The sequence below is a fragment of the Schistosoma haematobium genome, chromosome 2 (assembly GCF_000699445.3).
Source record: "Schistosoma haematobium chromosome 2, whole genome shotgun sequence".
NCBI lineage: Eukaryota > Metazoa > Platyhelminthes > Trematoda > Strigeidida > Schistosomatidae > Schistosoma > Schistosoma haematobium.
The window spans coordinates 11,528,927-11,644,163 of NC_067197.1; the positions used below are offsets into that span (position 1 = coordinate 11,528,927).

Genomic DNA, 115,237 nt, shown 5'->3' on the forward strand with positions numbered 1-115,237 from the left:
CCGTAAAATAGGAGAAATTGATAAAATGAAATGAGTAAAGCTGAAAAATGAACAAAACGAACTTACATTTGAGTACATGAAGTAAAATGTTACGTCACTTAATAATGGCAAGTTTAAGTTACCATCGTAGTGAGAGATTCGCAACTGTAATCCACTTAATACATAGGTTCAACCTTTTAGTAACGATAACCTTATCGAAACGTAGTAAATCCGAAGTCGTCTGACCATTGATTATTTTAAACAGATTCGAAATATCAACATTTTATCCACTTTCAAGTAGATGATGGGAAATCGCACTATGGAAAATGCGTTTACCCTTTAATCTCAATTGTTACAGAAAGTGCTCCGTGCTGCGAACATGTAAATTAGAAAATACAGTTGGAAGTAAAATGGAGCCGAAATTCGTTCACTTTTTTTGTATCAGCAAGCAGTTGGTTTGATAAAACGAGATCAGTTTAACGTCTGGATGAGTTGTTTTCAACATACTTCAAGTATTGAATTAACTATACTAGCTATTTCATCACCTATGAAGCTAAGCTGTAGAAATACTGGCTTTTTCTCATGTGTACCACATTCCGTTCTCTTTGTTCCTGTTTCCGCATTCTTACCAATGAATTATTGTTTGTAAACATGATCTCAGTCATGATTAATTTTTCTTCAGTTTTGTTCTCCGAACGCAGTTACAGTACATAACCAAATAGCTTTCTAAATGACATTTTGTAGCCTATTAGGCAGAAACTATTGAAATCCAAGCAAACGCCATTTTAATTATCTTTTTGATGCATAGATCGCAAAATAAATGAATCTCTCTTATTATCTCAAGTTTGCTGTTTTTAATGAATGGGAGGAGTTATTTGAAACTCCTGATTCCATAGTTGGATATTAATTACATATAGTATCCAAAGTCCATCTATATAAAAAAAACCATCCTTTATATAATGTCTGAGTAGGGAGGAGGTTTAGGGAAATTATGAGTATTGAAGAGATTAATTAGCATATACAAACTTATTGATACTCTGAATTTCATTATAAACTATCGAAAAAAAGGCATGAACAAGTGAATACATCACTTCTATCTGAAGTTTGTGCTGATGATGATGAAAGCTCCACGACCAAACCATCCAGCTCAGAGAACAACACTCCATCAAACTCTTTCACCTGAGCTACAAATCTTCTCCAACATCTCAGAATACATCACTCATAATCTGATCGATACGACTGAATACATCTAAGGCGACCTAGTAAAAGCCAGACTCTGATATCTGTTACATTTTATCAAATGTCTAAAATCTATTAACTAAACCATAAATGACTCTATATTGTTACAAATGGAATGTCTAAGTTACAAAATCAAACACCTACTACATTATTTTATGAATATTTCGCTTTGAAATTCAGAATTTCAGACATCACGTGTATGCTTCAAACATCACTAATTGAAAGTGTATTAAATATCAATAGATTATTCCATTTCACTATGAGAATTCTAGAAATGTGGAAGCATTTACAATCATACATTCCTCATGTAGTAATTTCAAAGACAGTAAACAGAAGAAAAAACAAAAGAAAAATTCTAACCATAAACTATGGTGATTATTGAATCACATGAAATCTGGAGTAGTGTAATGAAGTTTAGGTTGTAATTTTGGTTTAAAAGAAAAACATAATCCTATACCGTATTCATGCTAATCAATTAATTACTTAAATAAAAAAAGAACACCTTAAAATAGGAAATGTACTTTTGTTTTCTATTGTTTCTTATCAGAATAAAGAATTTTATTTTGGTTTCTATATTAGTCTAAGAAACGTCAGCTGAACAAATGGGAGTAACCAAACTGAACTACTTATAACTTTGTCTTCTTGATAAATGATTACTTTACTAATGAAAAGGAGAGTGAGTATAGCTAGTTGTTTAATATATATATATATATATATTATTGGTCATTTTAGCTGATGAAATCAAACATCATTTTCATAGTGTTTACCAATCAATTTTATACATTATAGATAAAAATGTATCCAAGGTTGTTGTTCAATGCCATATAAACAAATAGATAGACTGACAGATTAGATCGTAATGTATTTTAAAAATCGTATAGGTTTTTTTTTCGAAGGTATTTGTCCATACGAAAGATTTTTAAGTAAAGTACTATTGAAAACCATAAAGATACTAGTTTTAAATTACTCTACGGTATACATTCCTAATCTTATCTAAATTTTTATCATTTATTATTAAAGAACTTCACTAAAGTTTCAATATAGATGTTTCGAAGTTCTTAAAAGAAATTCAACCAAGTCAGGTAATAAACGGGAGCTGACCAATAACAATAAATGTGGATGATACTATTTCACAAATTGACTTGATGGTATGTCTGTAGTGGATTAGCTTCATCAAGCAATCACCTTGATAACCGTTATTATATGAATCTAAACGGTATCTGAAATCAAAAGGCAATGAGAAGCAGCATCTATAATTTGTTAGCGGATAGCACAGACAACAAAGTTATAAGCGTATCGAACGTATTTGAAGCAGAGAGGCGAATGTGTGTGTGCGAGTAAATACAGAGGCGAACTTATAGTTAAATTAAATGAGGCACAGCTAGGCAATGCATAGGCTAACAATAGGATTTGAGTACATATATCCATGACAAAGAGAATGATTCATCGAGCGATATTTAAGTGACTAACATTTTAGCTAGAGATAGATATGTGCGTAGGCTGTCATGTCATCAAGCTTACACGTTTATACGGATAAAATAGTGACCGTGATAGTACAATGAAATATGCGAATTGGTACTGTTCGAATAACATTTTCTGTTAAGTAAATTAATAAACGTTCTTAACCGAAATTAACCATAATCAAAATTGATTGTAGGAGAGTTGCTATGTTTTGTATCAAGACCTTTAGTATGAAGGAGTATGTGGCTCTTAGTTTTAGCGGGCTTAAAAGTGAGGAATTTAGCTTCCAATACAAAATGATTCTGCTACTGACGAAATGGATATGTGCAGAAGTTTCGATGATTCTGTATTACTTCTTATAATCCTGTATTTCAGAGTCAGTCAATCGCGACGTACAACCTAGTACATATGTACATCAGTTCAAATTACCATACCTCATTAGCACAGAGAGATAAATTCGTCAGTCCGAATCCCAAAATACTAGAGGTAGTGACAGTATTAGTGGTGATAGAAAAGATTAGGTACCAAAGATAAGATTCAAGCAAATATAAATTACTGAAATGAAAATATAAAAATCGTTAAGAAGAATTTAAAAGCTCAGAATTTGAAGACAAAGAGTAGATGCACCTGTCTCTTTCCAAACGATTTCGAGCGATGTCATTCAAAGCCCTTATTCACTCGTTAAGATAATTATAAGAACAACCAGATAGTCTACATCGATAAACATGATTCAGTCCAATATTTCATGGTATACCAAACACACCTCGTTTTATAATTATGTACAGACTTGTCTTCCTAAACGGATTGATTTAGAAAATTTAGTTACATACAGACATGCAACTGAATATCGAACAGTGTCAGATTTAATAGTAACCATAGATCAGCAATTTTCACAAACAATATTTCAAAAATTAGCTCATAAAACTGTTTTCATATCTCAAATAGAATGCTTTTCCGGGACTAATATATTCCCAATACTGCATATTACCAAATCACAGCTATAATATGGCAGTAAAATATCATAGAGATTAATGTTGCTGCAGTCTAAATCTTATTGGTACCATGAATTAAAACAACATAACTCGGTCATAGTTATACGAGACGTTTAGCTTGCTGGTTGTTTTTCTTTTTGTTTCGCGCCAAACTAAAATATTGTCAAAAAAACACAAAGCAATTAGCATGCGAATAAAACTTATTTACTTTATTTTGTCTAGCCAATAATCAGTCATTATTTACACTCACAAAGTTGTTGACACCATTTGAATTAAATCAGACCAAATAACCATTATAAAGTCAATTGACAAAATAGTTAAACTAAACAGTAAATAATAAAGGTAAAATTCCTTATAAAAATTTTAAATCATTTGAATAATAAAGTGAAAATAACAAATTGTATTATAATGATAAATACATATCGGATGATTATGTCTATAAAATTACAATTTATAAATAAACATCATTTTACGCAGAGATGGTTAGTAATGGGATCCAAGAGGCTCGTTTCGTCCCATTTAGGATTCGTCAGCTAGGTGTACCTGTATCCCAGGGTTGATATTCACTCAGAAAATCAAAGCCAGGTATCACATATGCCAATAAGAAACTGAACAATTATAGTCCTAAACGTAAATCGGAAGATTCAAACAACCAACACAAAAGTGAATTAAATATTGTCTTTTTATTATTACTATTATTATTATTATTATTATTATTAACATCTCATTTTCATGCTAAACATTAAAACATTATGTTTGGTTTTACTAAACGAACTGTCAGTCATGATCACATGTTAGAAATGGTTTAATAATGTCTATTACCCACTAACTAACTAATGAAATATAAAACGTATGAATTTTATATTAAACACAATTTACAGATAACTAAATATTGGCAAACAGTTCTCCGTTTCTTCATATTTAAGTTTTATATTGCCGTTTTTTATTATATTCAAGTCCATATCTAGACAGTCATTAGGTTTACAGTTCGTGTTTAATTAAAAGAAATAAGATATCAAGACTGAAGTTCTTGAACATGGATCATTCGGTGCTAATCTGTCATTTTTTCTATATATCCGTTAATGCCAATCATAATGAACTCAACTGATTCATATTACTATTATTTGAATAACCTTATGTTGTTATTATCAGTTATGACAAATGTACTTAAAAACAATAAACTGATTGAAAGTTATATGATAGATACAATTAAGGAAACCCTAAAATACAATTTGCTAGTGAACGGTTTATGCTCCTCCATGATGAGTAATAGACATAACTAAGTAAAATAAAATTACGCGTCAGACTAACATTCAGCGAATTATGACGTTTTTGTATAATCATTATAAGTTAATAATGGTTAAAGTGCTTTATTTTAGTAGGTAATTGATTTTGACAATCCAAAATTGTGATTTGTTCACACTAGCTGAAACTTCCGAGCTAGACTTGATATTATTTCAAATTCCAAAATAAAACTGTATTATTTAATACACATCAAACTAAAGATCACGATATCTGTGAAACAACCTTAAAGATCTCCACGATAATCAGCTTACAAATAGAGATAAACCATCCATCTTTGCTTGTAGAGAGAAAACTGTTGGTCAGCTAGATAATTATGTAGATTTAATAAGGATGGAAGTAAGTCTTCCTGAACGATAGCAATCAGTTCAAGACAGATGTACTGAACACAAATACTACCTACTGCATAAAGATTTAAACAGCGAATAGATTAACTTGATAAACGCAAGAGGAGTAGGTCAACATTATGTGTATAAATCGTGTACAATATATCTCTATTACAGATCAGTTTATATATGTTAGGTAGAACACAACTGAATATATAGCATTAAATAAATGACGATCAATCAACTTGATGTTATAGCTATTTATCATCAGAATGGAATGTAAACAGCTTGTCTCTCTAGTTATAATCATTGAACAATCTAAGTCATTCCTGTAAATTATAATCGCTAAAACAAAAACACTATCAGTAATCAGGCAGAGCAAATCTACCCGCAACTAAATGAGTCATATTTAAGCAAACTGTATCAAACTAACTAGAACATTAACTGGAATTCTTCTTCTCCATGGTTATACTTGAATTCCTTCAGTCAACCTACTAATACAGATGAAGTCAAAAATCAGCATATACGAACAGCATAAACAATGATTGACTCATTAAACCAAAGATAGCGCTATTGTAAAATTTTCTACCATAATGACTGTTTTTCGATTTGATTATAATGAATGTCAGCACCAAATACTTGTACTGTTCATACGATAAACTGTTGAACACCGGTTGTTGAGACTATAATTTATGGACGACGTTTGAGTGAATCTGAGAATGTTAACCTACTAACTAGGACCAAATGAGGGTTATAAATTACTGTGGGGAATTAGAATTATGATTTACAATTGATGGTTAGGGTTAAGAATTTGACTTAATGTTTTTATCACGAGATGACATCAACTGAAATGCCAAGACATTATTTAGCCAAATGGACAAATGAATTTCGTGCCAAAATCCAAGTCCTGTTATCTTATCTCTGATTGGTTCGTTAAAAAAATATAGACTCGCCCACCTATTAATGCTATGAATTTTGATTTGATTTTTAGAAACATCTCTGTGCTAAATCATTCTTCACTTTCATACTACCAATCTGCCGAATACTTAAACAACTTTTACGCAACTTTTTATTTTGAATGTGGTGAAAATAAAATCAAACACCTTAAAATTATCACATGTATTTCTGGTTGCCTTCTTTTTGAATGATCTTTCAGTTTATCTATGCTCGGAAGCTTCTTATTGATCTCTTGATAACCTCTGGTGTACGATAACCTAACTTGGTTTGAAATTCAACCAACTTCGTGTTGATTCTAATAGGATAGTGATATGGCTTTATAATTACCAAAACAATCTAAGGTATTATTGTACAATACAATCGATAAAACAAAGACCCAATCAGTGTAATGTGAATCTTCATCGCCTGAGATGGTTGGACCACGCGTTGAGTATGCCTGAACACCGATTACTACGACGTGCAATGTTAACCAGTGTTGGGGATGGTTGGAAGAAAGTTAGGGGCGGCCAAACCAAAACATGGCATCAGTGCTTGAAGTTACTAACTTCTGGTCTGAGCCATGTTGGTAGATGCAGACTACTTGGTTGGGGTCCGTGTGACTATTGTAACCAATGGTTGGAGACTCTTGGTGACATGGCTCAGAATAGATCACAATGGCGTCGGTGTATACACTCTCTGTCTTTTCTTAAACTAAGAGATTAAAATCGATTCATATCTTTCTTTCTACGTACTAAATCTTTCCTCCTGTACTATATCCTTATATGCAATCTTCCTTTTATATATTACCACCATTGACTTAACTACTCCTATGAATCCGGTGTTCATCTTGCTGTGCTAATATGGTATAGGAACTTGGACCGATGCATATATGTGCTTGGTCCTACGTTGTAGCTGACTAACTGAATATCAGTATATGTATAAATATGAACCAGATCAGTAGGGAACTGTATTTGTAAATTTATGATAAAATGTTATATACATAAATATCGTTGGTAAATAATATAAAAATAGAAATGTAATCAGTAGAAATTATTGATGACTTTCTATCGCCTTAGTATCAAAAGAAGAAACAAAACAAAGACTATAGTTCATTATGAACAAAAATATGAATAAAATCAAATATGAAAAATGACTGTAAATGCAGGATGATAAATAAAAGAGACTCAGGGTTTATCTTAATCTTAACTTCAAAATTTAAACGAACTATTTCACAGTTGGTTTAACGCATAGTTCATGGAAGACGACAATAAGAAATATAATATAGAGTTTGTAAAATATTTCAACGATTGAAACTATTCAAATAATCATAATTACAATGAATAAGTAGTAATTGGTTTTCTATTTTAGGAATTCCATATATAATTTTGATCAAAATGTACAGTAGATGAATTAAATATAAATTTATCAAGAGGTCCATGAGAAGTTGTTGTTGTCGCCGTCATGGTCTTCGTTGTTGATATGTTACTGTTTTTGGATTGTTTAACTTCAAGTTTTTGCGATTTCGCCTTTCTTCAAACAATATATCATAGAAAAAAAGAAGGAAAAAGAGAAACATGATAGGAATTTATTAGAGGAAAAAAGTAATTTGCCTTAATAAAGATAATAAAGTAAATCACAACATTGATTCAGGAAGTTGATCTCAATAACTGGGTATGAATAATATGAAGTAAAAAAAATGTGTAAGCTTTTTCAACTTGAACTGAAATGAATGGATAGTATAATGGCTTGGCTTCGCGATAATTCTTTAGGCTTCGTCTATCAATCATACGGATAAACGTCATTAAATAAAACCTAACGGTACACAAATTCAGAAAACAAAACATGTAGCGCCTACTACAGTTTATTGTTGGATAGAGCAGATAACAAATTACAAGCACGCCAAGAGAATATAAGCAAAAGAGCTAGTGTGTGAGAGGAATCGAAAATTGAGGCGAACTCAGAGTCCAGTCGATTCATATATATATAAAAGAATGATTTACCGAGTGACAATTCAACCAACTAACCTTTAAGGTAGAGTGAGGAATATGTGCATAGGCTGTCATTAATCACCAAGCATACATGTTTATATACACATGATAGTAATAATATCAATACAAAGAAATAGACAAATTTTTACTGTTCGAATAAGACTATCAAATATGTTAAAAAAGGGCTCGAAAAAATTAGGCGTTAATAAACATAGGAGAGGTGCTATAATAGAAACAATATGATCGCAAAATTACACGTAAAAATCACGGTCATTCAGTCATAATCAACGTATGGTTTGAGAAAATGTGATTTATTCAAAAATGAAGAATATTTAAGCAAACAATAGTTTTGAATATCTTCATCAACCTCTACAGATATAAGTCCATAATTATGACATTTTACAAAGGCCAAAATAAAGTATGCATTAGTGAATTTGACAACATCTATCTCAGAATGAGGGTTTGTGGAAATTGTAGTGATTTTAATAGTTGAATTCATGAGTCCATTTAAGCTAGATCACCATTGAGAAACTGGAAGACTTGGACGGCCATTTCGTCCTAGTATGGGACTCCTGAGCAGTGCTCATTTACAATTCCGCACACGGGATTTGAACCCAGGGCCTTCGGTCTCGCGCGTGAACGCTTAACCACTAGACCACTGAGCCGGCATCCAATGCTGTTAAAGTTTAACTTCGATCGATTCACGATATTGAGCGACCTTCCACCATTGTCTTCAGTGAGTAACTGTCTCATAAGTTATATTTCAAAACTAGCGAACGTTTGCATCTGTTAGGACATAAAATCCTCAAAATTGTGTTATATATAAACTATGAAGGTTAGAATGATTCTAAGTCACAATCAGTAAAATAGTAATATGATAAAATGAAAAAAATCGTATGAGCAAAATGCATAGGAGAAATTCTTTTTGTTAATTGAGGTAATAATGCTAATAGCAATCGTAATAATAATAATAATAATAATAATAATAATAATAATAATAAATAATAATAATATCGTTGTGTGAATATAATATGCAATAAGTGGGGTGTTATCAAGGTGCTTACGATAAAAAAGGATCCATGTGAATTGGGAAAGGTGGATGTGAAGATGAGAAAGAACATAATTAAAAAACGGGAAAATGGTGAGAGGCTTATAGTATTCAGCTTAGGTATCTGGTGATCCAGTCGTAGGTCAAGATAAACTTAGAGGCTGGATATATCTTTTCTGGATATATAAGTTCGGTTTTCTGGAGTCGATCCAGATGGGTTTGCTTATGTAGAGTAGCCGTAGTCTAGCTTCCTGAGGTCGATTCTTTAGAAATTGATAAAAATCAGAGAAAGCGTTATCTTTTTTAATATCGTGTTTATCATCTACCAAGTGAGAAAGAACAGTACGGTTAATCGATTGAGTAACTCTTTTTTCCAACCATGCTGGTACATGTTCACGAACACGCAAGAATAGAGCCCTCTGGGCACGGCTTACATAACTAGTTTCACAGGAGCAGTTGAATTGGTACACATACATGGAGGAGCCCATCGTCGATAACCTATCCTTGATTTGTTGTATAGGTACTGGTTAAGTTGAGAAAATTATATGTAACTTGACAGCATGAAACGTCCTTTCGACAGATCTTTTGAGTCGACGTGATAAAATATCACCTGCTCTGTCCCCTTTAAAGTTCAGTTCCGCATACAGGGTTTTTTAACTGATTAAGTTACAGTTTCTTCTCTTTTTTTGTTATCTTCTACTAGGACTATTCTGACGAAATTATCTGGATAGCTGTTATTTCGTAATATGTTCTTTAATGTATCTATTTCGCTTTCTACACTATCTTTAGAATATTCTAGCTTGATTCAGAGAATGGCTCGTACCCAAGTAACTAATGAATGAGTTAATCACTTTTATTTATATTTCATGATTTATCTACTTCTCGGAAGTTTGAGAACAGGCGCATCATTGTGTAAGTTTTCATTCCAGTAACAATAACAAAAAGTAGAATTTTCTAACATACCATCATATTCCCTTATCGTAGCTTCATATATTATAAGTAAAAACAACTAAATTAATTACATAACTCATCTCACTCAGTTTCTTTCATTTCCATTTTTTCTTCTTCATATACATCATTTTAATCACTATGCATCTTTATTTCAAAAATGAACGATACAACTTACATAAACTCCATATAAAACAGTTGACATTTACACTTTATCAAATAGTGTAATGATTAAAAGTACTCAAAGAGAATAATTAAATAATAAACAACAAAGTTAGATTCGATTAGGAAATATGATATCCTTAATATAAATTATCATTGAAACATGACTAGTCACTGAACTGTTAAATGAGGAATATATTTAATTAAATTCAACAAATTATCTTACCGAATACCAATATCATGTGATGATGAATTCAAGTGATTAGACTGTGATATAGTAGTTGAACAATAATCTCTATCAGTCAAAGTCTCTTTGACTACTTCTAAAATAGTTGATCTATTTAAACACTCATCCAAATGATAATTGAACTATGAATAGAAACAATTTTAAAATAATTTGAATTGAAAACCGGCAAAATTAATATATAATGATAGATACACTATATTCATGTAGAAATATAAAACTGAATGTTTCCGATTACTGCTTATACTGTTACTACCTCTACCACTACGGGTTTGAATCGACAACTGCATCTCTGTGCTAATGTGGTATGGCAACTCGAACTGATGTACGTACGTACGAAGTTCTACGTTGTTACTGACTGACTGAGTGATAAAACTAAGTGTAATTATCATTATACAATTAAAAACTAATGAGAAACGATTTAGAATATCAATTAAATACTGAAGTATTTACAAATAAATTATTATTCTATTTCTTAGCGAAATTTATCGAATAATTGTGGTATTTGATTTTATTTTCTGTAAGAAACAAAGGTGAAATAGATTTCCGAGTGAAATGTTGGATGTTGTGATGGACGATGTCCAAAATCTAATACTGATACACAGTATGCTACCTGTCAAACCCACTCCCAACTGACTACTTGAGCGAGAACACAAGAGTGAGAAAGTGTATTGGATTACCGAATGAAATGCACAAATACTAATATATACATATATACACCATTCTATCCTTAGGGAATTGACCCATTGACCCCAATGAGGAGCACTTGACCTTTAGATCACTTCTCATTGTCATCGGTTGACTTTCTAATTAAATTACTTCTGACTGGCTCTTCAATAAGTTTATTTAATCACTAAAATTTTTATGAATATGATTTTACTTCCTAATGTTAAGCGTTCGCGCGGGAGATTGATAGGTCCTAGGTTCAAATATCGCGGGGCGGGATCGTGGATGCGCACTGTTGAGGAGTCCCATACTAGGACGAGACGGCCATCTAGTACTTCCAGGTTTACCATGGTTATCTAGCTTCAACTGACTCATGAATTAAACTATAAAACTACTGTGAAAATATTTATTCAAATTTAGGTGAAATTCTTTCAAATAATTATAAAAGTCCAGTAATCTGGGTTTACTCAGATTTATTAAAAGAACTAATGGTCATCTGTTTATATGACAAGGACATTTTCTTAAAATTGAGTGGAAATTCAGCAAAAATGTCACGCGGTACTACGATTTAAACGATAGCTACAAAAGAAAGATAAGGACAAATTTGACATCAGACCATGAATTGTAATTCATAAATTGTTGTGTCTTGTTCTTGGGGTTCAATATGGCCTAAGACGTTACGGATCTAAGAACGTGAAACGACTGGACTATTGTAATATGATTGATTCTCTTCGGAACTGACAACAGTCAATTACACTCAACACATCAAACCTCGACTGCTAACACAGGAAGATGAATTGTAGGTAACATGATATTTGTGTTAAAACAAACAACTCAAACAAAATAGGTCCAATTTAGCGAATTGAAAAGATCATAACAACTAATCAAAGGACAAAGATCGTGAGAAAGAACTGAATTCGTAGGTGTGAAAGTGGTGATCGTTCCTGAAGAGATTTTAGTTTTTCTAATAAAATTTGACTATTCGTGCGACCACCTTAGCACGATTACTTAAACTAACTTTAATAATTCATAATATTATAAATAGCACTGCAAAAACAAACGATAAAGGAATGTGCATACAATATAAAGCATCCACTAAACCAGTCACAATTGACGGAGAAGATTTGGAAGATGTAAAAACCTTTACATATTTGGGCAGCATCATTGATGAACAAGGTGGATCTGATGCAGATGTGAAAGCGCGGATCGGTAAAGCAAGAGCAGCATATTTACAACTGAAGAACATCTGGAACTCAAAGCAACTGTCAACCAACACCAAGGTCAGGATTTTCAATACAAATGTCAAGACAGTTCTACTGTATGGGGCAGAAACCCGGAGAACTACGAAAGCCATCATCCAGAAGATACAGGTGTTTATTAACAGTTGTCTACACAAAATACTTCAAATCCATTGGCCAGACACTATTAGCAACAACCTACTGTGGGATAGAACAAACCAGATCCCAGAGGAGTAAGAAATCAGGAAGAAGCGCTGGAAGTGGATAGGACACACATTGAGGAAAGTACCTAAATGTGTCATAAGGCAAGCCCTCACATGGAATCCTGAAGGCCAAAGTAGGTGAGGAAGACCAAAGAACACATTACGCCGAGAAATGGAGATAGACATGAGAAGAATGAACAACAATTTGATTGAACTAGAAAGGAAGGCCCAGGACAGAGTGGGTTGGAGAATGCTGGTCAGCGGCCTATGCTCCATTAGGAGTAACAGGCATAAGTAAGTAAGTATGTGAGATAAATGATAGTATTCACAAAAACCTAACCTTAAAATCAAACAAGTGATAAACATTTTTTTCTACTTCATCGTTTTGTTGCTTATGATGATTATAGTTAGATCACATTATTATTGTAATTGATTAACTAAGTTGAATATTTGCCAATATATTATAGTAAATTTCATAGACAGACTGGAATGTACACTAAGTTGTTTAATGATCAATTTATGCAATAAACTCTAATGGATTATAAGAAGGAATAACACGACAGAAACTTGTTTATTCTAATATGTAAAAGCAATTTAAAAGTTTTCTTTTATTGACACAGTTATTTAAATAATTTATCAAAATCATAATGTATGACCTTGATTTAAACAAATCTGTTAGAAGTAAAGGATATTTTGTTTCTTTGACAAAAACAACCAAACAAATAAACAAATTCTTTAAATATATTTGCTTAAATTAAAATAAACTTAAACTGACTAACCTTATCTTCTGAAGAAAATTGAAAATCTTTATCACAGACAGGACATGTAAAAAAGTAACCAGTGCTGTTATTAGAAGATGAAGCTGATGCTAACAATGATAATGACGGTTCAAGCGATAAATTTAATGAGATGGATGAAGATGGTGAACTAACTTCATTATCTCTAGTTAATGAAGAAGATTTAGTCCATTGTGTAATCTGAATAATTTGAGCGATAAGAAATTTGAAAGTATCTATGATAGTTAATGAACAACACTGAATGGTTTATTGATCATTTAGGAAAAAAAAAGTCAAAAGAGATGAACAAGATGGTCATATCTCTTTGAAACTGGCTACTTTGATATGTTCAAAGATTAAAATACGTTTGATTGAACTATGTGTTAAATTTTATATAAAGAATCCGTCATATTACTAATGAGATGGTACATTGTAGTTTCATTTGTATAATTGTATGAATTTTGAATAGAAATCATAAAATACTTCTAATTAATCGTCTTATATCCCAAAGTTCTAAGTGGAAGCCCAGGAGAAGGAAGCTTCGCAAAGTATTACGTATATACATTGCAATAGAGTAAGTGATGAGTCATAAGTACTGTAGTAGATGAAACAGGATGAAGTTAAAAATGGGAAGATAAACCAACAATTGGCAGATTTATAAACTGAATTATAACCCAAGTGCACCACTTACATATTTTATACTGAAATGAGTAAAATCTGGTTTGTATAACTGAATAAACAATGTGAAAACATTACCTCAATCAGTGAGCAATATGAAAACCAATCATGAATCTATTTTTCAGCAACAATTTTGAAATGCGATACCTCACCAGATAATCTGCATCTACCAACACATCTCAATCTAAAACATAAATTCATGGATTGATGCTGTCTTGGTTTGGCCATAGCTAAACACACCTACACCAGCAAGTAACCTACGTCAAGGTAGGCAGTGGTTAAACTAAACGTAAAATAAGTTCTACTCATCTCAGTCTATGAAGGTTTACAATCTCATTAACCAACACTATGCTTAACCTAAACACTGTTCACGAAACGTAAGAAATACTTAGAACAAATATCGGATTAAGAGCCTGAAGTTTATACGCATTTTCTATGTTTAAGTTCATGTTTCACAGTCATAAGGTAATAATAGAATGGACTCCTGAGTACCATACTCGCTCTCTTTCTGGTAGAAAGACACTTCACCTGTAATGCAAGCTGGTAAACAGACGGTAATGAATAAAACGAAAATTATTAATACTATTAATATTGGTTCGATTTCAAATAGGAGTTGACCATTTAATAAATGTCACCACTTTAAAGAAAATGTAATAATCAGCCCAGTCCAACTTTTGTGAAACATATTTTTAATGCTTACTTAGTAGTTCATACAATGTTTGATACATGAAGTAATTACTATGAAAGATTATCACACTATTACTCAATAAACAGGTTATAACACAAGTTGTGTTTTATTCTGAAGATTTTCATTAATAAACTTACCAATGAAGAAGAATTACAACCGACCATTTTCTTTCTATCATTTTTTTGACTAGACTTTGTTAACTTTTTCAGTCTATTTTTTGTTGATTCAACTGATTTAGGTGAAGATATCATGTTATGCGATTTAATAGATGTTTCAGTGTGTAACAGAATTTTAGAGATTGTACTGGGATTTTTTTCAGGACTAGTATTATTGCTTGTTATTGCAAACATAAAAGCTTCCTCAACACTACGTTGACGAATTTGTGGACACATTTCCACTGGTAATAAGTTGGACATGCGTAAGCCTAGAAAAATGGTAACAAAGGGAGTACAAATTAATGAGTTTTTTTCTTATTTTCAACATTTTTTTATTACCAAATCGACACAAAAATACGTCTCTCCATCGATTTATTTTAACCGTTCTTGTTTACTAACTTTCAAAAACTACGGAAGCATTAACTGTTCATCTGATCATCAAGTTAGAGAAAGCAAATAGTCTGTACATACCTATACGGCTCAAACGACGATCAATGATTTTATTGACTGATGCCATGTTTTAGTATAGCCGCTTCTAGCTTCATTTCAAATTACTCCTATACAAGTAAACATCGTCCAAAAATGGTCCGCATTTCCGTCCTTGATGGAGCTATGAGTATGCATTGGTGAAGTTCCAAATAATAGAACGAAATATGTATGGGTTTCAATAGTATCCTAATTGATATAAACCTCACATAAAGAACCTTCAATAAACTAAACTAATCCCTCACAATCAGAACATTTATGTTTTGCCGTTTTCCACTTTTTAAGCTTATTATTTCTGTGATCTCATTTATTTATTATTATTTCGAAATATCCCATACATGTAAGAGCTGATTCCAAGTTTGAAAAAACTATATTTTATCAAATTTGAAACTACAACTCCCTTCTTTCTCTAAATCTGTGAAATTAAGCATAGAATCCACGCCGTGTTCAGTATTTGTCATACACAATACTTCACTATAAATAGGATTTTTTCTAATAACAATGTTTGTTAGTTTATTTGAGTAATCGACTGTTAATTTCTAGTATGATATTTGCAGATAAAAGTATCATTTCTTTATCTATTGATCTGAAGATCAATATTTTGATGGAAATTTCTTGATAAAATTGGAAGTTTAGAGGTTAAGCGTTCGCGCACAAGATCGAAGGTCTTGAGTTCGAATTCCGCATGCAGGATCGTGGATGTGCACTGCTGAGGTGTCCCATACTGGAACGAAACGGGTGTCCAGTGATTCCAGGCTTTCAATGGTGGCCTAACATCGATCGGTTCATGAACTAAATTAAAATATTTGTCATATTGAAATGTTGCACGTACATTATTTTTCTTTCAGTGATGCGATAACTAGTTTGAATATTTTAAAATAGCTTGTTTTGTGCGCCATGAAACTATGGATGTTTTAATCTATGATAACTTCACTAAATTAATCTACGCTTAATGGACTTTGATCTTAGAGTTTAAGCAATTGGGGAAAATGGGATCAGTAAATTATCCATTCAATTACTAAATTACATGTTCGAACTCGGTTTAACCTACTTCATTCACATGGTGTTAGCAGCTCTCATCAGTATGTGTGTGGTACGAAACATTCAAGTGTACCTGACCGAAATGCAGCAAAGGAAAACAAGCACTACAGAAACCTATGAAATCCAAACACATTTCCCTAGTCATTTATTGTGGAAATAAGGTTAAAAAAAATAAATTCAGGTCAATTTTATGAAAAAAAGAACCGTAAACTTCTTACCCATAAGACGTAAAGTAAGTGGTTTATTCAAAGCTGTATTCGATTTAAACGCTACCATTTCTTCACGCAATAATTCACGACCGAATGAATTGATAATCTCTGTATGATTAGTGTAATCTGGTAGGAGTTGTGATCTTGTTCGAATTTCAAATGTATCTAATTTCATTTTAAGTGTGATTAACTGACCCTTAAATAAACGAAAAAAAACAATTTTTCATGAGTACAATATATATGTATCTATCAAAGACATAATATTTATAAATATCGATTTTTATGTGCGGAAAAAATAAAATGGGTGAATATTCTTTAAATAAAGGCTGATACTAATAATATGTCATAGTAACATAACTTAAACTGAGGCCAAATGAAGGGGTATCGCTAAATCAATCAAACACTATGTAAGAGTGTCATAAATACCGAAGGTTTTATTGCACATTATGATTGTGTTATCAACACATCTATACAAAAAGATTTTATTACTGGTCATTTTAAGAATGTTAATAACAACGCTATCTCGGAGTTCAAATTCTATAATTCGAACTAAAATACTTAAAATCAACAGTGTTCAAATGCACTTATCAGTTTATCAAAGTAAGACTGATTTATCTAAAAAACATTCAATAACTAAAACTTAATAGAGAGAATAAAAACATTTTAATAACTTGTCCAGATAAATGAACAGGATTATTAGTACTTGATTAGTAAAACTATATAGATAAAATAAAGGATACATTAAAGGATGTTAGTACTTTTCCATAGTCTAATAAAGTAATAGAGAAAAAATACTTAATAGATTAAAAAGTAATTTGCAATAAAATCTGAGTAATTAAAAAAAAAGTCTAAAATTATCACCTTCTAGAATATCTAGACTATACAACTTATCTAAAGTATATAAGAATAGATTAGCTAATCATCCTATTCGAGATGTGTCTGGATCACCGTACTACTCGATTGAAAAGTGGATAACTCACAAAAGTGAGTCAATTCTTAGACAAGTTTGTAAGTAATGTAGACGTTTTCAATAAGATGATAGTCGGTTATTTACGAATGTACCGTTAATAAGAGATAATAGGTTTCAATTGGAACTATATCGATACTAATGGGATATCATCATTAGGCATCCCCTGATAGAGGATGATCAATGTTTACTTAAAACAGTTCAGCTGCAATGATGAGCAATATCTCTAGACAGACTGTATAGCGTTAGGTTCCTTAATGAGTCCACCACGAGTCCGTTTCATCCTTGACAGCATTGCTATTAGCAGTTTAAAAATTCATTGTTCTGGATTTACCAACAACTCTACTTAGAAATTAAATTTCTATTCACTGTTCCAATCATCTTACAACATGGTTTGAACAAACTCGAATTATGTATGCTTTCCTTTTGTTACTATTCTGTGATCTTTTTATTGCTTTATTCTAACACTGTCATAGTGAGTGAGTTATCAACTTCATCATTTCCTAAGAATATCTAACATACATTTAAACTATCATTTAGTCAATCAAGAGAAAAATTGATCGATTTTTCCCCTACATTATACTTGCTGTCAAAAATGGTTGCTATTGAAAGATGGAAGTTAAATAGTAGCATCTCCAACTAAAAACTCAATAATATCTATCTATTACGACTTATCGTCAAATATACGTTGCGAGACCATCTCTTTTGTTAGCAACAAACAGAATGATCTAACTAATATGTTCAAAATCTTCGTTAGTTTTGCTTTAGAAAATGTATAAAAGAAATTTGTTAGAATAAAGAATTCTAATTAAACTTATTGAAGTGAATCAATTCATCAATGAAAAAATTCAGAACTTTGAACGGAAGTAATTTAAATTATTATGAAAGTTACAATTATCAAAACTACTTCGTTTCCATCATAATTTGAACGACATACTTAAAGATAATTTATAGTTAATTGCATCAAATTATTTTACTAATTTGTTAGTTTGTACCAAATTTACAATCAAAGATTTATTTATATATATTTATTTGAACACATAAACGTTGGCATAAGGGGGCACCATATGCAGCACAAAATAACAATGAGATTGTGAAGAGATAGAGAATATAAAGTGTGTATGATAAAAAAGAATAGTAATGAACATGAATTAGTGTATGAGAGTGGAATAAAAACGATAATAATAACACATAACACCATATCTATTGAATATGTTAGCGATTGTTTGAACTCAGTGCTCAGTACTCCCTCGATTCTACGGCAGACCCAAAATACACAAACCAAACATTCCACTAGCTTTGATTGAACTTAGTGTCTCAATAGATAATGTCTTGGTGTTTAAAGCGAAATACACTGAGTTTAAATACCTATATTAACATCAACATTAAACTATAAGTGTATCCAGATGATGAGTCCCAGGCAGGACAAGCACAGGTGTCCTGGATACGACTGCTAGACATAGTATATCTGTTCTATAAAACAAATATATTTTATATTTTTTTAGTCCTAAGACATTTTTTTCATACAAAGAAAAAAGGTTTACATTGACACTTTCCAACACTGGATTCAGATTTAACGATCTAAACACGTAGTGATTGCTGAAACATATAAAGGCACTAAACGTGACATTATAGGAAGCCACGAATGAACACATTTTTGAGGACTCTCAAGTTTTAACGGGACGGTTATTCGATATTCTACAATTCTATATAAATTTCGAAATCATGCCGATCCATTTCGAAATTTATCAACTAATTACAAAAATCGTTTAAAATTAATTTCATCCAAGCATATTTTTATTACGTAAAATATCTATACAATTAACTGAACAATAGATGACTACCTGTAATCATGTCACTATTAAGATTCTCATCTGTACATTTCATTAATATTTAAATAAACAAACATTAAATTATTATGCAGAGACATACAAATAAGAAATCTTATATCATATCTATCCTATTTGGGACTCGTAGGCTAGATGTGCCTGAATACCGGAGTAGATGTAAACTCCATGACTCGAACCCAGCACTGGTCATTTCAAACGTCATGGAGTTATTCACTTAGCTACTGAGTTCAGATAGCTACTACCTTGTGCAATGCGATGAAGTTTAATTTATTTATATTGGTTGTTTGAATCTTCCCATTGATGTTTAGCACTGAAAATGATAAGTCACTTTTTCGCCTATGTGCATACTGTGTGGATTGTCTTGATATTGCCATCAAGTTACAATCATTATAAGCAGAGATGAATGGTCTATCGTAGCCCTAAACATCGTCAAGAGGATTAAAACAACGAATACAAATGAACTATCTCTTCTATGTTTCTTTTTAACCATAATTTTAATTTGAACTAATTGGATTTGACTCTAGTTCCTACAAATCATAAATTTCGATTCATTTACTTAAATACACAATTGCTTATTTCTAAATCCGACGGTCGTTTACTACTACTAGTAATAGTAGTATCCTTACTGATGCATCAGAATCTTTAATTTTATTAAGAAATCAAACTGTTCTATGTCATATCTATCTTGCTAACCTCATTTGATTGTTAACAATCACTAAACCAATACATTTTCATCTAAATTTTCTACAAAAGTATTTTGATATGTGTATTTAAAAATTTCAATATTAACCCGAGTTGTAAGCAACTAGAGATAAAGTTGTTTCTATTTTAATTTACCTGTTAACCAAAGAAATTGAATCTATCACAAATAATTACAATTAGTTTACAAATAGAATATTAAATTTTCTTCGATTATAAATACAATAATTTGTAAATCTTAACTAGTTAGAGACAAATAAAGAGTGTGTAATGTGCATTTCAATACTCAAAACAGTTAAATGTTTCAACTCAGATAGTTTAACAGATTAATTTACATAATGATGAGGAAAATTTGCAGCTCATATGAATACTTTGGATTGTTCTCTGAGCTATATAGCTAAAGATTTCATTATCACTTCATAATATCATCAATGCTTACCGTATGCAAAAGTGAGTATTTTAGTTATTCTACAAGTATTATATCAGTTCATTCTGACAATTTTGTTAGTAATTGCCAGCCTTCATAGTTTTTGTTGCCTTTATTTATTTTACAGGTAGATAAAATGTATTTTTCCTTTGACCTCTTACGTTGTGATTGACCGACCCTTCTGATATTTTTTTAAACCCATAATATACACGTCTTTGGTAAAATACCACTACTCGCTTTTTCAAAAAGTATACGAGGACAAAAAGCCTGATTACCGTGAATGTTCAGTTTCAATGTAATAGTGAATATCTTCAAGATAGGTTTAAGACTTTTTATAAGAGCACTTAAGAATATCAAACGGTTGACAAAGAGAATCAGATTTAAAAAATCGGAAACAGGAACGATTTCAGTAAAATCTACAAAGCTATAAGGTAAGTAGTTCAGAAATTCAACCAAGCCAATATATATATATATATATTTTTATGCAACACTTGATTAGTGAAAAGTCTAGGGTTAGAATAAGAATAAATTCTGAAAAGAGTAACCAGACAAAGAAAATATCAATTTATGAAGCCAAAGACCTGTGAAGGAGACCATGTTTTCTACAGAGCGTTTGTTGAAGGTCAACAGATGAGCGATTGCAGATAGTTAGTTAAAATGGCTCAAAGCATTTCACAATTGTGTAATTATTGAGCTGTCAGTATATGTTCAATATATAAGTTAAAAAGGATAACATCTAATTCCTTAATTAATACTTAGTTCAAAATCTCTCTCTTCTTGTCTAATTATTTTGTATGATGTGTAAATCAATCACAGTAAACTGATCCGAGTAATCCAAAAGGAGTCACATTGTTCAGTCTCAAAATCTATAAACTGTTAACTACATTAAAATAATTGTAAGCGTCAATTTTAGGTGAATAATACCCTGAAACAACATCCAACAAATAGTTTCCGAATATAGAAGAAGACAGGATATAATTCCGACCGACTAATCATACATGATTAAAATCCTGTGATACTGCATTATCACTTCCCTTTCCTATCTATATATTTGATTCGTCCTTTTACCTTAATAATTCATCAATTTCACATTTTATTCTTACCTCTCCAACTGTATATTTGAGACTTGTTTATGAATGAATGCTTTACCTCTTCATGAAGGTCTAAGTCAAGGAAATGAGATTTAAACCATTTGATAACGTATATCATCTAGGTATACTGTTAATATCTTGCTTTAATTGCTTGTCTTAATTACTGATTAGCGCTCGTTAGGCTATTTTGAACCATTGTTATATATTGAGTAAGGTTTCTTGAAAGTCCCATAAATAGTCGTCATTGTTATAATATCTGTGAGTAATTATTTTACCGCGTCTTTGCACCTCTTTGCAATATATAAGCTGGATTAACAAGTTTCATTTGAAACACACGTCAACTTGAGCACTGAGGCTTTTACGCGTCACCTCCACTTAGCCTTGACAACGTCAAAAGTATTATAAAATGACATACTGTATTAATTTCATATAATTTAGGATTTCATGCAGTAACCGAGACATATTAAGATAATTATATCACCCTGAAATGTAGTCTTCATAATATGATTTTGATGAATGTATACGCAATTAATCTGTCTCACAAAATGTCTAATTTCGTTTGAAGGAGGTAACCAAAAAAGGCGATTCCATAAGTACACATTACGTTCCCGATTATAAACAAATATAAAAAAGATAATTGAATCTACATTTATATGAAGAGGAAAAAATCTATCAATATTATCTTTGTTATGGTTGCTGAGGTATAATGTGCCAATCATTATCATGTTAAGTCTAATGATGAACATTTCCTATTGGCCGTTATTTATTTCACTCGTTAAATATTGTACAGATGTTGTTTTCTATTTTTATGGTACGATGTGGTCTGTTTGGTTAGTATATAAATAGAGTATGTCTGAAATATAATGATTCATAACTCAGAGGCTGTGACTTGCGTTCTAGACTCAACTGGCTGGGCTAGACAGGGAAGCGGGACTCTAGGTCGTCCTTACGTGTTTTACGTGTCACTGATTCGATCGACAAATATGCTGCGCATCTAACCTGCAGTCCACACGTTACAACAATCTTCACAAAGGGAGTTTCGAAACTTGGATATCCATAGACCTATATATATTAGTGAGGTATTCAAAGTGTCAGTAACAGTTCTATGATGAAATTTTATTCGAATTCACATTGTCCAATCCGCGATGATGTCAAATGACTTAGTTCAATATTCACATTGAATATACGAATCATAAAGTTTTTGTTACACAAATACAATATTAAGTAATTTTTCTAACAGTAATACTACGTAAAATGTAACTTCATTGTTACACATTTTCTTACTTTGACATGTTCCTCTTTTAAATCAGTTGATAACATTTGAGCAAGTTGTTCACAACGATGCATCAATTCATTTTCATCGGATGTATCTGAAAATGTTCTAGAAACGTAAACACCAATAATGATAGTAAGTAACAACGATAATGTGATTGATAAACACAATTTATAACATTGGAATTTAAAAAACAAACATAATTCACCATATTACCATGATTTTTTTCAAGTGGAATATTATGGATAATTGATGTAGAGAAACTATATCAGTAGTAAAATCTTGTCAATAAGAATACAACTCAAAGTTAAAACAACAACTTAACTGGGTACGAAAAGAATAAACTAGAAAATACTTTGATAATCAGAGGATAAACAAGGAAATTTTAAATTAACGACTAAGCTTGCTATGGAATAACTTAGGCATTCCAAGAACAGTGCAGAATAATACTGTACTACTTATGGAGAAATACTTCATCAATATCATCATCAAATGGAGTCAGCTAACAAGGCTAGAAATCTTATTTTTAACTGAAAAAGAAAATGATTATTATACACAGCACGGTTCATACATACTTTGCTCACTGATCCACTCTGGTTGAATAGATTTTATTTATTTATTATTGTTATTATATTATGCGTAATCATATTCACCAAAGCTTACAAACAACTTCGTATTAGAATAGAAGTGCATTGATTAAACCGAATATACTAATAAATCAATAGGTTCACATATTTCTCATAAACACTTCCAGGAAAATAGTTGCTCTAAATACATTTTGCTATGAATAAATACAAACGATTTAACTTATTAACTAAATACGAATTAGGTAGTAGACTTTTTAGTTATATTTAAAATGGCTATCTTAGGTTATATAAATCAGGTTCCAAAAATGACAAAGATATAACAGTGTTCAAACTTACGATTTATTAATTGTAAGTCAACTGATAATACGCTTCAAGCATAACTTCACACTAACAAATCATAGAAATGATTAGTTTTGATTAATAAACCAATGAATGTTACAAGTCTGGTAATATTAAGTATTAAAACTAATGATATGTGAGAATGAGAGATGAATATTTGCATAATCTAATCAAACTATCTATATTTGCAAAGAAGTGTAAGCAGATAAACTACAAGCTAACAAACGTTCTATAAAGAACTCACTATCCAAACTAACCTTTCTACACTCATACTCTTTCTATTCAATTCTACTTGACCTTGTGCAGAAGGAACGATATTTTCTGAATCATTATCAATAAATCCAAAAGGTTTATTTGACTTCTCATCAAAATGATTTTTTACATTAATTAACCAACGATCATCAGAATGTCCTAATGCAATACGCATGTAGTAAACCATTGATACTTTAGTGCTTACATGCCAGAGTAAACCACGTTTATCAATTAAATCAGCACATGTTTTAATTCCAAAAGCATCTAGTCGACGTTCTGTAACATGTCCAATCCCTGGAACCTATAACGGTAGAAAAGTGATAGTGAATATCAAATTTACGAAATGTTGTTTTTTAAACAAGCAGTCTAACAGAGTGACTTGATTAGTTAATGTTTGGTAAAGTGGACAAGTAACTGATACTTAAAGACTGTATATATGGCTCGATTTCTTTCGATCCAAACCTAGGTATACAAAATTAACTCTTGATTCGTCTGCCACTGGCACGATGACTGATTCATTGCCATTCATCTTTCCTTTCATCCTCACTCTCTCCTTTTTCCAGATATTCAAAGTGTTGTAACGTGTGGACTGCAGGTTTTGATAAGCAGCGTTTTATCGATCGATTACAGTGACAACGTAAAACACGTATGGACGACCTAGTGTCCCGCTTCCCTGTCTAGCCCAGCCAGTTGAGTCTAGAACGCAAGTCACAGCCTCTGAGTTATGAATCATTATATTTCAGACATACTCTATTTATATACCAAACAAACAAACCACATCGTACCATGAAATAGAAAACAACATTTACACAATATTTAACGAGTAAAATAAATAACGGCCAATAGGAAATGTCCATTTAACATCCAAGGACATCATTAGACTTAACATGATAATGATTGGCACATTATTCTTCAGCATCCATAACACAAAGTTTCCCTTTTTTGACGCCTAACCTTTACAAGCATTCTTCATCTAGCCTACAAACTCTAATTTAAACACAATTACACTTTAACCATTAATTTTAGTCAAGTTTTATTGTTGTTAAAATTAGTTCTGTCGTTCTAAAACTGAACTTCTCATCAATCTTACCATTATAGTTAATACATTTTCTCATTTCACATTCGATTATTATTATTATTATCACAATTATTGTTCTCAAAGTTAAAACGACGAAATGATTTTAACTAGACCACCAGTGCAAATCTAGAATCACTGGACGACTATTTCGTTCTAGTATGGGACTCCCTATCAGACATCCAGGAGTCGAACCCAGGACCGTCAGTCTCGTGCACAAACGCTTGACCTCCAGACCACTGAGCCACCATCCATCGGTATCAACATCTAGCTTCAGTCAGTCCATGATATTGCTCAACCTTCATTTATTGTCTGTGGTGGATAACCGTCTCACTCGTCGATTCCCACTGCTAAGGAGTCTCATACTAGGACAATACTGCTGTCCGGTGCTATCAGGTTTTCAGTGTTATTCTAGCCATTGTGTGATTTAAACAATGAATATTCTACGAACTTCACAAATCACAACTCTAATATTACTATTATTGTCGTTATCATTATGATTTTTTCCTTAATGTTATTTTATACTCACCACCATTTTTTTTAAAGTTTGAAAGCTATATTTTAATTGGTGAAAGTAATTCAACGTTGTATACACAAGCTAGGAGTCAGCTGAAGTGAAGTGAGATATGTACAAATCGAAATGAAAACAAGTCGATGCAACGAGACTTACTTTTCTCACAGGCATAGTTTGCATAAATTTATCGACAGCTTCTAATGTATTAGCGATTTCATGTTGCCCACATGGTTTTATCCAATCGGAGGCGATTTTTGCAATCAGTGTATTCGGACCAAGACCTTAATTAATAATATGACAAGATTAGTTATATTCAATGTTATTAAATATAGATGGTTAGTTTTATTTTTTAGACATAAATAAAATCATGCGACTATGATTCCAAAATAAGATTACACGATCATTCATAGTCGGGTGTGATCAAATTGAACCATGTTCGTTGAAGATTTATCTAATCAAATAACTAACAATAAAGACTGAACTACATAAAGAACTAGTAAATAAGAATATTAACTCACCAGCACTACACGTAAGACGGGTGGCACAAAAAACACGAAATCGCATTTCTCGAACAGCTTCCCAAGCTGATAAACCAAATATTCGACGACCAGATTTACAAAGTAATCCACATTCAATGCATACATCTAGGTCAGGATCAGAGTATTTCGGTTTTATTATACGTACAGATAGCTTATCAGATGATTTATCTGTTTCTTGACAAGAATTAGAATTACTCTCAGAATTATCATCTATAAGAATTTCGGATTGGTTATCAGTGCAGCTACTATTCAAATGATGAGATTGTGGATGTTTAGAACGTGACCGACAACTAAAGTGAATGGAAAAAAATGGGGAATAATCCTTAGTTAACGACAGTTTTGAATGGCATATCATAAAAGTAACGATGAATATTTGATATAAATAATCCATTAAAAGGAATATTTATGATAATACAATAACAATAGTAATAATAACGATAATAATAACTCTACCTGGTTGGGTAAGCGACAAATGAGGTTAATTAGGAGCTCTATACTTACCTAAATGTGGAAGATTTGTAGCTCAGGTGGATAATTTTTGTGGAGTTTTGTTCTCTGAGCTGGATGGTTTGGTCGCGGAGCTTTCATCGTTCTTCTGCTGATGATTTCGTTCAGAATAACATGATAAACTCCATGATTAAACCATCCAGCACGGAGAACAGAACTCTAACAAAATAGAGACCAGTAAACACCGGTCATTTGTTCCTTCCTAGTACGAGACTCCTTAGAAGTTGAAATTTAGATGGTGGTTGGAGGTAGTCAACAGGAAACCCTGGACCCGGGTTTCGTGCTACTTGGCACTCGTCAGCAAGGTGTACCTGTAATCTTGAGGGAACTGGTGCTCCCTGGCGGATTCGATCTCATGTCACCCAGCTTCACAGTCAGAGACGTTACCACTGAGCTATCCGGGTCGCGACTGACCTCCTGTAGGACTGAGATGTAATCACAATTGATTGATCACTGGGTGGTGATCAATGTCATGCTTGTCTAGTCCTTATTAGTGCAGATCGAATGCTATCGATCATGTTGCAGGAGGTTACAGCAGGTCACCTAGACTGGTGGCCACATTTCAACATGATCGATAGCATTCGATCTGCACTAATAAGGACTAGACAAGCATAACATTGATCACCATCCAGTGATCAATCAATTGTGACTCCTTAAAAGTTTTCATCTAAACCTTACTTGATTTATCGTATTCGAATATATTCCATCTTAAAATTCCGTAATTTTATTCATTATAATATAATTATTCTCTGATCACCTTAGAAAATTTCCACATTAATTATTCACAATGACTATTGTGTAGTAATTGGAAAAGAAAAGCTACATTATAACACTCTTTCGTATAATATCAATAGTAAGAAAAGATGTAGAGGAAGAATATCACGTCAATTCTGAAAGTCTACTATTAGTTAAATTGAATCGAATAATTTTATAATTGAACAAGCATATAGTTCATTATTATAACAGATATAAAGAAGTTATTATGATTTCATTGCTTACAGAGTAACAAAAGTTCATCATAGACGACGATATCAAGTATTGTATAATATTATTTAGAATGGGGGTTTGGGGAGATTGTAGTAATTTTAATAGTTGAACTCATAAGTCGATTTGAGCTAGACCACCATTGGAAACGTGGAAGAACTGGACAGCCGTTTCGACCTAGTATGGGACTACTCACCAGTGCTCACCCACGATCCCACACGCGGGACTCGAACCCGGAGCCTTCGGTCGTGCGCGCAAACGCTTAACCTTTAGACAACGATATTGTGCGACCGTTCACCAGTGTCTCCAGTGAGTAACTGTCTTACAACAGATACGGTTAAACTCCACTGGTCAGGGCTCCTCATTAGAAATCCAGAATTGATTGAAGTTAGACATCAACATCGTCGCATGCCGGCTCACTGGTCTAGAGGCTAAACGTTTGCGTGAGGGATCGTGGATGAGCACTGGTGAGGAGTCCCATGCAAGGACAAAACGGTCGTGCAGTTCTTCTACATTTTCAATGATGATCTAGCTTAAGTCGAATCATGAATCCAACTATTAATATTATTTAGTTGTTTTTATTATAAAAATCACTTTAATGTGGTTTACTTATTTTACTGCAAGTTTCATGTGTTTGATTTTAAAGGCTACCGACTTTATATGGATTGAAAAAATTGAATTAAATGGATCGAGAAGAATAAGATTTGTAATAATTCACAATCCTCCCGCTTTATTTAAATTTATCAAAGAAGCAGGATGTATGGAGTGAATAAATCAGAGCTCAATCGTCTAACCTTTTGAAAATTGAGTGTTTCAACAGTTAGGCCATAGATTTATAACAAAATTTGTTGAAATTTACTTCATAAAAATTTTTTTTTAAAACAAGACAGTAAGAAGAGATCGTTTTATTCATTATATTCAGTTGGTAAATTGTTAACAGATGGAATGAAATCTGAATAATTTACAAAGTAAAACACATAACAAAATGACTTGACGTAAGAAGGAACAATTTAAGTTTTGTTCGATCTAACCTCATATTATCTTTCGTTGATGTGCACAGGATAATTTTCTGCTTCGAACCACGTTAATGTGCATATATAAGTTTATTTACTTCCGTGAATCAGGTTGAATCAGCCGTAAAAACAGAGCACCTTATAAATACATTTCCGAGCACTATTATGCATGACTATCAACAAAATGCAAAGAATTCAATGGCTCAGTATATTGGAAACGCTCGTGAATTCTGATCATATTGTTATCAAGAATATCCTACAAAATCATCTAGACAGTCAAACGATTGGACTTGATTGCATTTGCAATTTATCAGTTCTAACTAGAACTTTGTATAAAAACACAGCACGTTCGAATTTGTATTCTACCACAGATCTACGACTTTTAATTTTTCAAATTATGAAAACTTGTTGTTAATATTTTTTCCGATGCCCTTGTCATTTTTATTATCACTATGATGTCTTAACTCATTCCTTTTCTGTTTAGGTGGACGATTATCATTTCATTGCTTTCATTTAACCACTAGACGGTTATGCAAATAGTTTATAACAATTGAAACTTCCGTAAAATACGAAGTAACTACTTTCAATTTTTTAATATACTACTAAATCTACTAAGTCACTGAAAATACGATTGCAGACTTTGTGAATGATATCGTAAAAATGAAAATTTTCTTCGTCGAACTGTCTTGACTTCTTACTTAATTACACAATAGGTCACTCTCGATGATTACGTAGAAATTACGTTACGCGATACATCACAAAAATTTATAAGTGGGACTACTTTTAAGTTGAATGACATCATCTTGAACAGTGGTTTTAAACACAAGAACATGGTACAAGTTATAATAATTCGTGTATTCTCGACTAAAAATAGAAAAGGTAGTTGAAATTTGGTGTGATTTTAATCAATGACAATAAATATCTGTATAGTTCTTTTTTCATTACATTTACAGAGCGAATCTACAGCCTAAAGTCTATTCTTTATCGACCAGATAGTGAGTCAACAACACACACTTCTATTCTGCAACTAAGCATAGATTCGTGTATTAAATTACACTATAAAGGAAATGATACCACCTTGTTATTTACACGCCGTTTTTTATTAACTCATACAGCAGGTACAGAATAATTTAATTGACTTAAGGACACACTTTAAATGTGAGAGTTTTGGTAATTCCCCGTACCTCAAACCGAAATAGATAGGGTGACTGAAAGTTAAACGATTTAAACACTGAGCCACTATTCTACTTCTCGATAAGTGGATTAACGTTTGAAAATTAGAAGTAATCGGTGGGAAATCTAAACTTTTAATTAGAACCCCACAAATTCAGCAAATAATAAAGGTTAATACTATTGACTAAGAAAAAACTTGCATTTTCAAGACTGATACATTATGACTTGATTGACATTGGGAAATGTTAGAATAATTAGCAAAACATCTATCTCAGACTTTGTATTTTGTTCATCTGATTTGTTTTGCTACAACAACCACATTAGTTTTTTTAGGTACAATTATATAACTCAATAACCCAATGAAAAACCCTATATAAGCACTAATTCACCATATTTTACAAATTTTTCCGTATCTTTCTAGTTTAAAATTCCCAAAAGGAATATGAAAAAAAATATTCAGTTAACTAATTACTAAGTGATAATTGTCAACCGTAACAAAAGGTGAATAAACTACCCAATGACCATAAAAGGAATTTTTTTAAAATAAGGTTGATTTATATCAAACAAACATATCATTCATGATGGAAAGTAAGTGTGAAGAAAAATATATCAAAGGTGAAAATGAAATTGGAATTAAGGATGAGTTAAAATACATATAGATGAGTAACTTAATTGATCTATTGCTCGATTGAAGATATTAATGACAATCGAGAATTTATTCAACTCCTCTCCTTGATAATATGATTAACAATGAAAATCAGAACGTGCATTTCATCTTATATGGGACTCGTCAGCTGGATGTACCCGCATTCTGGAATTGATGTTCAGTTCGGGACTCGCACCAAGTACCTTTTGCTTCAAACGCTATCGCGTTAAGAGAGTGATCAATTGCAGTCCTAAACACCAATGGAAGATTCAAACAAACAATACCAAATGAACTTACGTTTCACCCTATTGCACAAGCTTGTGACTATCAGGACTGAGTAGCTAAGTGAATCTTCCATTGATGTTTGGGACTGCAATTGATCACTCTCTTAACGCGATGGCGTTTGAAGCAAAAGGTACTGGGTCCGAGTCCCGAGGTGAACATCAATGCCGAAATGCAAGTATATCCAGCTGACGAGCCCCACATAAGATGAAACGCACGTACTGGATTCCGCTGCTAGCCACCATCCGTCTTTGCTTATATTCTTAATATTTGTGAAGTATTTAATATTTTGAATTTATTTAATATCTAATATCGGGAATATTATAACTGTAATCAAAAACAAACATTAGTGGAGATTTTGAACGAGATAGCTCATAATTGGGCACAATGGTGTAGACGTATTCACTTTTTATTCGTGAAGAGTAATCGCTTGAGCAGACATAAATATGTGCTAGGTCCTACAGAGCACGAAATCTAGGTACACAGTTTTCTATCAGGCTAAACCTAACCGCCTAATGTTTTTTAGATCTCTCTGTCTATCTGGTTGCTAACAATGTTACCAGATGGACATAATGACCAATACAAATATTTATAAATAAATACATACGATATGTAAAATTGTAAACACTGAATTTAAAAAAAATTACCGACAAACCAACATAGGTGCTCCAGGTGCTGGTCTAGGCCAAAATGTACGTCGTTCAACAGGAAAATCAGAACGGTCTACCAAATGATCTGTTATATCTAGATACGCTTCATCTAAACTGACCGCCGAAAATGGAATATTATCTGATTCACAGGAATTTCGTGCACTCCCAGCAGAAACACTGTATTCCATTAAAATAGATCGTACTACACGACTAGCTGCAGTATACTTTACAAAATCACACGGTATAATTTTCAATTGAGGACAAAGTTTTTTGCCTAAGAATCCAGGTAGACCAGCGCGTACGCCAAATCGTCGAGCGATATAATTGCTTGTAGACTAAAGCAAAACATAATGAGAAGTAATCTTTACTGTACACTTATTCTATATCACTTGAAAATAATTAGGACGTTTCAAAGAAGAAAAGTTTCTTCTTGACGATATCATTTTCCGAAGTTTTACAATCATATTTATCGGCGACTTTTATATGCAGCAGTTTACGGTAGAAGAGAGGACTTTTACAAAGTTATCAAAGACCAACTTATTCAAGTGAAAGTCAATGAGATATAAAATATTGATGGAGATAGTTGACAAGAAAACCTGGACCCGCGTTTCATGCTATTTGAAACTCGTCAGCAAGGTGTACTGCTGCTCCCATAGAACACAGTTTCACAATCCAAAACGTTATCACTGATCTATTCGGGCTGCGGCATAAGCCACATTGCAAATTAATCGATAGGATTCGATTAGCACTAAGAAAGAGTTGTTATACATGACGTTGGTCATTATCCAGTGATCGGCCAATTGTGAAATTCAGTGAAAATGAAGTGGTATTGCATAATGTAATCAAGTATTGAATATTATATATATATATATATATATATATATATATATATATATATATATATATGCTCTCACATGACCACGCGTATATAGCCTCTGTCAGGTAAGTCCTATTCACTGCCTTCTCGTGGCAGGAGTGTTGCTTATGAAATTGAGAGGACGAAAAGCGAATGTCCGGCGCTTTAACTAGGTTGGTTGATACGGAGAGTCCACCTAGAGGAGTTGGGAAACCCTCATTCCAAATCAATGGTGGACATGAGCTCCAGGATCCTGAGGGAACAAATGGCATATGAACCTATTGTTGGTCACCGGTTACTATGGAACCGCACCTCCTTACGTTGCTCCACTGCCTTGTGGATCACACCTCTAGATCAAAGGCTCGGGGTGTGGCCCCCCAATAAAACCACATGCTTCGGTTTGGGCACCCGGGCATTATCCCAGCCCTCACATAAATCGAATGATTTATGTAGCGCATATCTTTTTGGTGCCTCCTTGTACCAATGTTTATGTGTTTAAATAAATAAATAAATAAAATAGTAAATTCTTTATTACTTTTATTACTGATAAACTAGGTATTTGTCCAGTTTACCATACAATATAAGATAAATAATCTTTTCTAAAACGTACTAGCATACTGTTACTACCGACAGCAACTGGATGATGTCTAAGTTCGGGTTGATCACGTATTTCAACAGCTGCATAAAATGCATCCATATCCACATGCACAATGATTCGAGAAAAACGTCGTTTCTGCCCTAAATCTTTCAGTATGTGATCTGCCTAGAATGCGAGAAAAATTAGTTGATGGAACAACCAAATTTAATATGAATAGATAATTTGCAAAGTAAAACCAATTAGATTAAAAGCTGAATCAGTGGGGAACATCTAAAATTTTACAAGGTATAACGGCGAGACTATAATTTATGGACAAATCAATCAGATTTAGGATAACAAGTCTTGGATTTCGGAGCGAAACTCATCCAACCGTTTGGCTAAATAGCGTTTTGGCATTTTAGCTGATGTCAGTTCGTGATGAAAACAGTAAATCTAAATCCTAACCCTAACCATCAACGTTAAATCATAATTCTAATTCCTCACACTGGTTTACAACCCTCATTTGGTCCTAGTTAGTAGGTCACATTCTAAAAGTCACTTAATCGTCGCTCAAACGTCGTCCACAAATTATAGTCTCACTGATATAACTGTTAGGAAATCGTACAATCAGGAACACAATGTACATCATTCGAAAGTGAAATAAACAATAATCAATTATTATATCCACGCAATTTCAAAGCTTTTTCTTAAGCATGAAACATTTTAGAAATTTATGAATACATGAAGATATATATTAATTTCTGACTGTTAATCAAAACGCCAGTAAAGTATTGAAAAAAAAAGCTTTTGATTTGAGTTTCTCAGTATTACAAAAGCGGGGCGAGACCGTGGATGCGCACTGCTGACGAGTCCCAAACTAGGATGAAACGTCCGTCCAGTGCTTCCAGGTTGTCTATGGTGGTCTACCTTCAAGTGACTTATGAATTCAATTATTAAATTACCACAATCTCCACAAAACCCTTCACTGATTATAAAAGATGAATGACCAGTACAATTGAGTATCTCTTTTTCTAATGAATATGTTATACATATCCAAGAGATTTATGCGCTGAGAATTCCATACTATGCTATACATATAATATTGAATAATTTTAAGAGTTGAGATCATAATTCAACTTAAGCTAATAAAAAATAATAATAAAATAATACTATTATCATTTAACTTTAAAATAATGACCAAGATGCCGGGTAAAAGTATTAATAACAAAACGTTTTTCATCCAGATGAACATATACTTAGCTAATTTGAGAACTTGAACAAAATGCTATACTACTCGAGAAAAAATCTTGTTCCAGGTCGTACAGAATAAGTAGATTATTTAACTATGTAGACAAGATAAAAGCTCTGTAATGAAAAAAAGAAGCAATGGAAAGAAGTGTTAGTGATTAACAAGAGGAAAGTACTGGAAAATATTGAATAAGGAAGTGTCAACTCGGGTATCTTTACAACCTGACTAAATTAACTTCGTAACCAAATTTTAAATTTCATATGAAATAATTAATTGACAATAAGAGACGATGAGAAAGAGAGGAGAAAATGTACTCACTTCTAATTCACCACTTTTTAACATCGCCGGTGTAAGTGATTTTATAACTTTAAGCTTTTGTTCAATTTGTTGACGAAGAGCTTTTTCCCGCCTCAGTTCATTTTCATAAAACTTTGACCCTTAAATAATTGAAAATTTGTTAGTAAAACTAATTCCTTTGTATTAATGAACGTGAGTTCAAAAATAAAGTTCCTTACAGTTATTCGAAAGCTTGATCTAACCATGATACCTAAAATATACACAGATCTGTATTATAAGCGAAGTATATGGTACAAGACTACTTCCTGTGTTGTAATAGAGTAGCAAAACATCTTCTGAATGGAAAAGGTATATTAAAAATAAAGATAACGGTTACTAAAGTTTTTAAGCATTATAGGTGTCTTCGGAGCATTGCTCGTATATCCTGGGACCACTGAGTAAGTAATATAGATGTTAGGAAACGAGTATTAGGTAAGGATGGCAAATCAACTGATGAGGTCTCACTACTTCATCAGTTGAGATGGCTGGGACATGTGTTACATATGCCCAGTCACCGACTGCTCCGACAAGCGATGTTTTATGGTGTAGGAGTAGGTTGGAAGACCAAAACATCAAGCAAATCCATGAAGTCACTGACAACTGGACTGAGTCATGTTGGTAGGTGTAGACCACCTGGTTGGGATCCGCGAGACGATAGAGACCGATGGTTAGAGACCTTAAATGACATGGCTCAAAATCTCTTATGATGGCGCAGGTGCATCCACTCTTTGTGTTCTCCCAAATTCTAATCTTCTGAATTCTTCATTTCCCTTTTCTTCTCTTCCCGAATTTATTTCACTGGATTATACTCCTTGAATAACATCTTGAAACCCTAATCTTTCCGATTACTGCTTATACTTTTACTACCTCTACCACTATGGGATTTGAATTAACAATTGTATCTTTGTGCTAATGTAGTATGGCAACTTGAACTGATGCACGTATGTATGAAGTTCTACGTTGTTGCTAACTGACTGAAGCATTATTTTGGTTCAATGGGACCATTTAGTAATGGCAAGGTTATTGACAAGAGCGACCTAACTAATAGTATTATGATACTGAATTAACTATGGTTACAGAGACTTGCGTTAAAAAAATAACCCTATTATTTCCCACGATAGGTAGAGTGGCGTTTAAACCCCTATTCTAATGAATGGAAGCTTACTTCTTGACTTAATAGATCACGTTACACAACAAATCAAAACCCCAATTAATCACGTCACTAACCGCAGACACCAATCATATCAAGAATCCAACCATTTACACTGTAGTTCGCAAGATATTGCTATGTAAATTCACCAGGTGGAATGAATCTACATTTGAGAGGACAGCTTGGAATGACATAAGGTTGTAAATGATCTCTCATTGAGTCATCAGTACTTTCGTTAGCTAGGCTATAAATATACTGAATTACATTAAATACAAAAGAACGAACTCACAAGTACATTTACAGGGAACTTTAGCTTAATTATTCATTGATCTATATAGCCGAATTAGACATCCTTTGACATCCTATGGACTTTTTTATGAATGATATGATATTATGTATCAATATTATGTTGATGGTATTTTGAAGTATCTTAAAGATGAAGTATGTTCATTTCCTCTTATTTTAAACTTGTTACTTATATGTATGATTTGGTCACAGGTATATAAATAATAATTTTAAAGTGGAATAAGACAAGAAATCCAAAAACTTAAAGAACTGAATATGCCAAATATTCAGTTCGTTATTATTGATATCATAATACTAGAATGAATACTTACAAGCAAATAGTGCATTTATGTAAACTGTGGATTAATTATTAAATCAAATCAAATCAGGCAATTAAAAAACTACATAATTTTAACATCAACAACGCTTTTTTACGGATGAATTTGTTATATATCGTCGGATTTCAACACTATTTCGTATGTCTATTTCATCTTACAATAAGTAACTGCAGAATATCTATACATCATTTGTTTCATGAATCAGCAGATCACTAAATATGTCAACGAGTATTTCCATCAATATTTTATTCAGATGAAAAAACAGCTTAGTGATGAAAGCATTCAACCTTCAACCAACAGGTTCAAATCTTACACTCTGACTAGGGACTGTCAGGTTGTATAATTAACCATCACGTCAAAAAGCAACTTCAAAACATGTACATAAAACTGTACATGGTTAATAATCTACAAGAATTTAATTTCATTTAATGAAAGCTGAAAACTTTTGGCAAATTGTCAAGTGAACAGTTATATACATTCTACAAAATTCACCTTTGGAATTCTCTAATATAATATTCATAATTGTGGCTTTATCTAAACCTTCCATACCAGCTTTGCTCGTACTATATCTACAACAACCTTCCAGATCACCACTCATTTTAGATGCACCTAGAATACAGTAAATTAATAATCATGTGGGTAATTAAAACGTTCCATATATATATATATATATATATATATATATATATATATATATATATATATATATATATATATATATATATATAGGTTTTCTTTTAATGATAATGAAAGCATGTAAAAATACTTTCATAAAAAACAGTAACCAAGGTTTGATAGGAGTAATTACTGTTATTTGCGATGTCATAATATTATTATAGGTCAGACCTAACTTCGGATTGTAAAACACTGACAGATCAAACACCCCAGGAGACGGAAAAATATTTTCTCGTATATACTCCCGTATGGTGCATAGTTCATAACTCCGTTAAGTTTACAAAACGCTCTGTGGATGAAATAGGCAGATTAGAATCGGCCGTCGTGCACAACCTAACAAGATTAGTTAGCGATCAGAATTCTGAATTAATTTAGACTGAATAATTATTGACACAGGATTACTTCATTGTTTTCATTTAATATATTTAGGCTTTTTCCTACTTACTCTACAAATATGCATCACATTAATTTGTAACTCAGACCAAACTCTTAATATTTTCTAGCTTCCTTTAACACACAACATTACGTCTTGTTTGCGAAAGATGAACTTAACAGATTTAGATTATAGATATAAAATACGTTTATTTTTCATGATTGTGATAATTAATTATATTATTCTGTATTCCTTTATAAAACATACGAAACAACATAGGACTTATATATTTCGAGCCAATCCAATTTTAAACTATTTTCTACTTCAACGCCGAAACGAATATTTGAAAAATACAGTATATATACACATATATATCCTATTCTTTGGTTGAACATATTAGGCGACACGGATCAAAATTGCCCCTTAATGGTATAATCTCGTTCAATCTTTGTTCTGTCCTCATTTGTGTCATTAATATTATATTATACTAATCTTTCCTAATGACGTGCTAAGGTGTGACAACCTGAACCGATACATATTAAAAGGGAAAACCCTGTCTTTTATATATATATATATATATATATATATATATATATATATATATATATAAATGAAGAAAAACCAGCAACCAGAGATACCGTATGTTTTCATCTCAGTAACTAAATAGTTGGTAAATAGAAAAATTTACTCATTTTCTCGATAACGATATGAAAGATAATTGAGAAATTGTAGTTTGTATCTCATTTGCCACGTACAAGTTTCCGTACTTAAAGCCATACTGTGTGAAGGTTAAGTATGCAACCTACACCAAGATAGCGGGGTTCGAAACCGTGAATTGCCGGTTGATATTTAATCACTCTAATCACTGTCACTACACTGTGGCATAATAATTTCCTAACTTGAATGTCAAAGCTTTATCTCTTCCATTTTACACTGTTAACTAATCATTTTATCCATCGCCTGTCTGTCAAAGCAATGTATATTTCTTACGAGTGATATGTAAAAGAAACATATTGATAATTACGAAACTTCGGTAATACAGCTCAGATATATTCATACCTCATGTGATTCTAAGGTGTAGACATTTCAATGGCATGCGTTAGGTTGTAAAAGCAAGAGATGGGGATATTCCTAATTACCTTATTTTAAAAGGTTAAGAATAACCGGTTCCACACAAATGCACCTTACACTTTGTACTCCGCAGTTTTTTTTTCCTTATTTTTGGATCACGCTGCCAGACAATACTCAGTAAAATAAGATACTAATAAACATGCCACACAAAACCAAGTGACTACAGTGTAAAGAAATAGAAACTATTTGTTAAAAATATTAAAAAAGAGAAGTCAAAAAATAGTCTAAGTAATGACAAAACCAAGGTAGACTCCCATTCAGCAGAGAGACATCAAACTGTTTATGAAGAACTAGACCAAGATCACCTCTGGTTTTAAGTGTGAACTAAAACTAATAAAACCTTGAAGCATTAATTTTAGTGATCTCCAGCATCCACACTGGCAAGTCGTGAAATGAGATGTTAGTCGTTTGTAACTGCAATCACTACAGCATTCTACAACGAAATTTCTGGCTAGAATAATCGGTAGCACTGGAGGTGGCCTAGATCACAATAACCTCTATCAACTACAGGCAGGCTGAACCCGTCTTACACACTAATACTTATAAAACTACACAGCAGCATGGAATTCACTATTTCCAATGATTCAAGACCAAGGATGGGTGCAAGCACGTAGCTTTGCACTTATTGTGGTAAATTTTACTTCAATGTTGGAAGGCACATACCACATTTATGGATGCTGGCCAGAATCTGGGTAGTTAGTTTACATAACTTTCTGTACGTTGTCCGTAAATGACCGTCAGCAGTTGTTAAAATATTGTAAACTAAGGGGATTCCATCCCTACAAACTACTTTAAATGCAGTTAAACCACCAGGCATGCAACTATGAGGCTGCATAACGAATTTCAGACACAAAAGGGTTGTTAGTCGAGATTCCTAACTAGCGTCCAATAAGATGGTTGAGAAAGGTCACGCCACCCACCTTAATGCGAGGCTGGTTGTAGTTTGTAATAATACAAAGATGACCAAATTAATACACTTCACAAGTCGACTAAGTTACTATCAGCCTGAACAAAAAACAGTTGTTGGAGATCATGAGAGATATGCATCAGTATTAAAAACACTAAAATGTATTCATTGGATTTATTTCTTTATTTTCTTTACAATTACAAAGTGCCAAATAAACTGGCACACATTATCAAAAAGCGTTTTAAATTGGCTTGTGATCCTTATAAAGTAAATAATATAGTAGTTAATAATATGTGGAAAATAACTTCATAAACCACTCAAATACTAAAGAAACTGTTTAGCCCAATAGCAGTACAACTGATTTTTTTAAAAGAATCCCGTGTATAACCAATGAATATTTAAAAACCTCGTTAACACTTCGTTCAAAATCAATCGCGGAAATCGATGACAGACTAAAAGAGCTTTGATTTTCACGTTTTATTCCAAAAATGATCCCAAAAAGCTCACTAATCCAGTTTATGCATTTGAACACAAGTAAATCTCTGAAAAACCACCCTAGGTTATATCACTCAAGTGAAGGAACTGGGTCATGGCTATTCCAGATTTTCGACTTTTTGAACGAGTCAAAACTCAATTGGGGGAACTGCTCTCATATGAACGGGAAAAAGGGAACACGACCATGTTTAACTCTTAATAACCATTTACGTATAAAAGGGAAATCGTCTTGGGATGTTGATTTGGCTGACCATTTTTGGTATGATAACCCAAAGTTTAATGTCAACCATTATACGCAAAAGCCAAATGTCTGACTGTGACAAGTGTTTGAATTCTCCTTATCTGTAGGAATTAAAGTAAATCGGGAACGACAAGCAGAAAATAGTGATTGAGAGATTATGGTCCTTTAAACAAGATACTATCCTACTAGAAAAACAGAATCAGACGTTAAGAGGACTAATTTCGTCAACATAATGCCGAAATAGAAGTATTAGGTTCTGACAAAAGTGCCCAAAGTAGGTAGTCATTATATATTGAGGTGGCTTAGGAGTGAAAGCGTTCAACTTTCAGCCAATAAGTTACAGGTTCGAAACTCACTCAATCCACTTCAGTTTGGGCAACCAAGTAGCATAATCAGCCCTCACACTTAGTGAGACTCATCCCCAGTTAAGCTACTTTTTATTCAAGTGGACTCTGTGAAGCTATTCAGTTACTTGATGAGTACAGACGGTGAATGAGTAATTCTTATGTAATTGAGTGAACCACTTTGTGCTCCAAATCTGGGACTGGTGAGCAACGAGGCAAGAGCATATGGTCGGGCTGTTCGAGAACAAATGTTTTAGACGTTGGAACATAAGTGTTCAGTTAATACTAACTAGACCACTTTCCTTCATAGCTGAAAAAGTGGATTTAATAACTAACGAGTGGTTACCTATATTAAAAGACATGCCAATTTCTAAGCAAGATGCGAAATCTAACCCACAGAACACAAAAACATAATTTTACCTCCATCTAAATGAAATAAATATACTTCATACTTGGTTCTTGGTATTAAAGTGTTGTATATATTTAATGCAGAAATATGGAAATTTACATATGAAAAACTGTGGAATATCACGAGTTAAAAATATCAAAATTATGCTAGTAAATCTAAATATTTTGTACAAAATTGTGATGTTAATGGTGAAATGTTTTATCGTACACCAAAGAAAATGAATCTCCCTGTCTTTGAAACCCTGGATGTTTTGATATCAAATTACTCAACTGGGGTAACTTGATTACTTCATTTCCATTTATATACACTACGCGCAAACTAGGGCAATAAACTAGGTCTTCAATCGATTCGAAAGTACACAGTCGATTGCGTTGGACAGAAAGGTTGGTTAGAGACGGAAGACGGGAAATCCCACAAAGAGTTATTAACTGGTTATCATCTAAATTCAGTTCCAAAACGGAGATTAAATAAGAGAAAGTATCCGGGATTCGTACGATTGAGTTATTAGAAAAATCGATTTTGGTCATCAACGCATACCAATCAAGATTACGAAAGCAACTCATATCCAGATTATGTAACACCACTTCCCTGGACTGGTCTTCATATGCATGAGCCAGAACATCTAGGGCTGCATACAAAGATCGCAAGTGCTCATAATAAAAAGAACGCTGAGGATCAACTGACACTAACACGTTTAACGCTTCTTTTACCTCTTCATGAAAATTATGCGGTCGAATAAAGCGAAGAAGGCTGACAAGCGTCAACAAAGCCCATTTGTTTTTCGGTTCAAATGACAGCAGGTCACGAACAATATTCAGTTCCCCAACCAAATCTTTTGGATCATGTGAGGGCAAAATCATAGGATTTAACAATCTTAGAGGGTCTAGAGTGACGCGTGTCAGTGATTCATTTTGATGAGAATCCATACAACACTGAAGGGACAAGTAGTTTGCAGAACCTTCAGGCATATTAACACAGATTTCCTGGTTTCCATCGCCATTAGCTTTTCTAATCCAGACTTGGGCTACAACATTCCAAGGTTGACACTGATATAGGTGCCTATCATTATCAGGAGCGTAACGAGATACTAAATCTTGGTTAAGCGGCAACCACCAAACAGCTGATAACTGCCCATCTAGGACAGAGTTCCATCCCCCAAGAAGCTCAGGTGTTAAAGTTATAGAATTAGAAATTGTACCGTCACATGGAAACACTTTTATGGAAACCTGCAAATCTTTTAAAGTTTGCATCAATTTCACAGAGCTGAAAACAAGAACAAATCTTCCCAGCTTCCGTGAAATATACAGTTCCCTTAAATAAACCTTTCTTTCTCCGCGACCCAATAACCACCAATAATAGAACCAAGGACTCTGATCAGCGGGATCTGTGAATATTGCATTGTGAACAAGATCCAGTTCGCCACTTGGTAATGAAAAATCAAACCGAGATTGGCTTTGTTTTTTATTCAACTGAGTCTGAGGATTAAGACTTTCGGACGATGATACAGAAGCGTTAGACGCAGAAGCTAAAAGTTCACCACGATAGTGCCAAGCTGAATAATTGCTCATATTTTTTCCTATGGCAGAGTCTGTAAACTCCAGCTCTAACTCCGTTGAAATACTACCCTTGGAAACGACAAAGCGGCGGTAATCCCAACAGTGGAAATTTCTTTCATCCTGTGTTAGGGCTTGGTTACAAAGCTTCAATTCAGATTCCCAATTCGGAGAAGTGTGATTGTTCATAACCCAAGATCGGTGATACCAAACAGTATAAGATTTCGGCGAGCTATATAAACAGCGAGTTGTAAGGTTCAATTCAGATTCAAATAACTTTGAAGCCTTTTCTTGATCCTCAGAAAAATTCCGAATGAGATGCATTATTATTTCGCGTCTATAATTCCACAGGGTTGCTGTGTCTGGAGATGTCTCAATAAGGGAACCAATTTCTTCCAAATGCACTTCATCGAAGTCATCTTTTTCACGACACAACCAGAGCTTCTCACATTCTTCTGAAAATTCTTTACTTATTTGTTCCTTTTTTAGCTTTTTCGCTCGTTCTTGTTCAGCTGTCTGTATAATTTTAACTCTCCCATGCATATTGTATTAAATTTATTTAAATTAAATAATAGATTGGCGAGTGATGGTGGTTACTCTCGTGAGTTACAAGTCTGTAAGAAAAAAAATATAAGAAAACTACTATGAGCCTAAACCCGGAAAACGCATCAATATGCATATTCAAATTTGCATGGTGTCCAGTAAATCGTAACAGGCATTGCTGAGCTACTCTGATGTAAAGGCTGTCTACAGTGGTAACAAACGTTAAAAGTATGCGCTGTGCTCATGATACAAAAGTGTTGCACAAACTACCTAGTGGACCAGAAAGTTCAGTTTACGACGGCTAACCACTTATCTGATAATAGAGTTTGAATAAACACACCTTACTACATATGGGAAATGATGCATGTGGAACTGATCGATGTATGTTGATGGATGTCACGAAATTCTGACAACTGAACGAAAAAGTAAGATTTAATGATAATTAATGCATGCTGAATTTTCATGACAACTGTAAACATTCGGTTGTCCACAAGAGACAGTATTTTCTTCGCATAAAAGTCGAGAGTTTAAAAAAATGTCGTATCCAGTAATCAGAATGATCTAAGATACATAATAGTGAACACTCACCCAAGGTCAGACGCACTGTTGAAAAAATTTGAAGGCACGCGCAATCCTCTCTGAAGGTCACAAGCAGTTACAGATGTTTAAACAAACACACCGAACTTTACCTACAAGTTACTGTTCTGTACGTGGTTGTGGTGTACTATTCGTAGCTAAATGAAAATAGGACTTCCGCTTCAATTTTTTGAAGTGCATAAATTAACAAACTATTCGTTAACAAAGGAGGTATGATAAAAGATATGAAGAACTGGACCAGTTCTAATGGTTAGAATTCCACTGCGGATTCTAAATTCTTTGAATAAGTCGGACAACGGAGCTGTAGCTTACGTAGAGGTGTAGTCAAACTATTCAAATGTTTAACGGCCCTCCATATCTAGTAACAGTGCATCACTGATGCCTCCAGGCAGGAACCTATGTATATTAACGGTAAAAAAGTGAACAGAATGAAAGTTAGTCCTTAAAAATATATGCTTCAATCTATCCATAACTCAAGGTCGTTTACCAAAAGACAGGAAGAACGCCATAGTAAGTCCTGTCTTCAAAACGGGTACGAAACATAAACTTGAGAATTACCGACCCGTTAGCCTAACTAGTGTGGTTGTTAAAATCTTAGAAAAGATTATTCGGAAGGAGCTGTTTAAGTGCCTCAGTGAAAGCCGGATCCTTTCGGTTTCAGAATGGGTTATTCCTGTCTCACTAACTTATTAGTCGCTAGTGAAAGCTGGAACGTCTTAAGGACCGAAAGTTACGTGTAGACGTAGCCAACATTGGTTTCAGTAAAGCTTTCGACAACGTTCCGCACAACCGGCTGCTATATAAGCTATGAAATGCCGGAATTGGAGGCAATCTGTTGATGTGAAAAAAAGACTTCCTAGTTGGGCGCCAACAAAGAGTACGGGTGAACTGAAAGTTATCTAGCTGGGAAACTGTGCTTAGTGGAGTGCCCCAGGATACAGCTTTGGGGCCAGTGCTATTCCTCTTGTATGTAAATGACCTTCCTCGTCTCCTATCATTATCAGTCTTGCTATTTGCTGACGATGTCAAAATATGGAGAACGACACGACGTAAGGGTGGCAGCTTAAAACTCTAAAATGACCTGAAAAAATTATCTGAATGGTCTCAAACCTGGCAGTTGCCGATAAATACTTCCAAGTGTGTTGTGATCCATATAGGTCATCAAGGCACATATACCTACACGACAAATAACACTGAGCTACCTGTCGTCCGGACACATAATGACTTAGGAGTTATCGTTAGCCAAGACTTAAAGCCTAATGCACACTGCCGTACAATGGCCGCCAAAGGTTTTAGAACCTTATGGTCAATACGTAGGGCTTTTACTTATGTCAACGCCAAAACGTTTTTGATTTTGCAAACAGTGTTCGTACGTCTTAAACGTGAGTACTGCATACAAGCGGCTAGCCCATGCTTACAAAAAAACAGTGAGGTTCTGGAAAAGGTTCGGAGAACAGCAACTAAGCTGATTCCCGGAATAATGAAGCTTCTGTATGATTGTCGACTGCCCAGTCTAAACCTATTCCCGTTGTCATATCGCAAAACTAGAGGCGACTTGATTACAGTTTTCAAATTGCATAGTCATAAATTTGTACCTGATATGCTCCCATTTTTCTTGACTTCCAAAACAGGACACTCCAAAAAAGTTCACAAGCCCAGAACAAATTACTTGTCAGCTGACTGTCGACTTTCCCATCGAATCATCAACGAGTGGAACTCACTACCCCAGCACGTGGTTGAGGCTCCATCCATCGACACTTTCAAAAGAAAGTTGGATCAACTGAGAGACCTCTATTGCCAGAGCTAACACAGACCATCAAGCCTCCTGTCATTTCCAAACTGAAACTGAAACTTTTGTGCAAATATTAAACGACTAGGTAAAACTAGAAAGACTGGAGTAAAAACGGCATTATTAACAACAAGCAAGACACAGTTAATTTCTGTTAGCTGCTATCCCATCTACATATTGAATTAGATACCATTAAAGAAATTAAACCATTTGTTTCATGATTGGTTTTTGTTCTTCAGATTTGCATTCATTAAGCTGGGAACCTATCCACACGCTTTGTGTTTTGCAATTTATGGCTTCTGTTAACTAATCGAAAGGCTTTGTAGCGGTAAATAAATCCCTAAAATAAATAGCTCTGTAAGTTTTCGACATTGGATGCTGACCACATGTTTTAGTGGACTCATCTAGCTGAAGGCGCTCGGTCAGGCATCCGCACCAGATCACGTGTGGTAACGCTGTGCTCAACATCTACTGCAATCGCTAGCCAGATTAGATCAGAGAATTCCGATATATTGGTTATCGCCAAATACACTCTTCCAATCTCCTCGACTCTGTCTTTTGATTTCTCTGGGTGGGTACAAATTATATTAGAAGGTGTTGCTGGTAAAAGCGTTGTCAAACACTGAATACCTGCGTCATTTTCATTGGTGAGACCGACGTGATCTGGTACACATAATTGCAACTGTGATTCTGTTTCTTTTTGGGATTTTTGTATATTATTGCCTTATTATTTTTAATTTTTATACATTGCGATATTTTTTCCCCGTGTCTCAGGATATATATATTTTTCCCTCATATTCTCGTACTTAATATTCCCCCTATGACTGAACAGACTCCTAAGTTATTTAAGATTAAAACCATGTCCCCACCCTCGTTCCAACTCATGCCTTTCTGGCCCGACAATATCGAAGCCGGGTTCTGTTACGCAGAAGCCGACTTCCACGAGCACGGCGTGAACGACACACGTGCACAATTCCTCGCAGTAGTCAAGGCGCTACCACGGGAATTCAACAGGTACGTAACACCTAGCATGTTTACTAGTGATGTTTCTGAACCTTACGAAACCTTAAAACGTTCGATTCTTAAACGAGGAGACCTAACCGATCGACAAAGGTTAGATCAACTCTTTAATAACATAGACCTGCAGCATGGTTCTGCGACGGACATGTTGCAAAGAATGAGAGAGGTTATAGGCCCAAGAACTTTCGACGAAGGTCTATTCAAACAACTCTTCCTGTCTAAACTGCCCCAACAGGTGCAAGCGGTTCTGGTCTCGTTTCAAAACAACGCCTTAGACGAACTGGCTGCATTTGCCGATCGTATTTTAGAAATTACGAAATCTTCTACTACCGAGGTATTTTCAGTCAAAGAAAAGCCTCATACGACTCAGAATGACATAACCGAGTTATGTCGTACACTCACGTGTTATCTTCGTAATCTTCGTAACGACCGTAAGAGATCGCGCTCCCCACGTAGAAGCATTTCACGTAAGTGATCTGTCTCTAGACCACGAGAGACAGATAACCCCGACTGGTGCTGGTATCATAACCAGTATGGACAATCTTCCAGAAATTGCAGAAAACCTTGCAATTTTCCTAACACGAAACCGACTGACTCGAAAAACAATTCGGGAAACTTCCAAGCCGGCACGCGTTAACGGCAACCGTAGCCGGCGAACATAGCCGTCTGTTATGCTTCACAGATGTGACAACGAGAGTTCGCTACCTCGTCGACACTGGCGCAGAAGTTAGTGTTCTCCCAGCAAATCCTAACGACCGACTCCACGAATCGACCCCAAACTTACAGGCGGCAAACGGAAAACCTATCGCTACGTATGGCAAAAGGTACGTTTACCTTAACGTGGGTTTACGCAAACCCATTCACTGGATTTTCGTTGTTGCAGATGTTTCTATGCCAATCATTGGTATGGACCTTCTACAACATCACAATTTGATCATCGACGCGCGCAAACGGAGGCTAGTAGACGGAAACACTAATTTATCCGTTTGCGTAACTTCCTTCTCTGGTTGTAGATTATCCCCAGTCACAATTAAACATATGATAGACCCACTCTATCAGCCACTTCTCGATAAGTATCCTGGGATACAACAAACGCAAACGAGATTACCGTGTGTAACCAGCAATGTTACACATCACATCACGACTACAGGACCACCTGTATTTTCTAAAGCACGACGACTAGCTCCCGAAAAGCTAAGGTTAGCGAAAAATGAATTCGACCATATGATAGACTTAGGAATCATACGACCGTCAAATAGCCCACATGCATCTCCGTTGCACATGGACAGCAACGATCGGCGTCCAACTGGTGACTATCGGCGATTGAATGCGAAAGTCATTCCCGATCGTTTCCCGTTGCCTCACATTCACGATTTGACAGCTACCTTGAAAGGTACAACTGTCTTTTCGAAAATCGACTTGGTTAAAGCGTACAACCAAATCCCTATGGCTACTGACGACATACCGAAAACAGCTATCATAACTCCCTTCGGACTCTATGAATTTTTGCGAATGCCTTTCGGTCTAAGAAATGCTGCTCAAACATTCCAAAGATTCATAGACGACGTTTTTCGAGGTCTCAACTTCGTACACGCGTATGTTGACGACTGTCTAATCGCAAGTCCTGACAGAGAAACACATCTCAAGCATCTGGATCTTGTTTTCGAACAACTACAAAAACATGACATTACTGTTAACGTTCAGAAATGCCAATTCGGGACCGATTCATTAAACTTCCTAGGACACACTATAGATGCACAAGGCATTCGACCCCTTAGGACCAAAGTGGCGGCAATTCTAGATTACCCAGAGCCGACCACGATCAAGCGACTACGAATGTTTAACGGCCTTGTAAGTTTCTATAGACGATTCATACCTAAATGCGCTTTACTCATGAAACCGCTAACCGGTCAACTTCGTGGAAATGCGAAATCCATTGTTTTGGACGACACCGCACGAAAGCATTCTCCACAGTTAAGGAACTTATTGCCAAAGCAACAAAGCTTGCACATCAGAACACTCAAGCACCCATTAGCATCGCAATAGACGCATCCGACTCAGCAATCGGAGGAGTCTCACAACAATCGGTTAACAACTCCTGGCAACCTTTGGCATTTTTCTCTAGACGGTTGCTAGACACTGAATCGAGGTACAGCACATTCGGTAGGGAACTCCTAGCTATGTATTGTGCTGTACGACATTTTCAACACTACATCGAAGGTCGTGAATTCACTCTTTTCACTGACCATAAATCGCTCACCTTCTCTCTAAGCTCTTCTTCAGACAAGTACTCTCCTCGTGAGTCTCGACAACTGGACTATATTTCGCAGTTTACTTCAGATATTCAACACATCTCTGGAGCAAACAATGTAGTTGTAGACGCCTTATCTCGCATAACTTCCTTGAACAGTTTCCAAGGAATCAACCTTCTTAAACTCGCCCAGCTTCAAAAAGAAGACACTGATCTTCAGCACGAGTTATCGTCTACAACCCTCAAACTACGCTTCAAATAGAAGGGAACAGGTAAGGAAACCTTACTTTGTGACACATCTACAGGTAGCGATCGCCCAATCGTGCCGAAATATTATCGACGCAATGTCTTCAATACATTGCACAAACTTTCTCATCCAGGTGTTCGTGCAACCACAAAGCTTATAGCAGAACGATTTAGCTGACCTGGAATGAACAAAGACGTGAGAGAGTGAGCACGCTCGTGTGTAAGCTGTCAAAAATCTAAGGTTATCCAACACAACACATGTCCCTTAGGCTCTTTCAAAACTCCCGATGCTCGTTTCGACCATGTTCATTTGGATTTGGTAGGACCTTTACCAGATTCAATTGGATACTCTTATCTCTTAACCTGAGTTGACCGTTTCACCAAATGGCTAGAAGCAGTACCTATCATGGACATCACTGCTGAAACACTGGCTCGCGCCTTCGTCGAACGATGGGTAGCAATTTTCGGCTGCCCTTCAACCATCACTACAGACCGCGGACGTCAGTTTGAATCTGAACTTTTCCGTCGTCTGACCGCACTTTTAGGAATCACTCGCTTCCGAACGACTGCCTACCACCCACAAGCAAACGGGTTGGTAGAACGCTTTCGCCGACAACTAAAGGCTTCACTATTAGCTGCAAACGTTTCACAGTGAACCGACGCTCTTCCACTCGTCTTACTAGGTATCCGCAATGCAATGAAAGCTGACGTTGGATACACTGAGGCTCAATTCCTTTATGGAACGACACTTCGACTTCCAAGAGAATTCGTGGATCCTTCGTCCTCTTCAATGAACATGGATCTAACCTCCTACACAAACAGGCTTACAAACGCAATGCGTTCAGTTAAACCTGCTTCCACTCGACTTCAATCAGCCGATGTTTTCGTCCAACCTGACTTACGATATGGTACACATGTTTTCATTCGTCGAGACTCGCATCGACGACCTTTCGAATCAGCATACGAAGGACCCTTCAAAGTTCTTCAACGCGAACCGAAGTACTATATAATCGATAAGAACGGAACAAACGATAGCATCAGCATCGATCGCCTCAAAGCAGCGTATTTAGAAGGAAATCCTATCCACGTCGATTTTCCTTCGGTACAATCGAACGACACGACTCCACTCATAATTCCTCAATCGACAACCAACACACGCGATGATACTCCGAATGTATCTGAAAATAAACTTAAAACGATGCGTTCTGGAAGGAGAGTTAGATTTCCAGAACATTTAAAGGTAAGGCACTACTAGACGTTTAATATTATCTCGATCTTTCTTTTTACGATATGTAATATATTTAAAAAAGTGAAAATTTTTTAATATGCTTACATATTTTTATTTCAAAAAAACGATATTACGTGTGCTTGAGTTCATTTTCCTTTTTTTCGCCGACATTGTGTTTTTACACACATACGAGTGTATTTCGACATGCACTTACATTTTCTTTTTTCTTTTCCAGGACGGCTGGAAAAGAACGATGACGTTTATGAGGAGCTGAAAATTTCATTGTACATTTTCTTTTTTTACTATGTTGTACCTCGGTCCCATATAGTAAGGAAAGACGACCAGACGCTGCTAATCCTAGCAAGCTATCAGAAGAGTGTTTATCAACGACAAACTTGCTGGGTTTAAACTTCTGGCAGGCCACGTCTTAGGGTCATCACTGCCCCACTAGGGGGAGGAGTGATCTGTAGCGGTAAATAAATCCCTAAAATAAATAGCTCTGTAAGTTTTCGACATTGGATGCTGACCACATGTTTTAGTGGACTCATCTAGCTGAAGGCGCTCGGTCAGGCATCCGCACCAGATCACGTGTGGTAACGCTGTGCTCAACATCTACTGCAATCGCTAGCCAGATTAGATCAGAGAATTCCGATATATTGGTTATCGCCAAATACACTCTTCCAATCTCCTCGACTCTGTCTTTTGATTTCTCTGGGTGGGTACAAATTATATTAGAAGGTGTTGCTGGTAAAAGCGTTGTCAAACACTGAATACCTGCGTCATTTTCTGCTTAAACCTTCTTAATAGTGAAGTTTGTACAGGAGAATGACTTAAAGAATTTCTGGATGTGGAAAATAATGTGAACAAACGACTTATGGCTCAACGATAAATGCGTTTAATACTGACTACTGTCACATCTATTCCTTTAATGAATATTCAAGTATAAATATAACAACTGTACTCAGTCGTTAAATTTTTTCGCAAAAACGTACTTCAAGCAAAGGTATTGCAGCGTTTCACTTCCCATAACGGCTTGGTAAAAGTGTAGTGGTATTGGTTCTAACCACACAATCCTCAAAGCTGAACATGAGATAAAGGGAAAGTTCATATTCAACAATTAACTCGAAGAGAAAGTCAACAACGGAGAAGGCGGGAACAGTTAATCGAATTGAATGGCATGGCTCAGCCTTACAGACGTAGTCATCCTTGTGAAACTTCTTTATTCATATTAAATATATTGTTCTAACTTCAACCTGTGTTCTTTAGAAACGCTAAACATTATATCGCTGATTACTTCGATATGACGAGTCATAATGGACAGTGATGTGACTTGTACATAAGATGTTATAGATTATGTAGTCGCATCATGACATATCCACAATTTTTGGATTAAGTCTAGTATTATAGCGGTACTAATAACGAAATAGACCATAATTCTACAAACGTTCGTATTCGTTTGGACTATAAATTTTACTAGTATTCATCCGAACATTTTATTATAGGAAAGAAATTTATATATATGACTCAAATTTTTAGCGAAACTACTAAACTACTGTTGTATTTACAGGTTCTCACAACGAAACGGGAAATTACAATGCGGGCACTTAGTTAATTCTAATTTTTACGAACAGTTACAACTTAAGATCATCGGTATACCTTCCCATGAAACTATGGCGAAGACGAAAATAAAATTCGGCAAAGGTTTGCTGTTGCATCATTGCTACTGGTAGAGGAAGAATAACATTTGATACAGAAAAATAACTCAACATGTTGCATGAAGAGTTAAGTCGAAAATACAATTATGAAGAAGTTCTTATGGTTAATAGTTCTTGTCACGTACATATTTATATTCCAAGCCATGTTTTTATCCCAAAGAAAACTACAAAAATATACAGGTTATAAAACCGGATTCTTATTTAGTTATTGATGATTCTTAAGTAAATATTGTCGACTATTCTCTCCACTAGGATTGCTAAGCGCCCACCATATTTATTCATTCTGTTGTCTGTGCACTTTTTTTGGCTTCGTTTAATTCGCCCGTGCTGTTTGCTTCGCCTGGGGAATGAAATTGTTGTGTTATTATGGAAAGAACTGAAATAAACTTATAGGTACACTTAGCTGTGGTGAGCTAAGCTTTCTTAGTATCCACATCAGCAGCAGTGACCTTACCAGTTTTGTCCTGAATACTTTCTACCATTTCACCTATTGATGGTTATTGCAGAATCACCGGATTCAAGTGCTCTTCATCTTCTGAGGACAATCTTCTGGCCTACAGATCAAAAATCATCTATGAGCTACTACTATGATGATTGTGAAGCATCTTGAACAACTTAGTGACATTCTTCACCATCCAGAGTTACATGGAGCATTGACTGGTAGTTCAGAAACTTAGAACTTTAGCGTCACATGTTAGTTGAAATCCTCATGGTTTTCGATTCACTATTAGACCTTGTGATTTACGTTTACGATAAAATGTACACTGAAATATCACAAACATGCATTTAAACCCCATGTCTTTCGGCAATTTACATTAGACATGAACGTAATAAGTATGAGTAATCTGAGTGGGGATAAAATTATTGTTTCCTAATTTTAAAAGTTCATTTAGCACACTTCAATTCAGTTCAGCTTCTAAAACGAGCGTTCAATACTTCACGTTAAAACGCCTCGCGTATGTCAACTAAAATGTTTCTAGAAAGCGAATCACCACAAACAGCACTGCATAATTAATTAATTAATAATTTACTAACTGGAGAAAGTACTACATCCTTGCACAAAACAGCAATTAAAACAAACTTCGCCTGACTAGAACTGTTAGGTTATTCCTAAAACTCTGTTTTCTGGATCTTATTAACTTTCAAAGGAAGACTGGGATGTTTAGTCGAGTAATTGGTATCCCATATCAAGTTAAAAAGCAGCATTTAAGCCGACGTGTACATTATAAAGCAGAGCAAGCCAAATCAGTGTTTTTCGCAATTGTTTTATGATTTTACTGGATGAAAAGATTACTTAAATATAAAGTAAGTTCACGACGTTCTACGAAATTTCAAGGTTTATGAGAAAAAAATCACCAGTGTGAATTAAAAATAACCAATTAGTTATTTTTAGAAACTTACAAGTTTCTAGTGGTGGTCAGTGGATGTATGGACTGGGTGCTTCCGAAAGAATAATGAACTAACCAAGAGAATTTCGTCTCAAAGATCAACAGAAACCTCACATTCTTTTATTCTCACTGAATAGGATTGAATTTCAAGGACAGACATTTTAAGTACACTATCAAAGTCACTCAGGCGACCTTGTCAAATATGTGCAACTTTTAAGGTTCCCTGACCATGGGTTAATAGGACGTCAACATGTCCGCAACAAATATCAACAATTTAAATTTCAACTTACTACTTGATGAGATTGAATCGGGTAGCAGTGGTTCGTTAGCAAATGTTATTCGCAAGCTACGAGAGAGTGAGTTGGCAGCTTTCAAAGCTCGCATAGGAGGTCCAACAGGTGAACTACTAGCTAGTTTCATAGCATCTCTTGATCTGCGCGCATCAGAGCATAATGCAGAAATAGAAAAGACCTGCAGCTATCACTACCAAAGTTTCGTTGATTCCACACGTGAATTACTTGAAATCCAGCAAAATGCAGAAAAGCTTGAAAACGATTTACAAGCACTAAATGTGGAGCTGGAAGTTACAGTTAATAAGGTTAGACTCATTTTTTATAAATAACTTGGCCATTCCACTAATTCATGTCCGAATTTTTCCTTTCAGCCATAGCTAGCGTTGTTTTGCCTAAACTCTGAGGGAATTTTGTGATTTTCAGCTATGCACATAAAACCGACATAATGTATCGTAGCATCGATATATATATATATATATATATATGACCTGGTTTATTGAGCTGGAGACTTACAAGCAAGACATTTCTGTGAGGTATCTCCAAAATCCTTGAATCTCTAGATCGTCAGATTTTTCACTAGACCAACTTTTGATGTCCACGAGTAAAGGCTACCAATGTTTTCAGCTAAAGGCTTAAGTACGTAAAGACAATGTCTGAGCCAAAGGGAAAAAATTGACGTGAAAGTCCAAGAAAATCTGGAGCTAAATAAGTGTCCTTATGAGAAGAGTTTTTCATGAATTTAAATATTGTACACAATACAATCGGTTATACACACATGCCAGTTTGTGGATATTCCTCATCTATTTTGTTGGAACTAAACTTTAGCGAGTGCTTTGGTGACTCCGAGTAGACCAAAATTTTGTCTCTTATCCGTATAATAAAATCTAAGGATGTTATGTAACAGAGTCGGTCAGGGGAGTGTAGCAAATCACATATGGCAGCATCTAAGTGTTTATTTTAAAGATAAGAAATTTAGATCATGCTTCTAGCTGTGGTTTTAAAAATTTAGAAATCTGGCGGGGGTGCTTACGAAGTAGAGAAGACGAAAAGTAAATGTCCGGTGCCCTAACCGGGTTGGTGGACACGGAGAGTCCGCCTAGGGGAGTTGTAAAACTCCGATCCCAAACCAATGGTGGACATGGGCTCCAGGATCCTGAAGGAACAAAAAGCGTATGAACCCGGGCACCCAGGCAGTATCTCAGCCCTCACATAAATCGAATGATGTATGCAGCGCACATGTTTGATGCCTCCTTGTACCAATATTTATGTGTTCAAATAAATAAAATATCCTACGATATCAAAAAGTTGTCACTGTGGTGTCGTGGCTCCCACTTTATTTACTGTCAGGGAAGCTAAATTTTTATGGATTCAAATCCATAGTGAAGATATATTGCTTGATTTGAGGGAAACCATTATTGTTTTCATCGTATAATTATAACGAGAAATATCAGTGAATGGCTTTTTGTAAATAATATCAGTCGCACTGTTGCAGGAATTGTGAGATATTTCATGAACTCTTGATCGTATAGCTGTTGAGTATGAAATTAATAAGATGTAGGAGGGCGATATACAATCAAGTTCATCTGAATTATACTCTCCTCTCGTTAAGTAATAATAGTCGGTTCTTAACCGTAAATCTATAAGAAAGTAACACATCTATTTACGTATAGTTGTTCTCACCACTTAGTTCTCACAACTCTATTTTTGATTGATTAATTTTAAGGATTCGTGAAAAAGCCTTTAATGTTTATTTAAAACATTCGAAACAGTGGCTGGTGTCAGAGAACCTAATAATTTGTGTTTTTTAGGTTGTCTTCTCCAATTTTTAATAGTATGCAGTCAACTAGATAAGTAATCAGTCTTGATCTATTTTGGTGCAACTGAAATAAATTTTTTCGTGGTTTTTTGTGCCGATTATAATTACTGGTAGTTAAAGTGTGTGGGATTTCACAGGATAGCCATAATATGTGGTTAGCAAATTTAAGTGATGCAAATCTAAATCTGTCAATGTCGTCCAAATACATCAATTCATTCTCTGTATTCAAGTCTCCGCATCAATGTCCGTTTTGACCGTGTTCAGTGATGTAGTCGAGTACATTAACCAGTCCATTTACCTTGAGAGTCTTATCAGCCTTGTTGAGTTGTTAGCTGACTAAATATACCTCAGCTGAGTTGTCTATTTGTATCAAAGGTCTTTATTTTCCTTCGTGGATGTGGAGTATTTAGTATTTAGTCATTAGTATCTTCAAAGCATTGCTCATAAATAGTTGAATAACCAAGTGAATATTGCTGAAGTTAAAAGTGGGGTAGTAGATGGATATACAGAATCGTCAATAAGGATGTGATTCTACATCCTACCCAGTTTTCTGTGCTGGAGAACACAGAAAAAAGTTGGGAAAATTCCACACGAAACCTTGGCAATAATCCATAATGTGCTTAACTTTATCGAGAGGAATAAGTTCCTCAGTTGAGGTCCGTGCGGTATTCATTAATAATGATTAAAAACCTTAAAAATGGCTTAATGTCGGTCGCACTGGGGTAGACACAACTATTACTTATCTCCCTCCAAACATTGTGCTTTTATCCACACACTTTACTCCGCACATTTATGTGTTATTTTTAAAATGCATGCTTAATATTCATTTTCTATCATCACAGACGTGATTAATGTTTAGGTCGTCCTTACTATTCTTATCATTCTCTTATTTTACTAATGAACTATGTGACAAACTGGACTGACTCACATTTGTGTTCTGTATTTATTAATATTTTGTGAATTATGTCGAGGATTTTATTACTTAACACTTTTCATTCATCGATTTCACTCTTTCGGACTTCGTTTATTGACTTATTCATGTCAGTTCTAATTCCCTTTTGTTTTTTCTGTTTGTTTCATTTTACATTGTTGATGGAAATAGTAGTAACACTTACCAGTGTACATCCATTAGTCGTAGAGTCTGGCACAAATGTGCCTCCGTCCTGATTTTTAATATCAGGGACATATAGGAGGCTATTTGAAATAGATGTATCGCTAATAATAGTGAGAAAAGCTAAACATTAGGGAGTGTAGTTACACATTTGTATCAGGTCCTAGGTTGTTCACGATCGCCTCATTTAGATCGTAATCCTTTATAATAGTTTTGATTACCTGACGTTTATGAACTTGACACAGTTCCTCATACCTTGAACTTTCCTTGCTTTATTAAATGATTGTTTTCTTGTTGTGAAATATGCTTCATAGGTTTTCAAAAAGCTCCTAATTTCGATGTCGTCAAATACAAGTCTTAGCCAATAAAATTTTAGGAACGTATAAAAAACAATCCACTATATGTCAAGCTTGAAACAGATCTTACTAATTGGAAATAATTAGTTCTCATAACAAAAGTTAGCGATTTATGGTTACGGTAGGGTTGTCCTTCCTTTTCGAAGTGTAGTTTATTAGCACGTAATTTTTTCAAGATGTAATCCCTTCAAATGCACCTTTATGACGGAATGTAGCCATATATTTCATGTATATTGTCATTGATGGTTCACATAAACGGAGATTGTAAATAAAGCTAAATATCTATGGGATATCTGGTCCTGTAAGTAAACTATGAGAAACTGCAATCTATTATTCGTCAAAGAAATCGGTTTTTTACCTATAATCGGAGTGAGTGGCAGGATATTTCGAAGTAACAGGTCTCAAGTTCAAGCCTCAGTATGAAGATCAAAAAATGATTATCACTAAGCTCATTTGGTGATTTTAGATGCATCCTAGATTTCGCCCGACCGTTGTTGCTACCTTGACGTGGTGGTCGGGCTTGCCTATCGTGATGAAGCAACCGAGCTATACTGGCTTGAACAACCGTTCCTCAAGGTCCTACCATGTCAGACAGGTCGGTTGAAGAGCGGTAAGACTAAAAGCAACAAACCTAAGGTCCGAAGGCGAAGTCGTACTGCTGACTGTACAGAGGTGTGACAGCAGCAAGGTGTTTCCTTCAGACAACCAGCATGACAGCGATGCTGCCTTCCCACAAGGAGGGGTGGGGTTAGAAAAGGTCGACCCTAAAAATGCACACCTCACGGATTTCCGTCTCCGGCGGTAAGGCCCTTTGAAGAACGGAGCTAACACGTCAAAAACCTCCCACGAAAAGGCCGTGCGCGACCGGCCTCAAGCAGTTGTCCCTTGGGCACTGCGGTCACGCTCTCAGGTCACTGAGACCGCCTCTAATCCAATTTCCTTTTCAGGTACCTCCAGAAGAACCCTTCCACGGTGTGGGCAACCGGGAAGTGATAATCGCCCTCATACCTCTAACAGCACCCAAGACCACTGTATTCATAATCAACCTTCCTCTTCAATTCCTATTATTCCTCCTACATCGACTTTCAACCCTAAACTTCCTCCTTCGGCTTCCTCCTCAAGTGTCACCATAGCCAACGATTCTAGTGCTCAAAACTCTGTCCCAGGTCTACTGAAACCTCGCTCCAAACTACACATTGGAGCTTTCAACGTACACACTCTATGTCAAATCGGTCAGCAGGCTTCCTTGGCTAAAACCCTAGAGTCTCTTTCCATTGATGTATGCTGTGTCTCCGAAACACGCATACAGGATTCCAGTGTGGTCATTCACTTGACCTCACCTCGGCAAAACGGGGAGCCAACGAGATACACCCTACGTGTATCTGGTGACCCGATGGCCAGTTCTCGTGGACTGGCAGGTGTAGGCATAGCACTAAGCATGAGGGCGGAACAAGCACTGCCAGAGTGGATCCCCGTCAACAGTCGTCTATGTGCTGTTCGGCTAAACGGCTCCGTAAGAAATCGGAAGGATAGGGACACACGTCGTTGCCTTTTCGTCGTTTCTGCCTACGCTCCCACTGACTGCAGCTCAGATGATGTGAAAGATGAATTTTACAGAAAGCTGTCCGAACTTCTTCAGAATGCTAAACGCTCAGACATAGTACTCGTAGGGGGTGACTTTAATGCTCAGATAGGTAGCTTAAACCAAACAGAAAGGCATTTAGGTAGATATTTTAGCATTCCGGCACAGCGAACAGATAATGGTGACCGTCTGCTGCAACTGTGCTCAGACAATCGTTTATTTTTAGCAAACACAAATTTTAAGCATAAGGAGAGACATCGTCTAACGTGGCGACCGCCTGCACCAAACCAACGATAGACTCAAATAGACCATATTGCCATCAGTCATCGTTGGAGAGGGTCGGTACAAGATTGTCGCTCATTCTGGAGTACCTGCTTGGACTCCGACCACGCCCTAATACGGGCACGCATCTGCTTGCGCCTCACTGGACGCAAAAAAGCCACAGTAAAAAGACCCATTAGAACCGAACTGAGTAGCGTGGAAACCAAAAGTAGGTTCCAGGAACAACTGAGGTCACGATTAGGTAGTTCTGAAGACGAGGCTGACCCAGATGTTGCTTGGAATGAAATGCAAGCAGCAGTGACATCTATTAGCGACTTAAACCACAGTTTCAAAGAACCAGTGGATTTCTTCAAAGTCTATCACACTGATGGATTCTCGCAAACTCGTCCCATCAGGTTCTGAACATGATGAAGAGCGACAACAAATCAGATCTAGGTTAAGAAAAAGTCTAAGAAACGACCGTGAGCAGTGGTGGGCAACGAAAGCAAAAGAGATGGAAAAGGCGGCGACTATAGGGAACACAAGACAGCTTTACAGACTAATAAAAGAAACTGGAATTAATAAGTCAAGTGTAAGTGAGATTATATCGGAAAAAGACGATACACTCATCTGCTCCCAATCCAGGCGTTTAGAACGATGGGCGGAACATTTCAGAGAACAGTTCAGCTGGCCTTCAGCTACTCTACAACTACCCTCCATTCCCAGACAGTGTGAATGGAACATTGAAGTAGGTCCCCCAACTCTTGCTGAAGTTCAAAAGGCTATAGTTAATCTGAAACGAGGAAGGGCAGCTGGTCCAGATGGATTGGCTCCAAAGGTCTTTAAGGATGGTGGTCCAATTTTAGCGATTAGGTTGACTAATATTTTAGCTAAAATCTGGGAGTTAGACGTTATTCCATCTAACTGGTCACAATCACTTATCGTCCCAATATATAAGAAAGGGTCAAAATCATCTTGTGACAACCACAGAGGGATTAGTTTAACTAATATAATATCTAAAATACTAGCCTCGATAATTATCAGACGCCTAGCTAAGACTCGTGAACTGCAAACACGAGAGAACCAAGCTGGCTTTAGACCTGGTCGTGGCTGCATCGACCACATATTCACCATTCGTCAGATTCTAGAACACAGGCATACTTATCGGCGTCCGACAATGGTGGTCTTTCTCGACTTGAAAGCAGCATTTGACTCGGTAGACCGCGAGATTCTGTGGCAGTGTCTGTCATTGAAAGGCGTATCACAGAAGTACATAAACCTTGTAAAGGCTCTTTACTCGAACACTACTAGTCGAGTCAGAGCTTATGGCGAACTGTCATCTACTTTTGCAACCTCAAGTGGTGTCCGTCAAGGTTGTCCACTTTCCCCATTTTTGTTTAACTTCATCATAGATTTACTGATGGAAATAACTTTCTCGTCGACCGAGTTCTCGGGTATTGATCTCCTACCAGGAGGTCCACTTATCGACTTAGAATACGCAGATGACATAGTCCTGTTTGGTGAAGACGCTGACAAAATGCAGTCTTCTGGTAGCACTGAGCAACAATGCCAGGATGTTTGGAATGCGCTTCTCTCCCTCTAAATGCAAGTTGTTGCTTCAGGACTGGTCTGCGTTAACACCTGAACTAACGATAGGGAGTGAAGTAGTCGAACGCGTTGACAACTTCACTTATCTTGGAAGTCTGATCAGCCCTAATGGGCTGGTATCGGACGAAATCTCAGCACGGATTCGAAAAGCTCGATTGGCTTTTGCCAACTTGCGTCACCTATGGCGAAGGCGAGATATCCGTCTATCAATAAAAGGACGAGTATACTGCGCGGCAGTCCGTTCTGTTTTACTTTACGGCAGCGAAACATGGCCATTAAGAGTAGAAGACACTCGTAAGCTACTAGTATTTGACCACAGATGCCTTAGAAATATTGCTGGCGTCTGCTGGGATCACCGGGTAAGTAATAGTGAGGTTAGACGCAGGGTATTAGGGGATTATGGTAAATCAGTTGATGAGGTTATGAATCTTCATCGACTGAGATGGTTGGGCCACGTGTTACGTATGCCTGAACACCGATTACCACGACGTGCAATGCTATCCGGTATTGGAAATGGTTGGAAGAAAGTTAGGGGCGGCCAAACCAAAACGTGGCATCAGTGCTTGAAGTCACTAACTTCTAGTCTGAGCCATGTTGGTAGATGCAGACTACTTGGTTGGGGTCCGCGTGACTATCGTAACCAATGGTTGGAGACTCTTGGTGACATGGCTCAGAATCGATCACAATGGCGTCGGTGTATACACTCCCTGTCTTCCCTTAAACTAAGAGATTAAAATCGATTCATATCTTTCTTTCTACGAACCAATTCTTTCTTCTTGTACTATATCTCTATGTGCAATCTTTCTCCTATATATTACTACCTTTGACCTAACCACTGCTATGAATCCGGTGTTCATCTTGTTGTGCTGATGCGGTATGGCAACCTGGACCGATGCACATATGTGCCTGGTCCTACGTTGTAGCTGACTGACTGACTGACCTAGATTTCGGTGCGGGTTACAAAATATAACTAAAGTTTTTATTGTCATTCATGATATCTATTTATTTCCCAAATTACCTACTTTTTTTACTGTTTTCATTTTTTTTTTCGATTTTCTTATTATATGCCCTATAGTATCATTATTGAAATTGATACGCTTGCATTCTTTAACCTCTCTGTTTCGGTTTGTCTTGACGTCTATTGATGCAGTGTGACTGAATGAACTAACTTCCCATTCTAGCCTCGTACGCTGATCTACGTTTTGTTGAGAAAATTTTTTAACGAAATAAAAACTATAATGTATTAAGGTTTATTTTAAGAAATATCGATGAAATGCATCTAACTAAAATTATGAATGTCTTCTAGGCTAGGTGAAAATGACGTTAAATTTACACCTTCCTAAGTTACGGAAAGTTCTTTTGGTTTTTTTCAAAATACAAGGTCAATTTTAGATAAAAGGGAAACTAATCTGTTATTGGGCATCTTATTGTGATGGAGTCACATGGCCAGATTACCAAGTTGTTAGGGATTCTGAAAATATCAGATGAATTTTATACTTTAAGCTCGTTTAAAGCAATAATCCAACTTCTGTATTTTATCCATTATAACAATTCATATGACACTATGATAAAATTTATAAACCTGCTATGCGGTATGTTGTTGTTTATCTGCGGAAATTCGGTGGTTTTTATTTTTAGTTTAGTGAATCGTGTGACAAATTAGCCGCCTGTAAACTCACTTTAGATCATGTTAATCAATGCATTGAGGCAATTCAAATCAGTCTTCCGATATTAGAACAATACTCTCGCATTGAGCAAAGTATTGCTGACGGAAGGTACTATCATGCCTTGAAAAATCTTGAAGACCTAGAGCATTCTCAACTGGATCTAATTCGCCCGTTCGCCTTTTCTGAAATCATCATTCATCGCATACCGAAAACAAGAACGAGAATCAAGGTTTGTCTGGCCAGTATATTGATTTTAACGTTTTGCTTTAAAACCCTTGTTAATTCTTGTTATTATTGATGACAAAGCATTTTATAAAAAACGTACGTTGACTTTGTTTTGTAACACACATATACATATGAAGGAAGAATATTCCTTTCAATGAATTCTCTTCAGGTACTTTGCAATTATATATGAAAAATAATAATCCAATCCGTGGCCAGGTTTAAGGAAAAATATATCGTTTAAAAATTGTAGTATGTGAATTTAGAATATTAAAGTACATGAAAATCGTTAATGTTTGGATGACTATCATGAAGTGTTACCCTGAATAAGTTTTTAATTTAAATGAAATCTTGAGATAAGTAATCAGAATAAATATGTTTCACACAGGAGGAGAGGGATTGTAATGTAATTAGAAATCAGAAATCATATAATATATAGAATTATATGAATTAAGTACGAATTAGTTAATAAGGATGGATGTTGAATAAATTTCTCAAAGCGTTTGCAAGTGTTTTAATAATAATGATAATAGTGACGATAATAATTGTGATAATATATATGATTAAGCTATGAAAATGCGAAAAAGAGGGTTGTATGAACAGTGAATACAATGTTGCTATCAACTTATTGCGTTGAAGGCAGTCAATGAGTTCTTGAAATAAAGCGAAAAAATAACGTAAACGAAGACATCTTTTGGATTTATAGGGAACTGTATTGAATCATGTCATTATCCGGAACTTTATTTTTTCTTTATTGTAGAGACGCTCAATGTTGTATACGTTTACTTTCCACCCTGATATGTTTTATTATTTAGTAAATATTTGTTTGCTTTTAATTTCTCTTCTCCAGATATCACTAGTTGATATCATATGATCACATTTTGATTTAGCATGAAGTAGGAATTCATTGGTAGTAGAATTTCACAGTGGCAGTTCATCTTCCATCTAAGCTACATAGTATAATTTCAGAAGTCTTGGTATCATTATCATGGACTTCAAAATAAGGTGCTTAGCTATATCTTCTGAGGTTTATATATTTGAATATCAGGACAAATGTTTATATAATCTCTTGGTTTGATAAATATCATAGTTCGTTAATTCAATGCGAAAATTCATCCATGGAAACCACTATGCCGTAATTCATCGTAAATATATTTTCTTTACTATTAGTAAACCTACAAAATATAAGTCATATAAAAATGCTTGTCATAATCATCTGTTGAATAGCACTAAAAACCTACTCTTCGGTAGCACTTCTAGTGAGACAAAAAGAACATTAGCTTTTCTAAAAATTTATTAAAAAACATTCACATTTAAACGTTCAGTTAAATAATAGTTGGAAAAGAGTAAAAACGAACGAGAAAACTATAGCCGTCAACAACAAAAGTGGAGTAAAAATTAAAATGAACTGTGTGTATGTTATTTATCGGAGCAGAAACACTTCAATTCACTGGGCTTATTCACTGGTGAAAACATTCATCTACAGTTTTAAGGCCTATTCAAATACATTTGTTTGGACGGTGTTTATCAAATCAATAAGAATATATATATAACTCCGCCCATAGCTCTTCTAGGGCTATTACCGGTCCCAATCCCAGGTAAAAGAGGAAGGTTGGGCGTGGAGCTAGCAACGGCTTTCTGTACAAAACAAGTTTGCTAAAACAGAACGCTAACTAGAATAAACAAATTAAACCATTTAAACTCTGCCCTCCCAGTTGAAGAAAGAATTATGACGCCCCACGATGAAAGCCGAGATTCTTCGGAAGTTACGAGACTGATGCCTCTTCTAACGACCCGGGCAACAATTAACTTTGATACGTGGAATGTTCGGACAATGTGGAAAACCGGGAGAACAAATCAGATAGCTATGGAATTGAGGAGATACAATTTGACGGTGCCCGGAATCAGTGAAACCCTTCGGACCCCACAAAACTACGTGGGTCTCACCGGACCACGCCACAGAGAACCGGATAGATCAACTCAACGAATTCGAGATAACTCATCGACAGGTTCCAAGCCTTACAAAATCTACTGAAAGAAGAAATTGCTATGAAAAATAACTAGAGAGGGATCAAAGAAGCACTAACTTCTTGTCAGGAGGTTCTGTGTCGCAAGAAGTGTAATAATAAAGAACGAGTCTCTATCGAAACTGTACAAGGTTCAAGAAGAGTAGGACAAGAAGACAACAACTAACAATAGCCGAACAAGAACAGAGAAAGACAAGGCACAAGCCGGATACACAGAAGCAAACAAGCAAGTGAAGAGTAGCATTAGAGCTGATTGGAAAAAAAACACATGGAAGAGCTAACAACGACGGCCGAAAAAGCTGCAAGAGAAGAAAATATGAAACAACCATATGATACAAAGAAGAAATTAGCAGGGAGATAAATTAAACCAGGGAGACAGGAAAGACGGTCACGGAGATTCAAAAACAGCGGAACAGATGGGTAGAGTACTTCAAGGAACTGTTGAATAGACTAGCTCCATTGAATCCACCGGACATCGAAGCAGCACACACGGACATTCTTATACCGGTCACTCCACCAACGATCGAAAACGTCAAGATGGTCATCAGACATGCCAGGAGTAGGAAAGCAGAAGGACCTGACAGCATACCAGCTAAAGCACCGAAGTCAGATGTAAAAGTAACTGCAAACATGCTCCGCATTCTACTCAAGATTTGGGAGGAGGAACAAATGTCGACAGACTGGAAAGAAGGATACCTCATGAAAATACTAAAGGAAGGAGATCTGAGAAAATGTGAGAACTACAGAGGAATAAAACTACTATCGGTACCTGGAAAGGTTTTCAAAAGAGCGTTGTCGAACCGGAAGAATCAGTAGGCGTCCAGCTTCGAAATCGGTAGGTTGGATTCCTTAAGGCTCGGTCATGTACAGATCAAATCGCGACAATACGGATCATTGTTGAACAATCAATTGAATGGAACTCGTCACTATACATCAATGTCTTTGACTATGAGAAAGAAATTAACAGTGTGGATAGGAGGACTTTATGGAACCTTGTCCGACACTATGGACTACTTGAGAAAATCGTCAACATCATCCGGAATTCATATGACAGACTACACTGCGACGTCGTGCATGGAGGACAGCAGACAGACTCATTCGAAGTGAGGACTGGAGTCATACAAGGCTATTTACTCTCACCGTTTTGTATTTCTTGTGGTGGTTGACTGGATTATGAAAACCTCGACATCTGTGGGGGGGGGGAGGAACACGGAATACAATGGACAGCTCATGATCAACTATACGTTCTGAACTTCACAAATCACCTAGCTCTTCCATTCCATTCACATGAGCAAATGCAGGTGAAGACAATCGCTGTAGTGGGAGACTCTGCAACAGTAGGCCTCAACATACACAAGGCAAAAATGTAAGATCCTCAAATACAACACGGTGAACACCAACCCAATCACAATTGATGGAGAAATTCTAGAAGAGGTGAACAGTTTTACGTACCTGGACAGCACCATCGATAAACGAGAAGGATCAGGTGCAGACGCAAAGGTAAGAATTAGCAAAACACGGACAGAATTCCTACAGTTGAATAACATACGGGACTGGAAACAACTGCCGACCAATGTCGAAATCATAATCTTCAATACGAACGACAAGGCAGTTCTACTCTACAGAGCTGAAAATTGGAGAACTACTACAACCATCATCAAAAAGGTGCAATTATTTATAAATAGCTGTCTACGCAAGGTACTCAATGTCCGTTGACCGGATACCATCAGCAACAGCCTACTGTGGGAGAGGACAAACCAGCTTCCAACTGAAGAGAAATGGGAAAAGGCGCTGGAGGTGGATAGGACATACATTGAGGAAATCGTCAAACTGCATCGCGAGGCTAGCGCTAACTTGAAATCCTGAATGGAAACGGAAAAGAGAAAGACCAAAGAACACAATGTGTCGGGAGTCGAAAGCAGACATGAGAAGGATTACTAGCAACTGGAAAGCATTGTCCAGGACAGAGTTGTATGTAGAATGCTGGTGGGTAACCAATGCTCCTCCAAGAGGGGAAACAGGTGTAAGTAAAAGTAAAGAAAAGTGCTAAGAATATAATGGGAAGCTCGCAGCTAATTCATTTAACTCAGAGGAAAAAAAGTATTAATTTTTAAAATTCATCCTTATAAACTAAGTTTAAACAGTGTGTTGAAGATTTTTAAATGCTTCTTTTTATCCATACATGAAACTTTTATTGAGACATTGATAATGAATTGTAGTTCAAAAGAACAATCTTGGTATTATGTTGTATTATTTGAGTTGCAGGCTGTATTCGTGAAGATTTCGTTATGTCTTCCCAAATCACATTACCAGTACATATATAGAAAAAAGTTTCAATTTCGCACTGTGATGATTCTGTGTCTCGAGGAATGTTGAAAGTTTCATAACTGGATCATTTAGCTGTGAGAGTGAAACACTGCCGAAAATGACGAATAATTATCTCTTTTTTGTTGAGAAAACCTTTTTAAATTAAAACATTAGTAATAGTTCTTAATTCTTTGTTTCGCTAGAATGCAAGTCTCGATGAATTAACTGATTTTCTTGAATACATACGGAAAAATTCAATAGTTCTTGGTGCATTTGCTATGCGAGAAGCAGCGCAAGTATCTGGAATAGATAGTGAAGCACTTTGCGATACCTTGGCAGTTAATGGATACAAAGAAGCACAGGATGTAAGCAAAAAACCAAATAACGAATCACAACAACAAGTGATGTTGAAATCGTTAGTTCACAAAGCATCCGGTTAGTAACTTTTTTAGGCGTTTTTTGTCTACGTTTATTATAATTTTATTTATCGTAGGATAAGGTCTGGTGATGTTGGTCCAAAACGATGGTCAAATGTTTGCAATAAAATTTCCCGACCTGGAGAACACCCCTTTAACAGAAACACATTAGTAATCTCATTCATAAATGTTTGTTACGCAATTCTTCTCATGACACTAATTATTGATCCCCACTTCTTGTCTTATTTTTACTTAGTTAATTTTGTTTTACGGGTTACATAACTATAACAATAATGTCTTGTTCCTAAATAATTCTGTTTCTATTCTCTTAGTTTTGTATTCTACAATATTAATATATTAAACCTGTAAATATTCACATTATTTGGCTTATAAACATTTCTTCTAGTTCTTTTATAATCAATGCTTTTTTCATTAGTTTTCACTGATGAGAAATTTTCCGGTACTATGATATAATATGGTTTGAATAATTTTTTCTGGTTAGCGTTTTTTTAGCGAGTTAGTTTTCTACGGGATGGGGACGCTAACCCCATGCCCAATCCTCCTCCTTTATCCGGGCTTGGGACCGGCAGTAGCCCCCGGGGGGACTCCAGGCGGACGACAAAGTCGTTCGAAGTGAAGACCGGTGTCCAGGCAAGGTTGCTTAATCTCACCCTTTCTCTTTCTCCTGGTGACCGATTGGATCATAAAAACGTCAACGTCTGGGTGGGGGAAGCACGGGATACAGTGGACATCTAGGATGCAGCTGGACGATCTAGACTTCGCAGATGATCTGGCCCTCCTATCCCAAACGCAACAACAAATGCAGAAAACGACCAGTGTAGCAGCAGTCTCAGCAGCAGTAAGTCTCAATATGCACAAACGGAAAAGCGAGATTCTCTGACACAACACAGCATGCACCAATCCAATCACAATTGACGGAGAAGATTTGGAAGATGTAAAAACCTTTACGTATTTGGGCAGCATCATTGATGAACAGGGTGGATCTGATGCAGATGTGAAGGCGCGGATCGGCAAAGCAAGAGTAGCATATTTACAACTGAGGAACATCTGGAGCTCAAAGCAACTGTCAACCAACACCAAGGTCAGGATTTTCAATACAAATGTCAAGACAGTTCTACTGTATGGGGCAGAAACCTGGAGAACTACGAAAGCCATCATCCAGAAAATACAGGTGTTTATTAACAGTTGTCTACACAAAATACTTCAGATCCATTGGCCAGACACTATTAGCAACAACCTACTGTGGGAGAGAGCAAACCAGATCCCAGTGGAGGAAGAAATCAGGAAGAAGCGCTGGAAGTGGATAGGACACACATTGAGGAAAGCACCCAACTGCGTCACAAGACAAGCCCTCACATGGAATCGTGAAGGCCAAAGGAGAAGAGGAAGACCAAAGAACACATTACTCCGAGAAATGGAAATAGACATGAGAAAAATGAACAAGAATTGGATGGAACTAGAAAGGAAGGCCCAGTACAGAGTGGGTTTGAGAATGCTGGTCGGCGGCCTATGCTCCATTAGGAGTAACAGGCGTAAGTAAGTATGATATAATATATGTAAGGTGATTTTTGATGATTAATGTTATTATGTTTAAGTTGTAAGCAGATAACTAGAAACTATAAAATATAGTGATGTAATGTTATTTTGCCATGTTAATTGTTTTTGCTTTAGTCAAATTTATAAATGAGATATATTGTATGAAACAACTGAAATAGCTTAACTTCATTGTGGAGTAAACTTTTTAACAAAAAGTCATTTATTTTGTACCAAACTTCTTCGTAGTTTTGCAGTACTCATGCAAATATCAATATAAAAACTGTCCAATTAGATTTCGTAACTTACGACATGATACGTGGGTATATACATGATAATCGATTGATATTCCTTTTTTTTCTTCAACAATTACTAATTTTTTGATTGAGATCATGAATCGATGAATGTTAGACAGTCGTTGGAAACTTGGAAGCAATAAATGGGTGTTTCGCGCGCGAACACCTAACCTCTAGAGCACTGAGCCGGCATCCAGCGGTGTTAATGTCTAAATTCCATCGATCTATGAATGACTGCGCAACCATTCGTCCATTGACTGAGGTAGATACCTGTCTCTATCCGACACAGATGGAACTCCACTGGTTATGGCTTTTCACTAGAACTCCAGAAAATCATCTTGAAGTTAGTCACTAGTGAGACCGAAGGTCCTGTGTTCAGATCCCTCGTGCGATGTCATGGATACACACTGCCGAGGAGTTTCATACTAGAACGAAACGGCCGTTCAGTGCTTCCAGGTTTTCATGATCTCAATCAAAAAATTTAACAATCTCCACAACTCCATACTGATAATATTTACCATTTACACATTGTGTAATATCTTCGAATATTCCAGCAATTTCTTGATATCTTGATGAATTAAACTTTTGTATACATTTTTCTGGTTAGGTTTTCATATATATAATCAATCGTTTGCTGAAATAGTTACTATTTCATTTGATTATTTGTCAAAGTTAGGCCAATTCTGAAATTCATTTTCGTCATGGAATAATATCAACTGATACACTTTTAAAGCAAGGGGTCACTAAATAGTTATGATAACCTAGATTGGTACTACACCTTTTTATTGAGTAGGCACTACCCAATTATGTATCGAACCCAGGACTATAGAACTTTAATCGCTTAGAATTTTGGTTAATAAAAGAATATTATCAGAATTTAGTTCTAATTAAAGAGCTGTTTTCATCCTCATACTTCATATACCACATCATGTCATTAAAAGAATCTAGAGCGTTACAAAATTTATATACCTACTTATACAAATATATATGTACATACGCACAAATCAGTAGTCAACTGTCAGTTACCACCAGTTTTTATATCCTAGTTACCAGCCAGTTATTATAGAACTCAGATGAGGGATTTAAATGATTACAACAAAATTTACGTACATCACACACAACTGTAAATTAGTCTTAATTTTATAGAATGCTCGGTCAGTCACTATTTGAATGAGAAATGTTGCGGGGTTGGACTTCCAATTTCTTTGAATCCAGGCCAAATATTTTTAAGAAACGTTAAATATCCCTATTTCCTGAATTGTATCTCAAAACTAAGTTGACAAGCTCGCACTTAGTGACTGATTCACACCAATTCATATCAATATTCGGACTCGCACATAATGACGTTTAATTCTATCGCATTAAATGTGTGTATTTGCATAAGTAATTTATTGTACAGCTTATCGTTTTTCTTATGTTATATGTTGCCCACTGATGTATTGTCGCACCTATATATGCTCCTTGCTCACTGACTCATTCACCCAATCTCTCTTTATCACTGTTTCCTTATTCAGTTAATACGAATACTGATAGTTTAGATAATGAATTAGAAATGTTAACTCAAATTGTTACAAATAAAAATCATCCATGGATTACCAATGATGATCATGGTGAACCAGAAATGACAATAAAAACTCAAATAAATGTTAATAATGATGATAATTGTTGTAATCGAACATATTCAAAAGTGGAGGATTTAGTCGATTTCGGACCAGTGTATCGATGTTTGCATATTCATTCTGTATTGAATGAACGAGCGGAATTTGAACGACATTATTGTACTCAACGACGAAAACAGTGTCAATTAATTTTGAGTTTATCACCAAATCAACAAGTAAGTCGTTGCTTTCATTGTGTACACTTATTATTGATATTGATAATATTATAATTATTTATATTAGTATGTTATTTTATATGCAAATCAATTAATACAAAGGACAGTCAGTTAAATGAAGGGAACACTCTTCAACAAGTTCATTTTTGAAGATGTACACTCGTGTTTATTTATTTCAAATTACGATTCCAAATATAGTTAGTAAAGTAAAATGTAAGGGATCAACTGTGTCTTCTATTCCGAAATTTTTAATAGATCCCGGATATTTCGACACAAATCTACCCATCGATATAATTTTAAATTCATTTGAAGATTTTTAGAAATTTACTACTTTTTAAATTGCAAAATTATAAAGATTGTTTAAGCTAGAATTCTTTGAGATGATGGAGAAGATTTGTAGCTCAGGTGAATGATTTTGATGGAGTTTTGTTCTCTGAGCTGGATGGTCTGGTCGTGGAGCTTTCATCGTTATTCTGAAAGACATCATTAGCACAAACTTCAAGTAGAGTGAAGTGTTCAAATTTCTCCACATGTGGCTCACAGTTTGTCGTGTAGATTTTGATGTTGATTGGCTATTGTTGACCTTTAAACTGTCATTGTTTGCTTTATTTTGATTGTATCTCCCATTGATTTGATTCTTGGTCCTATATTTGTCCATAATTTTTCTGATTGGTTGATAAATTGAATCGATTTCAATGTGTTTGTTGGTTGGTGATTGACCTGAGTGCTAAGCTTCTAAAACTTCTCTGGTGTTTTTAGAATTCCCTTTACCCGAGATCTCAACATTCTTCCAGTCGAATGTGTGTCCACAGTTGCCCACATGCATTGATATAAGTGAGGATATGTCATGGCGTTTGACTGCTAATTGATGTTCATGCAGGCAAAAATGGATTGCGCGTCCACTTTGTCCAATGTAATGTTTTTCATACTTGGAACAATTTACTTTGTAGATGATGTTCGGTTTTTCTTCTTCTTTCACTTCGTCCTTTGGTTTGCATAGGATTGATTGAAGTGGTTTTGTTGGTTTGTGTGCTACACCTGTTCCAAAAGGCTTCAACAATCTCGTAATTTCTGATATGCCTTTTACATATGGTTCGATGATCTGTTTGTTGGTTTTTGTACCTGATTTTGTTTCCGCTGATGCGTTCGGTTGGTATTTTTTGACGAAGTTGGTTGAGTAGCCGTTCTTTTAAAAGATAGTCTTTATATAATTTTCCGCTCTGCTAGTGTGTTACAGTGTGTCCTCACCCTCTTGAACAAAGTTTGTACGCAATTGATTTTGTAAGCTCTTAGGTTGTTGCTACTGTAATTGAGAATTTGGTCTGTGTGGGTCGGTTTCCGATATACTTGAGTCTCCAGTTTTCCTGTGTTGGTTCTGGTGATTAATTATCCAAGAATGGTAGTTTGCTGTTTGACTCTTGTTCCATTGTGAGCTTGATATCATCAAAGACGTTGTTGATCAGGTTGTAGGTGTTTTCCAGCTCATCCTTTTTAACAATAACGAATGTGTCGTCCACATAACCAATCCAAAGTTTTGGCTTGATCACTGGTCAGGTCGAGGCTTCCAGTCTCTTCATCACTGCTTCTGCAATAAGTCTTGATATTAGTAGTCCCATCGGTGTTCTTTTCGTTCGTTCGTAGATTTTGTTGTTGAATTGAAAATATATTGTTACGTATAAATCGATGAGTTCTAGTAGACCTTGACTTTGAAGCTTCGTGTACTTTGGGGGATTTGTGTCGTTGATCAGAAGCAGGGATAGAGTTTCTTTTGCTAAGCTTGGCTCAATTGTAGTGAATAAGGCTGTTACGTTGGAGGATATGATCAGTTCATCGTTGTTAATTTGAATGTCCTTAATCTTGTCTCGCAATTGTATGGGAGATTTGACGGAGTGAGTAGATGAATCCAATAAATGTTTCAATATTCGTGAAATTTCTCTTGACAAATTGTGTTACAATTTTATGAATTTTATCATATTCTAAACTTTTCATGAACACAAGGCTGTCGATTTCACTCTAAGTGGAAAACTCGTTGAGTTTGTGACTGTTTATCAACTAAGGGGATTGGAATATATATTACGTATGCCTAAGCAACCATTATTTACTTCGATGGACAGTGTTAGTTAACTGGTATGGAAATAGGTTCAAAGAAAGCTTATGGGGCCGACCAACGAAAACGTAATACTGGTCCATGGAATTATTAACTGTTGGTCTGGTCTACGTCGATAAATGAAGATTATCCGACTTTAGTCCACATAATAATTACAATCATTGTTCGGGGACATCGTGTGACATGGCTCATAATAGATTACAATACCACAGATGCATTCCTTACTTATATCGCTCTATATCTTACGTTTTAGCATGCCCTTATACGTACCTTCCCATTCTGTCGTTTATAACCATATTCTCGAAATTTACCCTTATCATCATAGTGAATAAATTATTTCTGTTTTTTTGTTATTCGATTTGTTGATTCCATATCGTCTTGCTAATGTGATTTGATAAGCAAAGCGAACAAATATTTGTGTCATGATCTACGTTGTTTATGACTGATTGACTAACCAAATGATTGATGTAGCTTTGTGTGGAGGGGAAAATGGCGGAATCACATATTCGTTTATTCTATTGGATTAGTTCACTTTTTTACAATTTTAAATCTCCACAAATCCCTTATATTAAGTTCACTTTTGATTATCATAAGAAAAATTATCATTAGTTTTGTGTAGTTGTTTTCTTGTAAGCTTTATCAAAAATGAAAAATAATGTCTAGATCCCAGTTGTATTATTGTTTTATTTTCTTTGATATCTTAGAGATACTGTTGTTGTATATGTTAGGTAGTCGGAAAAATAGACCAATAATTATGATGTTAAGTCCAATGGTGTCCTTGGACCTTAAATGTACATTTCTTATTGGTCGATGTTTACTTCACTTGTTAAATATTGTACAGATGTTGTTTCCTATTTTATGGTACGATGTGGTTTGTTTGCTTGGTATATAAATAGAGTATGTTTGAAATACAATGATTCATAACTCAGAGGCTGTGATTTGTGTTCTTGACTCAACTGGCTAGGACAGACAGCGAAGCAGGGCCAATCAGGGCACTAGGTCGTCCACTACGTGTTTCCGTGTCACTGTCACAGAAGCGATCGATATAAACGCTGCCTAGCATAACCTGCAGTCACTCATTACAACAATTGGCGACGGGGATGGGATTCGAACCCACGCGGGGAAACCCCAATGGATTAGCAGATGGTGGACCCGCAACCATTGTTTGATCATCTTTGTCCTTTCTTTTATCAATATCTTCATTTTGAACAGTAGTGGTATTCATGATTCTATAAATATTGAATCGTTGAGCGCTCTGTATTTCAGTTTAAATGAGAAAACTAAAACTTTCTAGGATATGTATAATTCATTTAGCGGAAAACTACATAGAAAGAAACATTCATCATTGATTCTATTTATAGTTATTGTCATTATCACTTTCTAGATATAAATATAATCTCATATTTTATCTTGCAATTATAATTACTTTTAGTTAAAATGTGATAAAAAATTTCTTTTTAACAAGCTCACAACTCAAGAATTTACTGAGAATTAATCAACTGAAGGTCATTTATTGGTACTATGCGTTTGTGTGTACTCAGTTCAATGGTTATCTTACATTAAAACACTAATAAGAACTAGCGTGTGAATCATATTTCATTGGTATCTTATAGTGCATTGTGTTTTGTAATGAATAATTTAGAATGCATCACATGTATAATAATAATAATAACAATCACACTACACTTATGAAAGTGAAATTAGTTTATACAAAAATAAGCCGATTCGTATGCTTGATTATGAATATTAGTCTCGATGGTGATTTTGTTTATTTTTAAGTACTTTTTTCTCTCAAAAAGAAGTGTATTACGTTTTATAATTCAGCTGCTTGTTGATAAAGAATTATTTTTTCGTGAAAATGGTTTGTTTTCCCCCCTAACATATAGGTAGGTGTGTGACGATGATGATGACTATCAGCTATCTAGTGTATTGTACATTAATTTTCACATTTCAGATTAGCATCAGTCTATCTTGTTATGATATATAGTTGATGAATAATTTATGAATTCCATTAAAATCTGAGGACCAAATATCGGAATTCTACTGGGAAGTAAAAATGGTGAAGCAGAACACTAGACAACTTTTTGGAACTATTTATCAGTCCTCATTCATTAGGGATTGTAAGCAGAAATTTCAGATCTCTCAGCAAACGTTAAACCAATAAAATCAGTGAGTCGGTGTCTGCTGGTACAGCAGCGGTCGCTCGATCCTAGTGATGACAACTGTTTCACTTTCGATGTGTCTGAAATTTTCAGCTAACGACATCTCACCAAATTTTTAGAAATATATTGAGGCAAGTTATTAGTGAGCTGGCTATCACAGAATAGAATTTATTGGTTTCATTTGAAACAGACTGGTCCTTGTTGATATATCGATGAAAGCGAATATTTATTTGTGGTTTTAGAAGTTTAGGGTTTATAAGAAGAGTTTACTGTATCATTAAAGATGTATATAATGTATAAATGCAAAGGCCTGTAAACTGCTTACTTGTTCAAGTGCATATAATGTGTTGATTTCTTTTTCGCTTGCTGAAATTTTGCTCTCAAACAATTTATATTATTAGCAAAAATCCACTTGTGTTACGTATATCCAATTAATGCCTACTTCAGTAGGTAATATTTTCTGTTGCACTAGTAGGCTGAAAGAAAGCTAGTGACTGTCACATCAAGACATGGTACCAATATGTGAAGTGATTGACAATTGTATTGAGTCATGTGTATAGCTATCGACTACCTACTTGGGCTCCACATGATTATCGTAACTAGTTGTTAGAGACTGTGGGTGACATCGCTCGACATCATCTGCAATGGTGCAGGTACATCCACTCTGTTTTTGTTTAGAAACTGAATCCCGAAATCTTACACCTTATTTTTCCACACCTATTCTTTTCGACTAATACTGGTTCGGCTACCACTCCTATTACTTTGGAATTTGTCGTGAAATAATTTTATTTTACTGTGCTGATGCAGTTAGGGAAATTGAATCGATGCACGTGTCAAGTTTTATGTTTTGTGGATCTGATTGACTGACTGACAATGACTAACAGACACATATGTGGTGCGTAGGTGCTAAAACTGAATAACATTCTAGTGTATATAGTTGTTGTGATGGGCAGTGTCCCATAAAACACAATTTCACCACTATTTATTGGAGCACAGGAAAATTAGTACAGAGAGGTGCCAATATATATATATATATATATATATATATATATATATATATATATATATATCATATAAAGTGGTTTTCATTCGATTTATGTGTGAGCTGAGATACTGTCCGAGTACTCAAACCAAAGTAGGTGGTTTTCTCAGCGAGTCGCCCTCCGAGCCTTTGACTTAGAATTCTAATCCACGAGGCAATGGAGCAACTTTAGGAGACTTATGGCCGCCGGTGACCGACAATAGCTGCACACGCCACTCGCTGACTCAGGATCCTGGAGTCCATATGAACCATTGGTTTGTAGTCAGGGTTTCCTAATTTCCCTAATTGGATCCTCTGTACTCACCAAGCCGGTTTAAATATTAGATACTCGCTTTTCGTCCTCTCAGTTTCGTAAACAACACCCTCTTTGAGAGAAGGAAGTGAGTAGGAATTCTTTGTAAGTGTCTGTATACGCGTGGTCATATGAGAGCACTTTGAGTGAGAGAATTGACTCTCTCCACCCTCATCGTATCAGGGCATTTGGAGCAATTTCGCACATAAAAATGGTGAAACTATGTGTTATAATTGTTTACAGGATTATTAATAACCCCATAAAATATGTTAAGAGAAACTTATTTTCACTCAAAAAACCCGTTTTTCAATTTCAAGATGGAATATTCTGTTAGAAACACTGAAAAATCCAAAACCCATGTTGATTTAGATTTCATCAGATTGCTTAATGAAAAAATACAATATATCAAAATGCAACTTCTTTCTAGTCTCCAATGTTTCTCCAACTTATATCACTTTGTTTTCTCTAGTTACTGAACTATTAAACAATACACTGAATACTATTTTAAAAGTCTTTTAACTATAATCTACTAGTTTTAACAATATTCACTACAGATAGATAATAATTCATACAAGAATATAATACTCCGTTTTTTGTGAGTTAATTTATTGGTCTGTTAATACTTAAAATTCAGTTTCAGGTCACTCATTCTATACAACATTTAAACAAACATTGTTTATGTAAATTATTGTGCTATATAATAAATAGGGTACATAAAATATATACCTCATGTTTAAACTATAAAGATATTGAGTTTTTTAATTCATTGATTACATTTCGATTTGGAAACTTTTGCATGAATATAAGTGAACACTTCTGGATATTTGTTACTCCGTTTTGTGCAATATACATGTATACCAATGTAGTGAACGAGAACACTGGTAGGGGACAGCCAAATTTACTTGAACTATACAGTAAATACTTCATTTGCAAAGAGTCAATCAATAGTCTCAGACTTGAATGTTCTTTCGCTTCCATACCGATCACTTTCTGTTCTCGTTCTCTTCTCTTCGATCTTTCTAACCTTTGCCTCCAGACATTTCGATTGGTGATACATACTACTTATATCTGTCGACATCAGTAGCATGAACCACACCAACAGTCGGAAACCATGTATATATATATACAGTAAATTAATCTTCTTTATTGACTATTTATTTCTCTTAAGGGAAGTTATTTAATGCTGTTTTGTACTAAAAGTAATGTATGGATTACATTGTCGTTACTTCTCATCAGCCAGCACATAAAAAAACACATTGACGTATATAGAAAAAATTAACAAAATGTATAAACTATTGAGATAATACAGGAAAAAGATTCGACCGTCGGTTATTCAAACCATACTCTATGCACTTCACTTTAAGACATCGAATGATATTACTGTCCCTTACAAAATGTACACTTCAAGGTCGAATAAATAAACACGCTCTTGATAAATAAGACATACTAGTGTTATACAGAATCAATTTACAACGCATTACAGCTGATCATTTATGTATCTTTATAGAATGGATTTTTTTAAATGGTTGACGCATTCTAAAATCCTGCTATAAATTCTCACCATCATCTTAACTGGTTGTTTAAACTTGTGGCCTTGCGTCCTATTACTATATAACGTAATGACTCCGCGAATTAGAGAACAGTGATTTATCGACAGAACAAATGATGCATAAAACCCATACGAGCAGTCTAGATTCCTTATCGATCCTACTTCCCACCTAGCACTGCCTGAAAGAGTCCAGAACACCAATATCAGACTCCGCGATATCAATCATTTATTTCAAACATACTGGGTTTACATACAAACCAAACAGACCACATCGCACCATAAAGTAGAAAATAACATTTGTACAAGATTTAACCAAAAGTGGCTGTGAATGTGGGAGGTAGTAACTGATAGACCAGGCATAACTCAAGAATGGTAAATCGTATAATAATAGTCTATGGGTCAAAATAAAGCTCATAATAAGAGGAACACGGATATGAATAGTTTAGTTAATTAACAATTATATGATAGAAATATACTCATAATATTGGTCCATAAATTATATTTCCGACATTTCGTGATTCCATTTAGTCCACTTCTTCAGAGTAAATAAATAACCGAAATAAAATTAATACAAGTTTATATAGTACAAAGGAAACAATGCAGAATATTTTTAGTGTAATGAAAATCATAATCGGTCTGAACATATCAGTGCTAAGTTATTTTTGGCAAGCTGAATTTGTATGACCTGTCACTGTATTAATTTGTACGTCAAAAGGTGGGTATAAAAAGGTGTATACATTTGTAGTATTAAGTAGTGAGGCTGGGAGTATATATATATATAGATTGTGTGGAAATAAATATGGTCTAATGTGGTTGCTTGTATAAACAGTCCACATTGAATGAATATTCAGACTTTCCTGTTCAGGCAGAATAATTTAGCATTATATGAAACGGTTCGTCTACTCGCCTCTCATTATAGTTGGGAAAACCTTTCTGAATTATTTTGATTTTTTTAATATGTTTGTCGATTATTACTGGTATTGTTGACTTATTTTGTAAATTCCCCAATTCTACAGTATTATTAGGTCTTTTTGTGTAACTTGAGTGTTCCTTGGCACAGGTCGGCATCACAGTTGACACAATCTAACCTGTAAACACAATTTTGTGTAGAAGTGAATGGGATCTTTTATTCTAATTAAAGCGTTTCTTAGAGTGTTAGTTATCTAGTACGTTTTAATGTTGTAAATTTTCAATATCCCTTTTGATTCTTCTGTCGTATCTTGGCGGTAAGGTAAAAGCGCAGTATCAATCCAAGATCCTTCTTTAGGATTGTTATTTACAGAAAAAAAGTTTTGTTTCACAATGGTTTTAATAATATTCTGGAGAAAATTATTAAACCATAAGATGTTTGCTATATTCTCACTTTCTCTTAGCCTGTCTTCTTTTGAAGTAATGGTCTTGGTTACTCTTTAAAATCCAAGCTATTAGTTGATTTTATCATGTATTGGTCTTTTTTTTTTAAAACGCTACTACTAAAATGCTTTTCTCGTTTCACCTTCTTTTCTTACACTAAAACTTATTATCTGAATTCTCTCAATCATCAAAACACGTTGTGATATTTTCATGCTTGTTGTTGTATGAGATGAGACGAAAACTTTCGATGCTACTTTTGTACAATTTTATTTATGTATATATTGATTGAATGCTTAATAAATATTTTGGGTTTATTATTTTCATATTACCGTAACAACAAGTATCTATTTGAACCGTACATTGTTGTTATGGCATTTTCCACTGATAAACTAAAACCGATTATTTTCGTACCCAATTCTCCGTTTTTTCCCATTATTCATTTTGTTATTCGGTGTTAATGCTGTTACTCAATTGGTCTACTGTGCCCTCTGGTCTTGCATGTCTGAAATATAATAATGATCTTAGACTGATGATCATTAGTCCTTCTATTCCTCCTCTTCGTTCGAGTCTAGTTGGTGTAGGATCAAGCATCATTATCGACTATCGATCGCCTCGTCTTTGTTTTGTATTAATTGCTTAAGGTCGTCTACCCTTATTGGTCGGTTGTAGGACATAACAGCATATGTATGTATATCTACATTCTAAATGAGGACTGTTTGTCATCACATGAATTGGTGATTTTCAAGCTGGAAATACTCATTATTATTCTAATATTTTACAGTCTAATTAGCATACATTTAGTAAATTATATGAAATATATGATTAAAACCATCTAATTTTACTAATTTAAGTCAATATTATTGAAAACACTAAATAATGATCATTAATTTTAGTTCACATATTACAAAATTTAAGATCAAGTAATAATGCTTGTCGCTGAATAGTTGATAATATTATACTCGAATTACTTGAATGTATATCTTTTCTAACGTTTTCAAATTCTTAACTCTGTACTACATCAACTGATATTGAAATAAACTCAATGCTAACATCCAGTTTAAAAGCCTCAGTTGTCAAACAAGTAACCTTACCCCCCCCGCCCGGCTTATAAGAATGATCATTAAACTGTTATCAGAATCTGACTGAAGAGATTGTTTATTTTTACGTTTATTTACAAGTTGATTGTTTGTTTGCTTACTATTTAGAGTTTAGTTAAACTCAATTATAATAAAACTTTGAAGTATAAATTCTTTATTTATCTTTTAATTTAATTTTCATTATTCAATGTTTATGGTTATAATATCATATTTTATTAAACTATGTATATAGAAATAGTTAAACGGTTCTATATTTCTTTAATAAAATTTGTTCGTTACCCTTTCGTCATTTGAAGTGAGAGTCTTATAGTTTAGGTATGAATTGTGATATATTTGATAACAATTCATAAATAAAATGAATTTGGTTATTGTAATTCATTTGTCAATATTATTAATAATCATTGTTACTAGAATGGATTAATAAATAGTTAAATCTTAATATTATGTTATTTAATTGTTATATCCCGACGAGAATTATGAATGGTAACACTTGAGAACTATTTATGAACCAATACGATACATATATTTTTATTGTATATTTATTAAGTCGCTAAACTATGCATGTTCTTATTATCATAGGCTTTATTTTGACCCATAGACTATTATTATGCGATTTAACATTCTTGAGTTATGCCTGGTCTATCAGTTACTACCTCCCACATTCACAGCCACTTTTGGTTAAATCTTGTACAAATGTTATTTTCTACTTTATGGTGCGATGTGGTCTGTTTGGTTTGTATGTAAACCCAGTATGTTTGAAATAAATGATTGATATCGCGGAGTCTGATATTGGTGTTCTGGACTCTTTCAGGCAGTGCTAGGTGGGAAGTAGGATCGATAAGGAATCTAGACTGCTCGTATGGGTTTTATGCATCATTTGTTCTGTCGATAAATCACTGTTCTCTAATTCGCGGAGTCATTACGTTATATAGTAATAGGGCACAAGGCCACAAGATATAACAAATTCGTAGTATTGATGGAATAATGCTTAAATCCAAGTTTGCTATGTGACTTAAGTAGCTCAGTATTAAAGTCTTTATCAAAGTATTTTGAAGATTCAAGCTTCAATCTCGTGAATTAATTCTGATTTCTTCAAAATGGTGATACACCTTATTGTGATAGAAATTAGCTAACATATAATATAGGTATAAATTTTCTTGCCGGTTACCTACAAATCTGCAATATAATTTGCTTTTTTCTAAAATAATTACAATTTACTGTAATTCGGTTTGTGAATACGTGTTATGTTTGCTATCCTAAGAGATGGTGGAGATTTGTAGCTCAGGTGGATGATTTTGATAGAGTTTTGTTCTCTGAGCTGGATGGTTTAGTCGTGGAACTTTCGTCGTTATTCTGAACGACGTCATTAGCACCAACTTCAAGTAGAAGTGAAGTGTTCAAATTTCTCCACATGTGACTCGCAGTTTGTCGTGTAGACGTCGATCTAGATTGGTTATTGTTGACCTTAAACCTGTCATTGTTTACTTTTTGTTTTGATTGGTTTGGGATATATATATTTCAAACAAATAATCTTTATAGAACCAAGCTGGGATATGTTCCCGTATCCGAGTTGAAAGCGAGCGCTGGCTACGGCCAATGTGCCTTGCTCCACAAGAGCACGTGAACTTGTATATGCACATAGAGGCGACCAGACGCGGAAGCTTATCTTTTATGGATACATCAAGATGATCTATCATTGACTTATTAACTAGCTATTTTGTTATTCTACTTCAAATCTTAAATACAGTAGTAATTTTACTTCCTTCGGTTTGTTCGGTCACTACTTTTTTCTCATTTTTTTCACTCCTCCTTCACTTTTTCGTTTCTTGTGTTATTTTTAGTTTTTCCTCTCATTGTGCCATTGTGTAGTGTATGTAAAATGTGGTCACTTAGATCAAAACATATTTGCGCCATGCACCACCTGTCTATCATTTATCTGCCTGTCTAGTCTCCCAGTACATCGTAAATAACCATCTCGTATAAAGTATGTTATCATAAACATTTTTTATATTGAATTCGATTTACGTGTATTAATATGCGATTCAAGTATCAGACAAATTATAATCAATTCGATTGGTAGTAATAATTTTTCTGAATTGAAGAGATATATATTAGCACTTAATTTTAATTTGGTAAATCCAGGAACTTTTCAGAAAAAGAACTGACGGTGAACCAGTAAAGTAACAGAGCTCGCTAGACCGAAAACAGACTGTAAGGAAGAATATATATATATATATATATATATATATATATATATATATATCAGTTAATGAGAAATAGGTTCATCGCAAATAGAATGAAACACACCTTCTAGATTACACTGCCAGTCACCGTACATCTACTCTAAGAAACTTGTCTAACATCCGTTTATTTCTCATAATTCAATTTTATCCTCTCTTTCTTGTCCTCAGGTCGAAATGCGTAATTATGGTGAATTTTTCAGTGGAATTTGTGGATTTTTTGTAGTTGATGATTTTATTCGTCATACATTATCTGGTTCATCAGTATTTTATCAAACATATTTAGATGAATTATGGGTACATACAGTGAATCGTTTAATAGATTTTGTGCATGTTAATGCAAAATCATGTGATTCACCGAATGATTTAATTAAATTAAAAGATTATTTAATTATTTTTGAAAGAACTATGCAAAATTTAGGCTTCCCAATAACTGGTCTAACTGAAACAATTGGTATTGTTCAGCGGTACTATCATAGACTATTAGCTAGTCAATGGAAGTTTAAGTAAGTGAAATTAATTTGAAGAATTCTTTCTATGAAACATATAATGTTGCTAATCTGTTATTTAAACGTCTAAATATAATGGTTTTTTATTGTCCTATTTTACAACAAAATATCGTAGTTACGAGTTATAAACGATTGGGATATCCTTCTAATATGAATCATAATCTACACGAACTAGATAAGTCGGATCACCAATACACTATAACACTTCAATATTAATAATGCATGCACATATACGAGAGGAAGAGAATGAGAATTTCAGAAGAGCTTTTATATTTCCAACAAAACTTAAAATTATCAAACAACTTTGTAGATATAGCAACAAATATTACCTTGAGATGTATAGTAAACTAAATGCAAAATAACCAATCAGATACCATCAGAGATCAGTGAGAAAATATAAATACAAAAAAATTACTGCGAGTTTCTTTACATGTCATACCTGCTGTTTTCAGCAGAAAGAAAGAAAAACTACGTGTTTCTAAGTCTTCTTAATAGTTATACCTTTTTCACTCTCCTTTTGAAGAATATGAATTATGGGTAAAGTTGTGTGGAATTATGTGCTTTAAACCTGTAATAGCAAATAGAAATGAAACGTTTATCTGCAATTTCGAGAGAGGAAACAAGCGTTTACAAAAACTCGTAATTTATAGTGAGACTATAAATTATAAATGACCTTTGAGCGATGTTAAAATGACCTTTAGAATGTCCATCTACTAATTAGGACTAAATGATGGTTATAAACCAGTGTAGAAATTAGAATTAAGATTTACAGTTGATGGCTAGAGTTAGGATATAAATTTAGGGATTTCATCACAATTTGACATCAGCTAAAATGCCAAAACTGTATTTGGCCAAACGGATGAATGGATTTCGCGCCTTGACTTATCATCGTAAATATGATTTCGTCCATAAAATATAGTCTCGCCAAATTTGTATTTCATATCTTTAATTTTTTATTTCATTTTGAAAAAAAAATTAATTGATCAAGATAATATCAAGGTTATTTCGTAATTTTTTCAGTGATTTGAGATTCTTAAAATTTAATATGCTTCTCTAATTTGACTAAAGAATATGAAATTGACACACCACATCCAACAGTTCGGCTCTACACCAACTTTGATTATCTAAAGACGAAGGAGCACAGCATTTAATCAGTTGATCATAGAGATTTCCAAACTGAGTATTGATGGCCAATATAGATATTTGTATCATTGAGACGGAAATACTAAAACCCGAGAGAAAGTGCCTGCTTTTGACGAGCAGATAATACAATGGAGGAAAAATTAGTGACACATTTGTCAAGATTGAGTGGAAACAAGTTACTGACATGATTATTTTTATTGTAGGGTTTCACAAGTTGTTTTCCGATCCTTTTTTCTTTTTTGATGTGATGGTGCTGCAAAAACTGATGAATTTAATACGGCAAATATTATATCTTAAGCCCCATCAAATATCATGTGACAAATTTGCCAGTCAGAACACCGACCTATATGACCTAGTCACTGTGCTAAACAAAATAATACGCTAATCAGCACGAGCAGCCCTGAGTCAACTCTGAGTTCTTATTGGTCCTCTGTGTTATAGCTTCTCGCCTAACACAACCCATTCAGTTCCAAAACACAAATATCACTCTCCATCATATGGATCGTATATTTCAGACATAAGTGGTTTATATACAAGTAAATTAGATCGCATCATACCATGAAATGAAATATAATAATTATAAAGGATCAAGCCAAAAGTCACTGTGAGTGCGGGAGACTTTGACTAATAGATTGAAAATACCTTGAGAATAGTAAATCGTATAATATTAGCTAATACTTCAAATGAAAACTTATAATAAAAGAAATATAAATATATGTAATCTAGTTACTTAATAGTTAAATAATAAGAACATATGATAACAGTTCATAAATAGTTCACTAAAGTTACCCATACTTTAATCTTCTTTCGGATACAACGTCAAACTACAGACATTTTTGTTAATGTAAATAATGCTTGAGCATAGAGTTCAGTAAAGTTGATCTGTTTTCTTTGATAATTAGCTATTTGTGATTTAGGCAGTTGAGTTAGATTTGAGATATTTTATTGAGGTTTACTTAGAAGTAGATGCATATCTAATTGGTTTAGGGGATTTGTGGCTTGAAAAACAAGATTTATTAAAATCTAGTTTGACTTGTTCTCATACAGTTTCTTTCTGTAGCCCACTTAGGTACGCACTCAACTGTCGTTACTTGCAGACCACGATTTCTCCTACCTATGTATGTGTAACCTCATGTACACATTCCTAAACCGATTTTTACAGCACCGTAATGTTGAAAAAGAAAAAAGAGATCGGAATAAAACCTGAGAAACCCTACAATAAAAATAATCATGTCGGTAATTCGTTTCCAGTCAATCCTGACAAATATGTCACTAATTTTTCCTCCATTATATTATCTGCTCATGAAAAGCAGACACTTTCTTTTAGGGGAGCATATTAACTTTCAAAAATTTCAAATCATTGATACGGCCGAGGATGGGGAGAGTCAGCTCTCTCTCGAAGTGCTCTCACATGGCCATGTGCATACAACCACTGCCAGTGAAGTCCTACTCACTGTCTTCTCGCAGTGGGTGTGTTGTTTAGGGAGTTGAGAGAAAGAAAAGCGAGCCAGGTTAGTGGACACGAAGTGTCTACCCAGGGGAGTTGGAAAACCCTGATTCCAAACCATTGGTGCACATGGGCTCCCGTATACCGATGGAACGAATGGCATATGAACCTATTTTTGATCACTAGCTACCACGGGACTGCTCCACTGCCTTGTGGATTAGACCATTAGGTAGAAGGCTCCGAGTGTGGTCCCTTAAGAAAACCACGTGCTCTGGTTTGGGCAACCGGGCAGTATCCCATCCCTCACGCAAACCGAATAATTTTTGTGACGCGTATCTATTTTGTGCCTCCTTGTACCAATATTTATGTGTTTAAATAAATAAATTTGAAACTGGGAGGGAATTATGAATATCCAAGAATCTACTGTTATTGTGAGTTTAAGAATCACTAAGTTGTTGATATTCAGAACTAAATTTTGGTTTGACCTTATTAATAGTCATGAATATCAACAATGAGATCATTAGTAGTTTTGCCAGCAATAATAAGTTGCCTACAAAATACTCCCAAACCAATCAGGGACACGTAACTGACTTCAAGGTTATGGTACTTATATAGTCACGGGGGTCGTTTAGTTAACAATAAGTGTGAAATTAACGGTTGGATCGCATTATGACAAATTTCACCAAGGTAAATATAACAATATATTTACAAAGCGTTGTAATATTCAGGAAAATACCAATTCGTGAATGCCGAAAGTGAAGTAACGATAAACTTATTTACAAAAATTACGAAATGTATTTGTGTTCCATTTTAATTAATGCTAATTGCAAAATTTATAGTGTTAGAATTAAGGTTAGGGCACCATATTTTATGTGCTAGACTTCGAGTCCCTATGATCCACTTTGAAGGATCTCTCATTTATGTTAATCTAATATATTCTCAGTAAATTCTTTCATTTTCTGTTAAAAATTACTCATTTACTTTTGTTGCTTTCTGCTTAACTAAAACGCGTTAAAATTTTAGTCGTTCAGCAGTACATATAAATTCACCGTAATAATACGCACTGTGATATATGTCGAATAATTTAGTGGTTATCTGAACTCAGTAACCCAGGGAAAAACATGTCATTCGAAGTGGAAGTTGCTTAGCTCTAGTCTCAGTTTGAGTATCTACGTGAAGATACAGATATATCCACATGATGGGTCTCAAACAAAACGAGACGTGCTCATCGTGCATTCCACTCCCAGGCACACTGTATTTATGCTATAAGGCTTGAAAAATAATTTTACAACAACTTAGTTTCTGAAATATCTTTTTTTTAATCAACTCTTTATAGACCATTGGATCAAGATTCCTTATTTCCACTTTATTTTGATGGAGCTTCGCTCTGTCAGTTGATGGATCCGAATTTCACTAAAATCACCCACCTAAGCTGTAGATCTCCACCATTTCACTTCCATTTTGTTTTCGATAACTTTTCAGAAGTAATCTGCTGTTTTTATTCGTGATTATTGAATCCCATTTTTAACCTAAAATAAACATACATGCCACAATATTCTACTTCAGATAAACTGTAAAGACAAATACTTAATTTACCATGTATTTTCTATTTATACTGTCAAAAACCAAAGTCACTTTCAGATATTGCATGTCTTCTAACGGGTACAATTTTTGAGTGATTTAATCACATATTTACTTGTCAAAATTATTTTATATGAAACAGGAATAAAGTCATATAGATAAATTTTGACAATCTGAAATTTTCAACCTTCACCATCAATGTAAGCTAAGATGGTTATCATCAATATCTCATTGTTAAAGTTCAGTTTCAGTCAGTTAGTAATAGGCGACATAGAACATGGTAAAACTCTGCATTGGTCTAACGTTTCCGACTGTGAAGTACGCAAATTATGCCTACTGATATACCTCAGACTTCATGGGTCCATGCTATATCCTGATCTTCCTGAGCCCCCTAACTTCTGTCCAACCTGATTTTTTATTGGTCTGTATTACACATCGAGGTAGACAGTGGTTAGTTATTCCATAACATTTCTTGACTAAACTAATCGATGAAATTTTTAGGTTTCATCTGTTGATTATTCTGGTCTCCTATGACCAACCCCAGCGTTACTTACTGTATGGTTCTACTATGCGGCAGCAATCCCTAATTCCAATTAGATAAAATTGACTAATACAGTTAGTCTCATCAAGTAAACCAGTTTCTTAGTTATGCTTACGGATATGTCATTCTAAATAGTTGTATTAGCTTTGAGATTATGATTATGATAAGATGTGTGATCATAAACTCCTAGCGAAAAATGAATTTAGTCTCGATCTGACCTCCAAATTATTCTCTTATAAAGCTCTACTTTGTTTTTCTTTCAAGTATGGTTGTACAATATAGTTATTAAGCGGAAAAGAGATAGGATAGCTTTAAATATGAGGTTTTATCATCTCTGATTCAGCAGACTCGTGTACTTGCGTTTCTGCCCATATGAGACGCGAATTGAAATAACAGCTGTACGTTTTTAAGTTGGTCATGAACTATTGCTACTGAATGTATAACTCGATAGCGTTTGAAGTTAAAAGTACTGGGTTTGAGTCCCGGAGTGAATATCAACTCTGGGATGCAAGTACATCCAGCTGACAAGTCCCAAATGGATTTTACTGCTAGCCACCATACATCTTTGCTTAAAACTTGCTATGTTCTTTAGTGCCAAGTGTTATTTAAATCAAATCAGCTTCAATAATCCTGACGTGCTGAATTCATCCAAGTTGATTAGTAAATATTGATTCAAAATTATCACCGATATTTTGTAGTTTTTTTGGCATATGGTTAACCCAAAAGAGATTTATATAGAAAAAAACCTCCTTTTTCGTAGGTAACGTTCGTCGCAGATTAGTTTTATTTGGTGAACTCTTAAAAACTAGGGATCACTGGACAGCTTTTCTGTCTCAGTATTGAACTTTTGAGCTGTGTCCGCTAACAATGCCACCGAGGATCAAACCCGGGGCATTTAGTTCTAGCGGTGAATATGTATTCACTATAATTAGCTGACATCCAATGGTATAATTCCAACTTCAATCAATTCGAGTTATAGTGCGATCACCATACAGTCTCATTGAAGATAAGTGTTTCAATAAGTCTGAACCTTTTTGAAACGACTTTATCACTGTATTTGTTTTGAATTACAATTCTTCTTCAAATAGAAATTTTCTGTGTTGACATGTTTTCATGTAGATTTGAAGCAATAATTGCTGAAGATAGCTATGAAACAATTAAAATATCAAATTCGGAACAGTTAGCTGAATTCCTTGAAATGTATCCACCAGGCGATACAGTTGAGTTTTCTGAACTTCCATTTCCTAAACAGTTGTGCTTTTCATGGATGGTACCTAAAATTTACCAAACTGTTCGTGAATACATTAATTTGTGTTATCGGTTTTGTGAAAATATGGATTTAGCATACACAGAACTAGAGGATACAATTAATCGTGCTACAAATTTCCTATTCAGTCAATGTTTAAATACAGTTTTAACTTCGGGCGTTCGTTCATCTTTACGTCAATTACCTCGACTTACGCAATTCTGTATAAATTTGGATGAGTTAGAAACAGTTTGTGGGCATTTGGATAACTATCTTCAATACACCTTGCTAGATGAGGCTTCAAGTATAACCAGTGGTCGTCTGAAAGATTTCGCAATGATTAGGGTAAGTTTCTCTATCTTCTGTATTAAATATTACATTTAGAAAAGACTGTTATAAGTTTTTACTGATTTACCTTTTTTTCTGATATTATTGTCATATATGCTGAACACTTAATTCATCATATTACTATGAATCAATATGAGCCATGTTTTTCAAACAAATCTGTTATCCATAAAACATTTAATAAAAATCGTTACTTCACTTATAGGACCCCGATTGGGGCTACTACCTTGCTGTGGTGTTCGGTCTTGGATATCACAATGACCTAGTCGAGTTATATTGGTTGGAACACTTATTCCTTTAGATCTTACCATCCCAGGCTTGTCTGTTGGAGAATGATAAGTTTCGAGACATCAACTTCAGGTCCGAGAACAAAGTCATCCTGCTAGCTGTACTAGTGTGTGTCAGCATTAAGATGTTTCCCTCAAACAACCGGTGTCTGTAGCAATGCTTCCTTCTGATAACGAAATGGGGGATTAGGAAATATCAACTTTGAATGTAGCATATCTCAGCTCGCTTATCTGATCTCCATATTCAGTGGTAAGGCGTCGAAAATAAGGTGTTAACAAATCGACAACCTCAGTAGTAGTTATCATTGATTTATTGGAACATATAAACATTGGTACAAGGGGGTACCAAATACATATACCCCACGCAATAACAATGAGGACAGTAGTAGTTATCATCCCTAATAACACTGAAAACCAAATGCTCGTAGGATTACATTATGCTAATAGTGTTTTGTAACTACTGAGCAATTAGGAATAATTTTCTTAGCATTTCGCTTTTTGAGATGGTGGAGAAGATTTGTAGCTCAGGTGGATGATCGAAGCTGCTACCTTGACGCGGTGGTCGGGCTTGCCTATCGTGATGACCCAACCGAGCTATATTGGCTGGAACATATGTTCCTGTAGGTTCTACCATGCCAGGCAGGTCGATTGGTGAACGGTAAGACTAAAAGCGGCAACTCAAGGTCTGAGGGCGAAGTCGTACTGCTGACTGTAGAGGGGTGTGACAGCAGTAAGGTGTTTCCTTCGGACAACCAGCATGACAGCGATGCTGCCTTCCCACAAGGAGGGGTGGGGTTAGAAAAGGTCGACCCTAAAAATGTCACACCTCACCTTACCTCACGGATTTCCGTCTCCGGCGGTAAGGCCCTTTGAAGAACGGAGCTAACACGTCAAAAACCTCCCACGAAAAGGCCGTGCGCGACCGGCCTCAAGCAGTTGTCCCTTGGGCTCTGCGGTCACGCTCCCAGGTCGTCAAGACCAACACCAATCCAATTTCCTTTTCAGGTTCCTCAAGAAATACCCTTCCACGGTGTGGGCAACCGGGAAGTGACATCAGCCCTCATACCCGCAACAGCACAAGAGACCAAGGTGGTCACATTCAAATCCTTCCTACACCTCCTAATACCTCTCTTATCTCCATGACTAACCCTCCTCACGTCTCTTTATCACCTCGCACCGCTAGGGCAAACGATTTGAGTACGTGGAACGCCATTCCTGGTCTCCTGAAACCACGCTCTAAACTACACGTAGGAGTTTTTAACGTACGAACACTTTGCCAAATAGGACAGCAGGCTTCCTTAGCTAAAACTTTAGAATCTCGCGCCAACGATGTGTGCTGCGTCTCCGAAACGCGCATACAGGATCCAAGTAGCGTCATTCATTTGACCTCACCATGCCAAAATAAAGAACCGACTCGATTTACGCTTCGTGTATCTGGAAGCCCTGATTCTGCTTCCCGTGGCCTCGCCGGCGTAGGTATAGCATTGAGTCCTAGGGCAGAACTAGCTCTCAGAGTGGATCCCAGTAGACAGTCGTTTGTGCGCTGTCCGACTGAACGGAACAGTAAGAATCCGGAAAGATAGGGACACTCGTCGTTGCCTCTTCGTCGTTTCTGCCTATTCTCCCACTGACTGCAGCTCAGATGATGTAAAAGATGAGTTTTACAGAAAGCTTTCGGACCTTCTCCGAAAAGCTAAGCGCTCGGATGTAGTAATAGTGGCCGGTGACTTTAATGCTCAAGTAGGTAAACTTAGCGATAGGGAAAGACACCTAGGTGGATCTTATGGTGTCGTGGCTCAAAGAACAGATAATGGCGACCGTCTGTTGCAGCTATGCTCAGATAACCGCCTGTTCCTTACAAATACTAACTTTAAGCATAAGGAAAAACATCTTTTAACATGGAGACCCCTAATTCGTCCCAACGTTGGACCCAAATAGATCACATCGCTATCAGCCATCGATGGAGGGGCTCGACAGAAGACTGTCGCTCATTCTGGAGCACATGCCTAGATTCAGATCATGCTCTAGTGCGAGCGCGCATTTGCTTGCGTCTTACTGGACGTAGGAAAGACGCTGCAAGGAAACCTCTTAGGGGCCTACTTAATGATAGTCAAACTAAGAGTATATTTCAGGAACAACTAGGAAAAGAGTTAGGCAGCCATGTATGTGATGCCCACCCCGATGCAGCATGGAATGATATCCGAAAAGCTGTGGAAACAACAGTGATATCTGCTAGTAAGGTAAACCAGAAGGTTAGGGAGCAACACTGGATCTCAGCAGCATCTATCGCACTGATAGATGCTCGGAAACTCATTCCACCCGGCTCTGGACATAATGAAGAGCGGAGTCAGCTTAAGCGCAAGCTGACAAGAAGCCTACGCAATGATCGCGAACAGTGGTGGGTAGCGAAAGCAAGAGAGATGGAAAAGGCAGCGGCAATAGGTAATAGCAGACAATTGTTCAGACTCGTTAAGGAAACCGGAATTAGGAACCCGACCGTTAGCGAAACAATCTCAGAAAAAGATGGACATATTATTCATTCTCAATCCAGAAGATTGGATCGATGGGCAGAACACTTTAGGGATCAGTTCAACTGGCCTTCAGCCACACTTCGGTTTCCCACGATCTCTAGTCAACCTGAATGGCAAGTTAATGTAGGTCCTCCGTCCCTTTACGAAGTTGAAAAAGCCATAGGAAATCTGAAACGAGGGAGAGCAGCAGGCCCTGACAGGTTTACTCCTGAGATTTTTAAGGATGGTGGTCCAGTATTAGCAATGAGATTAACCGAGGTCTTAGGTAGAATTTGGGAACTGGACGTAATCCCATCTGACTGGTCTCAATCACTGATTGTGCCAGTCTATAAGAAAGGACAAAAGTCCTCTTGTGACAATCACAGAGGAATCAGTTTGACTAATATAGTGTCTAAAATATTAGCTTCAATAATACTTCGACGCCTAATCAAAGCTCGTGAAGAGCAGATTAGAGAAAACCAGGCCGGTTTTCGACCTGGACGTGGTTGTATAGACCAGATATTCACACTACGTCAGGTTCTAGAACACAGACACACGTTCAGACGCCCCACAATCGTAATATTTCTTGACCTTAAGGCAGCATTCAACTCTGTTGATCGTGAGGTTCTATGGCAGTGTTTGTCACTGAAAGGAGTACCAAAGAAGTACATTAACCTTATAAATGCTCTCTACTCGAACACAACCGGTAGAGTGAGAGCTTATGGCGAACTGTCATCAGAATTGATTACCTCAAGTGGTGTTCGTCAGGGCTGTCCACTCTCCCCATTCTTGTTCAACTTTGTCATTGACGTACTTTGAGATAACACTCTCCTCATCTAAATTTCCAGGGGTTGAACTTCTACCGGGAGGTTCACTTGTTGACTTAGAATATGCCGATGACATAGTTTTATTTGGTGAAGACGCTGACAAAATGCAGAGTCTTATGACCACTCTAAGCAACAATGCAAGCATGTTCGGGATGCGATTCTCTCCCTCGAAATGCAAAATGTTGCTTCAGGATTGGGTTACATCGACACCTGAACTAGTGATAGGGAGTGAAGTAGTTGAGTGTGTCGACCGCTTCACTTATCTTGGAAGTCTCATCAGCCCTTGTGGTCTGGTGTGTGACGAAATCTCAGCACGGATACAGAAGGCTCGACTAGCTTTTGCCAACTTGCGTCATTTATGGCGTAGGCGAGATATCCGTCTATCAACCAAAGGACGTGTTTACTGCGCAGCAGTTCGTTCCGTCCTACTTTATGGCAGTGAAACATGGCCGGTAAGAGTAAAGGATATTCGTAGGTTACTAGTATTTGATCATAGGTGTCTTCGAAATATTGCTCGTATATCATGGGACCATCGAGTAAGTAACACAGTTGTTAGGAAACGAGTACTAGGTAAGGATGGCAAATCAATTGATGAAGTAGTGAAACTTCATCAGTTGAGATGGCTGGGACACGTGTTACGTATGCTCAACGACCGACTGCCTCGACGTGCTATGTTCAGTGGTATAGGAGTAGGTTGGAAGAAAGCTAGGGGCGGCCAAACCAAAACATGGCACAAGTCCATGAAGTCACTGACAAGTGAACTGAGTCATGTTGGTAGGTGTAGACTACCTGTTTGGGGACCGCGAGATGATAGCAACCGATGGTTAGAGACCCTGAATGACATGGCTCAAAATCGTTTGCAATGGCGCAGGTGCATCCACTCTCTGTGTTCTCCCAAATTCTAATCTTCTGAATCCTTCATGTCCCTTTTTTCCTCTTTCCAAATTTATTTCACTGGATTATACTCTTTAAATAACATCTCCAAACCCTGATCTTCCCGATTACTGCTTATACTCTTATTACCTCTACCACTACGGGATTTGAATCAACAACTGCATCTCTGTGCTAATGTGGTGTGGCAACTCGAACTGATGTACATACGTACGAAGTTCTACGTTGTTACTGACTGGATGATTTTGGTGGAGTTTTGTTCTCTGAGCTGGATGGTTTGGTCGTGGAGCTTTCATCGTTCTTCTGAACGACATCATCAGCACAAACTTCAGATAGAAGTGAAGTGTTTGAATTTCTCCATATGTGTCTCAAAGCTTGTTCTGTGCACCTCGACGTTGATTGGTTCTTATTGACCTTAAATTTGTCGTTGTTCACTTCTTTGTTTTGGTTGTGTCTCCCATTGTTTTGATTTTTGTTCTTATGTTTGTGCATGATTTTTCTGATTGGTTGATAAATTGGATTGATTTCAATATGCTTGTTGATTGCTAATTGACCTGAGTGCCAGGCTTCTAAAAATTCTCTGCTGTTTTTGGAGTTTCCTCTGTCTAAGATTTCCACATTTTTCCAATCGAATGAGTGTCCGCAGTTGTCCACGTGTATTGATATAAGTGAAGAGATATCATGCCGTTTGACTGCTAATTGATGTTCATGTAGGCGAAGGTGAAGGGGGCGTCCGCTTTGTCCGATGTAGTGTTTTTCGCAGTTGGCACAATTTATTTTGTAGATGATGTTTGATTTGTTTTCCTTTGTTATTTCATCTTTTGGTTTGCATAAGATTGATTGTAGTGATTTTGTCGGTTTGTGTGCCACACCTATTCCGAAGGTTTTCAGCAGTCTCGTCGCTGTTTCTGATATTCCTTGTATATATGGTAGGGTGATCCTTTTGTTGATTTTTGTGCTTGACTTGAGTTCTAATGCTGCGTGCGGTTGGTATTTTTTGATGAAGTTGATGGGGTAGCCGTTCTTCTGAAATACATCCTTTAGATATTTCTCTTCATTTCTTCGTGCTGCCAGTGTGCTGCAGTGTGTCGTCGCCCTCTTGAACAAATTGTGTACGCAGTTGATTTTGTGAGCTCTTGGGTTGTTGCTATTGTAGTTGAGAATTTGATCCGTATGGGTCGGTTTCCTATATACCTGAGTTTCCAGTTTTCCTGTGTCGGTTCTAGTGATCAATACATCCAAGAATGCTAGTTGGTTGTTTGACTCCTGTTCCATGGTGAAAATTTCGCTTTTTATTTGTTGAATAAGCGTCATCATAAGCATTATTTTGTAAATGTTAGAAAGTAATACACCGAGATTCCTTACATTATAGTGAATATTTAAATAAAAAAACACATCAAAATATCAGTGAATGGTTTCACTATAAATGCCAGATTTTGTATACTCTATTCATAAGTGATACTTTCAAAGGTTTTAGCTCATTCTGTTAATTGTTTGAAAAGTATTGCACGCCAATTGAATTGCGTTGATATTTTAACTACCGAAAACAAAACAAAACAAACAGATAACGTGAACTTTGGTCAACTCATTCATTCTTGCCGTGTCATGCCACTTTGCATAGCTGTATATACTGCAAATCGACATGTATAATTGTATTAGGGTTAAGCACTTTGTAAAATATTGAAATTGATAATTAATCATCAATAAACCAGTATAAAATGTCCTAGTCCTACAATAGTAAATCAGATGGTTCCTGAATAACTCAGCGACGACGCTTCTGTCTGTAATGGAGATTCAAGTCACAGTGGATCTAAACCTAGAACTTTCTACCTATTATCTCCAACTACTTAAAATTAAACATACCTGTCCGATCGACAACCTCAGTCAGTGATTTGAGACCTCGATTAAAATTGTTATAAGTCATAGTGACGCAGTACTGCTTTCCCTCTTTATCCTCCCCCAGATCTCAAATTTTAGTATCGTTTCATTTTCTACCATTCATTCTGTCTTTTCGAACTATCTTCTCAATGTTCAGTCTTTCTTATGATCATTGCTACTATATTATTTCTATCTTTTTTTATGTGTTTTTATACCAGTGTTGTATGTTAATACATGTTTGTTACATACTCTATGTCGTTTATGAATAACCGAAACTTACCTGTTTATTTTGGTGATATGTAGTTTGAAACAGATAGTCTAATTACAAAGCTTTCATTATTGTTCTTGATAACATTATCATCGCCTACTTCATGCAAATTGTTGACATGAGAAATGGAAAATAGCTTTTAAAAGACGTATGTTGATCAAAAAGCATCGAGAAATTAGAAGAATATGGTATTCTAGGTTAATAACATAAATTATTAAACTCTATTTAATAATTAATAAATATAGTTAACCACCGGATTGTTTTATGGATTTATTTGTTTCGTTAATGAGGTGGTACAAATATGAGGAATTTCAGTTAACGAAATTTTCGTATCATATTGTTTACTGTATGACTATACTATTACTATACATTCTCGTCTTGAGGATCACATGATGTCAGTGTATGATACTTCATAATAGCGAAGACTATTCGGTTTACGGCGTATTTTATTTTCACGATAAATTTTCAGTATATATTCACCTGAGTTTAAACTTTCAGAAAAAAAGCTCTTCAACCAGCTAGTGTTACAAAGTGAGATATATATAATTATTTAAGACTTTCTTCATCGTTCCACATCACCGTGTCTTGGATCACCTATTGTTTTAATTTTCCCTAATGTTGCCTATTTATCAAGTTTAAATTCCTGTACTTCATTGCAAACCACACGATATTGTTTTGGAGATAATTATGCTGCCGTATTATTTAAACTGAAGAAGTTATAGCCAGGTTCCTACCACAATTCACCGGTTAAACGTCGATTGTTTTAACCACTAATCCAATACTCCCTAATTCTTCCATATTTAATTTTACCTATCATTCACATATACTTCTCTCACAAACATCATGGCCTGAATTCCAATGTCATTCTGTTTTCAAATATTTTTAAAAAATTAATTATTGGATTTACTTAACGTTTAAAATAATTCTAGTTCTCGTAAAATCTTTTTGTTCAGGATAATCAACGTGAAGATCCAGATATGACTACATCAGTTACGTTAAACTCTGGAGCTAATCCACCACGTAGCCGATTACAAGGTGCATCACTACTTAAAGATATACGTGTATTAGTTGAAGATCAAATTTGTAATCATTTAAAGGATAATGTTGCAAAATTCATTAATTTAAGTAACTATGATGATACTGATGATAATAATAGTGGTCAAACTAACAATAATACCAATAAAAATGATCAATTATTAAATAATTCTCAAACTGTTGATGGACGTAATGGTGTAAGTTATATAACTAATACAAAAATTAAACCAACTGAAAATATTGTACATTTAACATCGTGGTTAAAATCAGTGTTCGATTCATTCTCAAACCTTCCGCCGAAAATCGCTCAAACTGCTTGTATATCAGTCTGTAAACATATTGCTCGTTTATTGTATGATGTTTTATTTGGTTCTCAAGTAAGTTTATATATGTTGACAATTTAACTAAATCATCTTCGTAATTCCTTCTTTTTCGTTATAATTGGTAAAAATAAACGTGAAGGTTATCAAATTTTAAGCATTGAAAACTTTTTATGCCATCAGTTGTTGTCCCATACTTTAAGTACACATAATTAAGATTTAGTGGTAAAGTGACTGAACATTGTTCAATGAACTCTAGTGCTATTTTGCGCCCTCAGTTTCGTGCGCAGATGAGTAACCTTTAGACCACTGAATCGGTATCCAATAGTATGTATGTTTAACGTCAACCGGTCCACAATATTTTGCGACTATTTCCCTTCGCTTGTTGTAGATAATTTTCTTACACTCAGAATTAGAGCGAAACCATGATCAATGGAGTTCAACCATGTGAAATATAAGACAGCTGTTCATCGTAGGCAATAAACTATTTTTTTTATTTTTCAACATAGTTTTTTTCTGTTGTGAACTAAAACCAACTGCAGAAATATTGAAAAGCAGAAAGCATGAAACCAGTTTCGTTTTTAGTCTAATACTCTGTACGCAACCATACAAAACTGTAACCCCACACAAGATTGAACCGGAGATATACAGGCTTCTTGGTCAACAAGTACTTTTAAAATATTGAGTCAAAACACATTAGTTTCTATCTACAACCTCAGCCATATTATAGAAGTAGAATGCAGCCAGAAGCTATCAAGTGATGTTTGCTTTCTAAGTGCTCTTTCCGTGAAATCTATCTTAAAAATACACAAATTTTTGTAGAAAGCATATATATATTACTACATTGGACCATTCAGAGAATTCCAAATGACACGTGGACGTGATAGGCTCAACAAATATCTTGATTTTTCCAAAGGATGAGACATTAACCACCGATAGGCTTAATTACCTAAGTGACAGACAGTTATATGTAAATAACTTCCCCACAAACCTAGCCACTCGAGAAGAGGGACAAAGAGTGAGGAAAGAAGTTTATTTAGGCTAAACCTATTCAGATGCATATATATATATATATATAACACAGAAAGGAATAAGAAAAAGGGTCGATCATGTATATTCATTATTTATATCATATTCCGTTGGAGTTTCATATTTTTGACCTTATTGGTATTTTTTTGCTTTCGTTTATCAACCGTATTGGAAGTTGTTCACATTTATGCATAAATCTCAAGTACACCAATGTTTGTTTTGCATACACAGATTAAAATATTTTTTATGTTATAATCAATTGATATTTGTATAATTTAATCAACTTCACTGTTTCAACTCAGATAAACTTTGTCTATACATGTTCAGTTGAATAATTTGATTAGAATATACGCTAAAAATACATCGATCATTCCGTATTGGTAATCAATGTTTCTGTTGGGATATTCAGGAAAATATCCCAAAAATTATTCTGTTAAGTCTAACGCTATCCTTGGACTTGAGATGGTGTCATTTCCTCATTGGTCCATGTTTATTTCACGTGTCATTTTCCTACTGGTCAATATTGTACAATGTTATTTTCTATTTTATGGTACGATTTGGTCTGCTTGATTAGTATATAAAGAGTATGTTTGAAATATAATGATTCGTATCTCAGAGGCTAAGACTTGCGTTCTGGGCTCAACTGGCTGGGCTAGACAGGGAAGCGGGACCAATCGAGACCCTAGGCCGTTCATTACGTGTCACTGAACCGATCAGTAAAACGCTGCCCATCTAACCTGCAGTCCACACGTTACAACAGTTTCATTGTTTAATGACCTAGACTTACGATTAATAGTTTTTCAATGTTCTCTCAAAATTATGGGATACTATTTGATAACTCGATGTTTAGTCACTATCTGTTTGAAACCTGTAATATTTAAGGTCTCAGGCGGCTCTGCAGTATCCCATAGTCTTCACCAAACAGGAATAGGTTATCTGTGTTTACTCCGTGTAGATAAGGTTGCTTAGTGTTTCTAAGTTGTTTGTCAAACTGGTGTGCTAAAGATTTTCATAAAAATGATCAGTTTCTCTAAATCTCAATTTTTCAGACTTATATATACCACTTATTGATGAAAGTATCAATAGATATTACGTTGTATAATTCAAGACTTCTGTATTTTTTTTACTGGAATTTTCAATTCATGGTGTAGATCTTTTTGGTTTTAATTTTTTACAAGATTTCCTTTTATTTCCTTACAGCATTTACTTTATATTTTAGGTGCGTTCTCTTTCTGAAACGGGTCTTCAACAATTAAGTATTGATTTATCTTTGTGTGAATCATTTGCACGTTCACAACCTGTTCCAGGCCTAGATCGTACTACTCTTTGGTTGATTTTTGCTGATTTAAGACAGTTATTGGATTTATATCACAAAGATGATTGGACTTCATACATTGCATTTCGTAAAAATGTTACTGGTTAGTAGTTATCTTTTTTATGTGTTCTGTGAAGTTGCTTGAAATGTACATATTGTATTATTTCGTGCTTACTTATTTTATTTCTAAGGTTTGAATGCGGCATTACAGATACAAATGTTGGTCGATAAACAAAAGTTATAATAGTAGCTTAACCCAGTGTTTTCATACTGATCTGTTGTCGACTGATGTGGTATTGAAGGTTAATGATACTTAATGGATTATATTACATGTTCAAGCTCTTAAACACCGATTTTAAAACTGCGTAGGTACTACAAAAAAGCTCCCTTTAAATTTGTTTCAGAAAAGTATCTGTGTATTTAAATTGCAAAATGAATTGACACAGTTTTTTAAAAGGTCTACAACTTATCATGATACTCATTAAAATAAGATAGAATCAGGAAAATCACAACAGTTGGTACGTTTTTGTTCTTGTCTGCTCTTTGAAGAAGCGAGGTCTGCTCTAGAATCAAATAATTGAATATATTATGCGGTACGAAAATGATCATAAACTTCATAACTGAAAGTGAAATGACTGACTAACGTTGTTGACATATTCTTTCATACGTATTTCGTAAATAATTAAATATTATATATACGTTAATATGGGATCTATTGGAATATCGCACATTTTTAGTTAAGAATTTTTCCCTTCAACCAAGAATAAAAGTGTTATGTCATTCCAAACTTGGTAGCTGGATAGTACAATACGCTCTGTAAGTTGAAAGACTTCAGCTGAACGTACTCATGACTTCAAACAGTAGCTAACTGAAGATGTTAACAAGCAGCATGAGCATCATTTAATATCATTGAATTTCAGCTCGGTCGCTGAATGACTTCGTATTCCAAAGATCCTGTGCATTACATAGATATGCTCAATTTCTTAACCAATCTGAAACTATCATTAAAAGGCTCTTCACTGGCACTTACTTTTTAATGGTTTCTCAGCCGTTGTCCGTTTATGAAAAAAGGATCTATGTAGCTTTATTACTTTCTTAATGTCTTGAGTAGAAAATAGATATGATTTTACTGCTTTCTCGTTAGTGACGACCCCGTTATTATTCACTGAATACTGATAATATTCGCTAGTGATAACCTCAACGTGTAAACTAGTCACTTCTATCATAATGTCCAGTCCTATGTTCATGATTTATCTGCAAGATACTTTGTATCAGATTTTAAAAAATTAGTAGTAATAATCACGCACATTTTTTGTAATTAAATTTATTTCTCATGTGTCTACCTTTTCTAAAGCATGAGATACACACCATCGGTGTATAAATATAGCTTAAGTTTCGAGGGGTATATATAATTTCTCATTTTGGCGGGCCAACCAAAAACGTCCTCACTCAACTAGCCATCTAGGCTCACGAATAAGAAGCTTGTTTATTGACATCATACAACCTAACAATTACCCTTTATGTAGCAATTTTGTGTTTTTTCTCCACCACCTACCTTAACGTCCATTGTCAGTCGACATAGCACGTTAAAAATGTGTTTGGTGTTGGCACATTAGGACGTGAATAACATTAATCCTAAAAGCCATTAACTGCTCAAACTTTCCGGTTAGGCCCTACAAAACTGTCGTGAATTCTCTAACGGTTGGAGACGTTAAAATTACGTAGCCCAAAATGTTTCACTATATGTAACATTATCATTCCTTAATCTTATTTTATCCTTTCTCAAGTTTAGATTTTCACTGCAGTCGATATAATCTTTTCTTTGTTTCGCATCATTTTAATTTTCCATCTCGCTATGTTGACATGAATTGTGGTAACTGGCCTCGATATATATTCCTACCAGGCCTTATATTGATGATAATTGAAAGGCTATATATTTTTCCCCATGACTCGTTTACAGTGTTTTGTCTCTCACTTAAAATCGATTGATGATAAACCATTTTCTTATTCTAGATAAAGCTGTCAAATAATCTGAAAATAAGTTTGCTGTATTTTAATTTAATTCAATGTGATTGTATTTACCGACATGTTACTTACGTATTTATTCATAAGATCATTGTATTTAAAAAATGACGAGGTTATTCACATGATCAAAATTCAAGTAAACTAATGAAATAAGATTTAAACAAATAAATTCTACAAAAGAAATACTATGATCAACATGCTGAAAATATAACTGTGAATATTTATTAGTTTGAAATAGTAATATGTAAATGGCAATTAAGAAAACTACAAGTTTATTCCATGGTTTAAAGCATGGTTCTAACAAATTGTTACTGTATCCACAACATAGATTTTGAATTATGGATAATTGAAACTTTCTCAACATAATGTATAGTTTCAGGTATACATCTTTTGATATGTTTGACTTGATTCTGTAAATAATAAGTCATAGGCTGGAATGTCTTATGTGTATTATACATTGTAGAATACATGATATTATTTTCTATACTCGTTTTTCACTTAATGAACTGTATCCCACTTTTCATATTCCAAAAAAAATTATTCTTATCTATTCTTTTTTCCATAAAAATTTTGTTTAGGATCGGGAAAATATGGTAAGTTTTGAAAAAACCGAATGTGCTACATATACATTTTTTTCAATGAATAGGTATTTTTGTATTTTTTTGACAGAAAAATAATAGAGATGAGTGTATTTTTGTTGGAAAAATTTCTTCTTGATAAGTCTTGCTAATTGAACGCTATATTCGATTCCTAAGCTATTCTCGTAACCGCCAAACTAGAACAATACAGCGACCTGAACACGAGATAAAGGGTGCAAAATATGCGAGAAGCACTACTCCAAAGGTTCGTTTTAGTACAAAAAGTATAGGGTTTTTATAATTTTTTAGATGTCCCCGGGTTTCCCGAAAATTCTGGGATGCTACTAAACATAGTAGTAGTATAGTAATCAGCCAATCCGAAACTCCACATGTGACTTTTCACTTTCTTGATGTTTTTGGCTAAACTTCTACTGAACGCTGATTGAACAAAATGCTTCGTAGTGTTTCCTGAGCTTTTCTTGTCTTTTGCGAGATGTTTTCTGGATCACCTCAACACATCTGTATTCTTGATTAAAACATTTCTAATGGTTACATAGATAAATATATTAGAAAATAATAATAACTCATTAGTTACAAATTTTTGTACTCAGCTCTAACCTACACCTTGAATTGTGTATTGACTAATGATTACTACTGTGGATTGCCTAAATTGTATTATGATAAGTGGAGTTTATTTATTTACTTGAACACATAAATATTGACATGAAGGGGCACTCAATACATATGCGCCACACAAATCTCATTCGATATATGTGAGGGCTGTGATACTGCCCGGGTGCCCAGACCGAATAGGTGGTTTTCTTAGGGGGCCACACCCGGAGCCTTCGGCCTGAAGGTCTGATCCACAAGGCAGTTGGGGAACGTTGGGAGATGCAGTTCCATGGCAGCCGGTGACCAACGATAGGTTCATACGCCATTTGTTTCCTTAAGATCCTGGAGCTATTGTGCACCATTGGTTCGGAATCAGGGTTTTCCAACTCCCCTAACTGGATGATCCATATCCATCAACCCGGTTAAAGCATTGGGCATTCGCTTTTCGTTCTCTCAATTTCGTAAACAACACGCGTGGCGCGAGAAGGCAGCGAGTAGGATTTCCCTGGCAGTGACTGTATACACGTGGCCATGTGAGAGCATTTCGAGAGGGAGAGCTGACTCTCCCCACACTCGGCCGTACCATGCGATAAGTAGAGTTTAAATCTATACGACGCAAGGGTTGAAATCTTTTAAATACTAAGCTACTGTTTTATGATGAATAAGTATTAAATCCCTTGCTTTATTACAAACTAACAATTTGTTAACAAATACATATTGTACTAATTACTATACAAATAGGCTGTAAATAATTAAATCAAAGGATTTTATTGTCTTTTGTATTGAGTTCATTTTAATCTCTTCTGAGCAAGTTTAATGAGATAACTCTTAAGAAACTAATTATTGTTCAAATTATTTTTTAGTAATGAAATGTATCGTGCAGATTTATAAACTATCAGACGATATTTTAATGTACACACAGTGATGATATTTATCATTTAAGTTTCCTCCTACAATATGTAAAATCTACTTTTGGTACATTTTAGTCTATCCTACATAAACACAAATCTTATTTCTATAATGTAATTCATATACACAATCATTCTAGGATTATAAGCTTTTCATTATTGTCTTTTGTTTTTCAAGCAACATTTGGTGGAACAATTTATACAACGAATTGGTATTAAACTTGAAAGTGATAAGAGTTATTGTAAAAATATTAAGGTTCTTTTCTAGTTTATCTAAGTGAAGTTTTACTAAAATACAATTTACAAGTTAATTTCAATATCTTTATAACACAAATATTGTGTATGTTTTTTTTAAAATTATTTCAATTCATTAATAGGCAGTGCTTATGATCGTGTTCCACCGAGTGTAGCAATTAAACTATTAGAACGTTTACGTGATTCCGATAAAAAACGTACTGGATTCCTTCAAGCAATGCGTAAAGAAGAACGTGGTCGAAAGAAAAAACTCGAAGATATAATTCGTCAATTACGTGAATTAAATGTTACACCTCGAAATAATTAATCTTAAAATTTCAGAATTAGAAAGGGAAAATAATGGAACTTATCTAGAGCGGAATATCACCATTTCTCTTATTTGCTTTATACACATTCAAAACAGCTTCGTCAGTTTCCATGCTGATATATATATATATATATATATATATAAAGCCTACATATTTTCATGTAAAAAGTTACACACTAATTTTTTGATTTATATGTTCTTTTGTTTCTTCCATCACCAAATATGTACACATAAATTTGTAAAGTACTAAATATTTTTTATTTATAGCTGAAACAATACAAATGTTAATTCCTTGATTACTCAATGGTTTTTTTTAATGAAAATTCATTTTATTTCGATGAAAATAAGTGAAGATAGACTAAAGTATGTAGGAAAAACTGACCTCCAGAAAATGGACGTGTACAACCAATGCGTTATAATTTGTTGTGATTCATAATTTCTGACCTTTTTGTTTTAATTACATTTTAGGTATGAGAACTAGTGATACCGGTAATACGCAAACTAAATTGAAGTCTTCTGAACCTGCCACTATACAGTTAAATGTCTTAGCCACTAAGCCATCTCCCCATGTATGAAATGGATTACCTCGGTATCCTTAATTATGGTGTAATGGTATGTTACGGTAGGTACTGAATGTATTCAATTTACAAGAAGCTTATCAATTGTTTTTGACCGTCATATCATAATCATTTCGAGCAACAAATATATGTCATACTTTATTAAGAGATTTCTATGAGGACTGAAAAGTGGACAATATAACACTGAATCTTTCCTAAAGAAATTAGTTAATGCGTTCATTGGATATGACGTACTAAGTTATTGTGTGTTGATATGGTGGTAATTTCATTGATGCTTGTTGTTTCGTGAACATAATTTGAAAGATCTAGAGACTTCGTATTTCACATTAAACATAGTTTACAAGAGCGTGACTGTTTTGAGTTTTCTCTTGTTGGCTTTATGTCAGTAATAAAATGTTTTATTTTTATCAAGTGTATTGTTCTACAGCATTTTATTAATGCTATGATAGACAATAGTGAATAGTGATTGGTCATCTTGTGATCTTTATTTTTGTCGTCGATTTATTACTTAACACATAAGTAACTTACAGCCACGCAATTCATGTTTAATAACTCTTCATATATTTAATAACCCGCATTCCGGAATACATGTTCATATAGCTAGTCCGTTGATCAGTGAACAAATATAACATACCATACTGATAACTTGGTGTGGTAGCATCTAGTAAGACCAGGTTTATCAGTGCTGAAATATGGGCTGGATAGGATGTAAACAAATGAGGTGTATGACTTTCAGACACTATAGATACTAAATAATTGCCTGTTTTCAAATGCAGTCTGCAGTTACCTGTGAGGTTTTTGTTTGTTTACTTGGAAAAATAGCAATCATAAATAAAGCTTTTCAACCCAGTGATTATCTTGTAAATTGCAAACTAGAACAGATCTCGAGTGACATTCCCATTAGGACACAGACAAAACGTGTTCATGAAACTTATAAAGTCGTATGTCATAGTGATAATATATATACATATCTTTTCTCTTATCCCACCTCCTATGTTTCTTCTGTACAATAAATTGCTCGGAATTTAATGCCTTTGCAGTGTGCGATTCGGACTCTTAACCTCGCTTATTAACAAATATTTAAAAAGCCGGCAAATGAAATTCTCATCATTTGATTTAATACTGTACCCAACAAATCATCTTTAGTATTTACTTGATTTTCATAAACATTGTATAATATATATTTACATTAATGCGGTGGATAATGTGAAAATCACGATCAGGGATATTTGTCATTCCCAAAACATTTGGCGAAGCTTCTACTTAAAAACTCACTATCTGCCCTAAACACTTACAAAGATCACACTGTTTCTTATTTTCATGTTTACAAAGCGCATGAATGTTTGAAAATACATTCTAGGTCATAAACATTGGGGAGTCAAAAAGTATTATCATTTTTTTAAGCATATAAACCATTCCTAAACTAATGCTCCAATGAAATATCCCATATACAAAAATGAGTGGTGCAAGCATTGTCTTAATAAAGTCGTATGAGTTACGGTAATTGTGGTTAAGGAACCTCTCAGTTTAGTCCCTAGTATACATTATCAGGAACGATACGGTTTCGGAAATCCCTTATTAGAAGACTCCAGGTCTATAAAACTGGCGACCACAAGGTGAAAAGTACAGCTCCCTATTGGTTAGGAATTAGTTTTTCATTCATATGGCTGGAGAGTTAGGAATGAATTAAATTGTTTGCATCAGAAGTTAGTAATTCCTGGACTACATGGAGCCAATATAGTCTTTTAATGGTCAAGCATTCCAGTTATATTGCGCGATAAGTGTTGTGATTTATGCTTCTACCAGCAGATAATAGATGGAAACTTACTAAGTGATTTTACTTAACTAGTTGAATAATGTGACTAAGTTTTAGGAAATACTATTTAATTGCAACCTGTTTCATGAACTTCAGCGTGGTGGATGAGTTCACGGAACATTTGGCATCTTCAGTTTATCCCTGTAATAATTAATTAAATTGTAAGGGTAGAGTACAAAAAAGTGGAGTATTTTTCAAATTACGATAATATAACCTCAATATATACATGCTATTTTACAGCTTACGTTATAACTTTAGAACAGTTTATCTAGAGTTTATTTAGTTTTGTAACAATTAGGATCCTGATTGCTTGGTCGAATGCAACACAAACTGCCAATCCTAGCTTGTCTGGGCACCAATCTATGCTGCATATTGGTTGAGTGGACAAGGTGACATTCTGAAGCTGAGTTAAGTGACCGATTACACCTTGTGAGACTTCGATATCGCCATTCCCCTCTGGACCTGCTTCCTTCACTATCTTCTGACGTTTGCTGGGATAATGGTACTGCCATAAGCATAAAGATCCATTCCCACCAGCAGTCATAAATATATCACGTTGCTGCGGTAGATGGCTTACCTGCCAAATAGTAGCACCTTGATTTTTTTCGACTAATGATGCAAACCCTTTCTTCGGATGTTGTGTTCGCATATCCCATACATGTATTTTTCCTTCTAATGTAGTCGCGACCAGTTTATTCATAGATATATCTTTCCTATCAAACTGTAGACAACAGACACCGTTCTTTATGTTCGTCTCCCAACGGACCTTCATGGCTCGTAAATCAAATAACTTTATATCACCATTATCATAACCTGCAGTAAGGCATCTATCGTGCTTATTATATGCGTGGCCAAATGCAACAGTCCAGCAATCCCGTCTATTTTCAGTAACTGAGTTTTCTCTACCATCAGATGAAACAGGTTCCATAGTTGCTACTGGGACTTTAGCTTGTCTTGGATCCCACACCTTGACTACACCATCTCTACTACCTGTGGCAATTTCTGGAGCCCCTTCACCAACTCCAAGTCCTCCAACACCGTCTATCGCATTTATTATCTCTTTATGCGCTTGAACGCCGTAAATTGGATTATCAAGGCGTCCATCACTACTGATATCCCATATTGCTAGTCTTCCGTTAAACGCTCCAGTGGCTAAATGTCTTTGGGGGAGCATGGATGCACCAAATGTACAACATTTGAAAGAGCTACTTTTTTCACTCTAAAAAATATGAAACAACCACAAGGATTAAATTAGATTCAAATGGACGGAAAAAAGACATGTCATTTCGAGAATTATTTGAGTTTTTAATAAAAGAGTTGTGTTGTTCCTTAGAGTGCAAAGATGTTTTTTTAAACTTAGACTAACACTGAATGACATTTGATATCTTATGACGTAGGCGACATGTATTTTTACCTACCGAGGGGTGAGTACATTGAGCGGGCTCGTATCAATTTCATGACCATAAAAAAAGGCGTTGTAACCAAAAGAAATTCGTAGGCCGCATGTTTTTGATGCTATTTAACAATAATAGTAATACATTGCTTGGCTATAGACTATCACAAACTGTAGTTGAACTAGACATGAATATGCACACAAAGGCTTCATAGGGAATGTTTTGACCGCACCCAAGTACCATTTTAGAAGTAAAACATATCTTTAGCCTGACACTTGATTCGGTGTCATTTCATCATGTGGTATAATCGACTGTCTACATTTTGAAGATGTGTATTAATTGTATGCTTTAGGTTAGCATGATCAACCAAGTCACCTAATTTCCTATGCTAAAAACAAAGACTTTCTTAGCTATGTCAAACTATTTGTTTATAGCTTGGCCATTTTGTCTGCGTGAAAACACTAACACAGTCGGGTTACAGTTAAAACCGCCTAATTACAATTAAGGCTTCACAGAAGCCCCAATAATATATCCCAACGGAAACTGATGTATAACATGCTTATATATGACATATCTTTGAAATTTGACCAAATCTTACTTCGGATACCAGTTGAATATCTTTCGCAGAGACATCGTATATTTGAATAGCGCCAGTTCCTCTAGGCTTTGAACCAACAACTACAAACTTGGCACTAACTGGAATCCATTTACAATCGAAAAGCGTGAAGTCGACAGACTTAGTTATATGTGTTATCACTTGCGGCTTGTCCATTGCGTGTAACCTAGGTAGCAAAGTAACGTACACAGTTGTATTAGGACAATGCTCAAGGTCATAAAAATGAAAATGTAGTAACTTCAGTAGTTTTAAATTGGTATCAGCAATTATTTCATACAATGATATCAAAATAGATAATATCTGTGCAAAATGTTTTCTGTGGTTTTCATCTGTAGGTTTACAGCGGCGATTCATTACCAAAAGATATTGTTATGAAGATAAAGAAATCCTTAACATATACATTTTTGTAAGCCTTCAAAGTTAGTTTTAATTACAATAATTTTACTGAACATTTATTTTTCGTGGGAGAAGGTTAGCTAGTTATCACCAATAAATCGCGTTTTGATTTATTGTTGAAGGTTTTTGCTCTTACTAACCCATGTGACTTTATAACGTTAACCTTGGATACGATGAAATATATCTATCATCTTAACCATCATCTCTTTCTTCCTTGTTTTTCTTCAGATAATTTGTGGGGGGATATTTAACTACTAGTATATCACTGCTTTGCTATATCCTAGATATTGGAATGTTGTGTTCGAATTCCAGCAAACCAGTCTACGGTATGCAACATCTTAATGTAACAACAATTGAGCTGTAAATTTTTTTTCTCGCCTGATTTGGGTCACAGAATATAGTAATCTTGAATGTGGTAGTTGTTTTCTCTTTGAATTAAATACAAGGCTTTTCGCAACTACTGCAGTACTATTTTGATAGGCTTGAGAAATACTGAGGGAAGCACAGATAATTCTGATGAAACTTGAATGTCGAGTTTAATTTCCGATACGTTCTTCGACTGAGTTTGCCTGAGCGTAGTGATATTAGAAGCTGAATACTTATTGTGTTGTGGATACGAATGTTTCGGATTTCGATTAATTATCTAAATACATAACTACATCATAACTTTAAGTGCAATGTGTCTCCCACTCTCGCGAGTGGATCTAGTTAAAAAAATGCTATACTTTCAAAGTAGACATCGGTATTACTTTACAGTTTGAATTTTCTAAAATGTACGGTAATTCACTGTGTGTTGTTTATCAGCATTGCTTACTAACTTAAAATCCTCCGTTTCTGAGATTTGGAGTCTACGATAATTTATAATTGGTCCTCTTTACTGGTAACGACACATGAGGTTTATCATACAATTCTAGTCCTTTCTTGTGATGGTTTCTATTATCTATATCATACCCAATACTAGCATCAAATGATGGTAGTAAAAAAACTGTTCTTCTGCTCACACGATGAGGACGTTTGAAAAATACATGAGGTAGTAGGATCTAAGACTACGATCACTACTGATAAACTGACTAGTTTTAATAAACTGATAGTTTAAATTATTCATAATGAGACCATTTAAGCTGTGTAATCCTCGGTCGATGTCAATAAATTATCTATCCTGACATAGCTTACCGTGATGTCATGTTATCCTTCTTGTTCTCGTCCAATGGAAAACAAAAATGGTTCTATTATACGCAATATAAAGATGAAAGTATGAATGGAGTAATCCATCCCTGCTTTCAGTATGTACGGTCTCCCAAAGTTAGTCATCCCCTATCTCCTACTTTCACTAACCATTCAACTCCCAGTTTTAAATATTCTAGGATAATGTATAATCACGTCAAAAGATCATTTGGTTGCAGTTCAGTGTTATTCTATTGTCCCTTCAGAGAATAGAAACTGTTCATAACCCGATTAGTCGTTGAAAAACAAAAGAACGTTTACTCATTACAAAATACTCCTTAGTGGTGACATCGGTGAGTTGCCTTTAATTCACCAACCAGTTCAAATCAAATGACGGTCCCTTAAGATTACTTGCACAAAACCCAGGAAAATGATCCAATAACTAATGAGAGTCGTATACTTGTTTGTATAATTTTATCATTACTTTCTCACTTGGCCACATTAAGTATATGGGTGTTAAAAATGCCAACATATAGGCTTAATTATGTCAAATATAGTTATTTGAAAATGAGTTATTATTATTATTAGGTGTGCATTTTGCTGCAAATCGTTCATGTCAATGATTCAAGTCCGCTTTAACAGTATATGGAATTAATTGCTCTCTCTAGTCACTGCTTAGACTTTGTTTGTAGCTACTCCGAGGCTACTGCTGGTTCCATGCCCCGATCAACGAGGAGCGTTGGTCATGAGGTCAGCAACCGCATCCCGTAGAAAACAACATTGCTAAAAACGCTAACCAGTAAAGTGAAATATTGCTTGGCAAGACAAAATCGCTTAAAATTACCTTACAGTTGAAATCTTGTGAGGCAGCTTTTGCAAATGTCTCACTAGTTGCAATATCTTTTGAACTAGGAATATGTTGGGATATTCAGAAAAATTTCCAAAAAATTATCCTGTTAAGTCTAATGCTATCCTCGAACGTGAAGTGGTGTCATTTTCTTATTGGTCAATATTTATTCCACGTGTCGTTCCCCTACTGGTCAATATTTATTTCACGTGTCATTTACCTATTGGTCAATATTTATGGTAGTCCTAACTGTACAAATATGCATTTGTCTGTAAATTATTATTCCTATTCCTATTCTTATTCTTCTCCTGACCCCATAGACAATTTCATCTACGGTTCGTGTTCTGATATATTGGAGATTGGGGTCGTACTGAGATATCCGAAGTTGGTCAGTCGGTAGAAATTAGAGTAGCCATCCCGTGGTCCACAATAGAATACTAGAATTTTTCTATGTATATCACGTCTGCAGCCGGCAGCCACACAAGTATTAGGTGAACCATAATTTACCAGGATGCTTTGTAGAGAAAATCATCAAAAAACACTTTTCCTAGCTTTCCAGATACATGTATTCGACTATCATCACTCTTCAAGAGTTTCGATTGCAATCGAAGAGTTCGTAGTTGATTAGTGAGTCCTATACATTTAAGGACAGCCAGTAAGGTGATGTCAAGGACCACCACGGTTCATAGATGTCATTTTATTCATAGTAGATTGAAATTGATATCCAGTATATCGAGTAACTGCTTGGTAAAGGAACAAACTTAGTGAAGTTTAGAGGCACATAACTGACGTTTGTGCAACTATCCAATTACACTAGGGAGACTCGAATGTTTGTAGAGTTGCCAGGGTTACCTACTTGAATTCTATTACACGGTTTAATTCGGTACAAGTGTGAAAGGGTTTGTGGTTGTTTTCTTATCCAAGAGGCATCATTAACATTTAAATTTAGTAGCTTCAGCACTGGAAGTATGTGGTATACAGAACGTAGTATAAACACCTATTTATGATGGGTTGTGAGTGCTGTAAACATTGATCGGTGGGGCTGTGATACGAATATATCAGATTCAGCAAGAAATGTCTTATCTCTAGATTGACTGCTATTATGTTAAGACATTCTATTATCTCTGAAGTATAATTCTGCAGTGACATTGGTTCTAACCACATGATCTTTGAGGCTGAACACAGAATAACTGAGAAAATTCACATTCAGCACTCATCTGGGAGGATCAAATCTAGTCACTTTGATTTAGTTTGAGAAGGACATTGGCTTTGATAGATTGTGTAAAAGCCGGTGGTGGGTCTCTTGGACAATCCAATTATCTAGTTGATACATCAACAGATGAGGCTAGAATCGTGTGTTGAGGCAATGAGTTCCAATGACAGATGAAACATGGATAACTTCGTGGTATACCAACAAATATTCTGAAAGCCATAAATAAATCATATCTAGACCTTCTGCATCGCACGAATAATAAGCTCCTTTAGAAATGTTTCTTGTCACTTGACAGCTTCAAAATCTAGAACTTAACTGTGGTTCTTCGGACACTTTTTAATAGCCTACATATTTATTCAGGAGTTTTAAGCTTTTGAGTAGTAATTAAGAAATATGCTTCTAGCTCTTCTAGAGCTATTGCCAGTACCAAGCCTGGATGGACGAGAAGGGTTAGGTATAAGGTCAGTTTTGTCTTTATGGGCCCACTGTTTATCACGTAATCTATTCGCCAATCAAAATACGAATTATTCTCTGTTATACTGTACTAAACCAATGACGTCCAACCGGTCTGACTAGCATAGAGTCCTACTGGTCCACTGCTCGCCTAACCCGCCCATCTGAGTCCATAATGCCAAAAACAGCCTCCACTATAAGAATCATTTATTTCAGACATAGTGGGTTTATATACTAAACAAACAGACCGCAACGCACCATAAAAAAGGAATAAGATTCATACACAATAAAGCCAAAAACGTGGCTGAGAACGTGGGAGGCAGTAGCCAATAAACTGAACATAGCTTAAGAACAGTAAATCGTACAATAATAATTTATAGGTGAAAATAAAGCTCACAACAAGGGGAATGTAGATATACATAACCTGGTTACTGAATATGCATACCATAAGAATTTATACATAATATTAGTCCATTAATAGGTCTCAGACGTAATTCGTAATGTAATCTTCATAAGAATATAACAGTAAACATCCCCGTTCCGTGCAAAACGACCCTACTAAAAGGGAACGCTAACCAGAAAAAATGAATCAAATCATTTAAGCTCTGCTATGGGAGTTGAAGGAAGAATTGTGACGCATCATGAAGATAGCAGAGGTTCTTCGGGAGTCACGAGACTGATGCTCCTCATAACAACCAAGGCAACAATTTTTCTGTGTACGTGGAACGTCCGGGAAATATGATAAACTGAGAGGACCAATCAAATAGCAACAGAAATGAGGATATACAACATGAAGCTTCGAAAAATCAGTGGAACAAATTAGAATCAAACTGCACAGCAAAAGGTAGATACAGGAGAGATGCTGTTGTGCTTCATTCATGAAGACAAAGATGCTCAACACACTCATGAAAATGTTCTGCTGCTGTCCAAAGAAGCACTCATTAGATAGGAATCTCACGGATCCAGGATCATCAAAACACCCTTCAAAAAAAAGATAAAGAAAATCACAATGGAGGTTATCCTGTGTTATGCATACACCAATGGTATCAGAGACGACAGTGAGGATCAGTTCTACGAGAGGTTGCGATCGATCATAGAGAAGTGGCCAGGAAAAGACCCAAGTACCTGATAGAAGGCCTAATGTAAAAACACAATAGCAAACAAGCAAGTGAAGAGTAGCATTATACCTGACAGGCAGGAATACATGGGAGAGCTAGCAACGACAGCTTAAAAGGCTACAAGAGAAGGAAATATGAAACAACTACGTGACGCGACGAAGAATCTGGAAAGAAAATTTACAAACAAGGAAGACCAGTCAGGGACAAAGAAGGCAAGCTGATCCAAGAACAAAGGAACAGATGGGTGAAACACTTTGAAGAACTCTTGAATAGGCCAGCTCTATTGAATCCACCGGAAGTCGAAGCGAAACCTGCAGACCTTATGGTTGTCGCTGCACCAACGATCGAAGAAATCAGGACAACCATCAAACAAATTACGAGTTGTAAACCAGCAGGACCTGACAATATGCCGGCTAAAGCGCACTAGTTAGACGTAGAAGTAACTGCAAAGATGCTCCACGTTCTATCCACGAAGACTTTGGAGGATGAAAAAATGCGGGCAGACGGGAAAGAAGGATACCTCATGAAAATATCAAAGGAAGGAGATCTGAGAAAATGTGAGAACTACAGAGGAATAAAACTACTATCGGTACCTGGAAAGGTTTTCAAAAGAGCGTTGTCGAACCGGAAGAATCAGTAGGCGTCCAGCTTCGAAATCGGTAGGTTGGATTCCTTAAGGCTCGGTCATGTACAGATCAAATCGTGACAATACGGATCATTGTTGAACAATCAATTGAATGGGACTCGCCACTATACATCAACGTCTTTGACTATGAGAAAGAAATTAACAGTGTGGATAGGAGGACTTTATGGAACCTTGTCCGACACTATGGACTACTTGAGAAAATCGTCAACATCATCCGGAATTCATATGACAGACTACACTGCGACGTCGTGCATGGAGGACAGCAGACAGACTCATTCGAAGTGAGGACTGGAGTCATACAAGGCTATTTACTCTCACCGTTTTGTATTTCTTGTGGTGGTTGACTGGATTATGAAAACCTCGACATCTGTGGGGGGGGAGGAACACGGAATACAATGGACAGCTCATGATCAACTATACGTTCTGAACTTCACAAATCACCTAGCTCTTCCATTCCATTCACATGAGCAAATGCAGGTGAAGACAATCACTGTAGTGGGAGACTCTGTAACAGTAGGCCTCAACATGCCAAACTTCTTCGTAGTTTTGCGGTACTCGTGCAAATATCGATATAAAAGCTGTCCAATTAGATTTCGTAACTTACAACATGATACGTGG

The 115,237-nt window shown here is 35.3% G+C and overlaps 3 protein-coding genes across 4 annotated transcripts; 1 reads left to right on the forward strand and 2 right to left on the reverse strand.

The window, feature by feature from the left end:
• Positions 1 to 7,017: 7,017 nt before the first annotated feature.
• On the reverse strand, positions 7,018 to 43,750 carry MS3_00006202 (uncharacterized protein). Of its 2 annotated transcripts, XM_051214330.1 has the most exons (14): positions 39,524 to 43,750; positions 36,917 to 37,033; positions 34,634 to 34,752; positions 33,100 to 33,252; positions 31,631 to 31,968; positions 26,358 to 26,668; positions 25,996 to 26,120; positions 24,256 to 24,551; positions 23,084 to 23,180; positions 16,775 to 16,961; positions 15,012 to 15,298; positions 13,512 to 13,709; positions 10,608 to 10,750; positions 7,018 to 7,765 (listed from the first exon to the last, which is right to left on the reverse strand). In XM_051214330.1, the coding sequence occupies exons 2-14, from the start codon at positions 37,020 to 37,022 to the stop codon at positions 7,600 to 7,602; spliced, it is 2,526 nt and encodes an 841-aa protein (XP_051067487.1). In that variant the 5' UTR covers positions 37,023 to 37,033; positions 39,524 to 43,750; the 3' UTR covers positions 7,018 to 7,599. The 2 variants fall into 2 exon arrangements, with proteins under 2 accessions (XP_051067487.1, XP_051067488.1); XM_051214331.1 differs by lacking the exons at positions 7,018 to 7,765; positions 10,608 to 10,750; positions 13,512 to 13,709; ... (8 more) ...; positions 34,634 to 34,752; positions 36,917 to 37,033 and having other exon boundaries at positions 38,095 to 43,166; positions 43,684 to 43,750.
• A 9,777-nt stretch (positions 43,751 to 53,527) lies between these two features.
• Positions 53,528 to 104,673, forward strand: EXOC6B (Exocyst complex component 6B). Its single transcript, XM_051219143.1, has 9 exons — positions 53,528 to 53,927; positions 61,995 to 62,252; positions 66,783 to 67,014; positions 70,360 to 70,679; positions 82,693 to 83,027; positions 88,862 to 89,333; positions 96,948 to 97,406; positions 99,598 to 99,796; positions 104,194 to 104,673. Exons 1-9 carry the CDS (start codon positions 53,580 to 53,582, stop codon positions 104,376 to 104,378), a joined length of 2,808 nt encoding a protein of 935 aa, XP_051067489.1. The 5' UTR covers positions 53,528 to 53,579; the 3' UTR covers positions 104,379 to 104,673.
• Positions 104,674 to 107,040: 2,367 nt separating this feature from the next.
• WDR92 (WD repeat-containing protein 92) lies at positions 107,041 to 109,136 on the reverse strand (the record flags this gene model as incomplete). Its single annotated transcript, XM_012936359.1, has 2 exons — positions 107,041 to 107,991; positions 108,765 to 109,136. The coding sequence occupies 2 exons, from the start codon at positions 109,134 to 109,136 to the stop codon at positions 107,041 to 107,043; spliced, it is 1,323 nt and encodes a 440-aa protein (XP_012791813.1).
• Positions 109,137 to 115,237: the final 6,101 nt, after the last annotated feature.

Bases quoted from the DNA above. Each gene is read 5' to 3' on its own strand.
- EXOC6B (XM_051219143.1), top strand. From the start codon at position 53,580: ATGTCCGCAACAAATATCAACAATTTAAATTTCAACTTACTACTTGAT. The intron at 67,015-70,359 runs GTTAGTAACTTT...TTCCTTATTCAG, and splicing joins GTTAGTTCACAAAGCATCCG to TTAATACGAATACTGATAGT. The intron at 89,334-96,947 runs GTAAGTTTCTCT...CTTTTTGTTCAG, and splicing joins AAGATTTCGCAATGATTAGG to GATAATCAACGTGAAGATCC.
- MS3_00006202 (XM_051214330.1), bottom strand. From the start codon at position 37,022: ATGAGTGGTGATCTGGAAGGTTGTTGTAGATATAGTACGAGCAAAGCT. The intron at 26,121-26,357 runs GTGAGTTAATAT...TTATTAATTAAG, and splicing joins CCGTCTTACGTGTAGTGCTG to GTCTTGGTCCGAATACACTG. The intron at 15,299-16,774 runs GTAAGAAGTTTA...CCATTTTTCTAG, and splicing joins ACTTACTTTACGTCTTATGG to GCTTACGCATGTCCAACTTA.